Source organism: Tachyglossus aculeatus, chromosome 14, assembly GCF_015852505.1.
Source record: "Tachyglossus aculeatus isolate mTacAcu1 chromosome 14, mTacAcu1.pri, whole genome shotgun sequence".
Classification (NCBI taxonomy): Eukaryota; Metazoa; Chordata; class Mammalia; order Monotremata; family Tachyglossidae; genus Tachyglossus; species Tachyglossus aculeatus.
Window position 1 is genome coordinate 52,068,272 of NC_052079.1, and position 144,179 is coordinate 52,212,450.

Consider the following 144,179-nt stretch of genomic DNA (forward strand, 5'->3'; position numbering starts at 1 on the left):
GAGGCACAGAGAATAATAATGTTGGTATTTGTTAAGCACTTACTATGTGCCAAGCACTGTCTTAAGCACTGGGGTAGATACAAGGTAATCAGGTTGTCCATCATGGGGCGCAGTCATAATCCCCATTTTACAGATGAGGGAACAGGCACAGAGAATTATAATGATGGTATATAAGCGCTTACTCTGTGCCAAGCACTATTCTAAGCGCTGGGGTAGATACAAGGTAATCAAGTTGTCCCAAGTGGGGCTCACAGTCTTCATCCCCATTTTACAGATGAGGGAACTGAGGCACAGAGAATTATAATGATGGTATATAAGCGCCTACTCTGTGCCAAGCACTGTTCTAAGCACTGGAGTAGGTACAAGGTAATCAAGTTGTCCCAAGTGGGGCTCACAGTCTTCATCCCCATTTTACAGATGAGGGAACTGAGGCACAGAATAATAATAATAATGGTATTTGTTAAGTGTTTACTCTGTGCCAAGTACTGTTCTAAGCACTGAGGTAGATACAAGGTGATCAGGTTGCCCCACGTGGGGCTCACAGTCTTAATCTCCATTTTACAGATGAGGTAACAGGCACAGAGAAGTGAAGTGACTTACCCAAGGTCACACAGCAGATAAGGGGCAGAGCCACCATTGGAACCCACATCTTCTGACTCCCAAGCCCGGGCTCTTTCCACTGAGCCACACTGCTTTTCTGATGGAAGGAAGCCCAACTGTGCCTGTAGCTTTTCCCCTTCACACCTGCAGCTTCAGCGGGTCTCCTACCAAGTCTATCGTATGGAACTCGCCCAAGTGCTTAGTACAGTGTTCTGCACTTAGCAAATAATAAAGAGCACTGTACTAAGCGCTCAATAAATACGAATGAATGACATGATCTACAGTGTTTCAGTGAAGTTGATGCCATAGGCCCTTGAGCATCTTACACAAGCGAGGCAGAAAATGAGTTTGGTCTCAGGCCGACTTTATTTAATGCCTGTTTTTCTCCACCTCAGAGCATTACCGAGTTTCATGTTAATTGGAAGCCTGAATTCTGATGGAAGTTGCAGGTTTTGGGGGGCGGGGGGAAGAATGTGTTGGGAGGATCCAGGACCGAGGTAGTGAGAAGCAGCGTGGCTCGGTGGAAAGAGCACGGGCTTTGGAGTCAGAGGTCTTGGGTTCAAATCCCTGCTCCGCCAACTGTCAGCTGTGTGACTTTGGGCCACCCTCTAGACTGTGAGCCCCATGTTGGGTAGGGACCGTCACTATATGTTGCCAGCCTGTACTTCCCAAGCGCTTAGTACAGTGCTCTGCACACAGTAAGTGCTCAATAAATACGAAGAATGAATTAATAGCAGTGACAAAGGAGGTAGAAAGGAGCTGTTCTCTCCAGACTCATCCCACTCTCCAAGACTCACTGGGAATAGGGGAGTCAGCTTTCTTCCTGCTCCCCACCTGCCTCTTACCCTCTAAAAGTGAGAGTCCCTCAAGGCTCAGTTCTAGTCCCCCTTCTCTTCTCCATCTACACCCACACCTTTGGAGAACACATTCACTCCCATGGCTTCAACTACCACCTCTATGGAGTTGATTCCCAAATCTCCAACCCCCGACCTCTCTGCAGTCTCACATTTCCTCCTGCCTTCAGGACATCTCCCTGGATGTCCTGCAGACACCTCAAATTTAGCATAACCAAAATGGGACTCATCTTCCCACCCAAAGCTTGTCTTCCCCCATCTTTCCCATCACTGGGAACAATACTAGTCTGAGCTACACTATTCACGCATGTTAAGATAACCTAAATGACTCTTTGACCTGTCTTTCCCAGTCTAGTCAGTCACTGGACTTTCTTTTAAATTGATTTTAAGGTCTAAACTCTGTTTACCAGGAAGGTTTCTACTCAAGAGATGGTATTTTCAGAAAACATAGGGTTGGCCTTTTTGTAAAGAAAGGAGGAGGGGGCAGTCTTGAAACTGAGGCAGACAAAAACATAATCAAGGAGCCATAAGTGAGGAAATGGAGGTCAAGCCTAAAATATGAAATAGTTAATACCAGGAAGGTTTCTACTCGGAGATGGTATTTTCAGAAAACATAGGGTTGGCCTTTTTGTAAAGAAAGGAGGAGGGGGCAGTCTTGAAACTGAGGCAGACAAAAACATAATCAAGGAGCCATAAGTGAGGAAATGGAGGTCAAGCTTAAAATCTGAAATAGTTAATACCAGGAAGGTTTCTACTTGGAGATGGTATTTTCAGAAAAAATAGGGTTGGCTGTTTTGTAAAGAAAGGAGGAGGGGACAGTCTTGAAACTGAGGCAGACAAAAACATAATCAAGGAGCCATAAGTGAGGAAATGGAGGTCAAGCTTAAAATCTGAAATAGTTAATACCAGGAAGGTTTCTACTCGGAGATGGTATTTTCAGAAAACATAGGGTTGGCCTTTTTGTAAAGAAAGGAGGAGGGGCCAGTCTTGAAACTGAGGCAGACAAAAACATAATCAAGGAGCCATAAGTGAGGAAATGGAGGTCAAGCTTAAAATCTGAAATAGTTAATACCAGGAAGGTTTCTACTCGGAGATGGTGTTTTCAGAAAACATAGGGTTGGCCTTTTTGTAAAGAAAGGAGTGGGGACAGTTTTGAAACTGAGGCAGACAAAAACATAATCAAAGAGACATAAGAGGAGCTGGAATCTGAAATAATTAAACGCTATGAGGGTCAAAGGAGTGTAAATATAACATCACATGCTTCAGGGCTTCTTAAACTGAATATGGAAACCTAATAACTTGTTCAAGGAGACACTGAAATGGAGGAAAGGAAAACAGCATAAAAGGAGGTTACTACTAATAGCAATTTGTGTATTTAATGCTGGAATAAAAGGTTTATATACAGTTTATAATTGGAGGGATCGTTTGTGGAATTTCATTTACGATTCAACTTCAGTGGGAGAAACAGCGGCAAACCTACCAACCTGGTGTGCAGCCATCAGAAATGGCATGACCTTAAGAACCAAATAATTGACATTCTCTGTAAACAGCAATTGTAGTTGCAAACCAAAGGACAGCTTTGATGTACAGTGTAGGAAAGGACTGGTCACGTACTGTCCTGTTCAACCGAGGGTGAACACATTACTGATGACCCTTGGTAGTTTAATTTTTAAACTTGAATGTCAGCACTATATTTTTAACCTGTCAGATCACTCCTGAAGTAACACCAAGAAGATGGAGAGATGAAGAAAAGCAGTAACCAGTAAGAGTTCCTTGAAAATATATTAGCAGGAAAATTTTAGTGTTTAACTTTTAATTCCATTTAAACCCCAACACATACGTCTTTTAAAATCCAGGTTTTTCAAACACCAGGTTGCCCCCAGGATTAAGACAAAAATGCCAAGTGTGTTTACCTCCTGGAATTTTTTTTTCCAGGTAACATCAGTTTAATATCTTTTCAAGTTAAAGCCTGTATGTTTGTGTCATCTTGTATCCGCAGAAACTTGGAGCCACTCAAAAAGCTTTTTTTAAATTCTGAGTCATGGAAAAAAAAAAATCTTGAAAATTACTGTTAAATCCTGAATTTTATATCCCTGAACTAAAATCCAAAAAGACCAATCCAGTTAAGAAGGGACAATCCTAAATTCCAAATTGAAAACCAGACTTTATTTTTAAAGGCATCTAGAAATATTTGATAACTATATATTTTTTAGCAAAAAAAAAACAAACCCTTTCACATTTTCCGCCACTTTTTAGGGACTTTAGGAAAAGAAAAAGCATTTTTGATTTGTGTGATGTTGAATTCTTAAAACACACAGAGAATGAATTCTATGTTTAAATGACACGAATTTTACCTAACGTAAGATTAAGATCCCACAACATAGCATTTTCCAAAGAAACAAAGGTTTACCAAGATCCATTTGTGACAAGCTTTCAGTTGTTTAAGTAGGAGCTAACGCTTAGTTAAGCTAAATACAGAAGTCAGATGCAGCCAGTCCTCAGAGTTAAAGAACACAATGCACTTGAACACATGCTATACTTATAAAAGGTTGAAAAAGCATGCTTTATCTCTGCATATACATACATATGCATATATTAATCCACTCCTCATGCCCTCCTCTCCCAAAATGTAAAGATGAGTTCATCATTTTTTAAAATAACGTTTAAATCAATTAATGTATGGATGGAAGACTGGGGAATTCCCAGCCCCAAACGAGTCTCCTTGGTTTACAAGGAGATTCAGGAAACTTAAAATCAGGATTCTTTTGCACGTAAATGAAAATCCCTTGGCTAAATCAGAAACCTATTAAGAGCTTGTGTTGCGTGGAACATTAACCCCTGTATTCAGTTTGCTTGCATAATTGAGGTTACAGAAAATAGCAGTGTTGGTGACGGCAACAAGAAAAGGCTTTCCTTCACTCGTCACAAAGCACAAATGATACAGAAAAGCCACCAAATCGATGTGGAACCAGATGGCGGCGGCCGGAAGAGGAAATGAGCACGATGCCAAAAGGAAAGGACCCTCCTTTCTCCTCACAGAGACAACACAAAGCATTATGCCAGACCAAAATAGTGCCAGGATTACCCAGTGAGAATTCAACCCCACTGTAGCATTTGCAATCACCATGCCTGGCATTGAGGTGCAAGCACACACGTGGGTTTGGTGGCTCCCAGCTTTAATCCCAACTGTCTGATGCAGTAACTGTGGTACTTTAAACTCAATAAAACTGCTGGAGCCCTTGTCAATCGTTCCAGTTGCCATAGTTACTATTAACTCTGATGGTCCCACTAGGTTTTGCCAGCAAAATCAAGCGCTCTTGATTTGGGGGGGCCCCTTTAACGTTTCAAGACAAATTCAACAGCCCAACTGGCAAACCACCCACTTCAAACTTTAAGAAAAGGGAGCAATATTTTTAACTAGACAAATTTTTCCTTTTTTGGCTGGTTTCAAAAAATATCCCAGTTTCTTCCTCATTCCACAATTCAGCTAATGACAAAAGCCAGAATGATCGTTTTAATGCAGAAAAGTCTACAGAGCGAACTAGATGCTTCAAGCTGTTCATATTCGGAGCTTTTAAAAATGCTACCATACCCTTTAATGAGAATAGCCTGAATTTGTGCTTCCTTGTAGGAAAACGTTATTTGAATACACAAATGGAAAAACCAAAATTTCTGTTGCATTGGAAGGAGGGGGGGTAGGGATTGTCTTCAGACCCCAGCTTTCTTCATGAGAAGGTCAGAGGTACATTGGTTGGTGTTATTGCGATGTCCATTAAGTGATCTGGGTATTTTTTTTCCTTCCATAAAGACAATTAAAAAGGGAATTATGGTTGACCTCCAAATTTGGCTGACAATTTGCTGATCAGATTCATGACCTTGGGGTTGTTCTGATATTTTGACATGTTTGCCGGGTTCTGGGCCACATCCTGGAAAGCCACCATAACTTCGGGATCCTGTAAAGCAAACATTTTCAAAACACTTTTTTAATTTACACTCAGAAAAGGCACCGACTGGTTCCGAGATCGATCTACTTGTTCCAAGATCCTATGACTGCATCATCTGGAGGTAGGATTTTGTAAACTAAGTGCAACTGTCACGTGAGGACGGTAAGGCAGGAAGAGACCTGGGGATCTTCGTCTAATTTTAATTTGAATAACTACGTTCTAAATTTCTATAATCCTTTCCCAAGTTTCTGCTCAGAGTTGTTGTAATAGTACTTACTGAACAGACTGAGCCCCTTTTTCCTCTCCCCCCATCCCCCCGCCTTACCTCCTTCCCCTCCCCACCGCACCTGTATGTATGTTTGCGCAGATTTATTACTCTATTTTACTTGTACGTATTTACTATTCTATTTATTTTGTTAATCATGTGCATCTAGCTTTAATTCCCTTTGTTCTGACGACTTGACACCTGTCTGCATGTTTTGTTTTGTTGTCTGTCTCCCCCTTCTAGCCTCAGTCCGCTGTTGGGTAGGGACCGTCTCTATATGTTGCCAACTTGTACTTCCCAAGCGCTTAGTACAGTGCTCTGCACACAGTAAGTGCTCAATAAATACAATTGAATCAATGAATGAACATACTGAGCACAACACTTTATTATTGTGGTCAGTTTTCTGCCCATAAGATGCTTACATCCTAATGGAAGGCAGACACAACATTTTTTCATAAATTAGGAGCAGGAGGATGAAAAAGCATCAAATGGGAAGTCAAACCAGTACGTTAGGCTGAAATATCAGAATGAAATGTACATGTATTCACAAGTACCCACCTTAATGATTTTTAATATTTTATTCCAACCCTCAGCATTCATGTACGTATGAGCTTACACCCAACTGGGATGGGTCTGCTTCTGTGCCTCATTCTCTTCTCTGTCTCTCGTCTTCCCTCCTGCCAAGAACTCCCTCCCCATTCACAGCTGGCAGATCACTCACTCCCCTCCCCATTTTCAAAGCCCTTCTTAAAAAAAAAAAATTTTTTTAAATCACACCTTCTCCAAGAGATCTTTCTTGAATTTGCCTCCAATCTCCCCAGCCGATTGATTTCCTTCCCTTCTGGAATTCCAGGACTCTAAGACTCCACCCCCACCATACAGTACTTATGTACGTATCTTTGTATACTCCTTGAGGGCAGGGACCCAGTTTCCTAACTTTGGTACTCTCTCAGGCGCTTAGTACAATGCTCTGACAAGAGAAAGCGCTCAGTAAATCTAACTGGTTTGAGCACTCAGTAGGGTGCTCAGTAAATGCCACGGGTTAACACAGCCACACTGGGTTATTTCGAGTCTTACCTGCATGGCTGCGAGAACTTCTGGGTCACTAAGAATTTCATTCAGCCCGGGCATTCCTGCCATTCCTGGCATGCCTCCTGCCATTCCAGGCATGCCGCCAGGCATTCCTCCAGGGAAGCCACCTGTAAGGAAGAGACAAAAGCACAGGTAGCGTAGCTCATCGTCTGCTTATCGCTTCCAGATACTCAGTTTTCAACAACCCTACTACCGAAAAGTCAGTGGAGGCTATGTGAGTCTTCCCAAAAGGGACAGCAAAACCAGAATGATAGGCTCTTTATCCAGTCTAGAAGACCCTCATTCCCGTAAAACAGACTATTCTGACGTGGTTACTCATTTCCCCCCAATCCAGGATTTCCTAAATAATTCTAAAACCGGATCATAGCAATACCTTTACTTTATATGGCCCAAAACCTTTACCTTCATTTTAGGACAACTACTGAAAATTCACCGACTAATTTGGCGGCCTCAAATAGCAGTCCTTTGTCAGTTTGAACTTTTCTTCCCTCCCAGGATAAAGTGAATTCTCAATTGCTCAAAGGTTATGCTTAGCTCACATTACAGTGGTTCGCAACACTACCGTTTCCACCTTTCCACCACTACTTACAGAAGAGATGGCTTCAGGGTAATAGTGCCGTGAGAGGAGTAATAAGCAGTTCAAAAGTTTTCTTCACTAATCATCAGCACCACCAATTTGTAATTAGGAGAATACCACAGGGTGAAAGGTCCCATATCTCCTAGCTATCAGCTTACCCGTTTCTTATCATTCTTTGCTCAAAGTATGAAGACCTGAGCCATTGTCAGTCCTGACAATGACCTGAACAGACCAGACCTGACCTGAGCACATAAATATGGACTCAAGCTCTCAGGGCATTTACCAGAGAAACGATACAATTCTCAAGAGCTCGGTCTTCTCCTCCTGCTGTGGCTTAACAGAAAAGAAAATGCCACACTCACTCCGACCACCCATATGCCCATCCCAATTTTTTCAAAAGGAGGTACCTGGGAAACTGCCAAACTGAGCTCCTGCCTGTCTCCGGGCTTCTTCCTCCTTTTAGGGGAGAGTAAGTTCATCATTCCAAAGTTAATCAATCCATCAATATTTACTGATATCATGGGGGAATCATAGCCCCTTCCCTCCTTTCCACACACATCCCTTTCATAATATTTTGTTCCCAGAAAACCCCCAAGCCCTGTGACAACACATATCAAAGACAGTATTTTATTGGGGGTGAGGAGTACAGAACGATACAAGAACATAGGTCAAAAATTAATGTAGCACTTCAGAAAACAAACGGCAACCCCGTTTTTAGGACTGGGCTGTTTTGAGTTGAAATGTAAATCTAGACAACTCACATTAGGGATTACGGAAGAATACAGATTATCCAAATTACCAAGGCTCTGTCAGGGAGTCAGAAAAATAACTAGGATCGATAAACTGGATATACGCTAATCAGGTAAATGGGCGGGAGAGAATCTGGTCTGGCCTGCGGAGGAAATAATTGGAAACGCGCCCACGCCCCCTAATCAATCAATTGTATTTATTGAGCGCGTACTGTGTGCAGAGCACTGTACTAAGCGCTTGACTAAGCCCCCTACTAGGTCCAGAGCTAACAAGAGGCTTCAGGGACTTTCCAGTCAGCCTTCCCTCTCTCCTGTCTAAGGATCCCCACAGCACCTGTATATATGTAGATATGTTTGCGCAGAGTTATTACTCTATTTATTTTTTTTACTTGTACATATCTATTCTATTTATTTTACTTTGTTACTGTGTTTCGTTTTGTTGTCTGTCTCCCTCTTCTAGACTGTGAGCCCACTGTGGGGTAGGGCCCGTCTCTATATGTATATATGTTTGTACATATTTTTTACTCTATTTATTTATTTTACTTGTAGATATCTATTCTATTTATTTTATTTTGCTAGTATGTTTGGTTTTGTTCTCTGTCTCCCCCTTTTAGACTGTTGAGCCCACTGTTGGGTAGGGACTGTCTCTAGTTGTTGCCAATCTGTACTTCCCAAGCGCTTAGTACAGTGCTCTGCACATAGTAAGCGCTCAATAAATACGATTGATGATGATGATGATCTGGCCACCTTACGCCAGGTAGGCCAGTCCTACTTGACTTGGCTAACCCATCCACTGGATGGCTGAAATTCAAAACAACTCCTGCTTCATTGTACTGCTCTATATTTGCTTGAAATGAGTTCTGCAACTTCCCCCGTTTTTGAGTGTCCAAAAACCAGAATTGCCTTTTTAGTACTGCCACACTCCCTAAGGCTTCAGGCATTACAATTCGTCCCTTCTAGTACTGTCTTCCATTTTTTCAGCCACGACGGCCTTTGGTTGATTCCCAGAGACATTGGTGAGCAGAGAAGGAATAGGGGCACCTGAAGCGGTGAACTCTCAACCTGCTATAATGTTCTTACAAAGCACACAATAGCCATTTTTGGTAGCGGTCACGGCAGAGTTACAGTGAGGAACAACTGCTCTCCCTGATCACAGCTTTCAACCTTCTAGACTGTAAGCCCGCTGTTGGGTAGGGACCGTCTCTATATGTTGCCAACTTGTACTTCCCAAGCGCTTAGTACAGTGCTCTGCACACAGTAAGTGCTCAATAAATAGGATTGAATGAATGAATGAGCCTTGCTTTAAGGCAGTAGGGTCCTCTGGTGAACTATGGAGCAAGATAATTAGACCCCTAATACTCTGAGATTGTTAAGCTGCCCAGGTTTTAAACTGTATGCCTGAAAGGAAGTTTTGGTGCCTTAGGTGCAAACAAAACTGCTCCAGGGGAAAAACAAAAACCATGAAAATGAAATTAACTTTCACTCTGAAGTAAGAACCATCTGATCTCTGCAGGCATGCTTGGAATAACCTTGTCTGTGAGCATTTTGTTTAATTCAGGAAGGGCGACCAACCCTCTGGCTCCTATCATTGACAAAGTGCAATAGAGCTTCCTGAAATGGGGTTTGGGATGGGCGGGGGAGATAAGAAGGGAGAAGTGGGGAACACCAGGAAAAGAACCCACCTCTCCTGACCTTAGCATTCAGTTCTCTACATTGCCTTCACGGGTTTTCTGTGGAGAACTTACCCTCTGGGCTCTCTCATGTTCCTCCCTGGCCTTCTTCACTCGTTCTAGCCTCTCTTTGACTTCTCGCTCCTCACGTTTTCGCTCATATTTCCTCCGGTGTTCAGCAATCTTTTGGGCCTGGTGGAATGGAGACAGAAGCGTATTCTTCACCAAAGGTAGAATGGTGAGTACAAACACTGTCTCTAGCAAGTTTGGTCTCATTCATTCCAGTCTTTTACAGGAATATCTGAACATACTTAATTAGAAAAAAATGAGGTGTCTAATTCAGGCTGCTCAAAACGTGGCAATAAAAGTAGCCTGATTTAACAAACTAATCAATGGCTTATTGTCATTTAACAAGGGGTGTTAGAATCCAGAGGGCAAGGGTTTACTTGTTGCTTCAGAAAACAAAGACAAGGTAAGGGGAGAGAAAAATGGTGAATGGGAACATGCCATATGAGAGGATTAATGCACCCTCAATTGCCATTGCCAATTTTGGTGTTATAATAATAATAATAATAATGATGGCATTTACTAAGTGCTTACTATGTGCAAAGCAATGTTCTAAGCGTCGGGGAGATTAGAAGGTGATCAGATTATCCCACAGGGGGCTCACAGTCTTAATCCCCATTTTACAGATGAGTGAACTGAGAGGCCCAGAGAAGTTAGGTGAACACTCCCTTAAGTGTTGAATTTCTTCAGGTTCTAGTAGAAAGTCTCTCACTCGGGAGTAGATGCACACATCTTTAAATTATATATTATAAATTATTTATATTAAATATCTGTCTCCCCCTCCAGGCTAATGCTTCAGGCATTACAATTCGTCCCTTCTAGTACTGCCTTCCATTTTTTCAGCCACAATGGCCTTTGGTTGATTCCCAGAGACATCTAAGCGCTGGGGAGGTTAGAAGGTGATCAGATTGTCCCAAGGGGGGGGGGGGGGGGGGGGTGTCACAGTCTTAATCCCCATTTTACAGGTGAGGGAACTGAGGCCCAGAGAAGTGAAGTGAACACTCCCTTAAGTGTTGCGTTTCTTCAGGTTCTAGAAGAAAGTCTCTCACTCGGGAGTAGATGCACACATCTCTAAATTATATATTATAAATTATTTATATTAAATGTCTGTCTCCCCCTCCAGGCTAACGCTTCAGGCATTACAATTCGTCCCTTCTAGTACTGCCTTCCATTTTTTCAGCCACGATGGCCTTTGGTTGATTCCCAGAGACATCTAAGCGCTGGGGAGTTAGAAGGTGATCAGACTGTCCCGCGGGGGGCTCACAGTCTTAATCCCCATTTTACAGATGAGGGAACTGAGGCCCCGAGAAGTGAACACTCCCTTAAGTGTTGAATTTCTTCAGGTTCTAGTAGAAAGTCTCTCACTCGGGAGTAGATGCACACATCTTTAAATTATATATTATAAATTATTTATATTAAATATCTGTCTCCCCCTCCAGGCTAATGCTTCAGGCATTACAATTCGTCCCTTCTAGTACTGCCTTCCATTTTTTCAGCCACAATGGCCTTTGGTTGATTCCCAGAGACATCTAAGCGCTGGGGAGGTTAGAAGGTGATCAGATTGTCCCAAGGGGGGGGGGGGGGGGGGTGTCACAGTCTTAATCCCCATTTTACAGATGAGGGAACTGAGGCCCAGAGAAGTGAAGTGAACACTCCCTTAAGTGTTGCGTTCCTTCAGGTTCTAGAAGAAAGTCTCTCACTCGGGAGTAGATGCACACATCTTTAAATGATATATTATAAATTATTTATATTAAATATCTGTCTCCCCCTCCAGGATAACGCTTCAGGCATTACAATTCGTCCCTTCTAGTACTGTCTTCCATTTTTTCAGCCACGATGGCCTTTGGTTGATTCCCAGAGACGTCTAAGTGCTGGGGAGGTTAGAAGGTGATCAGATTGTCCCAAGGGGGGGTCACATTCTTAATCCCCATTTTATAGATGAGGGAACTGAGGCCCCGAGAAGTGAAGTGAACAATCCCTTAAGTGTTGTGTTTCTTCAGGTTCTAGAAGAAAGGCTCTCACTCGGGAGTAGATGCACACATCTTTAAATTATATATTATAAATTATTTATATTAACTATCTGTCTCCCCCTCCAGGATAAGGCTTCGGGCATTACAATTTGTCCCTTCTAGTATTGTCTGCCATTTTTTCCAGTCACGATGGCCTTTGGTTGATTCCCAGAGACATCTAAGCGCTGGGGAGGTTAGAAGGTGATCACATTGTCCCGGGGGGGCTCACAGTCTTAATCCCCATTTTACAGATGAGGGAACTGAGGCCCAGAGAAGTGAAGTGAACACTCCCTTAAGTGTTGCGTTTCTTCAGGTTCTAGAAGAAAGGCTCTCACTCGGGAGTAGATGCACACATCTTTAAATTATATATTATAATTAATATTAAATATCTGTCTCCCCCTCCAGGCTGTAGGCTCACGGTGGGCAGGGAACGAGTCTGCCAATGCTCTCCCAAGGGCTTAGTAGAGTGTGCTGCACTTGGTAAGTGCTCAAAAACCACCACTGAGTGAGTAAAGAAGTCAGAGAAAAACCTAAACTGCCCTCCAGTCGATGGACGGTAAAATCAAGCACTTATTTTCCACTGTTTCCCCCTTTTAGACTGTGAGCCCACTGTTGGGTAGGGACTGTCTCTACATGTTGCCAACTTGTACTTCCCAAGCGCTTAGTACAGTGCTCTGCACACAGTAAGCGCTCAATAAATACGATTGACTGATTGATTGTTTCAATTTCAACTTACCCTCGGCTGAACTTCTTTCAACATGGTACTGGCATCTTCGTCATAGTCCAGTTTACAAGCCATGGCAAGGTCATGAGCTGCTTCCTCCCAGTGGCCTAGGAGTCTGGAATAGATTAGGCAAGAATGAACATTTGTAGACGTTCCCACCTTCCCTCCTGCTACGGTCAGAAAAGTATACGCTTAGAACAGTGCTTTGTACATAGTAAGCGCTTAATACATGCCATTATCATTGTTATTATTATTATACGGTCCTCAGCAAAAAAAAACCGGTCAAGTTAGTCCTTAAGAAATGCTTTTATGGACTAAGGCTTAGTCCTGGGACTCCACTTTTTCCTCTCTGAGATCCAAAAGTTGCAGGGAGGGAGGAGGACGAAGGAGGAGAGCAGCAAAATTCAAAGTCTGAGTAGTTTTCTAATCCATGCGGCGCCATAACAAAAGCAAAACCACCTCTCGGTTATTACTCTATTTATTAATATTACTCTATTTATTTTACTTGTACATATCTATTCTATTTTATTTTGTTAGTATGTTTGGTTTTGTTCTCTGTCTCCCCCTTTTAGACTGTGAGCCCACTGTTGGGTAGGGACTGTCTCTATATGTTGCCAACTTGGACTTCCCAAGCGCTTACTACAATGCTCTGCACAGAGTAAGTGCTCAATAAATACGATTGATTGGCTGATTCAGCATCTTGGGTATATAGACAACGGAGGAATCAATCAAAAGTATTTTTTGAGTGCTTAAGAATTTGGAAAGGTACAAATCAACCACGTTGGTAGACACGTTCCCTACCCTCAGTGAGCTTACAGTCTAAAGGGAGGATGAAATGCTGTACTGGGTCTTTCCTACCTGACTAAATGGTCGGCCAACCTAATGGAAGTTGAATCCCTTTTGGGGTTCGTCCGTGATAATGAGTAGCACTTTTTGCTCTTTTTTGAACTTCGATTGGGGTGTGAGGGGAAAAGAAAGATGCCCACAACAGAGAACACAGAAGCCACTAATAGAGAAAATGAGGAATGTGGGCTGATGATGTGTCAAAAATGGCTCCAAGAAACATGTGGTACTAAACAGTGCTTTGCACATAGTAAGCGCTTAATAAATGCCATTATTATTATTATTATTAATCACATGAACAAGACATTGAGGAAAGGAAAGAGGGGCTCAGGAGAGTAGATGGGGTTCCCATTTTGGCAGGTTGTACTTAAGGAGATTTCAGACTATTCAGAAAGAGGTGCCCAGCAAGCAGGACCATCGGTCACATATACTGAGCACTTCCAGTACATAGCACTGTACTAAGCACTTGGGAGAGTACAACAGAACAGAGTTTTGGTCCCTACTTTATAGTCTACAGGATGAAATAAAAGTTTAGGAGAGAAATTTATGGTGAAGTAATACATCTAAAATTACCTTTGGAACACTCTCCCCTTTCTAGACTGTGAGCCCGTTGTTGGGTAGGGACCATCTCTATATGTTGCCAACTTGTATTTCCCAAGCACTTAGTACAGTGCTCTGCACAGTAAGCGCTCAATAAATACGATTGAATGAACAAATTCCCAAAGGAGTTAATACCTGAACAAGGCTTGTAAGGACTACTACATTTTAGTGGAAGAGGAAAGGTAACAAAGACAACAATAAATGTGACTGGGAAATCATTCATTCATTCAATCGTATTTACTGAGCGCTTACTGTGTGCAGAGCACTGTACTACGCACTTGGGAAGTACAAATTGGCAGCATATAGAGACGGTCCCTACCCAACAACGGGCTCACGGTCTAGAAGGGGGAGACAGACAACAAAACACACAGATGGGTGTCATCAGAATAAATAGAAGTAAAGCTAGATGCACATCATTAACAAAATAAACAGAATAGTAAATATGTACAAGTAAAATAAATAGAGTAATAAATCTGTACAAAAATATACACAGGTGCTGTGGGGAGGGGAAGGAGGTAGGGCAGGGGAGATGGGGAGGGGGAGAGGAAAGAGGGGGCTCAGCCTGGGAAGGCCTCTTGGAGGAGGTGAGCTCTCAGGAGGAGAGAACAAGGTCTCTGGAAACCAAGGTCAGAAAGTATCTGGCAGAGGCAGTAAACCACATCAAAGCAGAGAGATTAAGGAGGACCAAGATGAAGATGGGTCAGTTGAACAAGGAGTTTCCTATGGTCATTTCAATCAATTAATTGTATTTATCAAGCGCTCACTATGTGCAGAGCACTGTACTAAGTGCGCGGGAGAGTATAATATAGTAGACAACCCCTTCCTACAACGAGCTTACAGTCTAGAGGGAAATCAATCAATCGTATTTATTGAGCGCTTACTATGTGCAGAGCACTGTACTAAGCGCTTCGGAAGTACAAATTGGCAACACATAGAGACAGTCCCTACCCAACAGTGGGCTCACAGTCTAAAAGGGGGAGACAGAGAACAAAACCAAACAGGGAAAGACAGACATTAATACGAACAAATAAATTACGGCTAAGTACATAAGCGCTGTGGGCTGGGTGAAGCAGAGAGAGTGGGAAAAGAGGAAATAAGGGCTCCATCAGGGAAGGCCTTTTGGAGATGTGCCTTCAATAAGGCTGTGAAGACGGGGAGAGTAGCTGTCTGTCGGATTTGAAGACAGAAGGCGTTCCGGGCCGGAGGCAGGACGTGGGCGAGGGTCAGCGGTGACAGACGAGACTGAGGGACATTGAGTAGGTTGGAATTTGAGGAGTGAAACGTGGGCTGGGTTGTTGTAATAATAATAATAATAATAATGATGGCATTTATTAAGCGCTTACTATGTGCAAAGCACTGTTCTAAGCGCTGGGGGGATACAAGGTGATGAGGTTGTCCCACGTGGGGCTCACAGTCTTCATCCCCATTTTACAGATGAGGGAACTGAGGCACAGAGAAGTGACTTCTACTTCTACTTCTACTTCTCTCCTTCTACTGCCCAGCCCTCTCCTTCTACTGCCCAGCCCGCACCCTCCGCTCCTCCACCACTAATCTCCTCACTGTACCTCGCTCTCGCCTGTCCCGCCATCGACCCCCAGCCCACGTCATCCCCCGGGCCTGGAATGCCCTCCCTCTGCCCCTCCGCCAAGCTAGCTCTCTTCCTCCCTTCAAGGCCCTGCTGAGAGCTCACCTCCTCCAGGAGGCCTTCCCAGACTGAGCCCCTTCTTTCCTCTCCCCCTCGTCCCCCTCTCCATCCCCCCGTCTTACCTCCTTCCCTTCCCCACAGCACCTGTATATATGTATATATGGTTGTACATATTTATTACTCTATTTATTTATTTATTTATTTATTTATTTTACTTGTGCATTTCTATCCTACTTATTTTATTTTGTTGGTATGTTTGGTTCTGTTCTCTGTCTCCCCCTTTTAGACTGTGAGCCCACTGTTGGGTAGGGACTGTCTCTATGTGATGCCAATCTGTACTTCCCAAGCGCTTAGTACAGTGCTCTGCACATAGTAAGCGCTCAATAAATATGATTGATTGATTGATTGACTTGCCCAAAGTCACACAGCTGACAAGTGGCGGAGCCAGGATTCGAACCCATGACCTCTGACTCCGAAGCCCAGGCTCTTTCCCACTGAGCCACGCTGCTTCCTCCTTGTAGTAGGAGAGTAATGAGGTGAGGGAGGAGGGGACAAGGTGATCGAGTGCTTTAAAGCCAGCGGCGAGGAGTTTCTGTTTGACGCGGAGGTGGATGGGCAACCACTGGAGGTTCTTGAGAGCAGCATATGAACAAGTACATTTCTGGTGATTATTGCATATGAACAAGAAAGAATCGTGGAGGGAGCTTGAAGAGGAGGAAACAGAAGTGGACCGTGAGTTACAGGCAGAAATTAAGAGGAGCCACAGAAAGGTAGAAAATATTCTTTGAGTACCTAAATAATAATGATGGCATTTATTAAGCACTTACTATCAATCAATCGTATTTATTGAGCGCTTCCTGTGTGCAGAGCACTGTACTAAGCGCTTGGGAAGTACAAGCTGGCAACATATAGAGACAGTCCCTACCCAACAGTGGGCTCACAGTCTAGAAGGGGGAGACAGAGAACAAAACCAAACATACTAACAAAATAAAATAGAATAGATATGTACAAGAAAAATAGAGTAATAAATATGTACAGACATATATACATATATTTACTATGTGTAAAGCACTGTTCTACGTGCTGAGGAGGTTACAAGGTGATCAGGTTGTCCCATGCGGGGCTCACAGTCTTCATCCCCATTTTACAGATGAGGTAACTGAGGCCCAGAAAAGTAAAGTCACACAGCTGACAATTGGCGGGGCCGGCATTTGAACCCATGCCCTCTGACTCCAAAGCCCGGGCTCTTTCCACTGAGCCACACTGCTTCTCCAAAGGAAACGAGGAAACGGAAGACTAAACCTAACTGGAAGACTCAGGTATGCTTATAAGTAGCCCGGAGAATCGGGAGACATTAATATGGGAGAGAAGAGGAAAGACCGTAGGAATAAAGACTCATACTGGGTAAGAAAGGATCAAAAGTTGTAGCTGAATGGCAGAGAGGAGCGAGAGATTTAAAGGCTCAATATGGAAGCTATGAAATCCCTCCAATTAATAGATTTTGAAAGCAAATAAACCTTAATCTTCAAATTGTCATGCAATGACAGCTACATTAGGAGCCTTACACTCCATTAGCTCAAGAAGACCAAAAAGGCCATTTTCCAATCAATCAATCATATTTATTGAGCGCTTACTGTGTGCAGAGCACTGTACTAAGCGCTTGGGAAGTCCAAGTTGGCAACATAGAGAGACGGTCCCTACCCAACAGTGGGCTCACAGTCTAGAAGGGGGAGACAGAGAACAAAACCACACATATTGACAAAATAAAATAAATAGAATAGATATGTACAAGTAAAATAAATAAGTAAATAAATGAATGAATAAATAAAAAATAAATAAATAAATAATAGATAAGATGGATAGATAAGATAGATAGATAGATAGATGGATAGATAGATAGATAGAGTAATAAATATCTACAAACATATATACATATATACATTTCCCAAGCAAATGATTCCCCAGAAGGCACACGATGCTTTCCGGATTTGGGAGAATGGATAGCAAGTTTCGACCGCTATGAAATGGTATTGCTTCCTGAAAGGAGGGTCCCATTCTTTACCTGTGAGCTTTCCCTCTCCACTTGTAGGGCTGTGCTGAATCAGGGTTTATGTCTATTGCCCGGTCACAGTCTCTGATGGCAGCGTTGGGTCTCTGCAGTTTCACAAAGACACTGAAGAACACATATGGACCGTTAAGGAGCATGGAATTCAAACAACAAAATCCTTAGGCCTGCTGAGAAGCGAATGTTTAAAATTAAAGACGCCAACGCAAACGGATAAAAAGCAAGTCCGATTTGGCCGGTAGGACACGGGATCCCGAGGCAAGGGAACGCCCAGGAGGGTCACTTGCGGGGGTGGAGGGGCTCACCTTGCTCTCTTGGCGTACAAAATGGCCAGCCGAGGATTCAGCTTGATGGCGTCTGTGAATAAGTCAATGGCTTTCTGAAGTTCCCCTGAAACAAGGCATAGGTTAGCAGGAACCCTTACGATCACAAAAGTAGAGAGAGAACTAAGTCATCATCATCATCATCATCATCAATCGCATTTATTGAGCGCTTACTATGTGCAGAGCACTGTACTAAGCGCTTGGGAAGTACAAATTGGCAACATATAGAGACAGTCCCTACCCAACAGTGGGCTCACAGTCTAAAAGGGGGAGACAGAGAACAAAACCAAACATACTAACAAAATAAAATAAATAGGATAGATATGTACAAGTAAAATAAATTAATAAATAGAGTAATAAATATGTACAAACAAAAATACATATATACAGGTGCTGTGGGGAAGGGAAGGAGGTAAGATGGGGGGATGGAGAGGGGGACGAGGGGGAGAGGAAGGAAGGGGCTCAGTCTGGGAATTAAGCACTTACTATGTGCAAAGCACTGTTCTAAGCACTGGGGAGGTTACAGGGTGATCAGGTTGTCCCGCGGGGGGCTCACAGTCTTCATCCCCATTTTACAGATGAAGTAACTAAGGCACAGAGAAGTGAAGTGACTTGCCCAAAGTCACCGAACCCTGTACAACCCAAGCACAATCCTGAAGCCGAAGAGTATACATATTAGAATTATTCCCAATTGCAAGTTACTGGAACACTGTATCTGCATTGAGAAATCCTATTACAACCACTAAAGCAATCAACTATGGAATCTTTAAGGGCTTTGCTGAAATCATGGGAGTCTTGGGGACCCCAAGAGCACCAATCGCTGAGTTGTGCCCTTATAGAACAATGAATGTAGCCACCTATTATTGGTAACTGACTCCTAGAGGATCATTATCATGAAAATAGGCACAACTCATGAGAAGACCAGTATGGACGGCAAGCTCCAATGATTTAATGAAGGTCTTGTGAACTCAAGGAGGAAGTCCTGCTTCTGCCTAAATAATAATAATAATGTTGGCATTTGTTAAGCGCTTACTATGTGCAAAGCACTGTTCTAAGCGCTTGGGGGGATACAAAGTGATCAGGTTGCCCCACGTGGGGCTCACAGCCTTAATCCCCATTTTACAGATGAGGTAACTGAGGCTCAGAGAAGTTAAGTGACTTGCTCAAGGTCACACGGCAGACCTGTGGCGGAGCTGGGATTCGAACACATGACCTCTGACTCCAAAGCCCAGGCTCTTTCCACTGAGCCACGCTGCTTCTCTAAATACCCTCCTAGGCCCCCAAAGTTTGAGGGATTGAGGCCTGTGGTGCCTGACAGGTGCGCCTGCCCACCGCCCCTTCTGCTCCTTCATTCATTCATTCAATCGTATTTATTGAGCGCTTACTGTGTGCAGAGCACTGTACTAAGCGCTTGGGAAGTACAAGTTGGCAATATATAGAGACGGTCCCTACCCAACAGTGGGCTCACAGTCTAGAAGGGGGAGACAGAGAAAACAAAACATATTAACAAAATAAAATAAATAGAATAAATATGTACAAGTAAAATAGAGTAATAAATCCGTACAAACATATATTATACAGGTGCTGTGGGGAAGGGAAAGAGGTAAGGCGGGGGGGGGGGAAGAGGGGGAGAGGAAGGAGGGGGCTCAGTGTGGGAAGGCCTCCTGGAGGAGGTGAGCTCTCAGTAGGGCCTTGAAGGGAGGAAGAGAGCTAGTTTGGTGGATGTGCAGAGGGAGTGCTCCTGCCACTGAGGATTCAGTATTTTTGCACTGCTTTTTGCAAAGGGAACGAGATGGTAGCAGCCATTTCTAAATACACTCAGTCCTTTTTTTATGGTATTTGTTAACTGCTTACTCCGTATCAAACACCGTTCTAACTGCTCGGGCAGATACAAGTGAATTAGGTTGGACGCAGTCCCTTGTCTCCAATGGGGCTCACAGTCAAAGTAGGAGGGAGAACAAGAGAACTGAGGCCCAGAAAAGTGACTTGCCCATGGTCACATGGCATACAACTAGAAGACCAAGATTAGAACCCAGGTCCTATACTGCTTATAAAAAAAAAAAAAACTTACCTTGGAGATAGCTCCCACTCATCTGAAGGAGAACTGGGCTTTACAACTAGAAGATAATCTCTGCAATTCGTGCCAACCAATACAGACTCACGTTTTTAACTCGTAGCTCAGTGTAAAGAGCCCGGGCTTTGGAGTCAGAGGTCATGGGTTCAAATCCCAGCACCACCAATTGCCAGCTGTGTGACTTTGGGCAAGTCACTTCACTTCTCTGTGCCTCAGTTACCTCATCTGGAAAATTGGGATTAAGACTGTGAGCCCCCTGTGGGACAACCTGATCCCCTTGTAACTTCCCCAACGCTCAAAACAATGCTTTGCACATAGTAAGCGCTTAATAAATGCCATTATTATTATTATTATTATTATTATTATTATTATCTGCCCTTCAGTATTTTAGGATGACACTCTCCACACCTTCAGAGGTTTGTGGTCCTCTCTTAGAGGTCGGAACCTTAAAACCGCCATAGAAATGCGTCACGGAGGAGCAGCGTGGCTCAGTGGAAAGAGCACGGGCTTTGGAGTCAGAGGTCATGGGTTCGAATCCCGACTCCCCCACATGTCTGCTGTGTGACCTTGGGCAAGTCACTTCACTTCTCTGTGCCTGAGTTCCCTCATCTGTAAAATGGGGATTAAGACTGTGAGCCCCACATGGGACAACCTCATCTCCTTGTGTTCTCCCCAGCGCTTAGAACAGTGCTTTGCACATAGTAAGCGCTTAACAAATACCAACATTATTATTATTATTATTATCACGGTCAACAACTCACCAGCATTTAAGGCATCAATGGCTGCGCCCTTCTTTTCATTGGCCTGATCCATCATCTCATCTGTCACCTAGAGAACAAAGAAGAGTGAAGGCTCAGTATCAATCCAGCAGAAAAAGGCAGATAAAGAAGTCATCAGTGGAGCTTCCTTAAGAGCCAGACTCAAACAAGTCAACTCACTACCGCTCCTACTTCTACCATCTATGTAGAGAGAGACAGGGGAGGGCAAGCAATCCCTCAACACAAAATTAGAAAGGAATCAGAACATAAAGTTTCTCTGTGACCACAGGAAATCAGCTCCCTCTTCTACTCTGGAGGGCCCTCATCCATCAAAATGGAGACAACTTGTTTATGAGCTGTTCCAAGACAGTAAATAAGCAATATTTACTTTTAGATTGTGAGTCTGCTGAAAGATCGGGGCCATATCTAATTCGCACCTTAGTATTCTTTCCCAGTGCTTAGTACCATGCTCTACACAAAGTGAATGCTTAATAAATACTGTTATTATTACCACTACTGCATGGTGGTTCTCTAAAATTTCAACATATTTTAATATGTTTGTGTTTTTACTGCAATTGGGGCCCTCCCGTTAGACTCCCAGTCTCTCCGGGACTGGAATTTTGTTTTATTCTATAAAAAAAAACAGTATTTGTTAAGCGCTTACTCTGTGCCAAGCACTATACTAAGCACTAGGGTAGATGTAAGATAATCAGATTGGACACTGTCCCATTGCCCACATGGGACTCACAGTCTTAATCCCCATTTTACAGATGAGGTAACTGAGGCACAGAAAAGTTAATTGGCTGGCCTGAGGCCCCACAGCAGACAAGTGGCAGGGTAGGGATTAGAACCCAGATCCTCCTGACTCCCAAGGTCGTGCTCTATCCACTAGGCCACAATGCTTACTCCTCTTGTAATTTTCCCACATGGCAAATATGTGTCACACAGGGTAGGTGCTATAGAAATTCCATTAGTACTATCATTTAACAACTCAAAGCATTCCCAACATCTATTAGCCTGGAATTTCTACATTCGTGATACTCAGTTTTCAATCCAACTCAGAATGCTTCTCAACTGTACTTCTATCATTGTTACTTTAAGAAAACAGCCTTTCTCCTCCACGTATCATATCTCCAAGAAAAGAAACATGTATTTATTCCACCAATGCATGAGGTTCCACAGTATCAGCTAAGGTCTATAAAGGAGACACTCATGTCATGAGCAGAGTAAAATATATCTATTTTACCTACTTTCTCCGCTAGTTGAAAATAATTTAGTGTCTGCTCCCGACAAGAATGCAAGCTCCCAAGGAAAGAGACCATATCTTATAACTCTACTATATTCTCCCAAGGGCTTAGTACGGTACTATTGCACGTAGCAGGCACTTAAATACTACTGACCGCAAAGAGAGAATCCTGGTGCTTACCTCTGCATTTTCATCGCCCATTTCTTGGGGATCATCGGTGTCTGGTTCAATCACGCCCTCATTATCAATTTCTACAAGCAAGAATTTGAGTGGAAAAACAGTTTTTAAAACAATATGGCCATCTAACCCCTTTCCACTCTGGGTTTTAAAGCACTCAATCGGCTCCCCTACCTAATCTCCTACTCCAGCTCAGCCCGCACACTCCACTCACTGTGCCCCAGTCTCATCTATCTCACCGCCAACCCCTTTCCCATGTCCTCCCCCTAGCCTGGAATGCCCTCTCCCTCCTTATTTGCCAAATCACCACTCTCTCCACCTTCAAATCGTTATTGAGGTCACAGCCTCCAAGAGGCCTTCCCAGATTAAGCCCTCTTTTCCCCCGCTCACTCTTCCTTTTGTGCTGTCTAGGTACGTGGACCTGTGACCTCTGGACATTTGATATTCACTCCACAGCCAACCCCACAGCACTTATATACATATCTTTAAATTACGTATTATAAATTACTTATTTATTCACATACACCATCTAGACTTGTAGACTGTGAGCCCGTTGCTGGGTAGGGACCGTCTCTATATGTTGCCGACTTGTACTTCCCAAGCGCTTAGTACAGTGCTCTGCACACAGTGAGCACTCAATAAATACGACTGAATGAATGAATAAAATTCATATCAATGTCTGTCACTCCCTCTAGACCGCAAGCTCATCATGGGCAGGGAACATTTCTGCAAATTCTGTTTTACTGTTCTCTGCCAGGCGCACATAGTAAACGCTCAACAGATACCACTGACTGATTGATTTCCACGATATACAACATAAGACACTCCTCTCCTCACATCTTCATGATCAGTTTGGCAATAACAAAGAATGACCCACCCCCACCTCACCTAGGTCACTTTCCTCACTCTGTGGCTCTTCTTCTTTAACTTGTTCCTCCGGCTTTTTCTCCTCCTACCAAAAAGACAAACAAAATCATTAGTGTTACCACTATTTCTCTCAAACGTGGTCATCATTTCTTCTAAAATGAATTATTATTTGAAGGACAGAAACGCTGTGTCTTCTCTCCCAGTGCTTAGTACAGTGCTATGCACACCATAAGTGCTTAATACTAATACTACTACGACATTTGTATCTAAGGAAATGAGTCCTTTTATTTATGAAAGTGACTCCTATTCTAAAAGCTCTAAGTAACCAGTCAAGGACACACATTTTGCTCTCATTGTCAAATCAATCAATCGTATTTATTGAGCGCTTACTGTGTGCAGAGCACTGTACTAAGCGCTTGGGAAGTCCAAGTTGGCAACATATAGAGACAGGCCCTACCCAACAGTGGGCTCACAGTCTAGAAGGCGGAGACAGAGAACAAAACCAAGCATACTAACGAAATAAAATAAATAGAATAGATATGTACAAGTAAAATGAATAAATAAATAGAGTAATAAATATGTACAAACATATATACATACAACCCTTATTGATTCATCGAATGCTAAATGTTTTACTGGGCACTCAGCTAATACTATTGATAATAGAGGACCAAAAAATGATACAAAATCAGTTTACAGGTCCTGGTCCAATATCTGGTTATCAAAGTAAACCAGAAAATTTCAGGACAAGTACATTTTCCCCAAATGAATTTTATGTTCTGAGTCAAATCCCGCAAGAAAAAAGAAACAAATGTTTCTAAAGCAGCATTCACTGATCACCAAATAGCAAACCCCTATCTTACCTTGACTTTTTCTCCCGATGAAAACCGAGGAGGAGCGGGCGGTATCGTGCCACCCATGCTTGATGTGGGGAAAAAGGAGAAAAATAATTTTAAAATCCATTAAATATTAAGAGATATTGGTTTCTTCCCATGGGTATATATGCAGCAGGAAAATTCAGACAGGTGTTCCTGCAGATGTTTGAATGAAAGATGCATTCTAGCTATAACCTAAATACTTATGTATTTTGTAGCCTCTAGAGTTATAAGAAATCCAAACCAGAAACTTACCAAGAAGGATGGCAAAAGGACTCAAGCACATGCAGACATACCAGAAAGCTGAACTCATGTGTCTTGGAGTCCCTCTTTGAAAACACACCTTCTACAAAGCTGGGAACACATTCTTACACATATAAAGGGGAAAGAGTCCTATAGCATCTATTACATAGCCGCCTCAGTTCACATAGTCACTCGTTAATTCCTTGCCTCAACATCAGGTCTGTTTTTCACTTAGTTTTTCACTTACTGTGTGCAAAAAATTGCATACTTTCTTTTAATATGGCAATTATAATGCAACTAAAGTTCCTGGGGGGGGGGGGGGGGATTTTTGAGATGCACCCCAAATTGCCAAAGCCTGGCGGCTAACTGCTGCCCTTCTCAGCCTTCACATGACTAATCAGTGAGTAGGAGAGGAATGCAGAGGATTGCCAACTCAATTCCGAACCTATTTTACCCCTTTAGAAATTAAAAAAAAAAAAGTCAAATAAGCTCACACAGCATGACATATTAACATTCTAATACAAGGGTCCAAAATAAATGCACATGAGTGTCCAAGCAGTGAAAGAGGCACAGCTCTCATAATAATAATAATATACATCATCATCAATCGTATTTATTGAGCGCTTACTGTGTGCAGAGCATATATTTTAAATGGTGGCATGTTAAGCACTTGCTATGTGTCAAGCACTGTACTAAGCACTGGGGTAGACACAAGATAATAAATTCGGACACAGTCCCTGTCCAACCTGGGACTCAGAGCCTATGGGGGAGGGAGAGCAGGTTCCAATTACCCATTTTACAGATAAGGAAACTGAGGCATGGAGAAGTGAAGTGACATGCCTAGTGTCACATAGCGGGCAAGCGGCAAAATTGGGATTAGAACGCAGGTCCTCTGAACAAGATCCCACCGCTTCAACACCCAAGCACAACATTAACAGACATGACTCGAGGCGGTTCATTTTCAGACGACCTATTTAGCCCCCAAAAATTTTCAATGGGAGGCCCTGAACTAGTCCGCATTACAGCACGCACCCCAAGATTTCCAAGCGCTCACCCCAAAGCTTCCATTTACTAGTCTCAGAGCTGGTGTTAGAGTTCGAGGCACCAGTTTGAAGGGACTACGGATTTCCAGGCCCTGCCCATCCCAATCAATCAATCGTATTTATTGAGCGCTTACTGTGTGCAGAGCACTGTACTAAGCGCTTGGGAAGTACAAGTAGAGCGGGAGGGACCCAAAGGGCTGCTCTCCTCCCTGCCCTGGGCCCTGGGCAGGGGCAGAGGGGTGTATTTATAGGAACAGAACTGCTCCAGTCCTTAAACCACCCCTTCTTGGGGTCAAGTTTAGAGTGGCGCTGAACCTAGGAGTAGAACTCCTCAGATTGGCGGAGGTGGGATTTGAACCCATGACCTCTGACTCCAAAGCCCGGGCTTTTTTCCATTGAGCCACGCTGCACCTTCCCCAGTGCTCTATAACCCTCAGCCCCCCTATTCAACTCTACTGCTGCCTCAGCTGGCTCTCTGTAACAATTCTGGCATTTATTAAGCATTTACTGACCCCTCCCCACCTTTAAAAAAAAGCTGCACTTGGGCTACCATCAGCCCCACCCCAAAATAGGGGCAGCTCCTACTTAAAGACTTGAAAAATGGTGCTGGGAGTGTATGTCCGTCTACCCTGAGGCCCCGCAGGAGAAAGCCAGATGTGTGCACTCCTAGTTTTAGAGAAGCAGCGCAGCTCAGTGGAAAAGAGCCTGGACTTCGGAGTCAGAGGTCATGGGTTCAAATCCCTGCTCTGCCAATTGTCAGCTGTGTGACTTTGGGCAAGTCACGTCACTTCTCTGTGCCTCTGTTCCCTCATCTGGAAAATGGGGATGGAGACTGTGAGCCCCACGTGGGACAACCTGATCACCTTGTAACCTCCCCAGCGCTCAGAACAGTGCTTTGCACATAGAAAGCGCTTAATAAATGCCATCATTATTATTATTATTATTATTATTATTTTAGGACAATCCCACCTCTGGACCCCAAGGGCCATTTTTTCCCCAGGACCCAAGAGGCAGGGGTTGTAGCCCCCTCCTTCCTGGCAGGCTCCAGGAGCTGGATGAGGAGGACGGGACTGCAGGGCCAGGATGACTCAGGACAGCCTGGTTCCGTGGCACTTCTCAACGTCTCTGACGCGGTGCTGGGGATGGGCACACGTCATAATAATGATGGCATTTATTAAGCGCTTACTATGTGCAAAGCACTGTTCTAAGCGCTGGGGAGGTTACAAGGTGATCAGGTTGTCCCACGGGGGGCTCACAGTCAATCCCCATTTTACAGATGAGGGAACTGAAGCCCAGAGAAGTTAAGTGACTTGCCCAAAGTCATACAGCTGACAATTGGCGAAGCCGGGAATTGAACCCATGACCCCTGACTCCAAAGCCCGTGCTCTTTCCACTGAGCCACACTGCTTCTGTCATGCCACTTCTGATAATAATAATAATAATAATAATGTTGGTATTTGTTAAGTGCTTACTATGTGCAAAGCACTGTTCTAAGCGCTGGGGGAATACAGGGAGATGAGGTTGTCCCATGTGGGGCTCACAGTCTTAATCCCCATTTTACAGATGAGGGAACTGAGGCACAGGGAAGTGAAGTGACTTGCCCAAGGTCACACAGCAGACATGTGGGGGAGGCGGGATTCGAACCCATGACCTCTGACTCCCAAGCCCGCGCTCTTTCCACTGAACCACGCTGCTTCTGATGCATGACGGGTGTCAGCTCAGCACAGAGACACCCCCGGCCCCTGCCTATAAACCTTTCAGGGGGTCTAGGGCAAAAAGCCGGTAGTCAAGAGACCTGAGTTCCGGGCCTGGCCCCGACTATTGGCCCGTTTGGGTCTTTGGGCAATTACTTAACCTCGTTGGGCCTCAGTCTCTTCATCTGTAAAATGGAAATAAAGTAGACTGGGAATAGACTGTCAACCCTGTGTGGGACAGGGACTGTGTCCGATCTGATAACTTAGTATCTACACCAAGGCTTGGCACCCAGTAAATGCTTAATAAATGCCAGAATTGTTGCAGAGAGCCAGCTGAGGCAGCGGTAGAGTTGAATACGGGGGCTGAGGGTTATAGAGCACTGGGGAAGGTGCAGCGTGGCTCAATGGAAACGAGCCCAGGCTTTGGAGTCAGAGGTCATGGGTTCAAATCCCACCTCCGCCAATTGTCAGCTGTGTGACTTTGGGCAAGTCACTTCACTTCTCTGTGCCGCAGGTCCCTCATCTGTAAAATGGGGATGAAGACTGTGAGCCCCCCGTGGGACAATCTGATCACCTTGTAACCTCCCCAGCGCTTAGAACAGTGCTTTGCACATAGTAAGTGCTTAATAAATGCCATCGTTATTATTATTATTATTATTAAGTGCCACCTCGGGCAAACCTGCAGAGAACTGGCCACTCCTTCGCCTCTAGATGATGATGGCATTTGTTAAGCGCTTACTATGTGCAAAGCACTGTTCTAAGCGCTGGGGGAGGTTACAAGGTGATCAAGTTGTCCCACAGGGGGCTCACAGTTTTAATCCCCATTTCACAGATGAGGTAACTGAGGCACAGAGAAGTGACTTGCCCAAAGTCACACAGCTGACAGTTGGCGGAGCTGGGATTTGAACCCCTGATCTCTGACTCCAAAGCCCCTGGTCTTTCCACTGAGCCACGCTGCTTATGCATCCTACTGACCGAGGCAGTGTCAATATCCAACAACCCACTTCTGCACTCCTGAATATTGCTATTGTTTAGCAACAGTAAAAAAAAAAAAAAAAACAACCCTCAACACCAAACTCTGTAAACCCAGACATGAAAAAACAGTCACCTACTCACTCCGAGCAACTAAAATTAGCCCCTCGGTGGGTGGATTGATGAAGACGGGTGAGCTGCTCTGAGTTCCTCAGCTTGCTCTCTGCAGTTGAGTGGGTCCCTGTGGCTTTCACGACTCCCCAAACAAGACCTTCCATTAACCCCCCCCCCGCCGCCCCCAAACCGCTATAGTGATTAGTCCTAACGAATCTACCCGTTCATACCAAATCCTCTACCTGCCAGAGTTCCCCTCCACCCTACGTGAAGGTGGATGCTTATGGGGATTAAGACCGCGAGCCCCCCGTGGGACAACCTGATGGCCTCGTACCCTCCCCAGCGCTTAGAACAGTGCTTGGCACGTAGTGGGCGCTTAATAAATGCCGTCATTATTATTCCGAGGGGAAGGCTGATTCCGATTTAAACTCACACCCACAGGATGTGTTTTTCAGGAACCAATTGTGTTGTAAGTCCAAGGGCAGACTTGTTACACCTGATCTATTCAATATGCCTTAATAATAACATAATGCTGTTATAGTTGTGGCATTTGTGAAGTGCTTTCTATGTGCCTATATATATGTATATATGTTTGTACATATTTATTACTCTATTTATTTTACTTGTACATATCTATTCTATTTATCTTATTTTGTTAGTATGCTTGGTTTTGTTCTCTGTCTCCCCCTTTTAGACTGTGAGCCCACTGTTGGGTAGGGACTGTCTCTATGTGTTGCCAATTTGTACTTCCCAAGCACTTAGTACAGTGCTCTGCACACAGTAAGCGCTCAATAAATACGATTGATGATGATGATGATGTATATATGTTTGTACATATTTATTACTCTATTTTACTTGTACATATCTATTCTATTTATCTTATTTTGTTGGTATGTTTGGTTTTGTTCTCTGTCTCCCCCTTTTAGACTGTGAGCCCACTGTTGGGTAGGGACTGTCTCTATGTGTTGCCAATTTGTACTTCCCAAGCGCTTAGTACAGTGCTCTGCACATAGTAAGCGCTCAATAAATACGATTGATGATGATGATAAAGAATTCCCACTAAAGGTCAGCCAGAGGAGGTGCAGACATGCAGCCCCCCACTCTCTCTCCAGACCCACCTCAATGATGGCAAAAGTCCCACGAACACCCCATTTTAGGGTGGTGGGGAAGCAGCACGGCCTAGGAGAAAGATCACAGTGCCTGGGAGTCTGCCACTTGCCTGTTGTGTGATCTTGGACAAGTCACTTCACTTCTCTGTGCCTCAGTCTCCTCGTCTACAAAATGGGGATTCAATACCTGGTCTCCTTCCCTCTAAGACTGTGGGCCCCAGGTAGGACAGCGACTGTGTCCATCTTGGTGACTTTGTATCAATCAATCAATCGTATTTATTGAGCGCTTACTGTGTGCAGAGCACTGTACTAAGCGCTTGGGAAGTACAAATTGGCAACATACAGAGACAGTCCCTACCCAACAGTGGGCTCACAGTCTAAAAGGGACTTTGTATCTTACCCCAGCCCTTGGAACAATGCTTGCCACACAGTAACTTTTTAGCAAACACCTCCATCATCATCACCATGATGCCTGTTATATTGTTGTGTTATACTCTCTCAAGCACTTAGTACAGCACTCTGCACACAGTAAGTGCTTAAATGATTATTATTATTACTATTAAGACATTTATTTCTCGCCTTGGAATATCTACCAATGCCTCTTCCCCCTGGGTTAACAGCCAATCAGAATACAGGTAGTACACCTTTTAGCCAGACCACCCATCACATCTGCTCCAGACCGTTGTAAATAGTAATAATAATAATTTTGGTATTTGTTCATTCATTCAATCGTATTTATTGAGCGCTTACTGTGCGCAAAGCACTGTACTAAGCGCTTGTAAGTGTTTACTATGTGCAAAGCACTGTTCTAAGCGCTGGGGAGGATACAAGGTGTGATCAGGTTGTCCCACGTGGGGCTCAATCTTAATCCCCATTTTACAGATGAGGTCACTGAGGCCCAGAGAAGTTAAGCGACTTGCCCAAAGTCACACAGCTGACAAGCGGCGGAGCCGGAACTTGAACCCATGACCTCTGACTCCCAAGCCCGGGCTCCTTCCACTGAGCCATGCTACTTCTCTAATCTAACAGCATTAAGTGAATACCTCCCTGCCTCTTGTCCCTCTTCACTCCACTCCATGCTTCTCTCTGCTGCCCAGACCATTTTTCTACAAAAACATTCAGTCCATGTTTTCCCACTCCTCAAGAACATCCAGTGGTTGCCCATCCACCTCCGCATCAACAGACGCTTATGCCCATCGGCTTCAAAGCACGCAATCTCACCTTGCCCCCTTGTACCTTACATCACTGTTTTCCTACTACAGCCCAGCCCACATTCATTCATTCAATCGGATCTATTGAGCGCTTACTGTGTGCAGAGCACTGTACTAAGCGCTTGGGAAGTACAAGTTGGCAACATATAGAGACGGTCCCTACCCAACAGCCCACACACTCCACTCCCCTAGTGCCCGCCTTACCATGCATCCATCTCGTTTATCTCGCTGCCAACTGCTCGCCAACGTCCTGCCTTTGGCCTGGCACCCCCTCCCTCTTCATAGCCAAAAGACAATCGCTCTCCCAACGTTCAGAGCCTTATTGAAGGCACATGTCCCAGACGCTTTCTCTATGCCCTCATTTCCAACTGCTCGCCAACGTCCTGCCTTTGGCCTGGCACCCCCTCCCTCTTCATAGCCAAAAGACAATCGCTCTCCCAACGTTCAGAGCCTTATTGAAGGCACATGTCCCAGACGCTTTCTCTATGCCCTCATTTCCTCTTCTCCCTCTCCCTTCTGCTCCTTGCACTTGGATTTCCACCCTTTATTCACCCCTCTCGCAGACCCACAGCACTTTTGGACATAGCTATAATTTCTCTTAACTTGTCTCCCTCTCTAAGCTTGTTATTATTATTATTATTATCATTAATGGCATTTATTAAGCACTTACTATGTGCAAAGCACTGTTCTAAGCGCTGGGGAGGTTACAAAGTGATCAGGTTGTCCCACAGGGGGCTCACAGTCTTCATCCCCATTTTACAGATGTGGTAACTGAGGCCCAGAGAAGTGAAGTGACTTGCCCAAAGTCACACGGCTGACAACTGGCGGAGCCGGGATTTGAACCCATGACCTCTGACTCCAAAGCCCGTGCTCCTTCCACTGAGCCACGCTGCTTCTCTGTTGTGGGCAGGGAACATGTCTACCAACTCTGTCATACTGTACTCTCCCAAGAGCTTAGTATAGTGCTCTGTACACAGCAAGCACTCAATACACTTGATTGATTGATTGACTGAATTCATGAGGTCGCCTCAACGCCTTGCCCCCAACTCCCTAAAGTCTCCTTTTTCGGGAATACTTAAGGAGAAGACGGTTTCTCTTTCAGAAAGCGCAATATCCAGAGAGCTTACTCTGCCGAATGATTCCAACTTCAAAAGTAACACAGGGAAGGGGACAAACTAAAAACAAAAATAAGCCATTTTGTGATAGACTCCCTCTTGGAAAGCGTAACAATACACCGGGTAAGTTAACTTCTTGAACTTCATTTGAATACAAAATAAATCTAGCCATTAAGCCTCCTGCCAATATTTTGTTGGTTTTTAAATCTTCCGCATAGTGTCCAGGTTTACAGAAATACAAAAGATCCAAGGCAGGTGGACAGGGCTGACACTGAAACACTGTTTTCCTTTTCCAAATTGCAAGGACTAGGTGGTTTGTAAGTTGGTGGGCAGCTACAGGTAAGGGGTAACCAGCATATTCTCCCTATGGCAACACACCAGACTAGTGACCCTGTACACTAGAAAGGAAAAAAGATTGGGATGTTTTGCCTTCGTTTCATTTAAAACACTCCCAAATTCACTCGGAACAAGAGAATTATTAACAGTGGGACTGACGGGCCCCAAAATTTGGGGGGGCGAAAGAGAAAACAAGGTAACGCTTTTCCATCTTGACTAATGATCACAGTACATTTATTGATATTCAGGCACGGAGGAATATTATTATCGCCTCAAAATCTTACATGGCATTTCCTACTTCAAACTGAGGGGAAAAGAGGGAAGAGAAGAAGGGATGTGTACTGGCATTTGCGTAAAAAAATATTCAGGGCTTCAGGTTTACTATCTTCAGGATTAACTTCAAAGAGCTAATTTCCCGTTTGGGGACTATTGATTCACCGCACCATTTTTAACCGATATGGGAGCAATATTCCTCTGCTAGATTTGTGAGGTCCTCAAGGGCGAGGATGGTCTTTATTAGTTTTACTGCACTCTCCCAAGTGATCAGTAAATAATTCAATCATACTTATTAAGCCCTGTCAATCATATTTATTAAGTCCTGTGTGCAGAGCACTGTACTAAGCAATTGGGAGAATACAATATAACAGTTAGTAGACATGTTCCCTGCCCACAAGAGCCTTACAGTCCAGAGGGGGAGATAGATAAGATAAATTACGGATATGGACATAAATTCTGTGCAGCTAAGGGTGGGGTGAATTAAAGCGTACAAATCCAAATGCAAGGGCAACTCAGAAGGGAGACGGAATAGAGGAAATGAGGATTTAGCTGGGGAAGACCTCTTGGAGATGTATTTTAATAAACTTTTGAAAGTGAGGAGAGCCACTGTTGGTCAGATATGAAGAGAGAGTTCCGGGCCAGAGATTAATGCAAATCCTTTCCTGACATTTTACATTAACAGCGTGTTGTTGTTTGTACTTTCCCAAGTGTTTAGTACAATGCTCTGCCCACAGTAAGAGCTCATCAAATCCTATTGATTGCTCTAACTTCAGTATTTGAGGCATCTCAATATTATTAGGGCCTCAAAACGTAAGTCTAGTATTACATGGGAAAACTTTCCTAGCAGCATTCATATTTCTAGCTAATTCTATGCTTCAAGTATGCACAGTGAGTCTGCACAAGATCAGAAGGAAATTCTCTTTCCACAAATGCATTACGGTGTTTGTCACAAGTCACCCTTCTTATGAAATGACAAGCACAATTTTTGGCCACGACTGCAGCAAGTAGATCAGAGCGGATGGGCCCCTTGGCAGTATAAAGTAAAATGCCAGGCACACTATGGACTTAAATATTTATTAGCTCTAATAGAGGGTGGTATATCATTGGAGCCTATCCCTGAGGAACCTCGGGACCTAGTGGAAAGAACATGGGGCTCAGAAGTCAGGAGAGCTGGATTTTATTCTTGGCTCTGTGACCTTGGGCAAATCACAATTTCCCTGTGCCCATTTCTTCACCTGTGAGCCCCAAGTGGGTTAGGGGCTGTGTCCAACCTGACTGTAGTCACCTCAGTGCTTAGCCCAGTGTCTGGCACCTAGTGAGTTAAACACCTCAATTATTAGAGCATGAAGATCCACGGTGATGGGGCTGCTCGACTTGATCATATTTATTGGGAGCTTACAGTGTGCAGAGCATTGTACTAAGCGCTTGGAAGTACAATATAAGAGAGTCCCTTCCCCACAGCACCTGTATATATGTTTGTACATATTTATTACTCTATTTATTTTACTTGTCCATATCTATTCTATTTATTTTATTTTGTTAATATGTTTGGTTTTGTTCTCTGTCTCCCCCTTCTAGACTGTGAGCCCACTGTTGGGTAGGGACTGCATATGTTGCCAACTTGTACTTCCCAAGCGCTTAGTACAGTGCTCTGCACACAGTAAGCGCTCAATAAATACGACTGATTGATTGATTGTTCCCTACCCACAAGGAGCTTGTACTTCCCAAGCGCTTAGTACAGTGCTCTGCACACAGGAAGCGCTCAATAAATACGATTGATTGATTGATTGATTACAGCTTTAACCCCTCGGTGTTCAGTTATTCCCGCTGCTGCTTATGCCATGTTGGGCGGCAACGTCCCACGGCATTTTCAGTTTGATCAACCTGACCGCTTTCGTTTGGCAAAAGGATGAAAAAGCCATTACGTGTCACCTGCAGGTGACAATGACAGGGAATGCACTTAAATACAAACTTTTCCCCAGATCGGGCTGTGATTTACTTCCCAAACCGGAGGGGAAATGGTTGTTATCATAGTATTTCTTAAGCGCTTACTAAGTGTCAAGCGCCGTTCTACGTGCCGGGGTAGAGACAAGTTAATCAGGTTGGACAGAGTCCCCGTCCCACGTGGTGCTCACAGTTTAAATAGGAGGGAGCAGAGGTCGAACTAGGCCCCATTTCCTCCTGGACACGGGGTCTCCCGGGACTTTCGACCCCCTTGGCCATTCCCCTCGCTTCTAACCCTTTCCAAGGTCTCCGTCGCCATCTCCGCTGAAATGACCGCAGCGACAGAGGACCGTGCCCCCGCCTTCAAGGTGGAAAGGGGGGTGGGGGAAATGAAAAAAGAGGAGGAGGGAGGAGGGCGAGGAAAGGGTGGCCGGAGGAGATGGGGGGGGAAGAGATGATGAATATATATATTATATATAATGTTATATGTGTATAAATATGAATATGTATATATGTTTGTACATATTTATTACTCTATTCATTTTACTTGTACATATCTATTCTATTTATTTTACTTTATGTATATCAAATATACATAAATACACAAATATACATCCTCATTTTACTTGTACATATCTATTCTATTTATTTTACTTTATGTAAATCAAATATACATAAATACACAAATACACATCCTTCCCCTCCCCACAGCGCCTGTATATATGTATATGTGTTTGTACAAATTTATTACTCAATTTTATTTGTGCATATTTCTTCTATTTATTTTATTTTGCTAGTATGTTTGGTTTTGTTCTCTGTCTCCCCCTTCTAGACTGTGAGCCCGCTGTTGGGTAGGGACTGTCTCTATCTGTTGCCAATTTGTACTTCCCAAGCGCTTAGTACAGTGCTCTGCACATAGTAAGCGCTCAATAAATACGATTGATTGATTGATTGATTGATTGAAGGAGGAAAAGTGCCCTGTCCCAGCCCCTGCCACTCGGTGCCCCCTCCAGGCTCCTACCGGGTCGCTTCACTTCTTTGTGCCTCAGTTCCCTCATCTGGGAAATGGGGACTGAGACTGTGAACCCCACATGGGACAGGGACTGAGTTCAACCCCATTTACTTGGGGCCCGAATTGGCTCTCCCATCAGTCAATGGTATCTACTGAGCGCTTCCTGGGTCCAGAAGCCCTGTACAACACGCTAGGGAGAGTACAGCAGATAATAATAATGATGGCATTTGTTAAGCGCTTACTGTGTGCACAGCACTGTTCTAAGCGCCGGGGGGATACAGTGTGATCAAGTTGTCCCACGTGGGGCTCACAGTCTTAATCCCCATTTTTACAGATGAGGCAACTGAGGCTCAGAGAAGTTAAGTGACTTGACCAAGGTCACACAGCAGACTGGTGGTGGAGCCGGGATTCGAACCCATGACCTCTGACTCCAAAGCCCGGGCTCTTTCCACTGAGCCACGCTGCTTCTAAGAGTTGGTGACCGCATTCCCTGCTCCCGAAGAGCTCCCACCTACCTAACCTCGCTCCTCGCCCAATCAATCCAGGGTATTTCCTGAGCCCTTACTGTGTGCGGGGCACTGTACTAAACGCTCCGTTGTACCGCCTCACTACAGCCCAGCCCGCACCTGTCACTCTAACGCCAGCCTCCTCACTGCGCCTCCATCTCGCCGCCAACCTCCTGCCCACATCCTCCCTCAGACCCCGATCTCCCCCCTGCCTTCCTATCCGACAGGCCAACTGCTCTTCCCACCTTCAAAGCATTTCTAAAAATTCCACCTCCTCCAGGAAGCCTTCCCTGACTAACCTCTCATCTCTCCACTCCATTCCCCCTCCCTAATGTGGGCTTGTAGCCCTTTAGCCCTTCCATATTCACCCCACCCCCTCAGTGCTCTGAACTGCACTTGTCTTTATAGGCGGCCGCTTCTCTTATCTGTAATTTATTTTAACGTCCGTAATTTATTTTAACGTCCGTCCCTCTCCCCGCCAGATTGTAAGATCCTCGAGGTCAGAGAACCTGTCTCTGTCCTCTGTTGTCTTGCTCTCCAGCGCTTAGTACAGTGCTTAGCACATAGCAAGCACTTGAAGCCCTTAATTACTATTATTCTCTTCCAAGCGCTTAGTACAATACCTGGCACATGGTAAGCATTTAACAAAGCCCATAATTATTATTCTCTTCCAAGCGCTTAGTAAAGTGCCTGGCACATAGTAAGCACTTAACAAAGCCCACAATTATTATTCTCTTCTAGGTGCTCAGTACAGTGCCTTGGCCACAGAAAGGGCTTAAATCCCATAGTTATTATTCTCTTCCAAGCGCTTAGTACAATACCTGGCACATGGTAAGCATTTAACAAAGCCCATAATTATTATTCTCTTCCAAGCGCTTAGTAAAGTGCCTGGCACATAGTAAGCGCTTAACGAAGCCCATAATTATTATTCTCTTCTAGGCGCTCAGTACAGTGCCTTGGCCACAGAAAGGGCTTAAATCCCATAGTTATTATTCTCTTCCAAGCGCTTAGTACAGTACCTGGCACATGGTAAGCATTTAACAAAGCCCATAATTATTATTCTCTTCCAAGCGCTTAGTAAAGTGCCTGGCACATAGTAAGCACTTAAAGCCCATAATTATTATTCTCTTCTAGGCGCTCAGTACAGTGCCTTGGCCACAGAAAGGGCTTAAATCCCATAGTCATTATTCTCTTCCAAGCGCTTAGTACAGTACCTGGCACATGGTAAGCATTTAACAAAGCCCATAATTATTATTCTCTTCCAAGCGCTTAGTAAAGTGCCTGGCAAATAGTAAGCGCTTAACGAAGCCCATAATTATTATTCTCTTCTAGGCGCTCAGTACAGTGCCTTGCCCACAGAAAGGGCTTAAATCCCATTATTATTATCATTCTCTTCCAAGCGCTTAGTACAGTGCTTGGCACATGGTATGTTTTTAACAAAGTCCATAATTACTATTCTCTTCTTAGCACTTAACGAAGCCCATAATTACTATTCTCTTCCAAGCACTTAGTACAATGCTTTGCCCATAGATAGGGCTTAACAAATCCCATAATTATTTTCTTCCAAGCGCTTAGCCCACAGTAAACGCTCAATGAGTACCACGGCGTAATGCCTACAGCACGGCCCTGGAAATCAGAAGGTCATGGATTCTAATCCCAGCTCTTTCCTTGTCTGTTGTGTGACTTTGGGCAAGTCACTCGGCTTCCTCTAGGCCTCAGTTCCCTCATCTGTAAAATGGGGGTGGAGACTGTGAGCCCCACGTGGGATGGGGACTGAGCCCAACCCGGTTTGCTTGTATCCACCCCAGCGCTCAGTACAGTGCGTGGCACATAGAAAACACTTAAATAATAATAATAGTATTTGTTGGGCGTTTACTACGAGCCAAGCACTGCTCTAAGAACTGAGGCAGATACAAGGTAACCAGGTTGTCCCATGTGGGGCTCACAGTCTTCATCCCCATTTTACAGATGAGGGAACTGAGGCTCAGAGAAGCGAAGTGATTTGCCCAAGGTCACACAGCAGACAAGGGGCGGAGGCAGGATTAGAACTCAAGACCTCTGACTCCCAAGCCCCGGGCTCTTTCCACTGAGTCACGCTGCTTCTCACTAACTTCCTCAACTTACCGCGTGGCTGAGTAGAAGGAGCCCGGGCTTGGGAGTCCGAGGTCATGGGTTCAAATCCCGGCTCCGCCAATTGTCAGCTGTATGACTTTGGGCAAGTCCCTTCACTTCTCTGTGCCTCAGTCCCCTCATCTGGATAATGGGGATGAAGACTGTGAGCCCCATGGGGGGCAACCTGATCACCTTGTATCCCCCCCAGCTCTAAGAAGAAGAAGTATTAACAAATACTATTATTTAAAGAAGCAGTGTGGCTCAGTGGAAAGAGCGCGGGCTTGGAAGTCAGAGGTCATGGGTTCTAATCCTGGCTCCGCCATTTGTCAGCTGGGTGACTTTGGCCAAGTCACTTAACTTCTCTGGGCCTCAGTTACCTCATCTGGAAAATGGGGATGAAGACTCTGAGCCCCACGTGGGACAGCCTAAACACCTTCGATCTCCCCCAGCGCTTAGAACAGTGCTTGGCACACAGTAAGCCCTTAATAAATGTTATTATTACTATTATTCTCTGGGCCTCAGTTCCCTCATCTGTCAAATTGGAATGAAGACTGTGAGCCCCACGTGGGACAACCTGCTGACCTTGTATCCCCCTCCCCCCAAGCGCTTAGAACAGTGCTTGACACATAGTAAGCGCTTAACAAATGTCATTATAATTATTATTATTAGAACAGTGCTTGCACATAGTAAGCGCTTACCAAATGCCATCATCATTATTATTAGAACAGTGCTTGGCACATAATAAGTGCTTAACAAATGCCATTATTGCTATTACTTTCCAAGCGTTCAGTCCAGCGCTCTGCACATAGTAAACGCTCGATCAGTACGATTGAACGACTTTGGGCAAGTCCCTTCACTTCTCTGGGCCTCAGTGACCTCATCTGTAAAATGGGGATAAAGACTGTGAACCCCCCTTGGGACAACCTGATCACCTTGTAACCTCCCCAGCGCTTAGAACAGAGCTTTGTACATAGTAAGCGCTTAATAAATGCCATCACTATTATTATTATTCCCTGGGCCTCAGTTCCCTCATCTGTAAAATGGGGATAAAGACTGTGAGCCCCCCTGTGGGACAACCTGATCACCTTGTAACCTCCCCGGCGCTTAGCACAGAGCTTTGCACACAGTAAGCGCTTAATAAATGCCATTATTATTATTATTTTTTTTTCTGGGCCTCAGTTCCCTCATCTGTAAAATGGGGATAAAGACTGTGAGCCCCGCTTGGGACAAGCTGATCACCTTGTAACCTCCCCAGCGCTTAGAACAGAGCTTTGCACATAGTAAGCGCTTACTAAATGCCATCATTACTATTACTGAGCGCTTCCTGTGTGCAGAGCACTGGACTAAGCGCTTGGGAAGGGCAGGTCGGCAGCCTATAACGAAGAAAGGAGCCGGAGCCGAGGGGAGAAGCAGTTTCATCCTGATAATAATAATATCAAAAGCACTGTTCTAAGCGCTGGGGGATACAAGGTGATCAGGTTGTCCCACGTGGGGCTCACAGTCTTAATCCCATTTTACAGATGAGGTAACTGAGGCACAGAGAAGTTAAGTGGCTTGCCCAAGGCCCCACAGCTGACAAGTGGGGGAGCCGGGATTCGAACCCATGACCTCTGACTCCAAAGGCCGTGCTCTTTCCACTGAACCACGCTGCTTCTGATGGTACTTTCATTCATTCAATCGTATTTACTGAGCGCTTACTGTGTGCAGAGCACTGGACTAAGCGCTTGGGAAGTACAAGTCGGCAACATGTAGAGACGGTCCCTACCCAACAGTGGGCTCACAGTCTTGTTACAGCACCTTGGCTCAGTGGAAAGAGCCTGGGCTTTGGAGTCAGAGGTGATGGGTTCGAATCCCGCCTCCGCCACATGTCTGCTGTGTGACCTTGGGCAAATCAGTTAACTTCTCAGCCTCAGTTCTCTCATCTGTAACATGGAGATGAAGACTGTGAGCCCCACGTGGGACAACCTGATCAACCTGTAACCTCCCCAGCACTTAGAACAGTGCTTTGCACATAGTAAGCGCTCACTAAATGCCATTATTATTATTACTGAGCGCTTCCTGTGTGCAAAGCACTGGACTAAGCGCTTGGGAAGGGCAGGTCGGCAGCCTATAATGAAGGAAGGCGTTGGAGCCGAGGGGAGAAACGGTTTCATCCTGATGGTACTTTCATTAATGGTATTTATTGAACGCTTACTGTGTGCAGTAAGGCCTCCTCCAGGAGGTCTTCCCAGACTGAGCCCCCTCCTCCCCCTCTCCACCCCCCGGCCTTACCTCCTTCCCTTCCCCACAGCACCTGTATATATGTTTGTACGTATTTACTACTTTATTTTACTTGTACATAGCTATTCTATTTATTTTACTTTGTTAATGCTTTGTTTTGTTGTGTGTCTCCTCCTTCTAGACTGTGAGCCCACTGTTGGGTAGGGACCGTCTCTAGACGTTGCCAAGTTGTACTTACCAAGCGCTTAGTACAGTGCTCTGCACGCAGTAAGCACTCAATATGATTGATTGATTTCAGAGCACTGTACTAAGCGCTTGGGAACTCCAAGTTGGCAACATCTAGAGACGGTCCCTACCCAACAGCAGGCTCACAATCTTTTTAAGTGCTTACTATGTGCTTAGAAAAGCAGTGTGGCTCAGTGGAAAGAGCCCGGGCTTTGGAGTCGGAGGTCATGGGTTCAAATCCCAGCTCCGCCACTTAGCTGTGTGACTTTGGGCAAGTCACTTCGCTTCTCTGGGCCTCAGTTCCCTCATCTGTAAAATGGGGATTAAGACTGCGAGCCCCCTGTGGAACAACCTGATCACCTTGTAACCTCCCCAGCGCTTAGAACAGTGCTTTGCACATGGTAAGCGCTTAATCAATCAATCGTATTTATTGAGCGCTTACTGTGTGCAGAGCACTGTAGTAAGCGCTTGGGAAGTACAAGTTGGCAACATATAGAGACAGTCCCTACCCAACAGTGGGCTCACAGACTAGAAATCAATCTAGGCTACCAATCAATCTGCGCATCAGGCAGAAACTCCTCCCCCTGGGCTTCCAGGCTGTCCATCCATCCATCCCCTGGCCCCCTCCTACCTCACCTCCCTTCTGTCCTTCTCCAGCCCAGCCCGCACCCTCCGCTCCTCCACCGTTGATCTCCTCGCCGTACCTCGTTCTCGCCTGTCCCGCCATCGACCCCCGGCCCACGTCATCCCCCGGGCCTGGAATGCCCCCAATCCCTCTGCCCACCCGCCAAGCTAGCTCTCTTCCTCCCTTCAAGGCCCTGCTGAGAGCTCACCTCCTCCAGGAGGCCTTCCCAGACTGAGCCCCTTCCTTCCTCTCCCCCTCGTCCCCCTCTCCATCCCCCCCGTCCTTCCTCTCCCCCTCGCCCCCCTCCATCCCCCCATCTTACCTCCTTCCCTTCCCCACAGCACCTGTATATATGTTTGTACATATTTATTACTCTATTTATTTACTTTGCTTGTACATATCTACTCTATTTTATTTTGTTAGTATATTTGGTTTTGTTCCCTGTCTCGCCCTTTTAGACTGTGAGCCCACTGTTGGGTAGGGACTGCCTCTATGTGTTGCCACCTTGTACTTCCCAAGCGCTTAGTACAGTGCTCTGCACACAGTAAGCGCTCAATAAATACGATTGATTGATTGATTGTACCTCCCCAGCACTTAGAACAGTGCTTTGCACATAGTAAGCGCTTAACCAGTCAATCGCATTTATTAGGCGCTTACTGTGTGCAGAGCACTGGAGTAAGCACTTGGGAAGTACAAGTTGGCAACATACAGAGACGGTCCCTACCCGACAGTGGGCTCACAGTCTAGATATGCCATCAATCAATCAATCATATTTGAGCGCTTACTGTGTGCACAGCACTGTACTAAGCGCTTGGGAAGTACAAGTTGGCAACATACAGAGACGGTCCCTACCCGACAGTGGGCTCACAGTCTAGAAATGCCATCAATCAATCAATCGTATTTATTGAGCGCTTCCTGTGTGCAGAGCACTGTACTAAGCGCTTGGGAAGTCCAAGTTGGCAACATCTAGAGCTGGCCCCTACCTGACAGTGGGCTCACAGTCTAGAAGGGGGAGACGGAGAACAAAACCAAACATACTAACAAAATAAAATAAATAGAATAGATATGTACAAGTAAAATATATAGATATAATATAATATATTCATTACACATATATTATATTATATATTCATTTCATATATACATAAACATATATTATGTATTCATATCAATCAATCGTATTTATTGAGCGCTTACTATGTGCAGAGCACTGTACTAAGCGCTTGGGAAGTACAAATTGGCAACATATAGGGACAGTCCCTACCCAACAGCGGGCTCACAGTCTAAAAGGGGGAGACACAGAACAAAACCAACCATACTAACAAAATAAAATAAATAGAATAAATATGCACAAATAAAATAGAGTAATAAATTTGTACAAACATATATACATATATACAGGCGCTGTGGGGATGGGAAGGATGTATATTTGTGTATTTATGTATATTTTATATACATAAAATAAAATAAATAGAATAGATATGTACATGTAAAATGAATAGAGTAATAAATATGTACAAACATACACACATATTCATATTCATATATATACACATATAGCATTATATATATTATATATATTCATCATCATCAATCGTATTTATTGAGCGCTTACTATGTGCAGAGTACTGTACTAAGCGCTTGGGAAGTCCAAATTGGCAACATCTAGAGACAGTCCCTACCCAACAGCGGGCTCACAGTCTAAAAGGGGGAGACGGAGAACAAAATCAATCAATCAATCAATCGTATTTATTGAGCGCTTACTATGTGCAGAGCACTGTACTAAGCGCTTGGGAAGTCCAAATTGGCAACATCTAGAGACAGTCCCTACCCAACAGCGGGCTCACAGTCTAAAAGGGGGAGACGGAGAACAAAATCAATCAATCAATCGTATTTATTGAGCGCTTACTATGTGCAGAGCACTGTACTAAGCGCTTGGGAAGTCCAAATTGGCATCACATAGAGACAGTCCCTACCCAACAGAGGGCTCACAGTCTAAAAGGGGGAGACAGAGAACAGAACCAAACATACCAACAAAATAAAATAAGTAGGATAGAAATGTACAAGTAAAGAGTAATAAATATGTACAAAACCAAAAACCAAAAAATATGTACAAAAACAAAACCAGACTAACAAAATAAAATTAATAGAATAGATATGCACAAGTAAAATAAATAGAGCATGTACAAGCACATATACATATTCATATATACACATATATTATACATAAAATATTATATAATATATTCATTACACATATATTATATATATTGTATTATATTGTTGCCAATTTGTACTTCCCAAGCGCTTAGTACAGCGCTCTGCACATAGTAAGCGCTCAATAAGTACGATTGATGATGATATTGCGTACTATATTCATGTATGATATATTCATTTCCTATATACATAAACATATATTCTATATTTCTATATACCTCTCGACCCATTCTCGGAGGAAGCGCAGGTCCGGGGCGTGGAGGAGGCCCGGCTCCTGCTTGCAGAGCTTCACGAAGGCCTGCAGCTCGCTCACTTTGCGCGGGTCCATGTCCGGCGGGCGAGGGAAGAGGGCGAGCGGGCAACTCGACGGCGGAGCCCCGCGCCGCACGTCCGCCCCCGAGCCCTCCCACCCGCCCACTGACGCGCCCCGCCGACCGCACGCCGACGTCACCCCAGGCCCCCACCCCTCAGGACCCCCGCGCCTGCGCACTGGCCGGAACCTTCTAGAAAGGGCTGCCCGCCCCTCCGCCTGCTCCGCCTCCCTCACCCCAATCTCCCTCCACTAACAACCACACCCCGTTCCGCCCCGCTCCCGAGGTGGAGCCGCGTCCGAACCGCGGACGCCGTCCCCTTTCAGCGACGGGCATTCCTGACGGACGGAGGTCTCGCGAGAAGGAGAAGGGCGGGGCCGCGGAGTCTCGCGAGCGTTACGTCATTGTTCAGCGCCGGGAGGAGAGGAAGGACCCCGCGCGCGCGCGCGCGCGTTGGTTTCCCGGCAACGCCGCCCCGAGGGTCACGTGACTCCGGCGCCATGCCGCCGCAGCCGCGCTGCCGCCCCATCTCAGGTCAGGACCCCCGCCCCCGCCCGTTTTTTGTCTTTTAAAAACGGTATTCATTCATTCACTCATTCATTCACTCATTCAGTCGTCTTTATTGAGCGCTTACTGTGTGCAGGGCACTGGACTGAGCGCTTGGGAAGTCCAAGTTGGCAACATAATTGCTATATTATTATTAATTTAATATCTACATATACTAAAAATAATCAATTCTATGAATATGTGTTAATAACGGTGTGCAGGGCACTGGACTAAGCGCTTGGGAAGTCCAAGTTGGCAACATAATTGTTATATTATGATTAATTTCATATCAATATCTACTAAAAATAATTAATTCCATGAATATGTGTTAATAATGGTGTGCAGGGCGCTGGACTAAGCGCTTGGGAAGTCCAAGTTGGCAACATAATTGTTATATTATGATTAATTTCATATCAATATATACTAAAAATAATTAATTCCATGAATATGTGTTAATAATGGTGTGCAGGGCGCTGGACTAAGCGCTTGGGAAGTACAAGTTGGCAACATAATTATGTTATGATTAATTTCATATCAATATATACTAAAAATAATTAACTCTGTGAATATGTCTTGTTAATTGTGCGCAGGGCACTGGACTAAGCGCTTGGGAAGTCCAAGTTGGCAACATAATTGTTATGATTAATTTCATATCGATATATACTAAAAATAATTAATTCTATGAATACGTGTTAATAATTGTGTGCAGGGCACTGGACTAAGCGCTTGGGAAGTACAAGTTGGCAACATAATTGTTATAGTATGATTAATTTCATATCAATATATGCTAAAAATAATCAGTGCTATTAATATGTGTTAATAATTGTGTGCAGGGCACTGGACTAAGCGCTTGGGAAGTCCAAGTTGGCAACATAACTGTTATGATTAATTTCATATCGATATATACTAAAAATAATCAATACTGTGAATATGTGTTAATGATTGTGTGCAGGGCACTGGACTAAGCGCTTGGGAAGTCCAAGTTGGCAACATAACTGTTATATTATGATTAATTTCATATCAATATATACTAAAAATAATTCTATGAATACGTGTTAATAATTGTGTGCAGGGCACTGGACTAAGCGCTTGGGAAGTCCAAGTTGGCAACATAATTATGTTATGATTAATTTTATATCAATATATACTAAAAATAATTAATTCTATGAATATGTGTTAATAATTGTGTGCAGGGCACTGGACTAAGCGCTTGGGAAGTCGAAGTTGGCAACATAACTGTTATGATTAATTTCATATCGATATATACTAAAAATAATCAATACTATGAATATGTGTTAATGATTGTGTGCAGGGCACTGGACTAAGCGCTTGGGAAGTCGAAGTTGGCAACATAACTGTTATATTATGATTAATTTCATATCAATATATAGTAAAAATAATCAATACTATTAATATGTGTTAATAATTGTGTGCAGGGCACTGGACTAAGCGCTTGGGAAGTCCAAGTTGGCAACATAACTGTTATATTATGATTAATTTCATATCAGTGTATACTAAAAATAATCAGTGCTATTAATATGTGTTAATAATTGTGTGCAGGGCACTGGACTAAGCGCTTGGGAAGTCCAAGTTGGCAACATAATTGTTATGTTATGATTAATTTCATATCAATATATACTAAAAATCAGTGCTATTAATATGTGTTAATAATTGTGTGCAGGGCACTGGACTAAGCGCTTGGGAAGTCCAAGTTGGCAACATAATTGTTATAGTATGATTAATTTCATATCAGTGTATACTAAAAATAATCAGTGCTATTAATATGTGTTAATAATTGTGTGCAGGGCACTGGACTAAGCGCTTGGGAAGTCCAAGTTGGCAACATAACTGTTATGATTAATTTCATATCGATATATACTAAAAATAATCAATACTGTGAATATGTGTTAATGATTGTGTGCAGGGCACTGGACTAAGCGCTTGGGAAGTCCAAGTTGGCAACATAACTGTTATATTATGATTAATTTCATATCAATATATACTAAAAATAATCAATACTATTAATATGTGTTAATAATTGTGTGCAGGGCACTGGACTAAGCGCTTGGGAAGTCCAAGTTGGCAACATAACTGTTATATTATGATTAATTTCATATCAATATATACTAAAAATAATCAATGCTATTAATATGTGTTAATAATTGTGTGCAGGGCACTGGACTAAGCGCTTGGGAAGTCCAAGTTGGCAACATAACTGTTATGATTAATTTCATATCGATATATACTAAAAATAATCAATACTGTGAATATGTGTTAATGATTGTGTGCAGGGCACTGGACTAAGCGCTTGGGAAGTCCAAGTTGGCAACATAATTGTTATGCTATGATTAATTTCATATCAATATATACTAAAAATAATTAATTCTATGAATATGTGTTAATAATTGTGTGCAGGGCACTGGACTAAGCGCTTGGGAAGTCCAAGTTGGCAACATAACTGTTATATTATGATTAATTTCATATCAATATATACTAAAAATAATCAATACTATTAATATGTGTTAATAATTGTGTGCAGGGCACTGGACTAAGCGCTTGGGAAGTCCAAGTTGGCAACATAACTTATATTATTATCGATTCAATATCAATATATACTAAAAATAATCAATGCTATTAATATGTGTTAATAGTAATGATAATGGCATTTATTAAGCAGTGCTTTGCACACAATAAGCGCTTAATAAATGCCATTATTATTATTAATACTACCACTACGGGCACTGTTCATTCGATTCATTCAATCGTATTGAGCGCTTACAGTGTGCAGAGCACTGGACTAAGCACTTGGGAAGGACAAGTTGGCAACATAATTGTTATTATTACTAATTTAATATCAATATTATATATTAATACTAATCAATACTATTGATGTGTGTTAATAATAATAATGGCATTTATTAAGCAGTGCATTCATTCATTCTATTGGATTTATTGAGCGCTTACTGTCTGCAGAGCACTCTACTAAGCTCTTGGGAAGTACAAGTTGGCAACATAATTATTATTAATTTAATATCAATATTATATATTAATAATCAAATACTGTTAATGTGTATTAATAATGGCATTTATTAAGCAGTGCGTTCATTCATTCAATCAATCGTATTTATTGAGCGCTTACTGTGTGCAGAGCACTGTACTAAGCATTTGGGAAGTACAAGTTGGCAACATATAGAGACAGTCCCTACCCAACAGCGGGTAAACAGTCTAGAATAAATAGTAAATATGTGCAAGTAATAAACAGTAATAAATCTGTACAAATATGTATACAGGTGCTGTGGGGAGGGGAAGGAGGGAGGGCGGAGGGGATGGGGAGGAGGAGAGGAAAAAGGGGGCTCAGTCTGGGAAGGCCTCCTGGAGGAGGTGAGCTCTCAGTAATCAATCAATCATATTTATTGAGCGCTTACTGTGTGCAGAGCACTGTACTAAGCGCTTGGGAAGTCCAAGTTGGCAACATATAAAGTAGTATGTGGACAGTGTGTGAGGAATCCAATCCAAGAAAGCAGCTAAACAAGGAATCTGAATGCCCTGCTGAGAGCTCACCTCCTCCAGGAGGCCTTCCCAGACTGAGCCCCCCTTTTTCCTCTGCTCCTCCTCCCCTTCCCCCCACCCCCACTCCCTCCCTCTGCCCTTCCCCTTCCCACAGCAAGTGTGTCTATTTGTATGTATTTATTACTCTATTTATTTTATTAATGACGTGTATATATATCTATAATTCTATTTATCATCATCATCATCATCAGTCGTATTTATTGAGCGCTTACTGTGTGCAGAGCACTGTACTAAGCGCTTGGGAAGTCCAAGTCGGCAACATCTAGAGACAGTCCCTACCCAACAGTGGGCTCACAGTCTAGAAGGGGGAAAGAGAGAACAAAACAAAACAAAAATCTATTTTGATGGTATTGACGCCTGTCTACTTGTTTTGGTTTGTTGTCCGTCTCCCCCCTCTAGACAGTGAGCCCGTTGTCGGGTAGGGACCGTCTCTATGTGTTGCCGAATTGTACTTTCCGAGCGCTTAGTACAGTGCTCTGCACACAGTAAGCGCTCAATAAATACGATCGAATGAATGAATCAAATGCCAAGAAGGGCGAGACTTCTCATATAGCAGGAAGCAGCGTGGCTCAGTGGAAAGAGCCCGGGCTTTGGAGTCAGAGGTCATGGGTTCAAATCCTGCTCCACCACTGTGTGTCTTTGGGCAAGTCACTTCTCTGGGCCTCAGTTCCCTCATCTGTAAAATGGGGATGGACTGTGAGCCCCTCGTGGGACAACCTGATCACCTTGTAACCTTCCCAGCGCTTAGAACAGTGCTTTGCACATAGTAAGCACTTAATAAATGCCATTATTATTATTATAAGTCCTAACTGGGTGTGCCCTAGTAGTCATTTTGAATTTGGGGAGGTTTATCCTTCCAGTGGGAAGGTAACAACTGCTGATTGATTCCCAGAGGAGCAATAACCCCTGAGATGGGTGTGCCGATCATTCACATAGCGTGGCTCAGTGGAAAAAGCCCGGGCTTGGGAGTCAGGGGTCATGGGTTCTAATCCCGACTCCGCCACTCGTCAGCTGTGTGACTTAGGGCAAGTCACTTCACTTCCCTGAGCCTCAGTTCCCTCATCTGGAAAATGGGGATGAAGACTGTGAGCCCCCCCGTGGGACAACCTGATCACCTGGTATCCCCCCAGCGCTTAGAACAGTGCTTTGCCCATAGTAAGTGCTTAACAAATGCCACCATTATTATTACTACATCTGTGCCTCAGTGACCTCATCTGTAAAATGGGGATGAAGACTGTGAGCCCCACATAGGACAACCTGATTACCATGTATCTGCCTTAGTGTTTAGAACAGTGCTTGGCACAAAGTAAGTGCTTAACAAATACCGTTATTATTATTACATTTCTTGAGCATGTACTGTGTGCAGAGAACTGTATCTAGTGCTTGGGAGAGTACAGTATAACAATTGGTGAACATGGTTCCCTGCCCACAAGGAGCTTATTCATTCAATCGTATTTATTGAGCACTTACTGTGTGCAGGGCACTGTACTAAGCGCTTGGGAAGTACAGGTTAGGTTACAGTCTAGATGGTGAGATGGCCATTAATAGAAATTCATTTATTCATTCATTCATTCAATCGTATTTATTGAGCGCTCAATAAATACGATTGATTGATTGATTGATTTGAACCCACGACCTCTGACTAAGTATAAGTGAGGGCTTTCGGTGCCCCTCTCCCCCGCCCCAAAGTGACTTGAAGGTGATGAGGTTGTCCCACGGGGGGCTCACAGTCTTAATCCCCCATTTTCCAGATGAGGTAACCGAGGCCCAGAGAAGCGAAGCGACTTGCCCAAAGTCACGCAGCTGACAGTCGGCAGAGCTGGGATCTGAACTCACGACCTCCGACTCCAAAGGCCCGGGCTCTTTCCACTGAGCCGCGCTGCTTCTCCACTGTAGGGCTCTTCTCTACTATACACACAGTAGGTGCTCAATAAATGGAGTTGGTGTCAAAGCCTTCAAAGTAGGACCGGATTGTTGCGTCTGTCTCACCGCCGACCTCTCGCCCGGGCCCGGAATGCCCCCAATCCCTCCGCCCATCCGCCAAGCTCGCTCTCTTCCTCCCTTCAAGGCCCTGCTGAGAGCTCACCTCCTCCAGGAGGCCTTCCCACACTCATCCCCCTCCTCCCCCTCTCCATCCCCCCATCTTACCTCCTTCCCTTCCCCACAGCACCTGTATACATGTTTGTACATATTTATTACTCCATTTATTTTACTTGTACATATCTATTCTATTTATTTTATTTTGTGAGTATGTTTGGTTTTGTTCTCTGTCTCCCCCTTGTAGACTGTGAGCCCACTGTTGGGTAGGGACTATATATGTTGCCAACTTGTACTTCCCAAGCGCTTAGTACAGTGCTGTGCACACAGTAAGCGCTCAATAAATACGATTGATTGATTGATTGATTGCCTCCGGCCTGGAGTGCCCTCCCTCCAAACTGCTCCTCTGCAGTGTATGATTATTGTAGACTTTCCAGATGAGACTCTCCACTAAGCGCCCTGTACTTTTTTCCCTTTAGGTTTCTGGACATGTTTCCAACGGAATTTCTCCCTTCAGCCGATTCCAGAGAGAAAGATCCCAAACCGCTACCTGGGACAGCCCAGCCCCCTGACGCATCCACACCTCCTCCGACCAGGTAAGGACTTACTGACCGCAGCAAGTCAGGGGAAGCAGCGTGGCTTAGAGGATGGAACCCGGGCCTTATTCATTCACTCATTCAATCGTATTTATTGAGCGCTCATTGTGTGCAGAGCACTGGACTGAGCGCTTGGGGAGTACATCCTTTGGAGTCAGAGGACCTCGGTTCTAATCCCGGCTCTGCAGGCAAGCAAGGAGACCGTGAGCCCGTTGTTGGGTAATAATATTGGCATTTATTCAGCGCTTACCATGTGCAAAGCACCGTTCTAAGCGCTGGGGAGGTTACAAAGCGATCAGATTGTCCCACAGCGGGCTCACGGTCTTAATCCCCATTGTGCAGATGAGGGAACTGAGGCCCAGAGAAGTGACTTGCCCAAAGTCACACAGCCGACAGTTGGCAGAGTCGGGATTTGAGCCCATGACCTCTGACTCCAAAGCCCGGGCTCTTTCCACTTAGAGAAGCAGCCTGGCTCAGTGGAAAGAGCCCGGGCTTTGGAGTCAGAGGTCATGGGTTCAAATCCCAGCTCCGTCAGCTGTGTGACTTTGGGCAAGTCACTTCTCTGGACCTCAGTTACCTCATCTGTAAAGGGGGGATTAAGACTATGAGCCCCCCGTGGGACAGCCTGATCACCTTGTAACCTCCCCAGCGCTTAGAACAGTGCTTTGCACATAGTAAGCACTTAATAAATGCCATTATTATTTACTGTGCCACGCTGCTTCTCTTAGAAACAAATATAGAGATTGTCTCTATATTTGTTGCCGAATTGTACTTTCTAAGCGCTTAGGACAGTGCTTTGCACACAGTAAGTGCTCAATAAATACGATTGAATGAATGATTAGAAGTGCTGTAAAGGAGCTATTCAGCCCTTGTTCTAGGAGGTGAATTTAGTGGGGCCTCCTAGATGCATTTAACTGCACTTAGTGAGCATCTGTGTGTGCAGAGCACTGTACTGGGCACATGAAAGAGCCTGGACGTCGGAAGGACCTGGATTCTAAACCCGGCTCCACTTCTCTGGGCCTCAGTTACCTCACCTGTAAAATGGGGATTGAGACTGTGAGCCCCATGTGCTTAACAAATACCATTAAACAAGGGTGGCGGGGAGTTGGTTCCGATTACCAAGTTAAAATTAAACCTGGACGACTGAGAATAGAGTCCCCCCCGCCTCCAGTTGTTGGAATTAGATGTTAAGAGGAAACAGGTACCCCATTGTTAGCTGGGGGAGCTAAATCAGTAGGAAGTGTAATCGCTTACTGAGTCACCTGTCCAAATAATAATAATAATGGCATTTGTTAAGCGCTTACTATGTGCAAAGCACTGTTCTAAGCGCTGGGGAGGATACAAGGTGATTAAATTGTCCCACGTGGGGCTCACAGTCAATCCCCATTTTACAGATGAGGTAGCTGAGGCTCAGAGAAGTTAAGTGACTTGCCCAAGGTCACACAGCAGACATGTGGCAGAGCTGGGATTCGAACCCCTGACCTCTGACTCCAAAGCCCGGGCTCTTTCCACTGAGCCATGCTGCTTCAAATGTATCATTCGGTTCCTTATCTTCTCTGTTGAATGGTTACCAGAAGGTCTCCCTGGGAAGGCTGCCCTTTGTCTGAGTTCTTCAGCCCGGCGCTCTTGCTGGCCAGTCGCCCAAGCGCTTAGTACAGTGCTCTGCACACAGTAAGCGCCCAATAAATACGATTGATTGATTGAGTCAGAGGTTGCGGCTCGCCACAGGAAGCTAAAAGCAAGCAGAGGTTTTTTCAAAGCCCTAAGGTAAGGTGAGCAATTGCCAAAGGTAGGCCAGCTCTGAAAATCCCTGATTTCTTGTGCCAGGCTGCGTTCTTAATGAGGAGCCGCGTGATTCAGGTTCCGGACAATATATGGCAAGAGGTTGCCCGCTTATAGTAGCAGGACTAATATGTATTGACCGCTTGCTATTTATAGTAGTGCTGCTAATATGTATCGAGCGCTTACTGAGTGGCAATGCTAATTGAGGCTGATTGAGAATGATTTTAGGATGTATATCAGTCTCAGGGGGATTTGTAATATGGATTTGTACTCTTTTTTTTTTTAATGGTATTTTTTTTAAGTGCTTACTATGTGCCAGGCAGTGTACTAAGCCCTGGGGTAGATACAAGCTAAACAGGTTGGACACGGTCCCTGTCAATCAATCAATCAATCAATCGTATTTATTGAGCGCTTGCTGGGTGCAGAGCACTGTACTAAGCGCTTGGGAAGTACAAGCTGGCAACATATAGAGACGGTCCCTACCCAACAGTGGGCTCACAGTCTAGAAGGGGGAGACAGACAACAAAATAAACATGTAGACAGGTGTCAAAATCGTCGGAATAAATAGAGAATTATAGCTCTATGCACATTGTTAGCAAAATAGAGTAGTAAATATGAACAAGTAAAATAGAATAATAAATCTGTACAAATATATACAAGTGCTGTGGGGAGGGAAAGGAGGTAGAGCGGGGTGGGGGGAATGGGGAGGAGGAGAGGAGAAAGGGGGCTCAGTGTGGGAAGGCTTTCTGGAGGAGGTGAGCTGTCAGTAGGCTTCGAAGGGAGGAAGAGAGCTAGTTTGGCGGATCTGTGGAGGGCAATACAGCTCTGTTGTATTGTACTCTCCAAAGCTCTTAGTACAATGCTTTACATCATCATCATCATCAATCGTATTTATTGAGCGCTTACTATGTGCAGAGCACTGTACTAAGTGCTTGGGAAGTACAAATTGGCAACATATAGAGGCAGTCCCTACCCAACAGTGGGCTCACAGTCTAAAAGGGGGAGACAGAGAACAAAACCAAACATACTAACAAAATAAAATAAATAGAATAGATATGTACAAGTAAAATAAATAAATAAATAGAGTACACACAGTAAGCACCCAAGAAATAGCAGAATTTTTGACTGTTAATTCTTCATGTTTGACATTTTAAATAGTTACAGATGAAGAGATGAAAGTACAGGGATCTTTTGAACTAAAGGCAATAGCAGCGGTTAGTTAGTCCACATGTAAGAGTTGCAGAGATCTTTTCATTTATGCAATCTAAGTGCTGTGAAAGCTACATTCATTCATTCCTTCATTCAGTCGTATTTATTGAGCGCTTACTGTGTGCAGAGCACTGTACTAAGCGCTTGGGAAGTACAAGTTGGCAACATATAGAGATGATCCCTACCCAACAGCGGGCTCACGGTCTAGAAGGGGGAGACAGACAACAAAACAAAACATGTGGACGGGTGTCAAGTCGTCAGAATAAATAGAAATAAAGCCAGATGCACATCATTAACAAAATTAATAATAATAACGATGGCATTTGTTAATTAATTGATTAAGTGCTTACTATGTGCAGAGCACTGTTCTAAGCGCTGGTACAAGCTACATGTAAGTGATAGAACATTTATTGATTTTTTTAAAAAAAAATTCATGAAATGATCATTCATTCAATCGTATTTGAGCGCTTACTGTGTGCAGAGCACTGTACTAAGCGCTTGGGAAGTCCAAGTTGGTAACATCTAGAGACGGTCCCTACCCAGCAGTGGGCTCACAGCCTAGAAGGGGGAGACAGACAACAAAACAAAACATGTGGACAGGTGTCAAGTCGTCAGAATAAATAGAAGTAAAGGTAGATGCACATCATTAACAAAATACATAATAATAATAATGATGGCATTTGTTAAGCGCTTACTATGTGCAGAGCACTGTTCTAAGCGCTAGACACTGTTCTAAGCACTGGGCACTGTTCTAAGCACTGGTACAAGCTACATTTAAGTGGTAGAACATTTATTGATTAAAAAAAATTTCAAGAAATGATTATATTTTTAAAGAGTTTGCATTTTAGCTCTAAACGAAATTCTATTTGTTGTGCAGCTCCAGTAGCGTCCCTAAAAATTAAACAATAATTTGCTTCCATAAATAGATACTTACATCGATCAGGTGGATTCAAAATCATCCTGTCGTGGATCGCAAGGCCTACCTAAAAATTAAAAAATTGTTTGCTTCCATGTAGAACAAGTACATCGGTCAGATGGATTAGGAATCTTCCTGTCTTGGATCAGAGTGCCTTCCGGTAGTTCAGGCGTTCACACTGGGTTCCCATGTTAAACATCTCATTTAAGCCAGTTCACAGTGACATACTTGGGCTTTGGCAAGGATCTGGTCTGTGAGGAGCCCCCGATCCTCCTCGCCTCCCGACCCTTCCTGCCGAAACGCAGCATTTCCCGAGGGAAACTCTCCGCTCCGATGAGCCCCCTGACATGACGGAGGAAGGCTGGGCCTTATTTCCAAACCAGACGTCTCAAATTGGTTGAACCCCTGTTAGAACTGTCCCTCCATTCCTAATTGGCCTCACGTGGTCTATAAAATACCTACTTTCTTGTCGGGGCGGGGGTTTATGCTTCAGAACGAATTTATGATTTGACAAGGCGCCAGAATGTCTATTCAGATTCAGCTTTATCTGACGAAATTCATGGTAGGTGGCATGGCAACCTCCTATCCTGTGTCCAAAGGTCAGAAGAACTGCCAAGTTTGCTAGCAGTTTCGTACTCCTCTCTCTCTTCCCTCCTCCCCCAGTCTTTTAATTTTTTTCTGTAAATTAAAAGAAATCCTATCCGTTGACTTGCAGTTCTGTGGGACTGCAGCCAAACTTTATCATTTTTTCAATGTAAAATAGATTGGAAAGTCAGCGGATCCATGAAAGTACTCTTCAGTTGGTGCTGTTTATTGAATATTTATTGTGTGCAGTGCACTTTGCTTGGGAAAGTGTCAATCACATTTATTGAGTGCTTACTGAGTGCAGAGGAATGTCCTAATCATGTGGGAGACCCCAATATAACGAACACATTCCCTTCCCATGTTGTTTCTTCCCATTTTCAAAGAGTGACTGAGTGGGAGGCTGTTTCAAGATGATAAAAAAATAGCTTCCAAGGATCCCATGTTGTTTCTTCCCATTTTCAAAGAGTAACTGAGTGGGAGGCTGTTTCAAGATGGTAAAAAAATAGCTTCCAAGGATCTCATGGGACAGATTTCCTTCATCATCATCATCAATCGTATTTATTTAGCGCTTACTGTGTGCAGAGCACTGTACTAAGCGCTTGGGAAGTACAAGTTGGCAACATATAGAGACAGTCCCTACCCAACGGTGGGCTCACAGTCTAAAAGGGGGAGACAGAGAACAAAACCAAACATACTAGCAAAATAAAATAAATAGAATAGATATGTACAAGTAAAATAAATAAATAAATAGAGTAATAAATATGTACAAACAGTAATAAATATGTACAAACATATTTCCTTGACTCTCAGTAGACATTCTTTTTAAACACACTCTTATCAGTGGTAATTGGGTCATCCAGGAATAACCTGGATGAATGAAATCTTCCAACAATCAATCAATCGTATTCATTGAGCATCTATGTACTTCAACCTCCTCCCCAAAGTTTTTAAACTTTGACTTGATTTCACCTTTTTCTCTTCCTTTTTCTCTCCAGTGGAGACGCTGATTATTAATAAAGTGGCCAGAAGGCAGGCAATGGGGAGTGGAAGAAGGAAAGAGCATTAATAATCCAGAAGCTGCGTAATCAGCCCTGAGTAATTGAGAATTGACAAAATATGGAAAATAAGTGCAGCCTTAAAATATTTACATGCAGAGTAAAATCATTCATAGAACTTGTAGAGCACTTCTTACTTTTCAGAAGTACTTTTCATAACACTTCTCATTTTGTCCTCGTAACATCCCTGCAAGGTAAGAAGAGGCAGCTTTTTTTTTTTAAAAAAAAAAGAGGAAACCAGGGGCCAGAGATGTTAAGTAACTTGCCAACAGTCACACAGCTAGCCAGTGACAGAGTTGGAACTAGTCCTCTGTCTATTAATTCCAAGCTCTTCCCACTGCATCCTACTTAACCACATTACATGGTTACATTAGGATTACCTGACAATCTTATTTTTAAAGTATTATAAGAAAAGCCATCGGTGGTTATGTGGTTACGTGAGGCAGGGCTTTTGAACCAACTGAAATGTTCAGCAGTTCTTCAGTTCCTTGTAATTAAGTATTTGGCTCACAAGAACCAGAGAAAAACTGAGCCCCTTCCTTCCTCTCCCCCTCATCCCCCTCTCCATCTCCCCCATCTTTCCTCCTTCCCTTCCCCACAGCACCTGTATATATGTATATATGTTTGTACATATTTATTACTCTATTTATCTTGTACATATCTATTCATTTTATTTTGTTAGTATGTTTGGTTTTGTTGTCTGTCTCCCCCTTCTAGACTGTGAGCCCGCTGTTGGGTAGGGACTGTCTCTATGTGTTGCCGACTTGTACTTCCCAAACGCTTAGTACAGTGCTCTGCACACAGTAAGCGCTCAATAAATACGATTGATTGATTGATTGTTGAGCCGGTAAAGAAAAGTCTAGCTGTGTTACAGGGAGCTTTGGTGTTTAGCCATTATACTGCTCAGGGCATGTTGTGTCTGAGCTGTAAAAGGTCATTTAAAATGTAAAAAGAAATAGATCATTATCGATGTATTTATTGGGTGCTTATTGTGTATGGCCACTGGACTAAGCAGTTGGTAGAGTGCAACAGAGTTGATAGACACATTCCTTGCCCACAGTGAGCTTACAGTCTAGGGGGGAGAGCAACATTAATATAAATAAACGATGTAGATGGTCCCTTTCTCATGTCTCTGTCATTTGCAAGGAGATGGGTTTAGGCTTTGTTCGGGGAAGCGCACTTGCTTGCCTGCGTGACCCCCCCCAGCTTAGCTAGCCCTGCACCTAAGCACTTAGTACAGCACAGTAAGCGCTCAATAAATGCGATTGAACGAATGAATGTATCTGGGAAAGGGAAAAGCCCAGAAGGTTTTAAGGCAGAGAAACTCCTTCCTCCTCACCTGGTGACATCAGCTAGAGCACTGCCAATTACAGGGGAGGAAAACAGTGCTTTGCGCATAGTAAGCGCTTAATAAATCCCATCGTCATTATTATTTGGGCAAGGAGAAAGGCGGGGAAAAGTGGGCGGAAACCCCAGAGCCACCAGGAGAAGGAAGTCCATGTTGGGCATCTGAAGGGAGCGGAGGTGGGAAGCAGAATTCCTGCCAGGAATTCTGCCAGAGCACCTGTCCTGAAGGGCACAGGTGTAGGAAGCTGGTTTTCACAGTGGGTTGTGAACAGTTTGTTCACCGAGGAGCTTCTCTGGGAGGTTGAACAGTGGGTTCAATGGACAGTAATCAACCTGGGTTTCAACTAGGAACAAATTCCGGGTCAGGGTTGGGTGGCTATTCCTGGGTCGACTTTAAGATTTAGTTTAATAATGATGGCATTTATTAAGCGCTTACTATGTGCAAAGCACTGTACTAAGCTCTGGGGAGATTACAAGGAGATCAGGTTGTCCCACGGGGGCCTCACAGTCTTAATCCCCATTTTACAGATGAGGGAACTGAGGCCCAGAGAAGTTAAGTGACTTGCCCAAAGTCACACAGCTGACAGTTGGCAGAGCCGGGATTCAAACCCATGACCCCTGACTCCAAAGCCCGGGCTCTTTCCACTGAGCCACGCTGCTTCTCTGCGGAGGGAGGGCTTTATAAAATAAACTATAGTTATATAGCTATTGGTTTTTTTGTGTTGTTTTTTACTACGTGCCAAACACTGTTCTAAGCACTGGGGTAGAAGCAGCCTGGTCTAATGGAAAGCACACAGGCCTAGAATTCAGGAGGACCGGGGTTCTAATTCCGACTCCACCACTTGTCTGCTGTGTGACCGTGAGCAAGTCACTTCCCTTCTCTGTGCCTCAGTTACTTCATCTGCAAAATGGAGATTGAGACTGTGAGCCCCACGTGGGACAGGGACTGTGTCCAACCCGATTTACTGGTATCCACCTGTATGTCCACGGAATACTGCGATATCCAGAATCCCTCGCTTTGTTGTGATATCCAGAATTCCTTGCTTTCTTATGATACCTAGAATTCCTTGCTCTGCTTTCTGCTCACGCGCCGTATATTTCTAACTGCGCCACACTTACGTAGGCCTTAGATAAGCCTTTGGCAAGCGGCCACATTTGTCCGGTTCTGTATAAATATGTGTATATATATTCTGTATATATATGTTGCCAACTTGTACTTCCCAAGCGCTTAGTACCGTGCTCGGCACACAGTAAGCACTCAATAAATACGATTGATTTGATTTGATTTACAAAAGCCTGCCCCACACCTGTTGCGATGCGGATGCTCCACGGATGTCCCGTGCACCGGGACCTCGACGGGCCGCCGTGAGATTAAAGGTGATATGAACCCCATTGCAAAGGCTCCTCTCTCTTTCTTCGGTCTCACCGAATCCAGAATGAATCTGCTTGGAGCTAAGCTCCTGCATTACACCACCCCAGCGCTTAGTACAGTGCCTGGCACATAGTAAGCACTTAACAGTACCACAATTATTATTATTATTACTACAAGATTATCTGATTGGACACAGTCCTTGTCCCACAAAGGACTCCAATTCTCAGTCCCCATTTTGCAGATTGAGGCACAGAGAATTAATTCATTCATTCAATCGTATTTATTGAGCGCTTACTGGGTGCAGAGCACTATACTAAGCACTGGGGAAGTACAAGTTGTCAACTTATAGAGACGGTCCCTACCCAACAGCAGGCTCACAGTCTAGAAGGGGGAGACAGACAACAAAACAAAACATATCAACAAAATAAATAGAATAGTAAATATGTACAAGTAAAATAGAGTAATATGTACAAGCATATATACAGGTGCTGTGGAGAGGGGAAGGAGGTAAAATATGTATTTTACTTGTACATAGTCTTATTTTGTCAATATGTTTTGTTTTGTTCTCTGTCTCCCCCTTCTAGACTGTGAGCCTGCTGTTGGGTAGGGACCGTCTCTATATGTTGCCAACTTGTACTTCCCAAGCGCTTAGTACAGTGCTCTGCACACCGTAAGTGCTCAATAAATATGAATGAATGAATGAATGAAAATGGGGAGGGGGAGAGGAAAGAGGGGACTCAGTGTGGGAAGGCCTCCTGGAGGAGGTGAGCTCTCAGTAGGGCTTTGAAGGGAGGAAGAGAGGTTGGCGGATGTGCAGAGGGAGGCCATTCCAGGCCAGGGGGATGACTTGGGCCGGGGGTCGATGGCGGGACGGGTGAGAACGAGGTACGGTGAGGAGGTTAGCAGCGGCAGAGGAGTGGAGGGTGCGGGCTGGGCTGGAGAAGGAGAGAAGGGAGGTGAGGTAGGAGGGGGCGAAGTGATGGACAGCCTGGAAGCCCAGGGTGAGGAGTTTCTGCCTGATGCGCAGATTGATTGGTAGCCAATGGAGATTTTTGAAGAGGGGAGTAACATGCCCAGAAGAAGCGAAGTGACTTGCCTAAGGTCACACAGCAGACAAGTGGCAGGGCTGGAATTAGAACCCAGGTCTGTGCTAGTTCCACTAGGCCACACGGCTTCTCCACTGTTGCCTTTCAAACCTTGAGCAAAGTAGATACTGGCTCCCTGTTTGGAGGGAACTGGCAAGATGGGGACTCACTGCCCTAGGGGCAGTTGGCATTTCTTCCAACCCCTGAGTTATCCACTCACTGATACCTGGGGGCTTCCCCGGTCGCTTCGGGGTTACCAAGTCCTGGGGCATTCGTGAAGTGGGGAACAGCATGGTGTATTCATTCATTCATTCAATCATATTTATTGAGCGCTTACTGTGTGCAGAGCACTGTACTAAGCACTTGGGAAGTACAAGGCAACATCTAGAGACGGTCCCTACCCAACAGCGGGCTCGCAGTCTAGAAGGGGGAGACAGACAACAAAACATATTAACAAAATAAAATACATAGAATAAATATGTACAAGTAAAATAAATAGAGTAATAAATATGTACAAACATATATACAGGTGCCGTGGGGAGGGGAAGGAGGTAAGGCGGGGGGTGATGGACGGTGGGGGCGGGGGTGTGTGGTGGATAGAGCGTGAGCTTGGGAGTCAGTTCTAATCCCAGTTCCACCTCTTGTCTGCTGTGTGGCCTTGGGCAAGTCACTTCACTTCTCTGGGCCTCAGTTACCTCATCTGTAAAAGGGGGACTGAGACTGTGAGCCTCACGTGAAACAGTGACTGTGTCCAACCCCATTTGCCTGTATCCACCCCAGCACTTTGTACAGTGCCTGGCATATAGGAAGAGCTTAAAAGATACCATTACTAGTATTATTATTATTATTACTATTATTATTACCCCAGCTGTAAAGCACTGCGGGCATTAGGATCCCGACCCTAGAAACTGGGAGCCCAACCTCCAGCGCCTCAGAAACACCCCGGGCAGAGAGCAGATCGGTCTGTAGCCTATGTTGACTTGTTCAGATTGGGATCCTGGCAGGGAACGTGGTTTTTGTGGAGAGACTGTGCCAGATTTAGAAACCTTAAGATCCTGGGAGTTTACCAAGAACAGGGAACCAAAAGAAAACTTGCATAAACCGGTTTTGTAAAGCAGGCCTATTCTGACCTACTGAGAAAGCTGAACCGATCCAGAGAATGGCCAGACTTGTAGAAGTCCGTCGGCCATTCTGTGGAAAGAGCAGTTTTCTAATTGGTGACGTCTGAGGGCCCCTCAAAACAAACGCACACCCACACACGTCCCTGCTGAAAGGAAGTTATGCAGTTTTTGCTTTCTTTTTATTTGTTTTTATGTTATTGTTAAGCACTTATTATGTGCCAGGTGCTGGACTAAGCGCTGGGATAGGGTTATCAGGTTGGACACAATCCCTGCCACACATGAAGCTCACAGTCTTAATCCACATTTTACAGATGGAAAGAGAGCGACTTTCTGTATTTCCCTCCTCACCCTGTCCTCTCCGCGAAGGAGACTATCTCTTTTGGAGGCTGGGAAAAGGCTCCTCCTCCTATCAAGATGTGTGAGGAGGATTTTGCTGCCATGGCTTCATTTCGTAGCCCAACAGTGACTATCCTCCCTTCCTCAGGCGGTTAGTCATCATCATCATCATCAATCGTATTTATTGAGCGCTTACTATGTGCAGAGCACTGTACTAAGCGCTTGGGAAGTCCATTGCAAGTACCACAGTGGCCATTTCTCGGGCACTCCTGGTGATGCCTGAAGCCGCCTTTATCATTTTGAAACTCATCTGGTCATATGTAGAATCACTGGGCTGAAGGAATTTAAAGAAGAGCATTGGAGCCTGTGAATCTGAGGACCCGGGTTCTAATCCTGGCTCTGCCACTTGCCTGCTGTGTGGCCTTGGGCAAGTCACTTAATTTATCGGGTCCTCTGATCCCATTTATGTGTTTTTTTCCCCCAGGCCTCACTGCTTCTCAAGATAAAATTCATTCATTCAATCGTATTTATTGAGCACTTACTGTGTGCAGAGCAATCAATCAATCAATCGTATTTATTTACTAAGTACTTGGGAAGTGCAAGTTGGCAACATACAGAGACGGTCTCTACCCAGCAATGGGCTCACAGTCTAGAAGGGGGAGACAGAGAACAAAATAAAACATATTAACAAAAATAAAATAAATAGAATAAATATGTACAAATAAAATAGAGTAGAAAATACATACAAATATATATATATACATATATACAGGTGCTGTGGGGAGGGGAAGGAGGGGGCTCAGTACAAATAAGATTCTATTGTATTTTTGAAGCCTTCCACAACCTCCTTTGGAAACCTTTTTGGATGTTATTAAATTATTAAATAGCTATTATTAAATAGCAAAAAAATCTGACTCAAATTGCGGAGTCTTTAGCAGGCTTCAGATTTTTCCCTTAAAATGTGCCCCTCAAACTCTGAAATTGCAGCAGGGAGAGCTTGGCTGTCAGTGTGCCTCTGAAGAGTGGTGATTGGTGTGTGGAGCTAGGGTACGGATGGGTTTGTCTGCATTTTTTTGAGGGGAGGGAGAACGGGTATGCATGTGTCATTACAAACCTGTGCAAGTTGATATTGTGAGATAAAGAATATTGAGGTCAAGTCAAAACCAGGCAGCAACGCTAATTTAGAAGGAATTCTCCCCCAACTCCTCATGGTGCCCAGTCTGGGATGGTCGGTGTTACGGACGTCTGACAGGGTGGGTGGCTCTCTCAGAAGTCTCTTCTAGACTGTGAGCCCACTGTTGGGTAGGGACCGTCTCTATATGTTGCCAACTTGTACTTCCCAAGTGCTTAGTACAGTGCTCTGCACACAGTAAGCGCTCAATAAATACTATTGAATGAATGAAAGAAGGGGTTGCACTAATAGAGAAATCTCCAGTGGCTACCAATCAATCTGCGCATCAGGCAGAAACTCCTCACCCTGGGCTTCAAGGGTGTCCATCCCCTCGCCCCCTCCTACCTCACCTCCCTTCTGTCCTTCTCCAGCCCAGCCCGCACCCTCCGCTCCTCTGCCGCTAATCTCCTCACCGTTAGGCCTCGTTCTCGCCTGTCCCGCCATCGACCCCCGGCCCACGTCCTCCCCCGGGCCTGGAATGCCCCCAGTCCCTCTGCCCATCCGCCAAGCTAGCTCTCTTCCTCCCTTCAAGGCCCTACTGAGAGCTCACCTCCTCCAGGAGGCCTTCCCACACTCAGCCCCCTCCTTCCTCTCCCACTTCTCCCCCTCTCCATACCCCCAGCCTTACCTCCTTCCCTTCCCCACAGCACCTGTATATATGTATCATGTTTGTACATATTTATTACTCTATTTATTTTACTTGTACATATCTATTCTATTTATTTTATTTTGTTAGTATGTTTGGTTTTGTTCTCCGTCTCCCCCTTCTAGACTGTGAGCCCACTGTTGGGCAGGGACTGTCTCTATATGTTGCCAACTTGTACTTCCCAAGCGCTTAGTACAGTGCTCTGTACACAGTAAGCGCTCAATGAATACGATTGATTGATTGATAGAGAAGAGGGGTGATTCAGGAGTTGAATTTCTCTTTCCCCTTATCTAGGTGATTGAGCCCTGGGGTAGAAACAAGTGACTGTGGTCCTATTCCCAGCACCTCCCCCCGCCCCCACCTCCCATTTTTTCAGGGGTGATCCGGAGCGAGTCATTGACCTGTTGGGGCTCTTTTTTTTTTTCCATCTGCAATATGGAAAAATTGTGGCCTAATAGAGCACAGGCCTGGAAGTGAGAGGGACCTGGGCTCTAACCCTGGCTCTGCCACTTGTCTTCTGTGTGACAGTGCCAAAGTCACTTCTCTGTTCCTCAGTTGCCTCATCTGTAAAATGGGAATCAAGGCCGTGAGCTCCATGTGAGACAGGTACTATGTCCAACCTGATTAGCTTGTATCTACCCCAGTGCTTAGTACAGTGCTTGGCATATAATCATAATAATAATAACGGTATTTGTTAAGCACTTACTATGTGTCAAGCACTGTTCTAAGCAGCGCTGAGGTAGATACAACGTGATCAGGTTGTCCCACGTGGGGCTCACAGTCTCAATCCCCATTTTGCAGATGAGGTGACTGAAGCACAGAGAAGTTAAGTGACTTGCCCACAGTCACACGGCAGATCTGTGGTGGAGGCAGGATTAGAAGCCATGACCTCTGACTCCCAATAATAATAAAAATGATGGCATTTATTAAGCACTTACTATGTGCAAAGCACTGTTCTAAGCACTGGGGAGGTTACAAGGTGACCAGGTTGCCCCACAGGGGGCTCACAGTCATAATCCCCATTTTACAGATGAGGGAACTGAAGCACAGAGAAGTTAAGTGCCCAGAGTCACACAGCTGACAATTGGCGGAGCCGGGATTTGAACCCCTGATCTCTGACTCCAAAGCCGGTGCTCTTTCCCCTGAGCCACGCTGCTTCTTGCCACTAGTCCATGTTACGCTTAACAAATACAGTTATTGTTGTTGTTGTTATGGTTGTTATCATAATTATTCACGTCTCTGAGGCTCAGTTACCTCATCTGTAAAATGGGAATTAAGACTGTGATTTCCATGTGGGAAGTTGATTGTGTCCAACTTTATTATCTCCTGCAGCGCTTAAGAACAGTGCGTGGCACATAGTAAGGGCTTAAATACCAGAAAAAAAGCACCTAGCAGACCTTCTCCCATCCTCTTGTCTCTCTCCACTTCAATCCATACTTCACGCTGCTGCCCAGATTGTCTTTGTCCAGAAACACTCCGGGCATGTTACTCCGCTCCTCAAAAATCTCCAGTGGCTACCAATCAATCTGCACATCAGGCAGAAACTCCTCACCCTGGGCTTCAAGGCTGTCCATCCATCCCCTCGCCCTCTCCTACCTCACCTCCCTTCTCTCCTTCTCCAGCCCAGCCTGCACCCTCCGCTCCTCTGCCGCCGCTAATCTCCTCACCGTTAGGCCTCGTTCTCGCCTGTCCCGCCGCCAACCCCCAGCCCACGTCATCCCCCGGGCCTGGAATGCCCTCCCTCTGCCCATCTGCCAAGCTAACTCTCTTCCTCCCTTCAAGGCCCTACTGAGAGCTCACCTCCTCCAGGAGGCTTTCCCAGACTGAGCCCCTTCCTTCCTCTCCCCCTCGTCCCCCCTCTCCATCCCCCTCATCTTACCTCCTTCCCTTCCCCACAGCACCTGTATATATGTATATATGTTTGTACATATTCATTACTCTATTTTGCTTGTACATATCTATTCTATTTTATTTTGTTAATATGTTTGGTTTTGTTCTCATTCTCCCCCATCTAGACTGTGAGCCCACTGTTGGGTAGGGACTGTCTCTATATGTTGCCAACTTATACTTCCCAAGCGCTTAGTACAGTGCTCTGCACACGGTAAGCGCTCAATAAATACGATTGATGGAATGATTAAAGTCCTCTAGAGAACGGCACTCGACCCATGCAACCCAGCATCGGTGCTTGTCATTCACAGGGGAAGTGACGCCAGGATTGTCCCAGGTGGAATACGCCCTGCGCCGACACAAGCTCATGTCTCTGATCCAGAAGGACGCATCGGGGCAGAGTGGGACCGACCAAACGGTGATCCTGCTATCCAACCCCACGTACTACATGAGCAACGACATCCCCTACACCTTCCACCAAGACAACCATTTCCTGTACCTCTGTGGCTTCCAGGAGCCCGACAGCATTCTGGTGCTGCAGAGCCTTCCGGGCAAACAGCTGCCGTCCCACAAAGCCACGCTTTTCGTCCCACGCAGGGACCCGAGCCGGGAACTCTGGGATGGGCCACGGTCGGGCCCCGACGGGGCAGTGGCCCTCACCGGAGTGGACGAAGCCTTCACCCTGGAGGAGTTCCACCACCTGGTATCGAAGCTGAAAGGTGAGCAGGAGGAGATGGAGCTGACTCGGGGAATCATTCATTCATTCATTCATTCAATCGTATTTATTGAGCGCTTCCTGTGTGCAGAGCACTGTACTAAGCGCTTGGGAAGTCCAAGTCGGCGACGTATAGAGACGGTCCCCACCCAACAGCGGGCTCAGAGTCTAGAAGGGGGAGACAGACAACAAAACAAAGCAGTGCAGACAGGTGTCAAGTCGTCAGGACAAAGAGAAGTAAAGCTAAATGCACATCATTACTCCCCTCCTCAAAAACCTCCAATGGCTACCGATCAATCTGCGCATCAGGCAGAAACTCCTCACCCTGGGCTTCAAGGCTGTCCATCACCTCGCCCCCTCCTACCTCACCTCCCTTCTCTCCTTCTACTGCCCAGCCCGCACCCTCCGCTCCTCCACCACTAATCTCCTCACTGTACCTTGCTCTCGCCTGTCCCGCCATCGACCCCCGGCCCACGTCATCCCCCGGGCCTGGAATGCCCTGCTCCCTCTGCCCATCCGCCAAGCTAGCTCTCTTCCTCCCTTCAAGGCCCTGCTGAGAGCTCACCTCCTCCAGGAGGCCTTCCCAGACTGAGCCCCTTCTTTCCTCTCCCCCTCGTCCCCCTCTCCATCCCCCCGTCTTACCTCCTTCCCTTCCCCACAGCACCTGTATATATGGTTGTACATATTTATTACTCATTTATTTATTTATTTTACTTGTACATTTCTATCTTACTTATTTTATTTTGTTGGTATGTTTGGTTCTGTTCTCTGTCTCCCCCTTTTAGACTGTGAGCCCACTGTTGGGTAGGGACTGTCTCTATGTGATGCCAATTTGTACTTCTCAAGCGCTTAGTACAGTGCTCTGCACATAGTAAGCGCTCAATAAATACGATTGATTGATTGATTGATTAACAAAATAGAATAGTAAATATGTACAAATAAAATAGAGTGATAAATCTGTACAAACATATCTACAGGTGCTGTGGGGAGGGGAAGGAGGTAGGGCGGTGGGGGATGGCGGGGAGTGAGCAGCGACAGGAGGGTAACACGCGTCCACAAATACAATCAGATCAACATTGTCTTTCATTTCCCAAGTTAGGTGGCCGTTTTTCCTTAACGTATTGCTTTCCATCTCCCAGATGACTGAAATGGAGGCTAGTTCCTAAATAGGCATGGAAATGCCTTTTAGTTTTAAAGCCCCCGTCCATTATTAATAATAATAATGGTACCTGTTAAGCGCTTTGTGCACTAAGTGCTGGGTTAGATACAAGGTAACCAGGTTGGACACGGTCTCTGACCCACATTGGGCTCACACTCTTAATCCCCCTTGTATTACAAATGAGGTAACTGAGGCACAGAGAAGCTAAGTTAATTCACTCGCATTAACTCACAAGTAGCTTCTGAGCATTGGCTCCCTTTTTAATTCCTGAGTCCAGAGTTCTCTTTTCCCCTAACTACTGTCAGTGACACCCCTGTCAAGAAAGCAGGGCTGTTCCCTGGTCAACCCCGTCCCAGCCCCACAGAACTCATGTACATGTATGTAATTTATTTATGTTAATGTCTATCCCCCCCCTAGGCTTGTAAGCTCATTGTGGGCAGGGAATGTATCAGTTTTTTACTATTTGTACTTTTCTGAGCACTCACAGTAAGCACTCACAGTAAGCAGTCAATAAATGTGATTGAACGAATGAACGAACGAACACTGGGAGGATGATACCAGAGAAGGACTGGTTCCCGTCGAGAGGAAAACCCTGTCATAATGTCTGACCCGAGAAAGGGCAACTTCCTGATCACCGCCCTCCACTTGGATTTCTAAGAGGGAAGGGGGCGAGAAGGGCAGAAGCGTGTCTGGCTTTAGGGGTTCTGGGGCCCGAGCTGAAGAATTTCCCCTTCCAAAATGATGAACTGTACAAGAGGCCCCTCCTTCTGCGACAGAGAGGTCTTTTGTGAGGTATCGGAGAGCTTGAACCCAGGGTCATAGTCTTAGCAAGTGCTTGCTTTCTTCTTGCACCTCTCCACCACCACTGCCTCTAGACGGGGTCTGTAATACTCTTTGGAATTTGAGTTTTGTTATTGCTCATTTACCAGGATAATCTCAAGGTCTAAGTTAATCAGTCCCTAAGACTGAACCCTTTGGGGCCCTTCTCCCTCCTCCTTTCCCTCACCCCCCCTCCCTTGACAGAAACCCCTCAGTCACATCTTTTAAGCAAAGGGACTGCATCTCTCTATAACGCGGTCCTGGCTGAGAAGTGATTGAAGGCCTAACCCTCAAAAAGCCGTTTTTGCCCGTGTGGTGTTTTTCCGATTATTTTCATTTATTTACCTTTTCCGGTTTCGTGGTAAAAGCCGAGACCAACACGGTTTGGTATGACTGGACAAGGCCGGCCCACGCCCAGCTTCACTCAGACTTCCTGCAGCCTCTCACCGAAGCCAAAGCCAGGAGCAAGAACAGGGTCCGAGGGCTCCAGCACCTGGTGCAGCAGCTCCGGCTCATCAAATCCCCAGCCGAGATTGAGCTGATGCAGGTGGCCGGGAAGCTGACGTCCCAGGTATGGCATCCTCAAGAAGTTTGAAGCGGGCGCGGGGGTGTGTGTCTTCTTTTTGTATGGGTTTTCTAAGCTTTTGGATAAGAGTGGATAAGCTTTGGAATTAAAGCGATCACACGAAAGTATACCGTAAGAGCCAAGAACGGCCAAGTCAGTTTTGGCCAGGCTGGGCTGGAATTTCCCATCCACCCCTGGGGCAGACCAAACTGACCAGAGGTGCCTCTCTCTTTTTTTGTTTTTCTTTTTTTAATGGTCATCCGAGCCCTGCTGTGGCTCTACAAATCTAAATCCCTTAGGGCCAACGATTTGTAGAGCCACCTGGCCCCTAGATTATTCATTCATTCAATCGTATTTATTGAGCGCTTACGGTGTGCAGGGCACTGTACTAAGTGCTTGGGAAGTCCAAGTTGGCGACATATAGAGACGGTCCCTACCCAACAGTGGGCTCACAGTCTAGAAGGGGGAGACAGAGAACAAAACAAAAAATATTAACAAAATGAAATAAATAGAATAAATGCGTACAAATAGAGTAATAAATACGTACAAACATATATACAGGTGCTGTGGGGAGGGGAAGGGGGTAAGGCGGGGGGTGGGGGGCGGAGATTAGTCAGTCAGTAGTATTTATTGAGCGCTTAACTGTAGGCAGAGCCCAGTGCTAAAAACTGGGGAGTGTACAATAGAGTGGTAAACAGACACATTCCCTGCCCATAACGAGCTTACAGACTAAATGGAGATTGCTCATCAGACTGCCAGGCAGGGGAGAGAGGGATCTCTGTCCCCAAGCGCTTAGTACAGTGCTCTGCACACAGTAAGCGCTCAGTAAATACGATTGATGATGATGATGATGTCCAGTCCGCAGAGTCTCCGACAGGCTCCAGGGCCAGGCTGGGAGCAGGAACAGAGCTTAGAACAGTGCCTGACACAAAGTAAGTGTTGATTTGGGCAGAGCAATGGGCCCTTCTCTCCTAATCTCTCAAGCGTGAGGAGACCCGCTGTCACAGAAGAAGCGAATGGTTTTCCCAGCTAACGTCCCCCAGTTATCAGCCCAGTTTCTGAAGTATGACGGTTGGTTTCCCGTCCAACCAGGTCACCCCTCGGGTTTTGCAGGAAAGAGAATTTTGTCATCTCGGCTCCGGACGCTAGCTTCCGATTGCTTCGGAAAGTTGCCTCTTTAAAGCGGACAGACAAAATATAGAGGTTGATTGCCATCTCATCATTTTGAGTTTCTCAGGCATAGGAAACCAAGCTAAAAGAGACTGTAATTCCTGCCCCAACTCCTGTTTTTTTTTTATTTTTTTGGGTTTTTTTTTTGATAGGCTTTCATAGAGACCATGTTTGCCAGCAAATCTCCTATAAGTGAAGCATTTCTCTATGCCAAGGTGAGTAGTAGATTGTGGACTATTCTAATGATTGTTGAGGGGTGGGGGGAGGGAAAATCACAAGTCCATGTGGGCTCATCAATCAATCAGTAGTATTAAGCACTTACTACGTGCATAGCATTGTAGTAAGCACTTGGGAAAGTACATTCATTCATTCATTCAGTCGTATTTATTCTTCATCATCATCATCATCATCAATCGTATTTATTGAGCACTTACTGTGTGCAGAGCACTGTACTAAGCGCTTGGGAAGTACAAGTTGGCAACATATAGAGACGGTCCCTACCCAACAGTGGGCTCACAGTCTAGAACGGGGAGACAGAGAACAAAACAAAACATATTAACAAAATAAAATAAATAGAATAAATATGTACAAATAAAATAGAGTAATAAATACGTACAAACATATACATATTTACGTAAAACTTGCCCACAAGGAACTTACAGTCTATAGGGGATTATTAAATTGTGGATAAGGGAAATAGTAGGGATTAAGACTGTTTACATAAGTGCTCATGTCTTAGGTAAATAAATAGAGGCTTGGGAATGTCTTATTATGCAGGGGTCTGGACCTGTCAGTGAAGGGAAACTGAGGGAACCTGTAACTAACATTTTTTTTCCCCCTCTTCTTCCTCTCAATTGTCTGACATATCAGAGCATGGTTTTCTGCTTCCTAACCAGGTTGATCCGTACCTGTCAGCTAGGAGTTGAGTTAAGCGTAGCTGGCGGCTCTCTCCGCACCTCAGAATGTGGTTAAAGCACTACTGATTGACTCCATCCTCCTTTTCAGTCAACTCTGGAATCCCAGGCCTGGAAATGTAAATTCTGCAGCCGGAAAAGTATTGGAAAAAACCTTCGGTCTCCTAGAAGAGAGAAAAGTTATTTATCAACAAGGCTTTGAAAGAAAACCCACTGTGACACTCTAATCTATTTCTGTGTCAGAATGACAGGCCTAGTGGTTCAGGTGGGAGCAATAGGAGTAATGTATCTTGATTTTCTTCGGCAAAGCAGTGGATTCTGTCCCATGTGAGAGTCTTATGAATGAAGTGGAAAAATACAGTCCGGACTGCACAACTGTTGGATAGGTGCTCAATTGTTGGATAGGTGGAAAAGCAGCGTTAGCCTAGTGGAAAGAGCACAGGCCTTGGAGTCAAAAGGATCTGGGTTCTAATCCCGGCTCTGTCACCTGGGTGATTTTAGGAAGGTCTCTTCTCTGTGCCTCAGTCCCTCGTCTGTAAAATGGGGATTATGACGGTGAGGCCTTCGTGGGACAGACACTGTATCCAACCTGATTTCCTTGTATCTACCCCAGCACTTAGAACAGTGCCTAGCAAATTAAGCGCTTAACAAGTACCACAATTATTATCATAATTACTATTGTTATTATTTAACTGAAAGGTCATACTTAGTGAAAGCCTAGAGGGAGGGGGAAGGACGGATGTAGTAAAGGAGAGTTCTTTAAAGGGATCAGTCCTGAAGTTGGTGGATTGTTTTTTTAACATTCCTGTGAATGGTCTGAAGCATGGACTAGGAAGTTTGTTCATCGAGTTCATTGAGTCCAAGCGAAAGGCAGCAGGATGGTGAGAGGGCTGATGCGAAGTGGCTGGCATCTTGGGCAATTGAGAGTCCATTATTCCGTATTAGGCACTTAAAAAAAGCAGGATTCATGTTCAGATTTGTCTGTTAGTTTGAGTGGTCAAAGCCAAACAGAATGTCGTTCAGCAGTAATCGTGTGGGGTAAAACACTTAAAAGGGAAAAGAAATGAAACTGGCACTCTTTCCCTCTCTCCAGTTTAAATTGTTGCTCTTCCAGAGTGAATGGGCTAGTGGCTATTTAAAAGGCTGAATGTGAGTCAGCCCTGCAGTGCTGTTGTCACAAAGCAGGATAGTGGGAAGTGTTACTAGTAGTAGAAGTGTGTAGGAACCTTGTGTATGCAACACTGGTCAGGGTTTCAGTAAAGTGAGTTGGCTTCCAGTTATGGGCTCAAGAAATACAGAGAATTTGGAGAGGGTACAGAGGAGAACAGTAAAAGTGATTAAAGGTTTGGAAAAGAGGAATTATGAGGAAAGGTCAAAAGCATGAATTATTGGCTTGGAGAGCAAAAGGCTGGAGATGACATGAAAGTTATGAAGAGAAACTGAACAAAAGAAAGTAACCAACTGCTTTCATCTCCACTGATCAAGAGGAAATGGGTTTAAATTGCAAATAGCACATAGGGTTTACGTTAGATGCAAGGAAAGAATGGGTGAATTTCCCTCCCATTCATAGCAGTGAAGATTTCTGAGGGCCTTCTGGAATGTATGACCGGCCCAGAAGAATTTTAGAGTTTCCAAAGTGCCATTCACAAATTCTGATGGGAAGGAGTGAGTTAAATTGAAATACTGGGCCAGATGATCAAGGGAAGGTAGGGTATTACTGTTCGGAAGGTCTTGAAAAGAGTCGGTAAATCGATTCACCTGGGGTGACTTGGGTGTGGTCCCATCGGGAAGCATCATGTTGGGCAGTTGACCTCTGAAGATTAGACTGTAAACTCATCGTGGGCAGGGAATGTGTCCGTTTATTGTTATATTGTACTGTCCCAAGCACTTAATACAGTTCTCTGCACACAGAAAGCACTCAATAAATACGATTTAATGAAATTACGATGGAATGAACTTCCAGCCTGTTACCACTGACTTCAGGATTTTCTCTGCACACAGAAAGCACTCAATAAATACAATTAAATGGAATTACGATGGAATGAACTTCCAGCCTGTTACCACTGACTTCAGGATTTTCTCTGCCCACAGAAAGCACTCAATAAATATGATTAAATGAAATTACGATGGAATGAACTTCCAGCCTGTTACCACTGACTTCAGGATTTACTTTTTTGTTGCAGTTTGAATATGAATGCCGGGCTCGTGGTGCAGACATCTTGGCCTATCCACCTGTGGTTGCTGGCGGCAACCGGTCCAACACTTTGCACTATGTGAAGAACAATCAACTTATCCAGGTAAACGAGATGTCTTTACAGAGGACAAACCACAGTTCGAACCAAAGGCACGTTCACTCCTCAGACCCTTTCTGCTCTTACTTGTCGGGGGACAGGGGTGGGAGAAAGTCTATTCACGTCTTGTATGCCCTGCCTAGTATAAGAATAATAATAATAATAATGGCATTTATTAGGCGCTTACTACGTGCAAAGTACTGTTCTAAGAGCTGAGGAGGCTACAAGGTGATCAGGTTGTCCCACGGCGGGGCTCACAGTCTTAATCCCCGTTTTGCAGATGAGGTAACTGAGGCACAGGGAAGTGAAGTGACTTGCCCAAAGTCACACAGCTGACAATTGGCGGGGGCCAGGATTTGAACCCATGACCTCCGACTAAGTATAAGTGAGGGCCTTCAGTGCCCCTCTCCGCCGCTGCCGTCTGGATCATTGAGAAGCAGTCTGGCCTAGTGGATAGAGCACGGGCCCAGGAGTCAGCAGGACCTGGGTTCTAATTCTGGCTCCGCCACTTGTCTCCTGTGTGACCGTAGGCGAGTCACTTCACCTCCCTGTGCCTCAGTTACCTGATCTGTAAAATGGGGATTCAGACTGTGAGCCCCATGTGGGACAGGGACTGGATCCAACCTGATTTACCTTATATATACCCCAGTGCTTAGAACAGTGCTTGGCACATAGTAAGAGCTTAACAAATGCCGTAATTGTTATTTTTACCATCTTCTTTGCATGTCTCAACACATCCTTTCACTCTTCAAAAGCTTCCAGTGGCTACCGATCTGCATCAAGCAGAAACTCCGAAACTCCTGACCATTGGCTTCAAGACTATTTTCCATCGTTTCTGCTCTCGTCACCTGTGCATTCATTTCTCTCCTCCCAAGATCACCTTATAACTTTACCTCATTCTCAGCTCTGCCCCTGTGACCCCCTTTGTTCACAGCTTCTCCTGCCTGAAATGCCTCTTCACACTACAGCATCTCTTTCTCCCCATCTTCAAAGGTCTTTTCAAGCCCTTTCTCCCCAAAATCAGTGAATTCAATCAATGGTGGTTAGCACTTACTGTGTGCAGAGCACTGTACTAAGAGCTAGGGAGAGCACACTATAGCAGGATAGACACGCTCCCTGCCTGCAATGAGCTTACTGTCTAGAAGGGAAGATAGACATCAATATAAATGAGTCATGGTTTTATATATGTGGTGTGGGGCTAAGGGAGGGGTGAATAAAGGGAGCAAATCCAAATGCAAGGGTGATACAGAAAGTGTGTAGACTTTGGCAAGTCACTTAACTTCTCTGTGCCTCAGTTACCTCATTTGCAAAATGGGGATTAAGACTGTGTGCCCCCCCCCCCCCCCGTGGGACAACCTGATCACCTTGTAACCTCCCCAGCGCTTAGAACAGTGCTTTGCACATAGTAAGCGCTTAATAAATGCCATCATCAGCATCGGGAGAGTAACGAGGTGAGGTAGGAGGGGACAAGGCGATGGACTGCTTTAAAGCCAATGGTGAGGAGTTTTTGCTTGCTGCGGAGGTGGATGGGCAACCACTGGAGTTCCTTGAGGAGTGGGGAAACGCGATCTGAATGTTTTTGCTGAAAAATGATCCGGGCAGGAGAATGAAGTATGGACTGGGGTGGAAAAAGGAAGTAGGGGGTCCCCAAGGGAGGCTGACACAGTAATCAAGGCAGGATAGGATAAATCTTTGGATTAATGTGGTAGCCGATTGGATAGGAAAGGGTGGATTTTAGCGATGTTGTGAAGGTTGAACCAACAGGATTATTGAATATGTGAGTTGAATGAGAGAGGGGAGTCGAGGATAATGCCAAGTTTACCAGCTTGTGAGACAGGAAGGATGGTAGTGCTATCTAAAGTGACAGGAAAGTCAAGGGGAGGACAGGGTTTGGGTGGGAAGATGAGCTCTGTTTTGGGCATGTTAAGTGTGAGATGACCGCAGGATATTCAAGTAGAGATGGCCTGAAGGCAGGAGGAAATGCTGGACTTCAGAGAATCAATCAATCAATCAATCGTATTGATTGATTGCAGAGTACTGTACTAAGCGCTTGGGAAGTCCAAGTTGGCAGCATATAGAGACAGTCCCTACCCAACAGTGGGTAGATTTGGGAATCATCTACATAGAAATGGAAGTTGAAGCCTTGGGAACAAATGAGTTATCCAAGGGAGTAGGTGTAGATGGAAAATAGAAGGGGACCCGGAACTGAACCTCGAGGGACTCCCACAGTTTGGGGGCAGGAGGCAGAGGAGGAGTCCACGGAAGAGATTGGGAAAGAGAATTCCCAATTCACTATCTCAACGTGCCAGCCAACTTTAGCCCTTGTGAGCTATATTTATGCAGATATATATGCATATATCCCCAATTGTTTGACTGGCTTTGAAATTTCAGCTACTTCATCTTACTATATTTTCGCAACTAGAGAAATATACTAGATACGTGGCGTGGCCTAGTGGGTAGAGCATGGACCTGTGAATCAGAAGGACCTGGGTTGTAATTCCGGCTCTGCCACTTGTCTGCTGTGGGACCTTGGGCAAGTCACTTAACTTCTCTGGGTCTCAGTTAACTCATCTGCAAAATGGGGATTAAGGCTGGGAGCCCTATGTGGGACGTGGTCTGTGTCCAACCTGATTAGCTTGTATCCACCCCAGAACTTAGTAAGTAGTAAATGCTTAACAAATACCATGAAAAGACCATCTACTCTGATGTTGTCCATCCTCCTATATTTACTCTTTGTAAGTAATTTTGAGTCTGTATATCTTCTTTCCATTATAATAATGATAGCATTTATTAAGCGCTTACTATGCGCAAAGCACTGTTCTAAGCGCTAGGGAGGTTACAAGATGATCGGGTTGTCCCACGGGGGGCTCACATTAGACTGTAAACTCTTAGGGATCAAAATCCACATCATCTTTGGCTTCTGTTGTGCTCTTCTAAGTGCTTAGAACAGTGCTTTGCACCCATTAGGCACTTAAGCAGCATGGCATAGTGAATAGAGCACAGATTTAGAAGTCAGAAGGGCATGGGTTCTAATCCCGGCTCCACCGCTTGGCTGCTGTGTGACCTCGGGCAAGTCACTTCACTTTTCTGGGCCTCAGTTACCTCATCTTAAAATGGGGATTGAGACTGTGAACCCCGTATGGGACAGGGACTCTGTCCAACGCGATTTGCCTGTACCTACCCCAGCGCTTAATACAGTACCTGGCACGTAGCGCTTAACAAGTACCAAAGTTGTTATTAATAAAGACCATAGGGAAGGAGGAGGATGGTGGTGGTGGTGGAAACTCCAAAAAGTTGCTTTGGGTAAAGTTTAGGAAGTTGGGATTCCCCTTCTTGGAGAGCAAAACACTTGAGAATAATTGCAGGAACCCAGAGGAGTGCTGGGAAGAGAGTGGTTACGAACCGCAATTCTTCTGGGAAGTTTTAATGAGGGAGCCTAGTCCTGTGTCCTCATATTAATAATAATAATAATAATAATAATAATAATGGTATTTGTTAAGCACTTACTATATGCAAAGCACTGTTCTAAGCGCTAGGGAGGATACAAGGTGATCAGGTTGTCCCACTTGGGGCTCACAGTTTCAATCCCCGTTTTCCAGATGAGGGAACTGAGTCTCAGAAGTTAAGTGACTTGCCCAAAGTCACAAAGCTGACACGCGGCGGAGCCAGGATTTGAACCCACGACCTCTGACTCCAAAGCTCGGGCTCTTTCCACTGAGCCACGCTGCTTCTCTAAGGTGCTTCTCTATATTAATAATAATAATGGCATTTGTTAAGCGCTTACTATGTGCAAAGCACTGTTCTAAGCGCTGGGGGGGATACAGTGTGATCAAGTTGTCCCACATGGGGCTCACAGTCTTAATCCCCATTTTTACAAAAGAGGTAACTGAGGGTCAGAGAAGCTAAGTGACTTGCCCAAGGTCACACAGCAGACTTGCGGTGGAGCTGGGATTCGAACCCACGACCTCTGACTCCAAAGCCCGGGCTCTTTCCGCTGAGCCACGCTGCTTCTCTGTATTAGGTGGAACCAGGTCAGATCTGCCCTCCTGCCTTAGACTCACCCCAAAACAGGATGCCACAAGTAAATGGGGAGCCCAGAGCAGAGCCCTCCCGCCTGACCTTGGTCCCTCCATTCCAGGATGGGGAGATGGTGCTGCTGGACGGAGGTTGCGAGTTCTCCTGCTACGTGAGCGACATCACCCGCACTTGGCCTGTCAACGGCAGGTAGGACACCCAGAGAGAAGCCGCCGCCCCCTCTCTCCCAGCGGGACTTGGATTTGGGCTGTGGGGGTGTCGGCAAGTGGGCGGTAGACATCACCGGTCCACACGAGCTACCAAATTTCACGGCAGTTTTGCCCCGTGACCGAGGTTTTAGCAAGGCTTAATCCGGACGGGCCCCGAGACCAGTAACTGTGGCACAGACTTTAGTTATTTGAACTTTAGTTATTTGAAGAAACCCCGGAGCCTTCGAATCTGAAGCCAAAAGGCCACTTTTCTCCAGCCATTCATTCATTCAGTCGTATTTATTGAGCGCTCACTATGTGCAGAGCACTGGACTAAGCGCTTGGGAAGTACAAGTTGGCAATATACGGAGACGGTCCCTACCCAACAGTGGGCTCACAGTCTAGAAGGGGGAGACAGACAACAAAACAAAACATGTAGACAGGTGTCGAAGTCATCAGCATCATCAATCGTATTTATTGAGCGCTTACTATGTGCGGAGCACTGCCGTCAGGGCAAATAATAATAATGATGGCATTTATTAAGCTCTTACTATGTGCAAAGCACTGTTCTAAGCACTGGAGAGGCTACAGAGTGATCAGGCTGTCCCTCGGAGGGCTCATAGTCAATCCCCATTTTACAGAGGAGGTAACCGAGGCACAGAGAAGTTAAGCGACTTGCCCAAAGTCACACAGCAGCTGACACTTGGCGGAGCCGGGATTTGAACCCATGACCACTGACTCCAAAGCCCAGGCTCTTTCCACTGAGCCACGCTGCTTCTCTGAATTAAAGCTATTAGAATTAAAGCTATAGGTACATAATTGACAAAATGAATACAATAGTAAATATGTACAAGTAAAATAAATAGAGTAATAAATCTGTACAAATATATATACAAGTGCTGTGGGGAGGGGAAGGAGGTAGGGCGGGGGGGATGGGGAGGAGGAGAGGGAAAAGGGGGCTCAGTCTGGGAAGCCTCTTGGAGGAGGTGAGCTCTCAGTAGGGCTTTGAAGGGAGTCCCTCCCTCACACTAAAAAAACCATTTCCAAGAACTGAGACTCAATGATCTCTCTCCTGGTAATAATAATAATAATAATGATGGCATTTGTTAAGCGCTTACTATGTGCAAAGCACTGTTCTAAGCGCTGGAGGGGATACAACGTGATCAGGTTGTCCCACGTGGGGCTCACAGTCAATCCCCGTTTTACAGATGGGGTAACTGAGGTTCAGAGAAGTTAAGTGACTTGCCCAAGGCCACACAGCGGGCATGTGGCGGAGCCGGGATTCGAACCCAAGACCTCTGATTCCAAAGCCCGGGCTCTTTCCACTGAGCCACGCTGCTTCTGACCACCATCGCTAGACTGTGAGCCCACTGTTGGGTAGGGACCGTCTCTATATGTTGCCAACTTGGACTTCCCAAGCGCTTAGTCCAGTGCTCTGCACACAGGAAGCGCTCAACAAATACGATTGAGTGATGGATTGATCGCTAATCTGTGTGATCCCATTTCCAGCCTCTCACAACTTCATCATCATCATCAATCGTATTTATTGAGCGCTTACTATATACTGAGCACCGTACTAAGCGCTTGGGAAGTACAAATTGGCAACATCTAGAGACGGTCCCTACCCAACAGTGGGCTCACAGTCTAAAAGGGGGAGGCAGAGAACAAAACCAAACATACTAACAAAGTAAAATAAATAGAATAGATATGTACAAGCAAAATAAATAAATAAATAAATAGAGTAATAAATATGTACAAGCATACATACATATATGTGCATATATACATATATGTGTATATATATATGTATATATATGTATATAGATACGTATCTATATGCATATATATGTATATAGATACGTATCTATATACATATATATGTATATATACATGCATACATATGCATATATATGTGTATATACGTATATGTATACATATATGTGTATATAGATACGTATCTATATACATATATATGTACATATGTATGCATGTATATATACATATATATGTATATAGATACGTATCTATATACATATATGCATATATATGTGTATATGTGTGTATATATACACATATATATGTATATATGTATATAGATATGTATCTATATACATATATATGTGTATATATACATGCATACATATGCATATATATGTGTATATACGTATATGTATATGTATGCGCACATATATATGTATATATATGTATATATATACGTATATATATGCATATATGTGTGTGTGTATATATATACAAATACATATACATATATATATACGCATATATATATATATATCAGTTTCCCCTTAGGAGTTATTAGTAAATTGTGAAGGGCAGAGGAATCTCAGGGCTCAATCCTACTCGTCTTGGACTTTTCCATTTCAGGCGACAGAGTTCACTGTGCCCCCCCCCCCCCACACACACACCTCGGGTTGCCCCAAACCGTCCTTTGGGCAGGAAGGTGACCCTGTGGCTTTTTCTTGCCCCCCCCCCCCTCAGATTCACCGCCCCCCAAGTAGAGCTGTACGAAGCAGTCCTGGAGATCCAGAAGGCCTGTCTGACCCTCTGCACTCCTGGGACAAGCCTGGAGAACATCTACAGCCTTATGCTGACATTAATAGGACAGAAGCTGAAGGAGCTCGGGATCCTGAAGAACGCCAAGGGAAACGACGCTTTCAAGGTACCGCTCCAAGGCCCCAGACCTCCCTACTCTCGGAAGCTCCTGAATTGAGCAAAATGGAGAGAGAATGGGGAATCCATCCATCGGTGGTATTAACTGAGCACTTGCCATGAACTCCCTACTCTCGGAAGCTCCTGAATTGAGCAAAATGGAGAGAGAATGGGGAATCCGTCCATCAGTGGTATTAACTGAGCACTTGCCATGAACTCCCTACTCTCGGAAGCTCCTGAATTGAGCAAAATGGAGAGAGAATGGGGAATCCATCCATCGGTGGTATTAACTGAGCACTTGCCATGAACTCCCTACTCTCTGAAGCTCCTGAATTGAGCAAAATGGAGAGAGAGTGGGGAATCCATCCATCAGTGGTATTAACTGAGCGCTTGCCATGAACTCCCTACTCTCTGAAGCTCCTGAATTGAGCAAAACGGAGAGAGAATGGGGAATCCATCCATCAGTGGTATTAACTGAGCACTTGCCATGAACTCCCTACTCTCTGAAGCTCCTGAATTGAGCAAAATGGAGAGAGAATGGGGAATCCATCCATCAGTGGTATTAACTGAGCACTTGCCATGAACTCCCTACTCTCTGAAGCTCCTGAATTGAGCAAAATGGAGAGAGAATGGGGAATCCATCCATCGGTGGTATTAACTGAGCACTTGCCATGAACTCCCTACTCTCTGAAGCTCCTGAATTGAGCAAAAGGGAGAGACAATGGGGAATCCATCCATCGGTGGTATTAACTGAGCGCTTGCCATGAACTCCCTACTCTCTGAAGCTCCTGAATTGAGCAAAATGGAGAGAGAATGGGGAATCCATCCATCGGTGGTATTAACTGAGCACTTGCCATGAACTCCCTACTCTCTGAAGCTCCTGAATTGAGCAAAATGGAGAGAGAATGGAGAATCCATCCATCGGTGGTATTAACTGAGCACTTGCCATGAACTCCCTACTCTCTGAAGCTCCTGAATTGAGCAAAAGGGAGAGACAATGGGGAATCCATCCATCGGTGGTATTAACTGAGCGCTTGCCATGAACTCCCTACTCTCTGAAGCTCCTGAATTGAGCAAAATGGAGAGAGAATGGGGAATCCATCCATCAGTGGTATTAACTGAGCACTTGCCATGAGCTCCCTACTCTCGGAAGCTCCTGAATTGAGCAAAATGGAGAGAGAATGGGGAATCCATCCATCGGTGGTATTAACTGAGCACTTGCCATGAACTCCCTACTCTCTGAAGCTCCTGAATTGAGCAAAATGGAGAGAGAATGGGGAATCCATCCATCGGTGGTATTAACTGAGCACTTGCCATGAGCTCCCTACTCTCGGAAGCTCCTGAATTGAGCAAAATGGAGAGAGAATGGGGAATCCATCCATCGGTGGTATTAACTGAGCACTTGCCATGAACTCCCTACTCTCGGAAGCTCCTGAATTGAGCAAAATGGAGAGAGAATGGGGAATCCATCCATCGGTGGTATTAACTGAGCACTTGCCATGAACTCCCTACTCTCTGAAGCTCCTGAATTGAGCAAAATGGAGAGAGAATGGAGAATCCATCCATCGGTGGTATTAACTGAGCACTTGCCATGAGCTCCCTACTCTCGGAAGCTCCTGAATTGAGCAAAATGGAGAGAGAATGGGGAATCCATCCATCGGTGGTATTAACTGAGCACTTGCCATGAACTCCCTACTCTCTGAAGCTCCTGAATTGAGCAAAATGGAGAGAGAATGGGGAATCCATCCATCGGTGGTATTAACTGAGCACTTGCCATGAGCTCCCTACTCTCGGAAGCTCCTGAATTGAGCAAAATGGAGAGAGAATGGGGAATCCATCCATCGGTGGTATTAACTGAGCACTTGCCATGAACTCCCTACTCTCGGAAGCTCCTGAATTGAGCAAAATGGAGAGAGAATGGGGAATCCATCCATCGGTGGTATTAACTGAGCACTTGCCATGAACTCCCTACTCTCTGAAGCTCCTGAATTGAGCAAAATGGAGAGAGAATGGGGAATCCATCCATCAGTGGTATTAATTGAGCGCTTGCCATGTGCACAGCACCTAGGGGAAGTCGCAGTGACTGTTCTAAGAGCACACCCTTCTCCAGCCCACCCCTCCGTTGCTCTTATGGACATGGCTGTGTCCATCCCTAAGCTAAAAGGACTTCTTTGGATGTCGATGGTGGCGGCAGGAGAGAGGAGATTTCAGGAAGAAGCACCCAGATTCGCACAAATGTGTGCAAAGAGGAAGGAGTGGGCACAGGCCCTGGAATGCCCTCCCTCTGCCCATCCGCCAAGCTAGCTCTCTTCCTCCCTTCAAGGCCCTACTGAGAGCTCACCTCCTCCGGGAGGCCTTCCCAGACTGAGCCCCTTCCTTCCTCTCCCCCTCGTCCCCCTCTCCGTCCCCCCCATCTTACCTCCTTCCCTTCCCTACAGCACCTGTATATATGGATATATGTTTGTTCATATTTATTACTCTGTTTACTTGTACATATCTATTCTATTTATTTTATTTTGTTAGCATGTTTTGTTTTGTTCTCTGTCTCCCCCTTTTAGACTGTGAGCCCACTGTTGGGTAGGGACGGTCTCTATATGTTGCCAACTTGGACTTCCCAAGCGCTTAGTACAGTGCTCTGCACACAGTAAGCGCTCAATAAATACGATTGATGATGATGAGAAGCAGCCTGGCCTCATGGGTACAGCACAGGCCCGGAAGTCAAAAGGACCTGGGTTCTAATCCCAGCTCTGCCACTGCGTCTGCTGTGTGACCTTGGGCGAGTCACTTAACTTCTCTGGGCCTCAGCTACCTCAGTTGGAAAATGGGGATTAAAATGGTGAGCCCAGTGTGGGATACGGACTCTGTCCAACCGATTAGCCTGTATCTAGCCCAGCACTTAGTACAGTGCCTGACATATAGTAAGCGCTTAACAAATACCACAATTATTATCATTATTATTATCAGTATTGTCATTTTGATTATTCCACTACCCTAAACCCACTATAGTCTTAAGCAGGACCAGTGGGTCTGGCATTTAGCCCATTTCACTTGTCTTATCCTTCCTAAAGAAAAAAGTATAATACTAATAATAATGGTATTTGTTAAGCGCTTACTATGTGCCAAGCACTGTTCTAAGCGCTGAGGCAGATGCAAGATTATCAGGTTGTCCCACGTGGGGCTCACAGTCTTCATCCCCATTTTACAGATGAGATAACTGCGGCACAGAGAAGTTAAGTGACTTGCCCAAAGTCACACAGCTGACAGGTGGTGGAGCCGGGATTAGAACCCATGACCTCTGACTCCCAAGCCCGGGATCTTTCCACTAAGCCAAGCGCTTAACAGATACCACAATTTTTATTATCATTGTTATTCTCGGTGTTGTCATTTTGATTATTCCACTACCCTAAACCCACTAGAGTCCTAATCAGGACCCGTGGGTGTGGCAAAGCAGCGTGGCTCAGTGGAAAGAGCATGGGCTTTGGAGTCAGAGGTCATGGGTTCAAATCCCAGCTCCGCCAATTGTCAGCTGTGTGACTTTGGGCAAGTCACTTCACTTCTCTGGGCCTCAGTTACCTCATCTGGAAAATGGGGATTAAGACTGTGAGCCCCCGTGGGACAACCTGATCACCTTGTAATCTCCCCAGCGCATAGAACACTGCTTTGCACATAGTAAGCGCTTAATAAAATGCCATCATCATCATGTGTTCTAATCCTAGCTCCGCCACATGTCTGCTGTGTGACCTCGGGCAAGTCACTTCACTTCTCTGAGCCCCAGTTCCCTCATCTGGAAAATATATTTTGTTTTGTTCTCTGTCTCCCCCTTCTAGACTGTGAGCCCACTGTTGCCAACTTGTACTTCCCAAGCGCTTACACAGTAAGCGCTCAATAAATACGGTTGAATGAATGAACATGGGGATGAAGACTGTGTGCCTCCTGTGGGACAACCTGATCACCTTGTATCCCCCCCCCCCCGCAGCCCCCAGCGCTTCGAACGGTGCTTTGCACATAGTAAGCGCTTAACAAATGCCATCATTATTATTAAGGCCATTCCAGCTGTCTTATCCTCCCTGAAGAAATAAGGATCAGCAGTGGGAAAGACGGGGAGCCCACTGTTGGGTAGGGACTGTCTCTATATGTTGCAAATTTGTACTTCCCAAGCGCTTAGTACAGTGCTCTGCACATAGTAAGCGCTCAATAAATACGATTGATGATGATGATGATGATGAAAGGTCTCTGGGCCATCTCCTCTCCAGAAGCCTTAGGTGTAGGCTTCCCCCAATGGGGTGATTAATGGTGATGCCCATCGGAGAAGCAGCGTGGCTCAGTGGAAAAGAGCCTGGGCTTTGGAGTCAGAGGTCATGGGTTCAAATCCCGGCTCTGCCAATTGTCAGCTGTGTGACTTTGGGCAAGTCACTTCACTGCTCTGGGCCTCAGTTCCCTCATCTGTAAAATGGGGATTAAGACTGTGAGTCCCCCGAGGGACAACCTGATTGCCTTGTAACCTCCCCTGTGCTTAGAACAGTGCTTTGCACATAGTAAGTGCTTAATAAATGCCATAATTATTATTATTATTATTATTATTATCGGAGGGGCTTCGAGCACCTCTAAAACAAAGGGGACCAGTGCTCGCTCCTCCCAGCAGGTGGCAGCATATCCCGAGCCATTCATTCATTCATTCATTCATTCAATCGTATTTATTGAGCGCTTACTATGTGCAGAGCACTGTACTAAGCGCTTGGGAAGTACAAGAGGGCAACATATACAGACGGTCCCTACCCAACAACGGGCTCACAGTCTAGAAGGGGGAGACGGACAACAAAACAAAACAGGTGGACAGGTGTCAAGTCAACAGAACAAATAGAATTAAAGCTAGATGCACATCATTCACAAAATAAATAGAATATTAAATATGTACAAGTAAAATAAATAGAGTAATAAATCCGTACAAACTTATTAAGTGCTTACTGTGTGCAGAGCACTGTACTGAGCGTTTGGGAAGTCCAAGTTGGCAACATATAGAGACGGTCCCTACCCAACAGTGGGCTCACAGTCTAGAAGGGGGAGACAGAGAACAAAACATATTAACAAAATAAAATAAATAGAATAAATATGTACAAATAAAATAAATAAATAGAGTAATAAATACGTACAAACATATACATATATGCAGGTGCTGTGGGGAAGGGAAGGAGGTAAAGCTGGGGGTATCGAGAGGGGGAGGAGGGGGAGAGGAAGGAGGAGGCTCAGTCTGGGAAGGCCTCCTGGAGGAGGTGAGCTCTCAGTAGGGCTTTGAAGGAAGGAAGAGAGCTAGCTTGGCGGATGTGCGGAGGGAGGGCATTCCAGGCCAGGGGGATGACGTGGGCCGGGGGTCGATGGCGGGACAGGCGAGAGCGAGGTAGGGTGAGGAGATCAGCGGCGGAGGAGCGGAGGGTGCGGGCTGGGCAGTAGAAGGAGAGAAGGGAGGTGAGGTAGGAGGGGGCGAGGGGATGGATGGACAGCCTTCAAGCCCAGGGTGAGGAGTTTTTGCCTGATGTGAAGGTTTATTGGTAGCCACTGGAGAATTTTGAGGAGGGGAGTAACATGCCCATAGCATCCCTATGTGTTGCCAACTTGTACTTCCCAAGCGCTTAGTACAGTGCTCTGCACACAGTAAGCGCTCAATAAATACGATTGAATGAATGAATGACATGATCTACAGTGTTTCAGTGAAGTTGATGCCATAGGCACTTGAGCATCTTACACAAGTGAGGCAGAAAATGAGTTTGGTCTCAGGCCTACTTTAATGGCTGTTTCTCTCCACCTCAGAGCATTACCGAGTTTCGTGTTAATTGGAAGCCTGAATTCTGATGGAAGTTGCAGGTTTTGGGGGGGAAGAACGTGTTGGGAGGATCCAGGACTGAGGTAGTGAGAAGCAGCGTGGCTCGGTGGAAAGAGCACGGGCTTTGGAGTCAGAGGTCTTGGGTTCAAATCCCCGCTCCGCCAACTGTCAGCTGTGTGACTTTGGGCCCCCCTCTAGACTGTGAGCCCGTTGTTGGGTAGGGACCGTCACTATATGTTGCCAGCCTGTACTTCCCAAGCGCTTAGTACAGTGCTCTGCACACAGTAAGCACTCAATAAATACGATTGAATGAATGAATGTCACTTCACTTCTCTGTGCCTCAGTTACCTCATCTGTAAAATGGGGATTAAAGCTGTGAGCCCCCCGTGGGACCCCCGATCACCTTGTAACCTCCCCAGCCCTTAGAGCAGTGCTTTGCACGTAGTAAGCGCTTAACAAATACCGTCATTATTATTAGTGTTGGGAAGGAAGGAGTTTCAAGCCTTGAAGAACAGGGAAGTCCTGAGTTCGAAGTGAAGGGCATGGATAAAGTCCTGGGGGAAATTTTTTGCCTGTTCAGTGAGCTCTTCATTTTCCTGAAGAATGCATTTCCTGCAGAACTTCCAACTCATTTGAGGTGTAAAAAAAATTAAAAATCAACTCTCTCAGTGTAGGCCGGTGAGTCTCAATCCTACGCATTTTAACTGTTTTCAAATTCCCAGCTTTCCCTTTGGGATCATGCCCATTTTCGGTAGTAACAGCGCGATGATTTTCTTATTACCAGGCTGCTCGGAAATACTGCCCCCACCACGTGGGCCATTACCTGGGGATGGACGTCCATGACACTCCAGACATGTCCCGTTCGCTCCCGCTGCAGCCAGGAATGGTGATCACCATCGAACCAGGTGAGAAGACGCCTTTCCAGTCGGCTCTGGGTGACCCATCCCAGCCGGCTGTGAAGGAGGAGAGGAAACCTGTTCGCTTTCCATCCAAACAGTCCTTTATAATAATAATTATGGCACTTGGTAAGCGCTTACTAGGTGCCAAGCACTGTTCTAAGCGCTGGGGTAGATACAAGTTAATCACATTGCACGCCTTCCCTTTCCCACATGGGGCTCACAGTCTTATCCCCATTTGACAGATGAAGTAACTGAGGCCCAGAGAAGTGAAGTGACTTGCCCAAGGTCACACAGCAGACATGTGGCAGAGCCAGGATTAGAACCCAGGTCTTTCTGGGTTCCCCCTTACTGTGAGCCCACTGTTGGGTAAGGACTGTCTCTATATGTTGCCAGCTTGTACTTCCCAAGCGCTTAGTCCAGTGCTCTGCACACAGGAAGCGCTCAATAAGTACGATTGATTAATTGATTAAGAAGCAGCATGGCTCAGTGGAGAAGAGCCCGGGCTTTGGAGTCAGAGGTCATGGGTTTGAATCCCGGCTCCGCCACATGTCTGCTGTGTGACCTTGGGCAAATCACTTAACTCATCTGAGCCTCAGTTACCTCATCTGTAAAATGGGAATTAAGACTGTGAGCCCCATGTGGGACAACTTGATCACCTTGTATCCACCCCCAGCGCTTAGAACAGTGCTCTGCACATAGTAAGCGCTTAACAAATGCCATCATTATTATTATTATTATTGATTGATTGATTGATTTCTGACTCCCGGGCTTGTGCTGTATCCATTAAGCCACGCAAAAACCGATCCCTCTGATGCACAACAGAGATCATTTCCTTTGGGATATCCAGCTTTGTCTTCTGCTTCTAATGAATGCTCTGCTCTCCCGAGTGAGGCGGGATTATGATTTCTTCCTATTCCAGCCGGAAGCAGGCGCGGACCCCAAGAAACACTCTCAGTCAGAGATGAAGTAATTGGAAATTCCTGTCATCAGGGTCACACTTCGCAGGCTAGCAGATTTTTTTGAAATTTCACCTCACCCTAACTCAGCCGGATCCGGTTTGATAATCAGGTCCAAACCACTTCCTTCACCGCTTTTCTGCCCCTTTTGATGAGGATAACCAGAAAGACATATCAAAAGCTGTCTTTTTTTTTATAAAATCAGACAACAAGCCCCAAACCTTAACCGGTAAATTTAGCTCTGCTGGTTTGCATGGGTGTATGATGAAGCGGCGTGGCTCAGTGGAAAGAGCGCGGGCTTTGGGGTCAGGGGTCAGGGGTTCGAATCCCGGCTCTGCCAATTGTCAGCTGGGTGACTTTGGGCAAGTCACTTCACTTCTCTGTGCCTCAGTTCCCTCATCTGTAAAATGGGGATTAAGACTGCGAGCCCCCCACGGGACAACCTGATCTCCTTGTAACCTCCCCAGCGCTTAGAACAGTGCTTTGCACATAGTAAGCGCTTAATAAATGCCATCATTACTATTATTATGTTACAGGTGTATGGAATTCATTGCTAGCTTCTAGTTTCCATCCTTGTCACATCTTTCCTTATGTGTCTCCCCATTCCCGTCCTCTTTAGCTTTGGATTGGGAATCCTTTGGGAGCCAGAGCCCAGATTTGTATTTCATCCAGGTACTTCTTTCTTAGCACGTGGTACAGTGCTTTCCACAGTGTAGACGCTTAATATTACTACTGATACTCTCTTTGGCCCACACCATCTTGTGATCTGGTTTTGTTCTCTGTCTCCCCCTTTTAGACTGTGAGCCCACTGTTGGGTAGGGACTGTCTCCATATGTTGCCAATTTGTACTTCCCAAGCGCTTAGTACAGTGCTCTGCACATAGTCAGTGCTCAATAAATACGATTGATGATGATGATGATGATCTTGAACTCACCCCATCTTCAAGATGTAAGAGACTCCAACTCACAGCCTGCATAAAATCATATGGCGAGAAGTTAAAACTAGTGTCGCTTTTACCAGCCGAGGTAACCAAATATGTGGGTGCCTGCTTGCTAGATTCATTCAGCCGTATTTATTGAGCGCTGACTGTATGCGGAGCACTGTACTAAGCGCTTGGGAAGTACAAGTTGGCAACATATAGAGCCGGTCCCTACCCAACAGTGGGCTCACAGTCTAGAAGGGTTCAAGTTCTCAGAATTCAAGTTCTCAAACAGTGGGCTCCCAGTCTAGAAGAGTTCAAGTTCTCAGAATTCAAGTTCTCAATCAATCAATCAATCAGTTGTATTTACTGAGCACTTACTGTGTGCAGAGCACTGTACTAAGCGCTTGGGAAGTCCAAGTTGGCAACATATAGAGACAGTCCCTACCCAACAGTGGGCTCACAGTCTAAAAGGGGGAGACAGAGAACAGAACCAAACATACTAGCAAAATAAAATAAATAGAATGGATATGTACAAGTAAAATGAATAAATAAATAAATAGAGCAATAACCAATGGGGTGCACTGTGTAGGTTTATCCAGCTTCTGACAGTTACCCAAATCACATGCACTAGGCAAGAGTGAGTTGTTCCAGGAGAATAGTTGATTTAGTCAATGCCACTAGATGAGGGAAGGCCCCCTTTCCTCCCTCCCACCCCACTCCCCCACCTCTGGGGATGGAACCGGGAGATCTGGACCAGGAGGCCTCCTCCTCTTCCTTTCCTGCATCATTGGCCTCCATCTGCTGAGAGCTCACCTCCTCCAGGAGGCCTTCCCAGACTGAGTCCCTTCCTTCCTCTCCCCCTTGTCCACCTCTCCATCCCCCCCATCTTATCTCCTTCCCTTCCCCACAGCACCTGTATATATGTATATATGTTTGTACATATTTATTACTCTATTTTACTTGTACATATCTATTCTATTTATTTTGTTTTGTTGGTATGTTTGGTTTTGTTCTCTGTCTGCCCCTTTTAGACTGTGAGCCCACTGTTGGGTAGGGACTGTCTCTGTGTGTTGCCAATTTGTATTTCCCAAGCGCTTAGTACAGTGCTCTGCACATAGTAAGCGCTCAATAAATACGATTGATGATGATGATGAGGGAGAGGTCTCAGCTGAACCGTTGGCAGCCCTTAGTTTTGACCTGTAAACCGGAGGGTCCTTAGGTAACCACCTCACCAAGGGATCAAGTGAGAGAAAACGATAGAGGCGGAAAAGATGTCCTAAACCGTCTCCCTGGATCGGCGGGGATACCCTGCTGCCTTCCTTCCCATTTGCAGGGATTTTTAAGAATGGAATTGCCAACCCTCCTCTGGGGAATGATGATGATGATGATGGCATTTATTAAGCGCTTACTATGTGCAAAGCACTGTTCTAAGCACTGGGGAATTTACAAGGTGACCAGGTTGTCCCACGTGGGGCTCACAGTCTTAATCCCCATTTTACAGAGGAGGTAAGTGAGGCCCAGAGAAGTGAAGTGACTTGCCCAAAATCACACAGCTGACAAGTGGCAGAGCTGGGATTTGAACCCATGACCTCTGACTCCAAAGCCCAGGCTCTTTCCGCTGAGCCACACTGGAATCAATCAATCAGTCAATCAATGATATTTATTGAGCGCTTACTGTGTGCAGAGCACTGTACTAAGCGCTTGGGAAGTACAAGCTGGCAACATCTAGAGACGGTCCCTACCCAACAGTGGGCTCACAGTCTAGAAGGGGGAGACAGAGAACAAAACCAAACATATTAACAAAATAAACACAATAGATAAGTACAAGTAAAATAAATAAATAAATAGAGTAATAAATATGTACAAACATATATACAGGTGGGGAAGCAATTCCTAACCTTGCCTCTTTGGCATGTTGCCATACCTCAGTCAGTGAGATTTGTTGAGCATTTACTGAGTACAGTGTGTAAGTGCTCAATAAATACAATGGAATGAATGAATGAAATACAGAGCACTATACTGAATGCTTGGGAAAGTACAATGCCTGGGAAGCAGCATGCCATAGTGGATAGAGCATGAACCTGTGAGTCAGAAGGTCGTGGATCAAATACCGGCTCTGCCACTCGTCTGCTGTGTGACCTTGGACAAGTCACTTCACTTCTCCGGGCCTCAGTTACCTCATCTGTAAAATGGGGATTGAAACTGTGAGCCCCACATGGGACAGGGACTGTGTCCAGCCCGCTTTGCTTGCATCCACCCAGCACTTGGTGCTTTCGCTGGCGCATAACAAGTGCTTAAAAAATACCATAATTAATTATTATTATTTTTATTATACAGTCGTTCCGGTAGTCACAATCCCTGCCCACAAGGAGCTTACAGTGTACAGGGAGAGGCAGACCTGTGGCTTAAATTTCCCTAGGCTAAATTTTTGCCTTTTATTTTTACCTGTCAGGGAAGAGAGCCCTTCTATCATGAGGGGAGTGGTTTCAAATCTGTTTCACATGTGAGACCTTGGTCCCTCAGTATCCAAGCACTGGGCCTACTTCTGCCAACTTCATGGTCATTCTGACCTGCCTTTATTCAGCTCTTTCTTCTGCTCAGCTAAACTTCTTTTCTTCCCTCATCACAGCCCCTACCAATTATTCCAAATCTTTAATCTGAAGTCCCCGGTGGTTTCACTGCCTCCTTCCCTTACCCTTGATGACCTGATGAAGGGTAAGATAGAAACTATTGGCTGAACTTCCCAAACTCTCTTTTTTTTTTTTTATTAAAGGGATTTAAGCGCTTACTGTATACTAGGCGCTGTACTTTCCACTAGAGGAGATAGGGAACGCCCTCCCTTTTCATATCTGACAGACAATTAATTATTCTCGCCCCTTCAAAGCCATATTGGAGGCACATCTCCTCCAAAAGACCTTCCCTAACTGAACCCTCTTTTTCTTTTCTCCCACTCCCTTCTGTCACCGTGACTTGTTCCCTTTATTCATCCCCCCTTCCAGCCCCACAGCACTAATGTACACATCCATGGTTTGTTTATATATCTCTCTCTTCATCTAGACCGTAAGCTTGTTGTGGGCAGGGAATGTGTCTGTTTTATGGTTACATTGTACTCTCCCAAGTGCTTAGTACAGTGCTCTGCACACAGAAAGTGCTCAGTAAATATGATTGATCGGCTGGACACAGTTCATGTCCTATTACTCTATTTTATTTGTACATATTTATTTTATTCTATTTTATTTTATTAATATGTTTTGTTTTGTTGTCTGTCTCCCCCTTCTAAACTGTGAGCCCATTGTTGGGCAGGGACTGTCTCTCTATGTTGCCAACTTGTACTTCCCAAGTGCTTAGTACAGTGCCCTGCACACAGAAAGTGCTCAATAAATACAATTGATTGATCGGCTGGACACGGTCCATGTCCTACTTGGAGCGGACCGTCTTAATCCCCATTTTGCGGATGAGGTCACTGAGGCCCAGAGAAGTGAAGGTCAATCAGTCAATTAATTGTATTGATTAGTTGGAATTGGAACCTAGGTCCTTTGTCTCAGAGCTGTGCTCTTTCCTCTAGACCACATTGCTTTTAGACTGTGAGCCCAACTGTTGGGTAGGGACTGTCTCTATATGTTGCCATCTTGTACTTCCCAAGCGCTTAGTACAGTGCTCTGCACACAGTAAGCGCTCAATAAATACGATTGATTGATTGATTGATTGCTTCCCTTCATTGCCCCCTCCTGACTCTATTACCTCCTCCTCTTCCTCTTTCTTCTCCCCAGCTATGTCTTAGGAGGAGGTTTCCAAATCTGACCCGCTCCTCTTTCTTCCACTCATTCGTTCATTCAGTCGTATTTACTGAGCACTCTTTCCTCTCCCTTCCCTTACCACTATCTTCAACCTCCCACTCAGAGACGGCCCCTTTCCCTCTGCCTTCAAGCACATTCAGTCATTCATTGTCATATTTATTGAGCGCTTACTGTGTGCAGAGCACTGTTCTAAGCGCTTGGAAAGTACAATTTAGCAACAAATAGAGACAATCCCTGCCCAACAACAGGCTCACAGTCTAGAAGGGTGATACAACGTGGCTCAGTGGAAAGAGCACAGGCTTTGGAGTCAGAGGTCATGGGTTCAAATCCCGGCTCCGCCAGTTGTCAGCTGGGTGACTTTGGGCAAGTCACTTCACTTCTCTGGGCCTCAGTTGCCTCATCTGGAAAATGGGGATTAAGACTGTGAGCTCCCCGTGGGACAACCCGAGCACCTTGTAACCTCCCCCAGCACTTAGAACAGTGCTTTGCACATAGTAAGTGCTTAATAAAGGCCCTGTCCAAGTAGGAGGGGGAACAGACAGTGGCAGAGATAATAATAATGATGATGGTATTTGTTAAGCGCTTACTATGTGCAAAGCACTGTTCTAAGCGCTGGGGGATACAATGTACAGATTTATTACTGTATTTTTCTTGTACATATTTGCTATTCTATGTATTTTATTCTGTTAATATGTTTTGTTTTGTTTGGTTGTCTGTCTCCCCCTTCTAGACTGTGAGCCCGTTGTTGGGTAGGGACCGTCCCTATATGTTACCAACTTGTACTTCCCAAGCGCTTAGTACAGTGCTCTGCACAGTAAGCGCTCAATAAATACAATTGAATGAATGAATGAATGAATAATAAATGCTATCATTATTGTTATTATTATTATACAGACATCAAAACAAGTAAGCAGGCATGAAGTCTCCTCTTTACTAAAAAAAACCCCTTCTTTTAAATCCCACTGCTTCCTCCAGCCATCGCCCCATCTCCCTGCTCCCATCCCTAACCAAATTCACAACGTCTCTAAAATCCACCCCTTCCTCTCCATCCAAACTGCTGCCACATTAATAGAAGCAGCTCTCCTATCCTGCCTTGATTATCATATCAGCCTCCTTGCTGACCTCCATACCTCCTGTCTCTCCCCATTCTAGTCCATACTCCACTCTGTTGCCCGGCTCATTTTTCTACAAAAACGTCCAGGCCATGTTTCCCCACTCCTCAAGAAACTCCGGGGCTTGCCCATCCACGTCCGCATCAAACAAAAAGTCTTCACCATTGGCTTCAAAATATTCAGTCCCCTCACCCCCTCCTATCTCACCTAGCTCCTCTACTGCTACAGCCCAGTCGGCACACTCCACTCCTCTAATGCTAACCTTCTCACTGTGTCTCGATCTCGTCTATCTCGCCACCGACTTCTCACCCACATCCTGCCTCTGGCCTGGAACGCCTTCCTTCCTCTTATCAGACAGACAATTGCTCTCCCCCACTTCAAAGCCTTATTGAAGGCACGTCTCCTCCAAGAAGCCTACCCATACTAAACCTTCCTCCTCTCCTCTTCTCCCACAACCTTCTCCGTCACCCTGACTTGCTCCCTACATTCATCCCCCTTCCCGGCCCCAAGCACTTATGTATTTATCTTTTATGTATTTATGTATTTAGGTGTATTACTGTCTGTCTCCCCCTCTAGACTGTGAGCTCACTGTGGGCAGGGAATATGTCTGTTTAGTGTTGTAGTGAACTCTCCCAAGCGCTTAGTCCAGTACTTTGCACACAGTAAGCGCTCAATAAATACCATTGAATGAATGGGTTGTATGCCCGTCTGTTGTAACTTCTCCTTCCCTCCTCTCTTACCTTATTATATTATTTTATTTTGTTAATGATGTGCATCTAGCTTTACTTCCATTTATTCTGATGACTTGACACCTGTCCACATGTTTTGTTTTGTTGTCTGTCTCCCCACTCTAGACTGTGAGCCCGTTGTTGGGTAGGGACCGTCTCTACATGTTGCCAGCTTGTACTTCCCAAGCGCTTAGTACAGTGCCCTGCACACAGCAAGCGCTCAATAAATACGATTGAATGAATGAATTTACTATAAATAGGTTTTCGCCCCATTTACTCCCCTGAGACCACACTTTCTAAAGCCATCAGTGGCTTCCTCATAGCAGTGATCAGTGAGCTGAACTCTGCCTAAATCTTCCTTGACCTTTCGGCCACTGTGAACACTGTCGTGACTAGCTGGGGTTTAGTGGGATAAGAAACATACATATTTATTGCTCTATTTATTTATTTATTTATTTTGCTTGTGCCTATCTATTCTATTTATTTTATCTTGTTAGTATGTTTGGTTTTGTTCTCTGTCTCCCCCTTCTAGACTGTGAGCCCACTGTTGGGTAGGGACTGCCTCTAGATGTTGCCAGCTTGTACTTCCCAAGCGCTTAGTACAGTGCTCTGCACACAGTAAGCGCTCAATAAATACGATTGATTGATTGGTTGACTACCCCCTTCTCCTTAAAATGCTCCTAGAACTTGGTTTAGCTTAACTGGGGCTCCTCACTCTCTTCCTGCCTCCTTGACTGCTCCATCTCCGGTTCATTTTACTGGCACCTCATCGCCTTTCCATTCAATCAATCAATCAATCATTCCCTCACTGGAGGTTTGTCGGCTTGCTCTGGATCTCCCTACATTCCTCGCTTTACATCCTAAGACACAGCAGGGCCAGGAGCAAAGAGCTGGGCCTGGGAATCATTCGTTCCATCGTATTTATTCATTCGATCGTATTCATTGAGCGCTAGCTGTGTGCAGAGCACTGGACTGAGCGCTTGGAAAGTACAATTCAGCAACAATCCTTAGGGGAAGCAGCGTGGCTCGGTGGAAAGAGCACGGGCTTTGGAGTCAGAGGTCGTGGGTTCAAATCCCGGCTCCGCCACTTGTCAGCTGTGTGACGTTGGGCAAGTCACTTCACTTCTCTGGGCCTCCGTTCCCTCATCTGTAAAATGGGGATGAAGACTGTGAGCCCCTCTTGGGACAACCTGATTACCTTGTACCTACCCCAGCGCTTAGAACAGTGCTTTGCACATAGTAAGCGCTTAACAAATACCAGCATTATTATTATTATTATAATCCGTACCCAACAACGGGCTCACGGTTTTGAATGGGGGGAGACAGACGACAAAACAAGTGGACAGGCATCAATAGAAAAAAAAGGAATTATAGATATATATACACATAATTAATAAATTCAATAGAATAATAAATATGTACCTATATACACAAGTGCTGTGGGGCGGGGAGGGGGGTAGAGCAGAGGGAGGGAGTCGGGGCGATGGGGAGGGGAGGAGGAGCAGAGGAAAGGGGGGGCTCAGTCTGGGAAGGCCTCCTGGAGGAGGTGAGGTTTCAGTAGGGCTTTGGAGAGGGGAAGTGTGCTAGTTTGGTGGATGCGTGTGAAAAGAAAAGGACCATGGCCTAGTGAAAAAAGCAAGGTTCTGGGAATCAAGTTGGGTGGCAAGTGGCAGGCGGGATAAGGAGTGGGGGGAGGTAATGGAAGAGACTGTTAGGAAGAGTTGACTGATCCTGCCATGTTTTGGGGTGGCATCTTTCCTCCTGCTCTCAGGCATCTACATTCCCGTGGATGACTCTAGTGTCCCGGAGAGATTCCGTGGCATCGGTGTGCGCATTGAGGACGACGTGGTGGTGACCCAGGACCTGCCACTCATCCTGTCTGCAGATTGCCCTAAGGAGGTGGAACACATCGAACAGATCTGCAGCAGGGGCTCTTGACCTCTCTCCCCCGACCCGTATCCGCCTTAGAAGCCTCAGGAAGCACGTGGGCGCCTGCTACTATACGTGTACGTTTGCGTGTACGTGTCGGCGCTGTACGTCCGGATGTAGAGATGCGTCCCTGTCTATACGGGACAGTAGGTGTCTGTATGTGTATGATTTTTTTGAAGTAAAGAGGGTTGTGGGGCGACTGAGGAGGGATTAGTCAGCTGTGAATCCCTGGAAGTCTGGGAGGAGAGAAGAGAGGATCGTAACTGGCTTGGGCAAAGTCGATGCTGAATGTAGATGTCAAAGTTGGGTTTTATGTTCCCATCTCCCACCCATTTGCGTTCATATTCTTTTTAAATGTAAAAGGACAAAATGAAAATTCCCTGCCACGGCCCTGCAGAGCCATTTCTTTCCACTGTCTTGTTAATGCCACCCAGTTTTCAAGGTATTTTTATAGTGCTTGAATTGCCAGGTAGTATTAAAGGCCTCTGTTTAGTCTGGGTTGCCAGTCGGTAGCCTGAATGGAAATGCCACAGAACGACAGGGTGGAGTTGTACACCATGATCTCCCTTGTCCTCTACCTCTTGACTCCAGGCTCACATAGTTTCTGAGGGGCCCAGGTCATTCAAGCCTGTCATCCCTCTTCAGTTGAGGCCACTGTAGAGCTTACGTGGCAGCCGGAAGGAGACCACTCCCACCATAAATTTTGTAAAGGAGCCGGGGTTTGAACTGTCCAGTTTTTCTTTCATTAGCAGCCATCACACAACTGTGTCTTGAGCCAGTTCCCAAGTGGCAGGGCACGGCGTCTGTCGCCTAGAAACCTGGTAGATCATTCTGTCTTCTAGGGACTTGGAAGGAATGGGGCAGGGGGGCGATGAGAAAAAGGGAAGCAATAAGATAAAGTCTAGATCTTCCACCATCTGTTTTCTACCTCCAGACTTCTCCAGTCTAAGAGCTCCATCTTCCTTAAAAAATAGACCCCCTTCTTTCTGAGCAAGACACTGGCCTTCACAATACATCCTCTGTGCCTGAACCCCTGTGTGAGCAAACTTCTGTCTCCTCCACACTGGGCAAGGGAGACAAATGCCTGCACCTCCTGACATTTGAAAAAGAGAGAGAGAGAGAAAAAGACCTTCCCATTTCAAATGGCTGAGAAAAGCCCTGTAGTCTTTCCTTTTTCCTTTAGGTATCGTTGAAAAGGCAGGGACATTGGTATGGAGCCCCTCACCTCTCAGGATAGGTAGCAGGGCAGCTTTAGGTGCAGGCATGGGCCCCTGAAGATGACTGGGGTAGGATTCCTTAGGGAGCCATGGGTTGGCCTGATTTAACCTCTGAATTGGAGCTGGTAAAATGTACCAACGACAATGCTGTGGATTTTTTTTTTTTTTAATAATCACCTCGGGGTGGTTTGGGGAAGGAAGGACTCAGGGCTGATGCTCGCTTTGCCGGGCCAGAACATCACCTCCATGGTCAGGAAATGAAGGAAGGGGCCACGCCAGGCACAGGCAGGTGGCCAGCGGCAAGAGCACCATTTTGAATCCGATTGGCTAGAGTGCACGTTGAGAATTTTTCCAAGAGGGTTTGTTGACTGACCTATTCCTTCTTAGATAACTTGCTTTCAGCCAAGCGGACAGAAAAGAACGGGCCTGCAGGGCAGAGCAGCAAAATGACAAAACGTCTTGATCCTGTGTACTTCCCCTTCGCCTCTCTCCCTCATCAGGTCTCTGCTGCTCTGGCTTTAGCCAACCATTATTTTCCCAGGTCAAGGAGACGGGCGGACAGGCCACAGAGGAAGCAGAAGTGGTTGGGTTGTTTTCCCTTATTTGCCAAATTGTACTGGGGGTTGCTGCTGCTTCTAGTGAATAACCATTTGAGGCAGAACACAAAAATCAGCAGCCTCTCACTGCTCTCCAGTGAAGAAATTAGTTGGATCCTTCTCTAGGCAAATCCACCAATATTCGGAGCCATCCTCCAGGCTTGAAGATGAAGACACCGATCACAGTCCACATGGGTGCGTGTGAGTGAAAAGGTCCATGTGTGGCCAAGAGTGCAGGTGTGAAGATGAATCTTTGGCTTGAGGATGGCTTAGTTATTTGTGGAGTACTACACAGTTTTTGCCTTCCCTAAGCAAAAAAGCTGAAATGGAATCAAATCCTTACTGTCCTCAAAACCTTTAACAGAACTTGAGTAGTTAAGAGGGTATCTACGACAACTTTGGTGAATGTCCCGTGTAGCTATTATGCCATTTGGAGGAATCTGTGAGCAACTCTCTAATCCCCTACTTGGTGCATTTGGGTCCCAGGAATAATATCCCAGGCATTTAAATTGAACAAGCGAGCCTACCAGAAAGAAGAAAATGGAAACCTCGGGACACTGTCTGGCACAATATATATATTGTGTATATATACATATATACACATACATATATAGAGAGAGAGAGAGAGAACAGTGTTTTTACCTTTAACTTTGGGAAGATTTAGTTGTGAAAAGCAGGTAGCAAATAATAGCTCCATCATATGTTTCCATCCCTGCAGTGGGCATAATGCAATCATACTTGCCCTTCGGGATCTGTGGCATGTCCAGTTGTTCCCGCTGCAATGTGGGAATCACGTTCTTGAAGAACCTCATGTTAAGGTAAATTCGTTCTTTAATACTCAGACTGGGTTCAGCTCCGAGCATAGAAACACATTGTCAGAAGAACGTTCCCTATTTCTGCCCTAGTGTTCTATTCCAAATACACAGGAAAGACCCACGTTAGAGGGGAACCAACATCTCTCCAAATATAAACCTTCCAAAAGACAGCATCCAGTGTCTATGCATGGGACTTGGAGAAAGTGGTTCCTCGAAATATGAGCTTCCTTAGTAACAGTCTCGCTTCTTCCTGAGGCAGGGGGAATTCATGGAGAGCAGCCAGAACTCCACCGGCAAAGGAATTGAACATTGTCATGTCCAGATCAATTCTCCCACCACATTTCACATTTCTAGTATTTCTAACCTTGCTAACTTTTCTATCGAAGATGCCGGATGAGTGCCTGGTTTGGAGAAACAAACTGGACACAGGTGAGAGGAAGGAAAAAGAATCCCTTCTTTTCCACTATTGCCACAAGTCAGGGAGGGACTAACCAGCAGGGATAGTGATGCTTTAAGGCCTCCTATTTGAGATTCTAAAAGCACTAATATATTCAATTGAATCCATGAAAGGAAGCATTTTAATGGACAATGGAGATAGGTTCCATTGCCACTCTCTCCAAAAATGTATGCCTTGTGATTCCATTTTTAAGAAAGATACAATTTGTCCAGTGTTATTGCTCTGCCATTAGCTAAGTTCATTTGGGACAAACTTCCAACAGTACATGGCCACCAGTGGTACTGATCCATCTGCTTTTACTGTAGTAGCTGAAAGGTCTAGGGATAATTGTTCAGGGGTAGAAAGGAGTCATTCATTCATTCAGTCGTATTTATTGAGCACTTGCTGTGTGTAGAGTGCTGTACTAGGTGCTTAAGTCAAAGTCTCAAGGCTTTTTTCTGTGATTTTTTTTGCCCTTTTCTTTCATTATTTCCATTTAATAAAATGGCATCAGCAACATGAGGTTTGGGATTTGGAATTAGACGTGACCGTTTCTTTGAAGCCAAAGCACCCTGATGTATGTAGCTGGGTTGGTGAATGCGGCAAAATTGAAATCTCAGAGGAAATATAGAGTGAGTTCCCTAGGAGGAGATGGGCAGTTTGGATCATTTTTTAAAGACTTTACCAAGAACACAGAAGCATCTCTTAAAGAGGATTGTCTATAAAGAAGGAGCAGTTGGTACCTGACTAGTCACTTCTTCATGGATTTGTGTGGAAATCATTCTAACCCTCAAAAGAGCAGGGATTGGCACTACTTAGTGTGGCAGGATCTCCCACTAAAAATCAAGGTCTTGAAGGTGTCCACACCAGGGGCTTAGAAAACTGCTAATTTTTCCTAGAATTCTTAATGACTTTGTATTACTTCTATGCATATTATATATATTCAATTTGTACAAAATGCTGTTACTTCCTAAAGCCTTGTCTTCTGAAAATGTTACAGGTGTGATTCCCCAAGCAGGGAAGAACAGTTGTTACTGTCATTTTAAAAGAATAAACCAAATGTGATGTTGGTCGCCTTTGTAAGTGCATCGATGAGTATGTCACAAAAGAAGGTTTAACAAATATTTGATTTAGGGCAAGACAGTATTTAAGAATGGAACAGAGAAAAACATATTGGTAGGTTGAGAGCCAAGGCTGGATTATCCAAAGTTAGGACTTTAGATGAGGGCGACTCCACGTAACTTCTGTTTGATTATGAAAGGAACAGAGAATAACTTGTATGGAGCTAGCTAACAGCATCCTTACAACCTAATGTCTTGAGACTCCTGGAATTCGAGAAGCATCGTGGCCTAGCGGAGGCCTGGAAATCAGAAGGACCCGGATTCTAATCTATTCTAAGCCTGCTCTGCCACTTGTCAGCTGTGTGACTTTGGGCAAGTCACTTAACTTCTCTGTGCCTCAGTTACCTCATCTGTAAAATGGGGATTAAGGCTCTGAGCCCCACATGGGACAACCTGGTTACCTTGTATTTACCCCAGCACTTAAAACAGTGCTTGGCACATAGCACTTAACAAATACCATCATCATTATTATTATTACAGTGCCTGGCACATAGCGCATAACAAATACCATTAAAAAAATTGGTCTTGGACTTTCTAGTTCTCCACAGCTGACGCATTTCTGGAAAAAGCAGCTCTGACAACATTTGTGATTCCAGGTAGACTCGGCTAAACATCACATCCCCGTTTTCCCAAATTAGTACTATCCTAGAGTGTCACTGTAAATGTTATCTTAACATTGCATTCCCCAGTGTGTGGTCATGCCCCAGCACATGCTGCAAAGATTAAAATTTTCAAAGGAAATTCCTCTTGTGATAATAAGATCTGGAACAAACTCCTGCAGTGATTATCATCTCTGGAGCAGACCAGTGTACACCTGACTGACTGTAATAGTCCTTGGAGCTTCCTATCTATGGGCAGTCGTCGTCTTCAAAGAAAGCTGCAGCGGGTACAGTTTCCACTTGGAGATCCCCGGGAGAGTCTGTACACAGCAGCGTAAATGGTCATTCATTCATTCAATTGTATTTTTGAGCGTTTACTGTGTGCAGAGCACTGTACTAAGTGCTTGGGAAGTACAAGTTAGCAACATACAGAGAGGGTCCCTACCCAACAACAGGCTCACAGTCTCGAAGGGGGAGACAGACAACAAAACGAAACATGTGGACAGGCATCAAGTCAGATAGTTTGTCGTGAAACCGATTAAATTTAAAGGTATTTATAACTCACAACATGTTCAAAAAGTCCTTTAGCAAAACTGGAATCCGAAGTAAGACTGCCGTGGTCTCACTGCCTCTCAGCACCGCTACGGCCTCATCTGCACTGAACAGTGCTCAACTCCTTAGGAGGTTCCTTAAGGTAGGGGGACAAATGTGGGAGGAAAAGAAACCCAAATGAATGTATCTTATTCAAGTGATTTTCACCTAAGCAGGGTGTTCATTGCTAAGTTCATCCTTGCCCACAGAGGTATGCCCTCACCTCTCAAGCCCACACACCTGTCGGCACCTAAGGGCAGAGAAATGGTGCTTCCTTCAAACCAGTTAACACCAGAGTGGCAGTGAAGTGAACAGTACACGAAAGGTCCTTTTCACACATGGCAAAAAAAGGGGTTTCTTCATGCTGAACCAGCTGATTATCCACAAATGGCAGGCTCTTCAATGCTCTAGTTTCCCTAATGCCGTACTCTGTAAAGACTGTTCTTTGGAAAGGGTTTCAGATCCACTTTAGAGAGGTTACCCTTGTAATTTAACTTAACACTCAAAGTGCTTTGACACATTTATGAGGGACAGAAACCAGTGAATAGAGAAAGTTAAAGTTGGGTAGAAATTTGTGTCAATGGGTGCACCCATTTCTTTTCACTGGAAAAGCTTTCAGGGAAATTTATTTTTACACCTCAGACTCCTGTTGTTCTCAAGTCCATGATTGTATTGCCCTAGTGTGGCAATCATTTGCTCCCCAAATGATTTACCTCCCAGAGTGACTCCATAACCATTGATGGTTTTCACCACAGGAGTCACCTACCACCTAATATTTATTGCGTGGTTCTCTTTGTAGGATCAGTTACTCAGACAGAGCTAATGCCTTCACCACTGTGGCTATCTGAAGCAAAGCCATACTTGAAATTGGCCAAAACGCATCTTTCCAATTGCCAATTGAGAAGCAGCATTGTCTAATGGGTAGAGCACAGGCCTGGGTTCTAATTCTGGCTCTGCCACTTTTCTGCTGTGTGAACTTGGGTAGGTCACTTCTCTGGCCCTCAGTTACCTCATCTGCAAAATGGAGGTTAAGACTGTGAATCCTATTACGGACAGGGACTATATGCAACCTTATTTTCTTGCATCTACCCCAGCGCTTAGTACAGTGCCTGGCGTAGAGAAGCAGCGTGGCTCAGTGGAAAGAGCCCGGGCTTGGGAGTCAGAGGTCATGGGTTCTAATCCCAGCTCTGCCATATATCTGCTGTGTGACCTTGGGCAAGTCACTTAACTTCTCTGAGCTTTAGTTTCCTCATCTGTAAAATGGGGATTAAGACTGTGAGCCCCACATGGGACAACCTGATCACCTTGTATCCCCCAGCGCTTAAAACTGTGCTTCGCGAATAGTAAGCGCTTAACAAATGCCATCGTTATAATTATTATAGTATGCGTTTAACAAATGCCATCGTTATAATTATTATAGTAAGCGCTTAACAAATGCCATCATTATTATTATAGTAAGCGCTTAACAAATACCACAATTAGTAGTAGTAGCATAAGCCCCTCGTGGGCAGAAAACATGTATGCCAAATCTGTCATATTGTCTGTCAACTCTGTTATAGTGTACTCTCCCAAATACTTAGTACAGTGCTTTACACAAGGTAAGTGCTCAATAGGTAGTATTAATTGAGCATCTGTTGAGCACAAGGTATTTGATTAAACATCTGGAGAAGTACAGCAGAAGCCAAAGACATGTTCTCTACATAAAGAGCTTACATTTTAATGGAGGGGACAAACATAAAAATATTTACAGTGAAATCAGAATGAATAGATTGTTCAAATATATATTTATACAGAAGTGCCGACAATAAGTATAGTGCTAGAGGTAATTGTTGAGATGAAAATTCTAGTGTACTCTCCTAAATGTTTCGTACAGTTCTCCATACACCTGTCTGATTGATGATTGATTAGTAAAACTCAGGATGTTGGGAATTAGGGAAGACTTATTGAAGGAGCAGTTCCTTGTGCTCAACAGACTGGCATCTCAGTCAGTTTTTGTCATCAGCACAAACCAGCTACGCATACCATCAAAAGGCCTGAATGAAATGAAACCAGAAGTATTCATTTATGAAATGTTTTGGTGGACCATCACATTCTTTTGCAGTCGTGAGGAAATCTCTGTGCCAAAATGAACCAAGCCCATCCTGTGGATTGTGTTTGCAAAATTCCTAGTTCTGAAAAGTGACTAGAACAAAAAAAAATGGGGGGTTTGGGTCAAACTCCCCTGCTGTTCCAGTGTCCTGTATGGGCCATGATTGTGATTTGAGGATTGCGGGGGAGGGCGAAATACGGGGTTTGTGAGAGAAGACTCACAGAACTCTCAGAAATGACAGTTTTTGGCTGGAGTTGGGTAGAAGGAGGAAATGTCCTCTTTAGTATTACATTGTTTCTCACTAACTGACCTTGGCCTAAAGCCGGGCAAGGAAATCAGGCCTGGGTCTGTCCCTCTTGGGGCTCTCCCCTTGGCCTCTGGACTCTAGGCTGGCCTGACCCCCAGGGGGGCTCCTAGGTGCCCCGAGGGGCTCTTGCTCCTTGTTCCTGTTTTCCCCCTCCTCCATGGACTGAGTCCGACGGGTCCCCGGCCTGTTGCAAGGGGACTCATCTCTGATGAGGAAGAGAGTGACCCGAGCCTCCCGCTCGCCCCTCTTCTCTTTCTAGCTTCTGAGAAGGCAGAGGCTGGGGAAAGAGGGCTCCTGGCCCTCTCCACCCTCACCCAGGGGTCCCCGTCCTTACAGTGATGGCGGGGTCGCTGGTCAAAGGCCCTGGCTGGTGGCCTTGGCCTGAGGGCAGCAGCCCTGAATGGACCCGGCCCGGTCGGGGCCGGGCCGCTGAGGGGACCCAGGCAGGGCAGAACCGCTGACAGGTGATGGTGGGGTGTGAGGGCCGGCTCGGGCCAGGGCAGGGCCTCTGAGAGAGCCTGGGTCGGAAGGTGGCACGATTTGAGAGCCAAGGTGGGGCTGGGCCTCTGAGGAGATTCAGACAGGGCAAGACTGCTGAGATGACCCGGGTCGGAAGGTGGCACGGTTTGAGGGCCAAGACGGGGTCAGGCCGCCTAGGAGATTCAGACAGGGCAAGACTGCTGAGATGACCCGGGTAAGAAGGTGGCACGGTTTGAGGGCCAAGGCGGAGGAGGACCGGAAGGTGGCACGGTTTGAGGGCCAAAGTGGGGCTGGGCCGCTGAGGGGATTCAGACAGGGCAAGACTGCTGAGATGACCCGGGTCAGAAGGTGGCACGGTTTGAGGGCCAAGGCAGAGGAGGACCGGAAGGTGGCACGGTTTGAGGGCCACGGCGGGGCCGGGTCAGAAGGTGGCACGATCTGAGGGCCAAGGTGGGATTGGGCCACTGCGGGGATTCGGACAGGGCAGGATCGCTTAGAGGACCCGGGCTGGACGGTGGCACGGTTTGAGGGCCAAAGTGAAGCAGGGCCGCTGAGGGGACTTGGACAGGGCAAGACCGCTGAGACGACCCGGGCCGGGAGATGGCACGGTTTGAGGGCCAAGGTGGGGCCGGGCCTCTGAGGAAATTCGGACAGGGCAAGACCAATGAGATGACCCGGGTCGGAAGGGGGCACGGTGTGAGGGCCAAGGCGGGGCCAGGCCTCTGAGGGGATTCGGACAGGGCAGGATCGCTGAGAGGACCCGGGCCGGACGGGGGCACGGTTTGAGGGCCAAAGCGAAGAAGGCCCAGTGAGGGGATTCGGACAGGGCAGGATGGCTGAGAGGACCCGGGCCAGGAGGTGGCACGGTTTGAGGGCCAAGGCGGGGCCGGGCCTCTGAGGGGATTCGGACAGGGCAGGATCGCTGAGAGGACCCGGGTCGGACGGGGGCACGGTTTGAGGGCCAAAGCGAAGAAGGCCCAGTGAGGGGATTCGGACAGGGCAGAATCGCTGAGAGGACCCGGGCCAGGAGGTGGCACGATTTGAGGGCCAAGGCGGGGCCGGGTCGGAAGGTGGCACGGTTTGAGGGCCAAGGCGGGGCCGGGCCGCTGAGGGGATTCGGACAGGGCAGGATCGCTGAGGCGACCGGGGTCGGAAGGTGGCACGGTCTGAGGGACTTCGGACAGGGCAGGATGGCTGAGGGGACCCAGACCGGAAGTTGGCACGATTTGAGGACCAAGGCGGGGCGGGGCAGGACCGGTGAGGGGACCAGGAGCGGGCAGGGCCGCAGTTGTGTGGCGCAGCCGGCCATACACCACCGAAGGCATTCGCGGCGTGTGTGGAGGGGCGGTTGGGGGAGCTGAGGCAGCCATGGCGACCCCCCCCTCCCCGTCCCCTGGGACCCACCGAGCTACAGCAACGGGGGTGGGAGGTGAAGTCTGAGGGGAAAACTGAGGGGGGGGGTGTATGCTCTTTAAATGGGTCGACTTCTCGCCACGCCCGGGCTCTCCCCGCCCCTTCCTGCTTGTGCAACCGCCCCCCATGACGACTGGCAGCCGAACACCGACTGAGAGGAGGGGGAAGTGAAGGGGGGGACATTGCCGTGCCCTGCGCCTTTAAGGGGCGTGGTCACGTGCCCCGCCCCCGCGCGCCGTCACCTCCCCCTCGGCAGGGTGGGGCTCGTGGGCGGGGGGGGAGGGGCGTCTTGGCGCCGGGCGTTTTCGCGCAGGCGCGATGACCGGCGGCCGGCGACTCGCTTTCCAAAATGGCGGCCGCGATGGATGTGGATACCCCCGGCGGCACCAACAGCGGCGCCGGCAAGAAGCGCTTTGAAGTGAAAAAGGTCGGGCCGGCTGGGGCGCTTGCTCGGCAGGCCGGAGGCGCGAGGGTCCGGGGGGCGGCCCCTGCGAAGGGGCGAGGGGAGCTCATTTTTAGGAGATGCCGGGGACCCGGCTCCCCGGAAGCGAGGGGGGGTGGGTGGGGCTTCATCGTGACTGGCAGGGGCCGGGGCCAATCGCTGAGGGAGGGTTCTCCAGCCGGGGGGCCGGGCGGGCCAATCAGGGAGGGTGTTATTAAACCGGGCCGGGCTGCGGCCAATCCGAAGGGAGCGGGCGCCTGCGCTGTCATTGGCGGAGGCCCTGAGGGGGCGGGATCGAGGAGAAGGGAGGGGGCGGGGTTGGCCGTGGTCGGGGCCTGAGGGACCGACGGCGCGGGGGATCACGGGATCACTCATTCATTCATTCTGTCTTTATTATTAATAATAATTATTATATATAATGCATATTATATTATAATATATTATACATATCATAATAATATACGATGATATATAAATGATATATTGTAATATAATTATAATATAAAATAATGCAATATAGTATTATAATTATGTTTATCACATAATTACAATAATGTATAATATTATGCATTATACAGTAATATATGATGATGTATAAATGATATATAATAATATTATATGTTATATATTTTATATATTATATGTTTATGTGTGATATATTATATTGTTATATATTATTTATATATCATCATATATTACTGTATAATGCATAATATTATATATTGTAATTATGTGATAATCATAATTATAATACTATATTGCATTATTTTATCATTATGTATTATTATATATTATTTATTTATCATATGATAAAATGATATATTATTGTATTGAGTTTTATATGTTATTAATATAATATGATATATTTCCATGTTATTATGATATATTAGTATATTATGTGTTATATTGTGTGCTTATTATAATTATAGTAATTATATTATTAATTATTATTAAGGATAATGGTATTTGTTAAACACTCAATAAATACGATTGATTGATTGATTAAGCGCTTACTGTGTTACGCGCTGGGGGATACAAGGTGATCAGGTTGTCCCACGGGAGGGGCTCACAGTCTTCATCCCCATTTTCCAGATGAGGCAACTGAGGCCCAGAGAATCAATCAATCAATCATATTTATTGAGCGCTTACAGTGTGCAGAGCACCGTACCAAGCGCTTGGGAAGTGCAAGTTGGCAACACATAGAAACGGTCCCTACCCAACAGTGGGCTCACAGTCTAGAAGGGGGAGACAATCAGTCAATCAATCAATCGTATTGAGTGCTTACTGTGTGCAGAGCACTGTACTAACTGCTTGGGAAGTACAAGTTGGCAACATATAGAGACAGTCTCTACCCAACAGTGGGCTCACAGTCTAAACAGGGACAGAGAACAAAACAAAACATATTAATAAAATAAAATAGAATAGATATGTACAAGTAAAATAAATAGAGTAGTAAATACGTACAAACATATATACATATATGCAGGTGCTGTGGGGAAGGGAAGGAGGTAAGACGGGGGGGATGGAGAGGGGAAGGAGGGGGCTCAGTGTGGGAAGGCCTCCTGGAGGAGGTGAGCTCTCAGTAGGGCCTTGAAGGGAGGAATCAATCAATCAATCAATCGTATTTATTGAGCGCTTACTGTGTGCAGAGCACTGTACTAAGCGCTTGAAAGGAAGAGAGCTAGCATGGCGGGTGTGGGGAAGTGAAGTGAGTTGCCCAAAGTTGCACAGCTGACAATTGGCAGAGCCGGGATTTGAACCCCTGGCCTCTGACTCCAAAGCCCATGCTCTTTCCACTGAGCCATGCTGCTAGTAATAATAATAATGATGATGATGGTATTTGTTAAGCGCCGGGGGGATACAAGGTGATCAGGTTGTCCCACGGAGGGGGGGTTCACAGTCTTCATCCCCATTTTCCAGATGAGGGAACTGAGGCTCAGAGAAGTGAAGTGACTTGCCCAAAGTCGCACAGCTGACAATTGGCAGAGCCGGGATTTGAACCCACGATCTCTGACTCCAAAGCCTGTGCTCTTTCCACTGAGCCACGCGTATTTATTGAGCGCTTAGTGAGAGCAGAGCATTGTACTAAGCTCTGTCGACAACAGAGGCAGTCGTAGCACTGGGCCCAGTGGGCGAGGGGGATTCATTCATTCAATTGTATTTATTGAGCGCTTACTGTGTGCAGAGCACTGTACTAAGCGCTTGGGAAGTACAAGTCGGCAACATATAGAGACAGCCCCTATCCAACAGTGGGTTCACAGTCTAGAAGGGGGAGACAGAGAACAAAACAAAACATGTTAACAAAATAAATAGAATAAATATGTACAAGTAAATAAAAAGAGTAAAAAATACGTACAAACATATATACAGGTGCTGTGGGGAGGGGAAGGAGGTAAGGCGGGATGCCACCATCAGGGGTGGTGATGATCTACCTTGGGCCTTCCCCTTTTTCCGAATCCTTAGAGCCTCGCCTCGATTGAATTCTAGTTCAACCACTCGGTTTTTAAATCCGTTTCCTTCCTCCCGGCTCCCTGTCATCCCATATCTCCTCATCCTCCCCGTCTGAAGGATCTCTAACCCAGCATCCTTTCGGCCTTGGCCAAATGGACACCCTGACGTTGTTGCCCGCTCTTACATTTTAGACTGACTTGGCGAAGGCAGGGAGGATCTATAAGGCGGTCTCCCCCGATTTCCAGATTCCAAAATAATCCCGACGAGTGTCCAAATGAATCCCTTGGAGCAGAAAAGCTCGGAGGGGGTTGGGAGAGATACTGCGACAGCCAGATTGAGGACTGGCTTCATTTTGCTCGACGAGGAGCTTGGAGTCTTGCCAACACCTTGGTTAAAGCCGTATCTGTTCCCACTTAAAGATCCTCTGAAACGAAAGAAAGGATTTTTAAACGAGGGATTTTTAATCCTGCCCGTTTGATTCTTAAAGCTGAAATTGTTTCTGGTCTTCCGTAGTTTCTGGCGCTGCTCAGCAGCGCTTACGCCAGTGTTGCTCAGCACAGCCATGTTGAAGAGTGGTAAAGCCAGATTTTTTTTCCCTTCCAAGCCAGAGCCTGGAGGCACCAAGAGGATTACCTAAATTTTTAAAAAGATGGAAGCTTATGGTGTGTGTGTTGCGGGGGTGACAACTGAGGTTGAGAAGCAGCGTGGCTCAGTGGAAAGAGTCCGGGCTTTGGAGTCAGAGGTCGTGGGTTCAAATCCCGGCTCTGCCAATTGTCAGCTATGTGACTTTGGGCAAGTCACTTAACTTCTCTGTGCCTCAGTTCCCTCATCTGTAAATGGGGATGAAGACTGTGAGCCCCCGTGGGACAACTGATCACCTTGTATCCCCCCCAGTGCTTAGAACAGTGCTTTGCACATAGTAAGCGCTTAACAAATACCATCATTATTACTATTCTGATAGGAAGTTTGAGTGGCATTTAGGAACCGAAGGAGCCGGAGAATTGAACTTCTCGTATACCACTGGTCCTGTAGACCTGGGGTTAGCTGTAAACACAAACATTGAAAACTAAGGGTCAATGTTTCTAGCGTGGAAGGAGTAGGCAGAATTTAATAATAATATTAATCATGGAATTTAAGTGCTTACTATGTGCAAAGCACTGTTCTAATCGCTGGGATGATGCAGTGTGATCAGATTGTCCCACGTGGGGCTCACGGTCTTCAGCCTCATTTTACAGATGTGATAACAGGCACAGAGAAGTTAAGTGACTTGCCCAAAGTCACACAGCTGACAATTGGTGGAGCTGGGATTTGCACCCATGACCTCTGACTCCCAAGCCCGTGCTCTTTCCATTGAGCCACGCTGTTTCTCTAAATAATAATTCCAGTGAACGCTTTGCTTGTCGCCTAAGGCATTATATGGTTTTCAAAGGATGACCTTGTTCTGTGTCTTCCCACTGGAGGTAATCAGTTATCAGTTCAGTTTATCCCATGATTACACATTTTATGAATCCATCATCATCATTTTAGTCCTTTTCTAACAGTCACTGTAAATTTACCTCCCTTGACCACAACAAATGCACTTTCAGAACTACCCAACAAGCCTTTTGTTGGGGTACTACCTTAGGGTTTATCAAACTCCTCAATAGCAAGTGTGAAAAATTGCCTTGGTCATTTGTGTATGTGTACTTATTAGAATTCAGATGTGGTACTTCGAATCTCCCATTCTCTGTAGATAAGGGCCCCTATCCAGCCCACTATTATGTCCAGCAAAAGTAAAAATACATTTGGTGGTCATTGCACATGAGAATAAAGAGTTATTTATATTATGTGCATAATTTGAAGTTCGTAATTGCAATAAATTCCCCAATTTTACTGCTAGGTATTGTGAACACCAGGCATTTTATCTACCTAAAATTCATCAGTGGCCCTCAAACTCAAACCCAAAAATTGCCAGTACTTTATTTAGGAGCTCAAAAAAAAATAATCTCAAAAGAAACTTTTTAAGCAAGAAGAGGAATGTTCCGCCTCTGGAAGAACCAAACTGTGTGCAGCAAACTTTCAAGAGTAACTTTGTTTGCTAAAGTCAAATCTGGTAGGATGCTTGCGGGTGAAAAGCTGGTAGCTGAAACCGGGGATCTTGAGGAGAACCCTGATTTGGGATCATGGTTCTGCCTTAAGCGTGCATTGTTCTCCCTTTTTCTTTTTGCAGTGGAATGCAGTAGCCCTCTGGGCCTGGGATATTGTGGTTGATAACTGTGCCATCTGCAGGAACCACATTATGGATCTGTGTAAGTAACTGGGGGAGGGGAGGAAGCCGAAAGAGTTACAGGATTGCAGTTATCCAGATGTGACCAGTTTTCTTCACAAAGAAACGCAAGGCCAAGTCCACAGTGATAGTGGCCGCTTCTGCCTGTCAGTGAGTTTCATTTAAAGCAGTTGCTGGGTTGTTCTGAGCACTACCTGCCTCAGAAAACTGATTTACTCAGACCTACATTTAGTAAAAATTGGGGCTGGGGCCGGGGGGGGGTCACTCCTCTCCCTCTTTTTTTGTTTCCTTTCCCCTCCTCCAGTAATGTAAAAGCACGAATGGTTAAAAAAAAAAAAAGCAAAATGCTGAAATACACTGTTACATCAGAGCCAGTATTTGTTGGACAGGAATTTCAAGGAAGTTGGAGGGAAAACTACATTTTCTAATGGGCTCTAAAGGGGATATTGGCTCATCATCATCATCAGTCGTATTTATTGAGCGCTTACTGTGTGCAGAGCACTGGACTAAGCGCTTGGGAAGTCCAAGTTGGCAACATATAGAGACAGTCCCTACCCAGCAGTGGGCTCACAGTCTAAAAGGGGGAGACAGAGAACAAAACCAAACATACTAACAAAATAAAATAGGATATGTACAAGTAAAATAAATAAATAGAGTAATAAATATGTACAAACATATATACAGGTGCTGTGGGGAAGGGAAGGAGGTAAGATGGGGGGATGGAGAGGGGGACGAGGGGGAGAGGAAGGAAGGGGCTCAGTCTGGGAAGGCTCATGTGAAGACAGCGTCATAGGGAACGTCAGATTGAGCGATTCTGTCCAGTGAGAACTTCATTTAAATCTCCTTTAACAGCACCCGATATAATGTTCTGTACACAGTGGCACTTGGTGAATGTGGCCTGATTAACTTTGTATCATTTTAGTAAAAGGATCCTCCCTTGAAAGCATTTCTTGGAGGTTGATTAAACCAACAGCACATGAAGGCACTTCTTAATCCATGGGCTAAATTTTTTTTTTTGTAATATATAATAATAATAATGGCATTTATTAAGCGCTTACTATGTGGCAAAGCACTGTTCTAAGCACTGGAGCACTGTTCTTATATGCAGAGAAACCCCAAAGTTCAAGAATTGAGGACTTGTAACAGTTTATTTTTCGTGATTAAAACATCTGTTTTCTACATTAAAAAATAATTTGAGGGAAACCATCACGACTTAAGATATTGTTGTGCACCAAATAACTGCATATTCTTGGATTGTGTGGGGATTTACTTGTTTACCTCTTTCCCATGACAGCCGAAGCAGACCGGCAGCTTCTGAAAATTTTGCAGATGAAATATGCCTTTCCCAGAGGAACATAATCGCTGTATTAAATGTGATTGGGCAGGTCTCTGATTACAAATGCCCACATCTACTTATTCTCCTAAGGAGTCTTGCCCCTGAGGGAAATTGTCACTAAAAACTTGATGCAGACTTGGCCAAAAGGCCCTAAAGATTGCTGCTGGAAGACTTTTTTTTTCTTTGTTGTATTTTAGTATTTTATTCAGTTGTTTCCTTCCTGAATATTACATTTCCCCGTTTAAATACAATAGGTTCAAAAATCGCAAAGCAGCGTGGAATATAAGCCTGGGAGACAGAGGATCTGGGTTCTTATCCTGCTTCGCCTTTTGCCTGCTCTGTGACCTTGGGCAAGTCACCCAGCTTCTCAGGGCCTCAGTTTCCTCATCTGTAAAATGGGGGTTAAATGCCCACTTACACTGTGGGACAGGGACTATGTCCACACTGATTATCTTGAATACTAATCATAATAATGGCATTTATTAAGCACTTATTATTTGCAGAGCACTGTTCTAAGCACTGGGGAGTTTACAAGGTGATCAGGTTGTCCCACGGGGGGCTCACAATCTTCATCCCCATTTTACAGATGAGGGAGCTGAGGCCCAGAGAAGTTAAGTGACCTGCCCAAAGTCACACAGCTAACAAGTGTGCTTCGGAGAAGCAGCGTGGCTCAGTGGAAAGAGCCCGAGCTTTGGAGTCAGAGGTCATGGGTTCAAATCCCAGCTCCGCCCAATGTCAGCTGTGTGACTTTGGGCAAGTCACTTAACTTCTCTGTGCCTCAGTTCCCTCATCTGTAAAATGGGGTTGAAGACTGTGAGCCCCCCATGGGACAACCTGATCACCTTGTAACCTCCCTAGCGCTTAGAACAGTGCCTTGCACATAGTAAGCGCTTAATAAATGCTATCAAAAAAAAAGTGGCAGAGCTGAGATTTGAACCCATGACCTCTGACTCCAAAGCCCGCACTCTTTCCACTGAGCCACGCTGCTTCTCTATCTACCCCAGCACTTAGTACAGTGCATGGCACATAAGTGTTTAACAAGTGCCACTATTATTATTATTATTCTCAAAGAGTGTTTAAGTTTCAATGCAGGCTTCTTTTTCTGCATCTCTTCTGGAATTGTTATTGTCTAACATTAAGTGTGTGTGATGTGTTAGGCACAGACCTGAATTCACAAAAGGCAAAAATCTGACCTGTGAACAATCTAGAAGCTGTAGTGAGGCCACCTCTTCTGTTACACGTGAAGGTTTTATCTATCGTCAGTCTAGGGGTGCCTCATTTTAGGTGGTCGTGAACTTTCAGCAGTAATTGGATTTCTCAAAGATTATACTCAGAAAGTATCTCAGTGAGCTTTAGATGTATCTTCATCAGAAAAATCGCAGTTCCTCGATTCAAATAACCCTCAAAATATGTATAGCTAAGCAGTATCCTCTAGGCATACGCACTAGAAGCTAATATATTCCAGCGCTTAGAACAGTGCTTTGCATTATTATTATTATTATATTCATATGGGATCCCCCTTCTAGACTGTGAGCCCACTGTTGGGTAGGGACCGTCTCTATATGTTGCCAACTTGTATTCCCAAGTGCTTAGTATAGTGCTTTGCACACAGCGCTCAATAAATACGATTGAATGAATGAATCCTCAGCATGCATTGTACACTCCATCACAAAGTAGGTTGGGGACAGAAACAGCATCGTCTAGTGGATAGAACGTGGGGCTGGGAGTCAGAAGGTCATGGGTTCTAATCCTGTCTCCACCACTTGTCTGCTGTGCGACTTTGGGCAAGTCACTTCACTTCTCTGGGCCTCAGTTACCTCGTCTGTAAAATGGGAATTAAGACTATGAGCCCTATGTGGGACAGGGACTATATCCAACCTGATGACCTTGTATATACACCAGTGCTTTAGTGTAGTACGTGCTTAAGCAAATGCCCTAAGAAGAAAAAAGAGAAGACTATACCTTGTTGTTCTTGCCACTGTCAACCCTAAGAGGCAAAACCTGTTCCATCCCACCCTGTGGTGCGCTGTAACAGAGAGGCTCCATTTCTGATGAAAATCCAATTTTCTGCCACCATTCTAGCAGAACGGTTCGGCAGAGCCTCGGAAGCACAATGCCAGTGCTTCAGGGATTAACATTTTTTATAATCCTTTGTTCCCTGGCAGATATTTGCCTAAGTGAGAGATGGCTTACAATTCTTCTGGTGGGGGCTTCCATTTGAGCGTCTCCATCTTCTGCCACGGGGTCTCATCCTGGAGAAGCAGCATGGCTTCGGATGGGCCTAGGAATCGGAAAATCATGGGTTTTAATCCTGGCTCCACCACTTGTCTGCTGTGTGACCTTGGGCAAGTCACTTACCTTGTGTGCCTCAGTTCCCTCATCTGTAAAATGTGGGTTAAAACTGTGAGTCCAATATGAGACAGGGACTGTGTCCAACCTACCTATTTTTTTTAAAATGGTATTTAAGTGCCTATGTGCCAGGCACTGTACTAAGCACTAGGGTGGATACAAGATAATCAGATTGGACATATCCATGTTCCACGTGGGGTTCGGTCTTAATTCCCATTTTACAGATGAGGTAACAGAGAAGTTAACTGACTTGCCCAAGGTCACGCAGCAGACAAGTGGTGGTGCTGGGTTTAGAGCTCCCCGCCCATGCTCTACCCACGGGGCCATGCCACTTCTGGTTGGAGGGATGTTTTAGTTTCCCTCTTCCTGTTGAATGAAAACAACAAAATCATGAGCCTCATTCAGGTGCTTTCATTATAAATCTTAACGCTGAGCAGTAAGGTTCGGAGCTTTGAGGACCAAATTTTCATTTGGGAGGCCCCAGGTACTGCGGTATTCCCCTCCCGGCTATACCCCGACACTTTTCAAAGAGTCATATTAGTAAATCTTGGAATTCTCCATTCTATCCCGAGGCATTCTCTGTGGAAGAAAACCTCCTGATTGGAGTGGGAAGCCCCAAAAGGTGGTGATGTCAGTTGCTCCATAGTGATCAGGATTACTTTATTTCATTTGTTAAAATCAGCCTGCCACTGCTCATCAGACATTTACTTTCCACAGTTGCTTAAAATCCAAGTCCTTCTTTGCAGTGTACTCCAGCATTCTGTGGCTTGTGAGTCCTTTTCAAGTATGAAAGAACTGGGATCTCTGGGCTGCTTTCTGAAGTTTTGCTTCCTGAAAAGTCAACCAGAAATCTGAATATTTTGGGAGAAGGGTTTTAGTTTAAAATCAATTTTGTGTATTTTTCCATGTGCTTTACAATTTTCTTTGTTTCCCTGTACTTTCTTAGTTATTGTCTTCACTCCCAAGGACTTTATTTTGGCTATTGCCATCTTTGTTTCTGTTTTCCTCCCCCAAAAGACCTGTCGAAGACTGACCAGTTTACCAATCAATCAGTCAGTCGTATTTATTGAGCGCTTACTGTGTGCAGAGCACTGTACTAAGCGCTTGGGAAGTACAAGCTGGCAACATATAGAGACAGTCCCTACCCAACAGTGGCTTATCCCTCCACTGAGGGAATTTCTATTAAAATAAGAGCAACCGTGGAGTGCCAAAGAAACCTCATTTTGAGCCTTTCGACCTTTGCACATTTATTTGTTTCTATGAAATGGAAATATTCTAAATTACCAGGTATAAGAACTGCAATGCTTTGATGCCCTCTCACTCTATTGCATTTTTATTTAAAAAAAAATGAATGCTACAGATGTGGTTTTATCATGTCTCAAATCTGCCACTTGCCCAATGGTGAAGACTCTTCCTTTAGCATTTTACTCACTCTAAAAAGTCTTTAAACCTAGACAATTTGACCCTTATGAACAATCCTCTTATAACGCCATTCTCTTTCATGTCCTGCCAGGACTGTTTGTGAAATTCTCTCTAAAAAGACAGTAGGAAAATCCCAGGAAGTGTGGCAGTTGAGGCCCAGGAAGCCTCCCAACTAGATCCCATCCGATGCAGTGGGCAGCAGCCATGTGGAGCTCTGGAATTGATTTGTTTTTTCTCCAGTCAATCAATCATATTTCATGAGTGCTTACTATGTGCAGAGCACTGTACTAAGCACTTGGGAGACTACATTACAAAAGTCAGTTGTATTTATTGAGCGCTTGCTGTGTGCAGAGCCCTGTACTAAGCTCTTGGGAGAGTACAATATAAGAAACAGAGACATTCCCTGCCCCTAACGAGCTTACAGTCTCTAGGATCCCAAGGATGATCTCTGTCTTTCTTCTGTTTCCACCAGTGATAGCTTGGCAGCAGATGCCTCCCTTTTCTAGGGTCTTCCTTGAAGCTTTTCAATCTTGAGGAGTGGGATGCCGTCACCCCCTTCAGAAACTGGAACATCAATCAATCAATCAATCAATCGTATTTATTGAGCGCTTACTGTGTGTAGAGCACTGTACTAAGTGCTTGGGAAGTACAAGTCGGCAACATATAGAGACAGTCCCTACCCAACAGTGGGCTCACAGTCCAAAAGGGGGTGATGGCATCACAGAGGGTAGTTAACGATTGCCATGCAATGGCAATAATAAAATAGGCAGATAATGATGTCACAGAGAGCAGATACAAACTATTACATGCTGGAGTGGGGTGGAACTGTTAAAGCTCTAAGACATAACTAAGGAATGGTTGAATTCCAGATTTTTTTTTCCCCACCCAAAGACTCAGCTCCTAATTTCCACTAGACGAAGAAAAACGATTCTGGAGTGCTTTAAGAAAAGATCACATGAACTAATTTCAGTGGAGAAACATCGAAACCTGAGTCCCACTGCATTCGGAAACCTAGAGGTCCAGACAGAATCCCTCGAGACGGAAACGCCTCTTTTGGGCTAAGGCTTCAAAGCGCAATTCTTACTTACTATCAACTTACTTACTTACTTACTATCAACACTGGTTCTTTGAAGGTGTCACACTGGCCCCCCTCAACCTTCCCATCTGTGCAACGTTCATCTTCCTTAGATTTTTTTTTCCTCCTCTCCCATTTGGAATGGCAGGACAGCACTCTTGCTCATTTGCCCTCCTGTCAGACGCTGAGGAAATCCCTGCTCCAAGAAGATCGGGTCCATATCTCCTCCCCTCTCCGCCAATAAAAAAAAAAAACAAGCGGTGGGGATGGGTGGTTCCATGAGAGAGGCGGCACTGGATGGAAACCTCTCCAATTCATGGTGGTTTGGACTGAACAATATTGAAAAGATTCTGAAGGTGGTGTTATAGTCATTTTCTTTTTATTAAAAAAAAACACAGAACAAGCTACCAATAGTTTTCCACTCCCTGTTGCTTTCCAGTTCACTTTTGGGGATCTTAACCCAGGACAAGAAATAGTTGCAATGCTCATGTTAAGGTGACAGAAGGTCTTTAGCCCAGCTTTATCTTTTGCTTTACTGAAGCCCGTTCTGAGACAACGGTGGCTCGGTTAGCAATTGCTCATTTTACCCAAATTGGCTTAGTTCTTCCTTCTAGTCTCAGGTAGGTGATGTTGCGGGTGGAAGGATATCCCAGTCTGAGTGTGCACAATCTTATTTCCGCAGGCATAGAATGTCAAGCCAACCAGGCATCAGCCACCTCCGAAGAGTGCACGGTCGCATGGGGCGTCTGCAATGTAAGGAAATCGCTGGACCTGCCAGCCGGGCCTTTAGTCAGTCAGTCAGCCAGTCAATCGTATTTATTGAGCACTTACAGTGTGCAGAGCACTGTACTAAGCGCTTGGGAGAGTACAGTATAACAAGCTTACAGTCTAGAGGGAGCGACAGACATTAATATAGGTGCATTGCCACTGGCCTGGAATGCCCTCCCTCATCATATCTGACAGACAATCACTCTACCACTTTCAAAGCCTTATTGAAAGCACATCTCCTCCAGAAGGCCTTCCCTGATTAAGCCCTCAGTTTCTCTTCTCCCACACCACCCTTGTACTTGGAATTGCTCCCTTTATTCGCCATTCCCTCAGCCCCACAGCCCTTATGCCCATATGAAGCAGCGTGGCTCAGTGGGAAGAGCCCGGGCTTGGGAGTTGGAGGTTGTGGGTCCTAATGCCAGCTCTGCCACTTGTCAACTGTGTGACCTTGGGCAAGTCACTTAACTTCTCTCTGCCTCAGTTCCCTTATCTGTAAAATGGGGATGAAGACTGTGAGATCCACGTGGGACAACCTGAACATCTTGTATCCCCCCGAGTGCTTAGAACAGTGCTTTGCACATAGTAAGCGCTAAAAAAACCATTATTATTATTATCCATTATTTATGTATTTATATTAATGTCTCTCTCCTCCTCTAGAGTGTAAACTCGTTGTGGGCAGGCAATATGTGTACCAAATCTGTTGTATTGCACTCTCCCAAGTGCTACTACAGTGCTCTGCACAAAGTAAATTTGATTGATTGATTGATTGACTCAACAGTCTTTCAGTTGGGTCTTTGTATCATACTATATTCATTCATTCATTCATATTTATTGAGCGCTTACTGTGTGCAGAGCACTGTACTCTGAGTGTGCAGAGCACTGCTTGGGAAGTACAAGTCATTCCCAATCTCACAGTGAGACCTTCTGAGTGATCGTGGCACCATTCTCCCAAGCGTTTAGTATTCCTGCTCAAGCTAAATGTCCAAGAGGCTTGTTTTATGGAGCACCCATTTTATATGAAATCTAGAACAGTCCAAAAATTGTTAGCCCGGGCTCTGATTTCTCCTTTAAGAAACTCCTTCCTCTGGAAGGCTCACTGACCTGCATTCATGGCTGTGGTTGAGTTGGTGAAAAGTCAACACGTCTGCAAAGCTGTTGGGGTTTTTTGGGATGTCAGCACTTCACTCCACCCCCACATCTAAGGTAACCCGTAAGTGGTTATAGGAGGGAGCTGCTGCCGCTGCCTCTGCCAGTGTAATCTCTGTATAACGAGTCGTGTGGGAGAAGAGGCAGTGTCCACATAAAATGGATCATTGCAGTCCACCTTCAGAGCCTCTCAGCCGCTCTTGTCCCACTTTTTGTCCATTTTTTTCCCCAAAACCATCAGCGGCCATATAAATGCAGACCTCTTTCATGCTTCCCAATTGTAAAAAAATTCCACTGGATCCCAATCAACAGTCATATTAACTGACCCTACTCCTCCCATTTACCTACCAAATTTTTACCAGCGGCCCCCCTGCCGCGGCTGCCAGGTTTAATTTGGTCTATATGTCCTCACTATTACCTCCTCATCCCTTGCAGGGCTCCCTTTCCACAAAAATCCAGGCTGCCGCCTGTACCAATATGACTTGTATGAACTCGTCTGCCTCGCGTTGTTTACTGTGCTCGAAATGTTTATCTCTTGTCTTCCATTTGCTCCCCTCCTCTCCTTCTGCCTCATCCCGTATTCCCCCAGGCAGTAAGGGCAGGGCATTGTCAGGAAGTAACCCGAGGTACTGGGAACCAAGTCTTCTGAACAGAATTTGTCCTTTCTTTCAGCACGCCTTTCACTTCCACTGTATCTCCCGCTGGCTCAAAACACGGCAGGTGTGCCCGTTAGACAACCGAGAGTGGGAGTTCCAGAAGTATGTATCCCAAGCCGGCGGTATTTTGCAGTCTGAGCCCCAAAAGCGGCGGACTCGGTGGTGAAGTGCACTGTGTCTCCCGCCAGCAGTGTACCTAGGCCTAGGAGGGATGCCCAATGTCTTGAAAGCCAAATAGTCGAACTCCAGAGGGAGGCCAGCATATTGAGAAGGCCGTCATGTTGTGGCTACGCTTATTTGCTAAAACAGTTGCCTCTCCTTCATCTACCAAGAGAAAAAGCCATGCCTGAAAGAAAGCGAGCACTTGGTTTCAAAGTGGCCTGTTTTTAATTAGGTTTGGGGGTCCAATAAGAGCCGCTTAGGTAAAAATGACAAGAAGCGCATATTAGTTTGGCCTTCCCAGACGAGTTTAAAGCCTTAATCCGAGTCCAGTTTTGTGTGATTAGCATTCTGTGTTTGAACCCCACGTCCCCAGGATGGTGGGAATTGGGCGATTCAAGGTGGAGGTCCGTTGGCTCTCCAACACTGAAGGTCTTCCAAGGCTCATGCGTATGATGATGACGATGATGACGATATTTGTTAAGTGCTTACTGTGTGTCAAGCACTGTTCTAAGCTCCGGGGTAGGTACAAGGTTAGCAGGTTGTCCCCTCATGGGGCTCACAGACTTAATCCCCATTTTATAGATGAGGTAGCAGGCACGGAGAAGTTAAAGTGGCTTGCCCAAAGTCAAACATCTGACAAGTGGCGGAGCCAGGATAAGAACCCACAACCTCTGACTCCCAAGCCCGGGCTCTTCCCACTAAACCACGCTGCTTCTCTGCACAGTGTCCAACCTGATTAGCTCGTATCTGCCCCAGCAGCAGCATGGCTCCGTGGATAGAGCCCAGGCTTGGGAGTCAGAGGTTATGGGTTCGAATCCCGCCTCCGCTGCTTGTCAGCCGTGTGACTTTGGCCAAGTCACTTCCCTGTGCCTGAGTTACCTCATCTGTAAAATGGGGATTGAGACTGTGAACCCCATGGGGGACAACCTGATAATAATAATAATAAGAATGGTGGTATTTGTTAAGCGCTTACTATGTGCCAAGCACTGTTCTAAGCATTAGGGGGGATACAAGGTGATCAGGGTTGTCCCACATAGGGCTCACAGTCTTAGTCCCCGTTTTACAGATGAGGGAACTGAGGCCCAGGGAAGTTAAGTGACTTGCCCAAGGTCATACAGCTGACAAGTGGTGGAGCTAGGATTCGGACCCATGACCTCTGACTCCCAAGCCTGTCCTCTTTCCACTGAGCCATACTGCTGATCACCTTGTATGCCCCCAGTGCTTAGAACAGTGCTTAGCACATAGTAAGCGCTTAACAAATACCATCATCATCACTTAGTACAGTGCCTGCACCTAAGAAATTCCATTAAAAAAGCAAAAAACTACCAGCTGCTGAGGCAAAGGTCGCCTTTGGTGGGGTGGGCTTGGGAGTGAGACTGAGCTAGGCCTAAAAATGATGTATTGGGTACTTTGATTCTGCCCCCCCCACCTACAATCCCCCCATTTTTGAGGAGACTAAACAGAGGTGAGCCACAGAGAGGCAGCGTGGCTCAGTGGAAAGAGCCCGGGCTTTGGAGTCAGAGGTCATGGGTTCGAATCCCGGCCCCACCACTTGTCAGCTGTGTGACTTTGGGCAAGCCACTTGACTTCTCTGGGCCTCAGTTACCCCATCTGGAAAATGGGGATTAAGACTGTGAGTCCCCCGGGACAACTTGATCACCTTGTATCCTCCCTAGCGCTTAGAACAGTGCTTTTACATAGTAAGCGCTTAACAAATGCCATCATTATTATAATTATTATTATTATTATTATTATCGGGGGTTATTGCAAGGGTCCCTGGGCAGGAATAACAGGAGAATGTGTGATAGTCTCTCTTAGCGGTGTTAGAAGTTTGCAAGTGGTGTACCCCAATCAAGGCTTCAAGTCCTGGAGTGCACAGTTTCCCGGGAGTGTACTGCCCTGGCTACCAGCAGTCCTCCTAGAAGCACAGCAGCTTCTGCTCCATCAAATCCTTCACTTTTCCCTCCTCTCTGCTTCCAGCTGTTTGGAAAAAAATATATATATAAAGGGACTATTAGTAACAAGATTGGGGGGCGGGGCAGGGTGGAAGGGTGAGAGAAACAGGCAAAAGAAGAAAGGGGAAGTGGGAAGAAATGGACAGGGGCTGTAAATTTCCCTTGGTTCTAAGCACCCAATAGCGGCTCTAAGATCTTGCTACCAGTTTGGTCAGATTAGCGCAGACGTATTTATAATTTCTGACAAATTTGTCACCTCAGAAAAATTAAGAAAGGTAGCGCTTAGGTTCGAAACAAAATTATCCGGAAATAAATATACCAACTTTATCTTTCAGGTACGGGCACTAGAAAAACGGAAGTCTTCATCAAGAAAAACGTCCCTTTGTTAACCATTCTGATTGACTTTCCCTCCTGAGGGAACTTTTTGGATTACGGATTTGTTAACTCCACGTCTTCTGTGCACCGTCCTTTCCCTTTGGTTTTAATATAGCCGCACTGTATTCTATGTGAAATAAAATCAACCTGGAGCCCAGTAGTTTGCTCTGCGTCTTGTGTACATACAGGGAATGATGGCAAGGGGGGCAGTATTCCGTCCTAGACTAGAAAACCACTGGGTTACTTTATTTTAAGCTTAAAATTTTAAAGCGTGGTAGCGAGGAATACCGGATTGACCACTCTGGGCATAACGTGAAAGCGTTTCCCTTCTGCAGAATGGACACCCCCGGGCCGCGGCAATGCAGCCTGCCCTTGACCCGACTCCACTCACCTGAGATGTTGGCATCAGATTTGGACAGATAGGCTGTAAAAGAGGATGAAGCCGAGGATCCATGTTCTGCGTCATTCGTGAGAAATTTTCCAAGTTCGGAAGGCTCTCAACCGTAGTGGTTGGTCGGCCAGACCCAAGATAGCACCGAACAAACCCCTCCCTCAGCCCCACAGGACTTGTGTACAAATCTGTAATTTATTTAGTTCTCTGTCTCCTCCTTTTAGACTGTGAGCCCACTATTGGGTAGGGACTGTCTCTATATGTTGCCAATTTGTACTTCCCAAGCGCTTAGTACAGTGCTCTGCACATAGTAAGCGCTCAATAAATACGATTGATGATGATGATTTATGTTAACGGTCGTCTCTCCAGACTATAAGCCAGTTGTGAGCAGGGAAGGTGTTTCCCAACACTGTTGTGTGACCTGGGGCGAGCCACGTAACTTCTCTGTACCTCAGTTCCCTCATCTGTAAAAAGTCCGTGAGCCCCACGTGGGACAACCTGATTAGCTTGTGTCTACCCCAGTGCTTGGCACATAGTAAGTGCTTAACGAATACCATTATTATTATTCTCTCCAATGCTTAGTAGAGTGCTCTGCAACAGTAAGTGTTCAATAAATAGGGTTGACAAACTGAATTTACATGGCAGTCAAATAGTGAAGAGAGGAACGGTGTTCTCTACCAGATGAAACGCAATCATGGCAGGTGATCGCTGGGGATAAAAGGCTTGATTGCTTCTTAATCAATATTTAGTGATGGCACATTCTGGGCAATGCCCTATACTAACGCTTGGAGAAAGTGCAAAAGTGATATTAAACACAATTCTTGCCCTCAAGGATTGCCTTGCAATCTAGTGCAGGAGACAGACACTAGAATTAGTGTCTTTGAGAAGCAGCTTGGCTCAGTGGAAAGAGCCCGGGCTCTGGAGTCAGAGGTCATGGGTTCAAATCTTGCCTCCGCCGCATGTCTGCTGTGTGACCTGGGGCAAGTCACTTAACTTCTCTGAGCCTCAGTCCCCTCATCTGTAAAATGGGGATGAAGACTGTGAGCCCCACGTGGGACAACCTGATCAACTTGTATGCCCCCCCAGCGCTTAGAACAGTGCTTGGCACATAGTAAGCACTTAACAAATGCCATCATTATTATTATTAGAATTAGAGGTGCACCAGTGTGGTGTTGGGGTGAGGATGGGATGAGTACCTAAGTCCCTTAGACTTTTAGACTTTTAGACTTTAGACTTGTACATATCTATTCTATTTATTTTATTTTGTTAGTATGTTTGGTTTTGTTCTCTGTCTCCCTCTTCTAGACTGTGAGCCCACTGCTGGGTAGGGACTGTCTCTAGATGTTGCCAACTTGTACTTCCCAAGCGCTTAGTACAGTGCTCTGCACACAGTAAGCGCTCAATAAATACGATGGATTGATTGATTAGGCAGTGTTTAGGGTGCTTAGGAGGACTCAAAGTGCAAAGGTGATGTGGAAGTGTTGAAGTTGTAGCAGGGATGTTGGGGGGAATAGAGGAGCAGGATAAATAGACACTGAAGATCTGGAGGTGCTGTGATTTTAGAAGGGCTTTGAAAGTGGCAGCATAGCCTCCCCATGGGTGTACAAGCCAATTTGTACTTCCCAAGCGCTTAGTACAGTGCTCTGCACGTAGTAAGCGCTCAATAAATATGATTGATTGATTGATTGTGGGAGTAACTTGCTTATTGGGTTACCTTAATGATGGCATTTGTTAAGCGCTTACTATGTGCAAAGTACTATTCTAAGCGCTGGGGAAGTTACAAGGTGATCAGGTTGTCCCACATGGGGCTCACAGTCTTCATCCCCATTTTACAGATGAGGGAACTGAGACTCAGAGAAGTTAAGTGACATGCCCAAGGTCACGCAGCAGATGTGGGGGAGCCGGGATTAGAACCCATGACCTCTGACTCCCAAGCCGAGGCTCTTTCCTCTGAGCCACACTGCTTCTCTAAGCAAGTCACTTAACTTCTCTGTGCCTCAGTTTCCTCAACTGTAAAATGGAGATTGAATACCTCTTCTCCCTCCTAATTCGACTGGGGCCCCTATAATAATGATAGCATTTATTAAGCGCTTACTATGTGCAATGCACTGTTCTAAGCGCTGGAGGGGGGAAGCAGTGTGGCTCATTGGAAAGAGCCTGGGCTTTGGAGTCAGAGGTCATGGGTTCAAATCCCAGCTCTGCCAATTGTCAGCTGTGTGACTTTGGGCAAGTCACTTCACTTCTCTGGGCCTCAGTTAACTCATCTGTAAAATGGGGATCTCCTCCTGCCTTCAGGACATCTCCATCTGGATGTCTGCCCGCCACCTAAAGCTCAACATGTCGAAGACTGAACTCCTTGTCTTCCCTCCCAAACCTTGTCCTCTCCCTGACTTTCCCATCTCTGTTGACGGCACTACCATCCTTCCCGTCTCACAAGCCCGCAACCTTGGAGTCATCCTCGACTCCGCTCTCTCATTCACCCCTCACATCCAAGCCGTCACCAAAACCTGCCGGTCTCAGCTCCGCAACATTGCCAAGATCCACCCTTTCCTCTCCATCCATACCGCTACCCTGCTCGTTCAAGGTCTCATCCTATCCCGTCTGGACTACTGCACCAGCCTTCTCTCTGATCTCCCATCCTCGTGTCTCTCCCCACTTCAATCCATACTTCATGGTGCTGCCCGGATTATCTTTGTCCAGAAACGCTCTGGGCATGTTACTTCCCTCCTCAAAAACCTCCAATGGCTACCAATGAATCTGCGCATCAGGCAGAAACTCCTCCCCCTGGGCTTCCAGGCTGTCCATCCATCCATCCCCTCGCCCCCTCCTACCTCACCTCCCTTCTCTCCTTCTCCAGCCCAGCCCGCACCCTCCACTCCTCCGCCGCTAATCTCCTCACCGTACCTCGCTCTCGCCTGTCCCGCCATCGACCCCCAGCCCACGTCGTCCCCCGGGCCCGGAATGCCCCCAATCCCTCTGCCCACCCGCCAAGCTAGCTCTCTCTCTTCCTCCCTTCAAGGCCCTGCTGAGAGCTCACCTCCTTCAGGAGGCCTTCCCAGACTGAGAAGGCCTTCCTCTCCCCCTCGTTCCCCTCTCCATCCCCCCATCTTACCTCCTTCCCTTCCCCACAGCACCTGTATATATGTATATATGTTTGTACATATTTATTACTCTATTTATTTATTTTACTTGTACATATCTATTCTATTTATTTTATTTTGTTAGTATGTTTGGTTTTGTTCTCTGTCTCCCCCTTTTAGACTGTGAGCCCAATGTTGGGTAGGGACTGCCTCTATATGTTGCCAATTTGTACTTCCCAAGCGCTTAGTACAGTGCTCTGCACATAGTAAGCGCTCAATAAATATGATTGATTGATTGATTGATTGATTGACAATTGGCGGAGCTGGGATTTATAGTAATAATGGCATTTATTAAGCGCTTACTAGGTGCAAAGCACTGTTCTAAGCGCTGGGGAGGTTGCAAGGTGATCAGGTCGTCCCACGGGGGGCTCACAGTCTCCAACCCCATTTTCCAGGTGAGGGAACTGAGGCCCAGAGAAATGAAGTGTTTTGCCCAAAGTCACACAGCCGACAGTTGGCAGGGGCGGGATTTGAACCCATGACCTCGGACTCCTGCTTCCAAATCCCGTGCTCTTTTCCACTGAGCCACACTGAATGTAAGCTCACTGTGGGCAGGGCACACAGTAAGCGCCCAATAAATACGATTGACTGATCAAATCGAGTCGGTAGATATGATCCCTTGCCATGAGGAGTTTACAGTCTACCAGAGGAAGAATAGAGTAGGATTCGCGCTGTGCAAACCACTACCACTATAGTCAATTTTTTGGCACAGCCAAGTGGGGTGGGGTGTGCCAGAAGGAAGGTGATCAGGAAAAGAATTTCTGATTCTCAGAAATACGGTAGGAATGTTTAATAGGAGCCCCTTCCCTCCGTCCTCTCCAGTCAATCAATCAATCAATCAATCAATCGTATTTATTGAGCGCTTACTATGTGCAGAGCACTGTACTAAGCGCTTGGGAAGTACAAATTGGCATCACATAGAGACAGTCCCTACCCAACAGTGGGCTCACAGTCTAAAAGGGGGAGACAGAACAGAACCAAACCTCTCCACTCCACCTTAAACCTGCCGTGGGTCCCTGAGAGCAGGAATCATGTTCATTAATTCTATTTTAAATTAATAAAGCGTGTGTTTAAATTTAAACACGAGAAGCGGCGTGGCTCAGTGGAAAGAGCCCGGGCTTTGGAGTCAGAGGTCGTGGGTTTGAATTCCGACTCTGCCCCATGTCTGCTGTGTGACCTTGGGCAAGTCACTTAAGTTCTCTGAGCCTCAGTTACCTCATCTGTAAAATGGGGATTGAGACTGTGAGCCCCCTGTGGGACAACCTGATCACCTTGTAATCTCCCCAGCGCTTAGAACAGTTCTTTGCACATAGTAAGCGGTTAATAAAATGCCATTATTATTATTATTATTTAATCATATTTATCGAGCGCTTACTGTGTGCAGAGCACTGTACTAAGTCTAGTGAGGAAGACAGACCTTTGGTCTAGTGGGTGGAGTAAAATGGGGATTAAGACTGTGAGCACCACGTGGGACAACTTGATCACCTTGTATTCCCCCCCAGCACTTAGAACAGTGCTCTGCACATAGTAAGCGCTTAACAAATGCCATTATTATTATTATTATTATTATTATTTTATTTTCCCAAGGGCTTAATACAGTTCTCTGCCCACAGAAGGTGCTCAAATACTACTGATTGATTGATTGATTTTTTTTTTATAGGCAGGGATTGTCTCTATTGCTGAATTGTACTTTCCAAGTGCTTAGTACAGTGCTCTGCACACTGTAAGCTCTCAAAAATATGATTGAATGAATGAATAATGATAATGATGGCATTTATTAAGCGCTTACTATGTGTAAAGCAATCAATCAATCAATCATATTTATTGAGCGCTTACTGTGTGCAGAGCACTGTACTAAGCGCTTGGGAAGTACAAGTTGGCAACATATAGAGACAGTCCCTACCCAACAGTGGGCTCACAGTCTTTATCTCCCCCTTGTCCCCCTCTCCATCCCCCCCATCTTACCTCCTTCCCTTCCCCACAGCACCTGTATATATGTATATGTTTGTAGATATTTATTACTCTATTTATTTATTTATTTATTTATTTGTACATATCTATTCTATTTTATTTTGTTGGTGTGTTTGGTTCTGTTCTCTGTCTCCCCCTTTTAGACTGTGAGCCCACTGTTGGGTAGGGACCGTCTCTAGATGTTGCCAACTTGTACTTCCCAAGCGCTAAGTACAGTGCTCTGCACACAGTAAGCGCTCAATAAATACGATTGATTGATTGATTGATTGATTTATCTGGAGCAACTGCTGCGGCCCCCGGGTCTCCATAGACTTCTCAGCAACCCCTATCCCACAGGCCCTTGAGAAGCAGCGTGGCTCAGTGGCAAGAGCCCGGGCTTTGGAGTCAGAGGTCATGGGTTCAAATCCCAGCTCCGCCACTTGTCAGCTGTGTGACTTTGGGCAAGTCACTTCACTTCTCTGGGCCTTAGTTCCCTCATCTGTAAAATGGGGATTAAGACTGTGAGCCCCCCCGGGACAACCTGATCACCTTGTGAACTCCCCAGCGCTTAGAACAGTGCTTTGCACATAGTAAGCACTTAATAAATGCCAATATTGTTATTATTATTATTATTATTACCTCTGGCCCAACTGCTGCCCCTCCTCTGCTAAGGGAGGGGTCAGGGCTACTGCTCAGAACAGCTTGCTCCACTGTTCTAACTTTGTCCTTTTCCAGCCCTTTGTAAATAATAAGCTAAATTCAATCGTATTTATTGAGCGCTTACTGTGTGCAGAGCACTGTACTAAGCGCTTGGGAAGTACAAGTTGGGAACATATAGAGACGGTCCCTGCCCAACAGTGGGCTCACAGTATAGAAGGTAAATAATATTAATAATAATAATGATGGCATTTGTTAAGCGCTTACTATGTGCAAAGCACTGTTCTAAGCGCCGGGAGGGACATGAGGTGATCAGGTTGTCCCACATTGGGCTCACAGTCTTCATCCCCATTTTACAGATGAGGGAACTGAGGCTGAACTGTTATTCCACTGAATAACACCCCTAAGCGCTGCATGAGGCGTACCTAAGAGAAACAGCATGGCTCAGTGGAAGGAGCCCGGGCTTTGGAGTCAGAGGTGATGGGTTCAAATCCCAGCTCCGCCAACTGTCAACTGTGTGACTTTGGGCAAGTCACTTAACTTCTCTGTGCCTCAGTTGCCTCATCTGTAAAATGAGGATTAAAACTGTGAGCCCCCCGTGGGACAACCCGTTCACCTTGTAACCTCCCCAGCGCTTAAAACAGTGCTTTGCACATAGTAAGCGCTTAACAAATACCATCATTATTGTTATTACCTAAGGTTTGAAGGTTAAGGTTCTCTGTGCCTCAGTTACCTCATCTGTAAAATGAGGATTAAAACTGTGGGCCCCCCGTGGGACAACCCGTTCACCTTGTAACCTCCCCAGCGCTTAAAACAGTGCTTTGCACATAGTAAGCGCTTAACAAATACCATCATTATTGTTATTACCTAAGGTTTGAAGGTTAAGGTTCTCTGTGCCTCAGTTACCTCATCTGTAAAATGAGGATTAAAACTGTGGGCCCCCCGTGGGACAACCCGTTCACCTTGTAACCTCCCCAGCACTTAAAACAGTGCTTTGCACATAGTAAGCACTTAACAAATACCATCATTATTGTTATTACCTAAGGTTTGAAGGTTAAAGTTCTCTGTGCCTCAGTTACCTCTTCTGTAAAATGAGGATTAAAACTGTGAGCCCCCCGTGGGACAACCCGTTCACCTTGTAACCTCCCCAGCGCTTAAAACAGTGCTTTGCACATAGTAAGCACTCAACAAATACCATCATTATTGTTAGGTTTGAAGGTTAAGGTTCTCTGTGCCTCAGTTACCTCACCTGTAAAATGAGGATTAAAACTGTGAGCCCCCCGTGGGACAACCCGTTCACCTTGTAACCTCCCCAGCGCTTAAAACAGTGCTTTGCACATAGTAAGCGCTTAACAAATACCATCGTTATTGTTATTACCTAAGGATTGAAGGTTAAGGTTCTCTGTGCCTCAGTTACCTCATCTGTAAAATGAGGGTTCAAATTCTGGCTCCGCCAATTGTCAGCTGGGCCAATTGTCACTTCACTTCTCTGGGCCTCAGTTCCCTCATCTGTAAAATGGGGATTAAGACTGTGAGCCCCCCGTGGGACAACCTGATGATCATCATCATCAATCGTATTTATTGAGCGCTTATTATGTGCAGAGCACTGTACTAAGCACTTGGGAAGTACAAATTGGCAACATATAGAGACAGTCCCTACCCAACAGTGGGCTCACAGTCTAAAAGGGGGAGACAGAGAACAAAACCAAACATACTAACAAAATAAAATAAATAGAATAGATATGTACAAGTAAAATAAATAAATAAATAAATAGAGTAATAAATATGTACAAACATATATACATATCATCATCATCATCATCAATCGTATTTATTGAGCGCTTACTATGTGCAGAGCACTGTACTAAGCGCTTGGGAAGAACAAATAGGCAACATATAGAGACAGTCCCTACCCAACAGTGGGCTCACAGTCTAAAAGGGGGAGACAGAGAACAAAACCAAACATACTAACAAAATAAAATAAATAGAATAGATATGTACAAATAAAATAAATAAATACATAGAGTAATAAATATGTACAAACATATATACATATCATCATCATCATCATCAATCGTATTTATTGAGCGCTTACTATGTGCAGAGCACTGTACTAAGCGCTTGGGAAGAACAAATTGGCAACATATACAGTCCCTACCCAACAGTGGGCTCACAGTCTAAAAGGGGGAGACAGAGAACAAAACCAAACATACTAACAAAATAAAATAAATAGAATAGATATGTACAAATAAAATAAATAAATAAATAGAGTAATAAATCTGTACAAACATATATACATATATACAGGTGCTGTGGGGAAGGGAAGGAGGTAAGATGGGGGATGGAGAGGGGGACGAGGGGGAGAGGAAGGAAGGGGCTCAGTCTGGGAAGGCCTCCTGGAGGAGGTGAGCTCTCAGCAGGGCCTTGAACCTGATCACCTTGTAACTTCCCCAGCGCTTAAAACAGTGTTTTGCACATAGTAAGCGCTTAACAAATACCATCGTTATTGTTATTCCCTAAGGTTTGAAAGGATGCTTGATCCTCAAGTACAAGGTGCAATAGGCATAAATTAATTTTCTGGGACAACAGATTACGGCGTGAATGTCTACTCTTTGAACTCCAAAGTGTTGGAGAGAAGCCATGGGAGAGTGAAAATAATTGAGCCAACTGGTTGGCCTGCACTAGGAGCTGGGCAACCTTTTCCAAGTAGAAATTGGAGAAGTGGTTTGACCCTCCTCCATTCCCCGCCCTCCCCTTCCCCCATCCCTGCCACTGTAATGGATTGGATCCCAAACATTCATAATCTGTCGGAGCTACAGACTAGATAAAGCACTTATAATTTACCAGGAGTGGGATTCAGGGCTTTGACCTAACAGCCACCCCTCCGATCGATGGAACATGTTAAGTAGAGATGTCACACCATTTTCTTCTGCAAAACAAATGCTCCGTTTAAGGCTATTATAGTATCACAGTTGAAGGTATGAGAATTTTTGCTATAGTCATTCTTTTCTCTGGGCCTCTAAGTGCTTCTTGGCTGAGAATTCCCCGGAGACAAGTCTTCTGTTACAGTGAGGGTGATGCTTTAATTCTTCTGCGACTCCTAATTTCTTGAAAAATCCTTTTTTTTTTTCCTGTTTAAGATTATCCGCACTTGACCTTAGTGGAGGGGTGGGGTGGAGGGGAAAAGTTTGAAAAGATTCTTTGACGGGTAAGTGGATAAAAATGGGTCTTTCAGGATGGTGGTGGCTTTGTTTTAGTTTCAGATGTAGCAAGTAGCTGCTACTGTATTGCTGTAGTTTCGTTCAATCTGAAAGAGTCTTTCTTTCGTCATTTTAAATCACAAAGCAGTAAATTCACCCTGGGGGCTGTTCTTAAACTGTCACTCACTGCTGAACCCTGCAGAAACGGCACAGCTCTGCTGAGGCCCAGGAGTTCTGTCTCTCCCCTTCTAATGAAATTATTATTATCACTATTAGAATAAAGATATTTATTAAGCGCTTACTATGTGCAAAGCACTGTTCTAAGCGCTGGGGAGGTTGCAAGGTGACCAGGTTGTCCCATGGGGGGCTCACAGTCTTCATCCCCATTTTCCAGATGAGGTAACTGAGGCACAGAGAAGTTAAGTGACTTACCCAAAGTCACCCAGCTGACAATTGGCGGAACCGGGATTTGAACCCATGACCTCATCTTCCCTTATTACTGAGCATTCCTAGCAGCACCTCATTATTTATATATATATGTATATATGTATGTTTGTGCATATTTGTTACTCTATTTATTTATTTATTTATTTTACTTGTACATATCGATTCTATTTATTTTATTTTGCTAGTATGTTTGGTTTTGTTCTCTTTCTCCCCCTTTTAGACTGTGAGCCCACTGTTGGGTAGGGACTGTCTCTATATGTTGCTAACTTGGACTTCCCAAGCGCTTAGTACAGTGCTCTGCACACAGTAAGCACTCAATAAATAGGATTGATGATGATGATGATGATGATGATGATGATGATGATGATGGTGATGATGATGATGATGATTTGCAAAGCTTTGCTTTGGTCCCCAGAGCATCATGGCCAAGTGGAAAGAACACGGCCTGGAAAGAAGCAGTAAGAAGGCCATGGGTTCTTATCCCAGCTCAGCCACTTGTCTGCTGTGTGACCTTGGTCAAGTCACTTCACTTCTCTGGGCCTCAGTTACCTCATCTGTAAAATGGGGATTGAGACTGTGAGCCCCACGTGGCACAGGGACTGTGTCCAACCTACTTTGCTTGTTCCTCCCCTAGGGCTTAGTAATAATAATAATAATAATGAAGGAATTTATTAAATGCTATGTGCAAATAATAATGATGGCATTTATTAAGCGCTTACTATGTGCAAAGCACTGTTCTAAGCGCTGGGGAGGTTACAAGGTGATCAGGTTGTCCCACGGGGGGCTCACAGTCTTAATCCCCATTTTACAGTTGAGGGAACTGAGGCACAGAGAAGTTAAGTGACTTTCATTCATTCATTCATTCAATCGTATTTATTGAGCGCTTACTGTGTGCAGAGCACTGTACTAAGAGCTTGGGAAGTACAAGTTGGCAACATATAGAGGCGCTCCCTACCCAACAGTGGGCTCACAGTCTAGAAGGGGGACTTGCCCAAAGCCACACAGCTGACAATTGGCGGAGCAGGGATTTGAACCCATGACATCTGACTCCAAAGCCTGGGCTCTTTCACTGAGCCACGCACTGTTCTAAGCTCCGGGGAGGCTATGAGGTGATCAGGTTGTCCCACGGGGGGCTCGCAGTCTTCATCTCCATTTTCCAGATGAGGTAACTGAGGCACAGAGAAGTGAAGTGACTTACCCAAAGTCACACAGCTGACAATTGGTGGAACCGGGATTTGAACCCATGACCTCTGACTCCAAAGCCCGGACTCTTTCCACTGAGCCACGCTGCTTCTCTTAGTACAGTGACTGGCACGTAGTAAGTGCTTAATTTTTTGAGAAGCAGCATGGCTTAGTGGATAAGCACTTAGTACAGTGCTCTGCACACAGTAAGCGCTCAATAAATACGATTGAATGAATGAACAAAGCATAGGCCTGGGAGTCAGAAGGTCACGGGTTCTAATCCCAGCTCAGCCACTTGCCTGCTGAGTGACCTTAGGCAAGTCACTTCACTTCTCTGTGCCTCAGTTACCTCATCTGGAAAATGGGGATTGAAACTTGTGAGTCCCTCGTGGGACCTGTCCCAATTTGCTTGTATCCTTCCCAGTGCTTAGTACAGTGCTTCGCACATAGTAAGCACTAAATAAATGCCATAATTATTATTATTAGGTATTATTATTAGAGGACCTGGGTTCTTACCTCCTTCCCTTCCCCACAGCACCTGTATATATGTATATATGTTTGTACGTATTTATTACTCTATTTATTTATTTTACTTGTACCTATCTATTCTATTTATTTTATTTTGTTAGTATGTTTGGTTTTATTCTCTGTCTCCCCCTTTTAGACTGTGAGCCCACTGTTGGGTAGGGACCGTCTCTATATGTTGCCACCTTGTACTTCCCAAGCGCTTAGTACAGTGCTCTGCACACAGTAAGCGCTCAATAAATACGATTGATTGATTCTAATACCCACTCTATCACTTGCCTGGTGTGTGACCTTGGGCAAGTCATTTAACTTCTCTGTACCTCAAGTTTCCTGATGTATAGAATAGTGCTTAACAATTATTGTTATTATCATTGCTCCTTAATACCGCCCAGGAAAAAGCAAATTGATCATCCTACCCCAGTTTTATAAGATGAAGGAATTTAGGTTCAAAAGGGTTCTGCTGGGGGGAGACCTGGAATAAGAATGAGGTTCTCTATGTTGCTTCACTCAATAATAATAATAATAATAATAATGGCATTTGTTAAGCGCTTACTGTGTGCGAAGCACTGTTATAAGCGCTGGGGGGGGGATACAAGGTGATCAGGTTGTCCCACGTGGGGCTCACAGTCTTAATCCCCATTTTACAGATGAGGGAACTGAGGCTCAGAGAAGTTAAGTGACTTCCCCAGGGTCACATTTTACTTGTACAAATCTATTCTATTTATTTTATTTTGTTAGTATGTTTGATTTTGTTCTCTGTCTCCCCCTTTTAGACTGTGAGCCCACTGTTGGGTAGGGACTGTCTCTATATGTTGCCAATTTGTACTTCCCAAGCGCTTAGTACAGTGCTCTGCACATAGTAAGCGCTCAATAAATACGATTGATGATGACAGTGGCGGAGCCGGGATTCGAACCCTTGACCTCTGGCTCCCAAGCCCGGGCTCTTTCCACTGAGCCGCGCTGCTTCTCTTGAATCTTGAATCTTGACTCGATGAAGGGGCAATAATTTTTATGTGGAGCTCCTCCGTGGGGGACAGCTTTTCATTTTGAGTGCTTAAATCATGGATATTAGGAGGCAGAAGGAGGGCAGACAGTGAGCTAGGGAGACAGAGAAAAGAGGGACAAAGAGGGAAGCAGAAAGGAGTCAGATAAAAGAAAGACAGAAATCAATTAATGGTATTTATTAAGCACCTACCGGAGGCAGAGCACTGTACTAAGCACTTGGGAGAGTACCACAGAGTTGGTAGACATCTATCCATGTTTCCTGCCCATGAGGTGCTTACAGTTTAGAGGAAGCGATGTACCTAGACTGTGAGCCCTACATAAGACGGAAATCAGGATTGGGTTTGATCTTTTATATGTTGCCAATTTGTACTTCCCAAGCGCTTAGTACAGTGCCCTGCACATAGTAAGCGCTCAATAAATACGATTGATGATGATGATGATGATCTGAGGTGTTTTGTTTCTCTTTCATGGTATTTGTTACGTACTTACTATGAGCCAGGCACTGTACTGGCACATAGTAGAAGAAGCAGCGTGGCTCAGTGGAAAGAGCCTGGGCTTTGGAGTCAGGGATCATGGGTTCGAATCCTGGATCTGCCACTTGTCAGCTGTGTGACTTTGGGCAAGTCACTTCACTTCTCTGGGCCTCAGTTCCCTCATCTGTAGAATGGGGATGAAGACTGTGAGCCCACCCACCCATGGGACAACCTGATCTCCCTGTAACCTCCCCAGCGCTTTGAACAGTGCTTTGCACATAGTAAGCGCTTAATAAATGCCATTATTATTAATTATTATTATTATTATTATTATTACTAAGTGCTGGGTTAGATACAAGCTAATTCGGTTGGACACAGTTTGTGTCCCATGTGGGGTTCACAGTCTTAATCCTCATTTTACAGATGAGGTGACTGAGTTGCAGAAAAGTGAAGTGACTTGCCCGGCCTCACGTAGCAGATGGGCCTGAGAGTCAGGAGGACTTGGGTTCTAATCCAGGCTGTGCTACTTGTCTGCCGTGGGACCTTGGACGTGTTACTTCACTTCTCTGTGCCTCAGTTACCTCATCCATAAAATGGGGATTAAGACGGTGAGGCCTATGTCGGACAGGGACAATGTCCAACCCGATAATCTCGTATCAATCCCAGCGCTTAGCAACAACAATAACAATTATGGTATTTATTAAGCGTTTATTATATGCCAGGCACTGTACTAAGTGTTGGGGTGGATACAAGTAAGTCAATCAATCAATCAATCAATCATGTTTATTGAGTGCTTACTATGTGCAGAGCACTGTACTAAGCGCTTGGGAAGTACAAATTGGCAACATATAGAGACAGTCCCTACCCAACATTGGGCTCACAGTCTAAAAGGGGGAGACAGAGAAAAAAAAACCAAACATACTAACAAAATAAAATAAATAGAATAGATATGTACAAGTAAAATAAATGAATAAATAGAGTAATAAATACGTACAAACATATATACAGGTGCTGTGGGGAAGGGAAGGAGGTAAAATGGGGGGGATGGAGAGGGGGACAAAGTCAAGTTGGACAAAGTCTCTGTCCCACGTGGGGCTCACAATCTTAATCCCCCTTTTACAGATGAGGAAACTGAGGCACAGAGAAGTGAAGCAACTTGCCCAAAGTCACACAGCGGACAAGTGGTGGGGTCTGGATTAGAACCCAGGACCTTCTGGCTCTCAGGCCTGTGCTGTATCCATGCCTGGCACACAGTAAGTTCTTAACAGATGCCACAATTATTATGATGATGATTCTAAACTGAGCGAGAGCAGCGTGGCTCAGTAGAAAAGAGCCCGGGCTTTGGAGTTACAGGTCATGGGTTCAAATTCCGCTCCACCACTTGTCAGCTGTGTGACTTTGGGCAAGTCACGTCACTTCTCTGGGCCTGAGTTCCCTCATCTGTAAAATGGGGATGAAGACTGTGAGTCCCCCGAGGGACAACCTGATCACCCTGTGACCTCCCCAGCGCTTAGAACAGTGCTTTGCACATAGTAAGTGCTTAATAAATGCCATAATTATTATTATTATTATTATTATTTGGAACATCAGCAAGGCAGTAACCAAAGGGCAGTAGCCAATGGGACTCCCTAACCCAGCCGCAGGCCCAGGGCAGCCCACTCCCCCAAAACGTTTGGAGGCGGACATGAATGCTTTCAGAAGTTTTAAAAGAATTGTAATTGGAGAAGAGAGGAGATCGGAAACTCTAGAATTCTTTTGGTCTGGTCATACATTCCAGCAGGCCCTCAGAAATCTTCACTGCTATGAATGGGAGGGAAATTCACAAATTCTTGATTGTCTCTGGGGGCTCTTGGGATGGGCCTAATTTTTTTTATTTATGGTATTTGTTATGGCCTTACTATGTGCCAGGCGCTGTACTAAGCACTGGGGTAGGCACAACAAAATCGGTAGGACACAGTCCCTGTCATCATCATCATCATCATCAATCGTATTTATTGAGCGCTTACTGTGTGCAGAGCACTGTACTAAGCGCTTGGGAAGTCCAAGTTCGCAACATATAGAGACAGTCCCTACCCAACAGTGGGTTCACAGTCTGAAAGGGGGAGACAGAGAACAAAACCAAACATACTAACAAAATAAAATAAATAGAATAAATATGTACAAGTACTGTGAGTCTCACATGGGGTTCACAGTCTTAATCCCCATTTCACAGATGAGGTAACTGAGGCACAGAGAAGTTTTGCGACTTGCCCAAGGTCTCACAGCGGACGTATGGCAGAGCCGGAATTAGAACCCAGGTCCTTCTGATTCCCAGGCCCGTGCTGTATCCACTGGGGCCTCAAGATGCTGCTTCTAATGGAAAGAGCCCAGGAGTGGGAGTTAGAGGATCTGGGTTCTAATCCCTTCTCCTCTGGCCTGGAATGCCATCCCTCCTCTTTGTAACCCAAAGACAATCACTCTCCCCCCTCTTCAAAGCCTTATTGAAGGCCCATCTCCTCCAAGAGGCCTTTCATTCATTCATTCATTCAATTGTATTTATTGAGCGCTTACTGTGTGCAGAGCACTGTACTAAGCGCTTGGGAAGTCCAAGTTGGCAACATATAGAGATGGTCCCTACCCAACAACGGGCTCATAGTCTAGAGGACGGGCTCACAGTCTAATGCCAACCTTCTCACTGTACCTCCATCTCACCTGCCCCATTCATTCACTCATTCATTCAATTGCATTTATTGAGTGCTTACTGGGTGCAGAGTAATAATAAAAATGATAATGATGGTATTTGTTAAGCACTTACTAGGTGCCATTCATTCATTCAATCGTATTTATTGAGCGCTTACTGTGCGCAGGGCACTGGACTAAGCGCTTGGGAAGTCCAAGTTGGCAACATATAGAGACGGTCCCTACCCAACAGCGGGCTCACAGTCTAGAAGGGGGCGACAGACAACAAAACACAACATATTAACACAATAAAATAAATAGAATAGTAAATATGTGCAAGTAAAATAAATAGAGTAATAAATCTGTACAAACATATATACAGGTGCTGCGGGGAGGGGAAGGAGGTAGGGCGGGTGGGATGGGGAGAGGGAGAGGAAAGAGGGGGCTCAGTCTGGGGCCTAATTTCCTGATTTAGCCCTTCTTTCCTCTTCTCCCACTCCCTTCTGAGCCGTCCTGACTTGCCCCCTTTATTCATTCCCCCCACCGGTCCCAGCCCATCTCCTGGCCTAGTGGATACAGCGTGGGCCTGGGAATCAGGAGGATCTGAGTTCTAATTTCAGCTCTTCATTCATTCATTCATTCATTCATTCATTCTATTGTATTTATTGAGCGCTTACTGTGTGCAGAGCACTGGACTAAGCGCTTGGGAAGTCCAAGTTGGCAACATCTAGAGACGGTCCCTACCCAACAGTGGGCTCACAGTCTAGAAGGGAGAGACAGGGAACAAAGCAAAACATATTAACAAAATAAAATAAATAGAATAAATATGTACAAATGAAATAAGTAAATAGAATAATAAATCTGTACAAACAGATATACATATATACAGGTGCTGTGGGGAGGGGAAGGAGGTAAGGTCGGGGGGATGGGGAAGGGGAGGGGGAGGAGGAGGAGAACTTGGGCAAGTCGCGTAACTTCTCTGTGCCTCAATTACTTTATCTGCCACATGCCCCCCATGCCCACCACCCAGCCTTTGAAAGCTCTAAAAGGGTGAGGGAGTTGGAGCTCTTGACTATAAGCTCACTGTGGGCAGGGAATGTGTCTACCCACTTTGTTGAATTGTACTCTCCCAAGCTCTTAGTACAGTACAGTACACAGAAGCCACGTGGCTTAGTGAAAAGAGCCCAGGCTTGGGAGTCAGAGGCCATGGGTTCTAATCCCGGCTCTACCACTTGTCAGCTGTGTGACTTTGGGCAAGTCACTTCATTTCTCTGGGCCTCAGTTGCCTCCTCTGTAAAACGGGGGTTGTCCCACCTGGGACAACCAGATTACCTTGTGTCTCCCCCAGCTAGAACAGAGCTTCTAGATTGTGAGCCCACTGTTGGGTAGTGAGCGGCTCTATATGTTGCCAACTTGTACTTCCCAAGTGCTTAGTACAGTGCTCTGCACACGGTAAGCGCTCAATCAATCAATAAATCAATCAATCATAAAATAAATAAATAAATAGAGTAAGAAATATGTACAAACATATATATATGTATATATATATATGTGTATACCTGTATATATGTATACCTGTATACATGTATTATGTATACATGTATACATAAATACAACTGAATGAATGAATGGCACCTAGTAAGTGCTTAACAAATACCATCATTATCATTATTATTATTACTCTGCACACAGTAAGCACTCAATAAATGCAATTGAATGAATGAGTGAATGAATGGGGCAGGTGAGATGGAGGTACAGTGAGAAGGGTGGCATTAGACTGTGAGCCCGTCCTCTAGACTATAAGCCTGTTGTTGGGTAGGGACCATCTCTATATGTTGCCAATTTGTACTTCCCAAGCGCTTAGTACAGTGCTCTGCACACAGTAAGCGCTCAATAAATACGATTGAATGAATGAATGAATGAATTAGAGGAGCAAGGTGTGTGAGCTGGGTTGCAGTAGGAGAGTAGCAAAGTGAGCGAGCGCTTAATAAATACAATTGAATGAATGAATGAATGAGTGCAGGGCCACATTTCAGGATCCATCTGTCATCCAGCTGGCCTCTGAATCCACTCCAGGAGTTCAGATACCCCAAATCTGATCTTTGCATGCTCAAAAGGTAGCATTTCAGTTTATTTCCGCCCCCCGACTCCAGGCCTGCCTTCCCACCCCATCCTCTGTTGAAATTAGTCATCCGTTCAACCTGGTCTATTCCAGAAAATGACCATTCTTTGGGCTTTCCTATCTCTAAATTGCCCACATTCCGGGTACTTCCTCATTTTGTCACTTGCACTTTTCCGGGCCTGTCCCGTTCTCTGGGAAACTTTCTTTTTCTTCCTTTCTCTCTTAGTAGTTGACTCAAAAGGGCTTCTTAGCAAGCTTTCCCCTTCCTGAATAACTGATATGTTGCTTTTTCTCTCCCAACACTCCGCCAATCGCAGAACTTTTAACCTGGGCTCTCTTTGACCTTTGCTCCTGAAACTCCTCCGCTAAATGACTAACAGACCTCCTGCACTCCTTACTCATTTTCTCCTGCACTCCTTCGCTGAAAAGCTTTTATTTCCTTGTTTGATTTCTGGGAACCTGCTCCACCCCCATTGATTCTTTACCAGTCTAAATGTAGCTCCTTCCTTTTTTTTTTTAAAAAAAAATGGCATTTGTTAAGCACTTACTATGTGCCAGACACCTTACCAAGCACTGGGGTAGGTGCAAGATAATTCAGTTGCACACAGTCCCTTTCCCACACCGGGCTCACAGTTTTTAATCCCCATTTTACAGATGAGGTCACTGAGGCACAGAGAAGTTAAATGACTTGGTCAGGGTCACCCAGCAGTCAAGCGGCAGAGCTGGGATTAGGACTCAGGTCTTTCTGATTCCCAGGCCCCTGCTCTGTCCGCTAGACCATACTGCCTCTTATTCCTCTCCAATTAATTTCTATTCCATTACTTCTCCCCTATGACCCAAATCATCATCATCATCATCATCAATCGTATTTATTGCCAAATAAATACCCAAATCCTATCATCATCATCAATTGTATTTATTGAGCGCTTACTATGTGCAGAGCACTGTACTAAGCGCTTGGGAAGTACAAATTGGCAACATATAGAGACAGTCCCTACCCAACAGTGGGCTCACAGTCTAAAAGCGGGAGACAGAGAACAAAACCAAACATACTAACAAAATAAAATAAATAGAATAGATATGTACAAATAAAATAAATAAATAAATAAATGGAGTAAAAAATATGTACAAACATATATATATATACAGGTGCTGTGGGGAAGAGAAGGAGGTAAGATGGGGGGGATGGAGAGGGGGACGAGGGGGAGAGGAAGGAAGGGGCTCAGTCTGGGAAGGCTTCCTGGAGGAGGTGAGCTCTCAGCAAATCCTATGACCCTAATCCTCCTTCATTCAAAATTTCTGTGAACAGGCCGATTTTCTTCCACTTTCTAGCACTTGTTTTAGAGTCATTCCACTTGTCTCTCACAGTACTTCTGTAATTTTGGCCACCAAACATCTCAAATACTCCCCTAGTCTTTTATTCTACAATGTCCAGTTGCTCTTGCTGTATTTATCGTAGCCCTTGTCTTTTACATTATCTGCTTTTATTGTTTCAACTTTTCTTATGTGTCTATCACCAACCTCTTCCCCGCCTCTTTGTTCTTAGGTTCTGGGCCTCATAGGGGCCAGGGATTGTGTCTAATGCTCATAGGTCATGGGTTCAAATCCCGGCTCCGCCAATTGTCAGCTGTGTGACTTTGGGCAAGTCACTTCACTTCTCTGGGCCTCAGTTACCTCATCTGTAAAATGGGGATGAAGACTGTGAGCCCCCCGTGGGACAACGTGATCACCTTGTAACCTCCCCAGTGCTTAGAACAGTGCTTTGCACATAGTAAGCGCTTAATAAATGCCATTATTATTGTTATTGTTCCCAGTGCTTAGCAGACAGCGTGGCTCAGTGGAAAGAGCATGGGCTTTGGAGTCAGAGGTCATGGGTTCAAATCCCTGCTCCACCAATTGTCAGCTGTGTGACTTTGGGCAAGTCACTTAACTTCTCTGGGCCTCGGTTACCTCATCTGTAAAATGGGGATTAAGACTGTGAGCCCTCCGTGGGACAACCTGATCACCTTGTAACCTCCCCAGCGCTTAGAACAGTGCTTTGCACATAGTAAGCGCTTAATAAATGCCATTATTATTATTATTATTATTATTATTATTAATAGGCCCTTACTGCAATTCCTAAAAAGAATCCTCATCTTCCCCATCAAATCCTCTCCTCCACCTCACTTTCCCATCACAGTTGACAAAACCACCATCATCCCCATTTCTCAAGCTTGCAACCTAGGCAATAAACTTGCTTCATCCTACCTCCAAATTCATTCAATCGATCAATCAATCCCTGGTATTTATTGAGCGCTTACTATGTGTAGAGCACTGTACTATGCACCTGGGAGAGTAAATAAAATACAATTGGTAAATCCAAGTGCCCAGGCGATACAAAAGGGAGAGGGAGTAAGGGAAATGAGGGCTTAATGGAAGGCCTCTTCAAGGAGATGTGATTTGCATGGCTTAGTGGAAAGAGCACAGGCTTGAGAGTCCGAGGTCGTGGGTTCTAATCCTGGCTCCGCCACTTATCAGCAGTGTGACTTTGGGGAAGTCCCATAACTTGTAGTATTGTACTCTCCCAAGCAGTTAGTACAATGCTCTGCGCACAGTAAGTGCTCTTACTTATTGTATGATTGATTGAGCAGTCGATTAGTACAATACTCTCTGCACAGAGTATTTTTCCAATAAACGTCATTTATTGATTATTCCTAGTATTCTGTTTGTTCCCATAGCCCAGCCTTTGGAAACTTGCCCACTCACCCAGGAAGAAGCAGGATGACCCAGGGGAAAGAGAATGGACCTTAGAGTCAGAGGGTCCTGACTCCCAGGACCCGAGTTCTAATCCCAGCTTTGCCAATTTGCTTGCCGTGTGACCTTGGACAAGTCACTTCACTTCTCTGTGCTTCAGTTACCTCATTTGTAAAATGGAGCTTAAATCCTCCTCCCCCCAATTTAAACTGAGTTCCATGTGAGACAGAAACTATCTTTCTGTCTCAGCAGCGTGGCTCAGTGGAAAAAGCACGGGCTTGGGAGTCAAAGGTCAAGGGTTCGAATCCCGACTCTGCCACTTGTCTGCTGTGTGACCTTGGGCAAGCCACTTAACTTCTCTGTGCCTCAGTTACCTCTGTAAAATGGGGGTGAAGACTGTGAGCCCCATGTGGGGACAACCTGCTCACCTTGTATCCTCCCAGCGCTTAGAACAGTGCTTTGCACATAGTAAGTGCTTAACAAATGCCATTATTATGAAGCAGCGTGGCTCAGTGGAAAGAGCCCGGGCTTTGGAGTCAGAGGTCATGGGTTCAAATCCCGGCTCCGCCAACTGTCACCTGTGTGACTTTGGGCAAGTCACTTAACTTCTCTGTGCCTCAGTTACCTCATCTGTAAAATGGGGATGAAGACTGTGAGCCCCCCATGGGACAACCTGATCACCTTGTATCCCCCCCAGCGCTTAGAACAGTGCTTTGCACATAGTAAGCGCTTAATAAATGCCGTCGTTATTATCTTGATAAACTTGTAGCTCCCCAGCACTTAGAACAGTGTTTGACATATAGGAAGCACTTAAAATGTACCGTTTTTTACTTTACTTAAAAAAGTAAAAAATTTTGGTGTCTGTCTCCATTTGCTACTCAGAACCTCCAAGGAATGAGACCAAGAAAAAAAAAATATGTGGCCCAGTAAATTTTTATGTACTTATTTACAAGGCTTCCTTCAGACTTAACAGAAAGACTATTATCAACATAAATAATAAACTCCTGGCCAAATTCAGGGTTTTAATGGTCAGAGACAAATAAGTACTGTGTCCCAGGCATTTCCCAGCTCCTCCTCCTTGCCTCCATCAAAATAAAAATATAGTAGGAAGCCAATTATTCAAACTACCGTAAATGGGACCAAGGCTAAGTGAGATAATCAAAAGGTTGGTTAACTGAACAAAACTGGAGTTGGCTTTTTGGAACAGGTGCAACCAAATTTTTTTTTTTTTTTACTATTTTAACTAGCCCTAGTTTGGTTAACTAAAATTTCAATAATTAGCTTTCCATTCTAATGGATGTAAAGGAAAAGGTAATGAGTCTGAGATCATGAGCAAAACCACCCAATTTAACCATCATCATCATCAATTTGTTGAGCTGATTGCTCTGCATTGAATTGACGTTGGACCAATCCATCATCATCATCATCATCATCAATCGTATTTATTGAGTGCTTACTATGTGCAGAGCACTGTACTAAGCGCTTGGGAAGTACAAATTGGCAACATATAGAGACAGTCCCTACCCAACAGTGGGCTCACAGTCTAAAGGGGGAAGACAGAGAACAAAACCAAACATACTAACAAAATAAAATAAATAGAATAGATATGTACAAGTAAAATAAATAGAGTAATAAATATGTACAAACATATATACATATCTGTCTTCAGTCTTCCAAACTTCTGGAATTTCCTGTCATCTAAAATGCTGACAGTCAATCATTTCCACCCTCTTCTCTCTCAACAACTGTGACTATCTCTGTTCCGGCTTCTTTCTTTTCATTTTGATATCCTTTTCAATCAAGCAAGACCTTTTCCTCTATACAATTTTCATTATTATCATTATTATTATTACTATTATTATTGTATTTGTTAAGCGCTTACTATGTGTCAAGAACCATTACCAGCGCTGGGGTTGATGCAAGATAATCGAATCAGACGCAGTCCCTGTCCCAAACAGGGCTCACAGTCTAAGTAGGGAGAAGAACTGGGGTCGAATCCCCATTTTACAGATGAGGAAACAGGCACAGAGAAGTGAAGTCACTTCCCCAAGGTCACACAGCAGACAAGCTGGGGAGCAGGAATAGAATCCAGGTCTTCCGACTCCCAGGGCCGTGCTCTTTCCACTAGGTCACACGATGACTCCTGATTATGCTGGGTTTTCCTCTTCTGAAGTAAACTAATTGTGTGGTACTATATTCTCCCAAGAGCTTAGTACACTGCTCTGCACATAGTAAGGGCTCAATCAGTCAATCAATCAATCAATCGTATTTATTGAGCGCTTACTGTGTGCAGAGCACTGTACTAAGCGCTTGGGAAGTACAAGTTGGCAACATATAGAAACAGTCCCTACCCAACAGTGGGCTCAATAAATA

The 144,179-nt window shown here is 45.2% G+C and overlaps 3 protein-coding genes across 3 annotated transcripts; 2 read left to right on the plus strand and 1 right to left on the minus strand.

Moving 5' to 3' along the window:
• Window positions 1–3,220: 3,220 nt before the first annotated feature.
• Window positions 3,221–43,363, minus strand: ST13 (ST13 Hsp70 interacting protein). Its single transcript, XM_038756201.1, has 12 exons — window positions 43,216–43,363; window positions 24,012–24,069; window positions 23,170–23,233; window positions 22,285–22,355; window positions 20,862–20,928; window positions 18,009–18,093; window positions 17,701–17,811; window positions 12,563–12,665; window positions 9,827–9,943; window positions 7,740–7,788; window positions 6,741–6,862; window positions 3,221–5,407 (listed from the first exon to the last, which is right to left on the minus strand). Exons 1-12 carry the CDS (start codon window positions 43,323–43,325, stop codon window positions 5,279–5,281), a joined length of 1,086 nt encoding a protein of 361 aa, XP_038612129.1. The 5' UTR covers window positions 43,326–43,363; the 3' UTR covers window positions 3,221–5,278.
• Window positions 43,364–43,779: 416 nt separating this feature from the next.
• Window positions 43,780–99,390, plus strand: XPNPEP3 (X-prolyl aminopeptidase 3). Its single transcript, XM_038756342.1, has 10 exons — window positions 43,780–43,842; window positions 49,941–50,057; window positions 64,881–65,288; window positions 67,631–67,833; window positions 69,150–69,212; window positions 72,095–72,208; window positions 76,341–76,426; window positions 78,925–79,105; window positions 85,698–85,818; window positions 95,099–99,390. Exons 1-10 carry the CDS (start codon window positions 43,809–43,811, stop codon window positions 95,263–95,265), a joined length of 1,494 nt encoding a protein of 497 aa, XP_038612270.1. The 5' UTR covers window positions 43,780–43,808; the 3' UTR covers window positions 95,266–99,390.
• A 5,847-nt stretch (window positions 99,391–105,237) lies between these two features.
• RBX1 (ring-box 1) lies at window positions 105,238–121,480 on the plus strand. The gene is made up of 5 exons (XM_038756922.1): window positions 105,238–105,347; window positions 110,023–110,101; window positions 116,944–117,014; window positions 118,848–118,933; window positions 121,284–121,480. The coding sequence occupies exons 1-5, from the start codon at window positions 105,270–105,272 to the stop codon at window positions 121,294–121,296; spliced, it is 327 nt and encodes a 108-aa protein (XP_038612850.1). The 5' UTR covers window positions 105,238–105,269; the 3' UTR covers window positions 121,297–121,480.
• Window positions 121,481–144,179: the final 22,699 nt, after the last annotated feature.

What these genes read in the sequence shown, in the direction of transcription:
- XPNPEP3 (XM_038756342.1), top strand. Translation starts at nt 43,809, where the DNA reads ATGCCGCCGCAGCCGCGCTGCCGCCCCATCTCAG. An exon ending in AAGCATTTCTCTATGCCAAG is followed by an intron (nt 69,213 to 72,094) that starts GTGAGTAGTAGA and finishes TTTTTGTTGCAG; the next exon opens with TTTGAATATGAATGCCGGGC. An exon ending in ACTTGGCCTGTCAACGGCAG is followed by an intron (nt 76,427 to 78,924) that starts GTAGGACACCCA and finishes CCCCCCCCTCAG; the next exon opens with ATTCACCGCCCCCCAAGTAG.
- ST13 (XM_038756201.1), bottom strand. Translation starts at nt 43,325, where the DNA reads ATGGACCCGCGCAAAGTGAGCGAGCTGCAGGCCTTCGTGAAGCTCTGC. An exon ending in CATCGGGAGAAAAAGTCAAG is followed by an intron (nt 23,234 to 24,011) that starts GTAAGATAGGGG and finishes TCTTTTTGGTAG; the next exon opens with GAGGAGAAAAAGCCGGAGGA. An exon ending in TCAGTTTGGCAGTTTCCCAG is followed by an intron (nt 6,863 to 7,739) that starts GTACCTCCTTTT and finishes TCTTCCTTACAG; the next exon opens with GTGGCTTCCCTGGAGGAATG.
- RBX1 (XM_038756922.1), top strand. Translation starts at nt 105,270, where the DNA reads ATGGCGGCCGCGATGGATGTGGATACCCCCGGCGGCACCAACAGCGGC. An exon ending in AGCGCTTTGAAGTGAAAAAG is followed by an intron (nt 105,348 to 110,022) that starts GTCGGGCCGGCT and finishes TTCTTTTTGCAG; the next exon opens with TGGAATGCAGTAGCCCTCTG. An exon ending in GAACCACATTATGGATCTGT is followed by an intron (nt 110,102 to 116,943) that starts GTAAGTAACTGG and finishes TTATTTCCGCAG; the next exon opens with GCATAGAATGTCAAGCCAAC.